The sequence below is a fragment of the Wyeomyia smithii genome, chromosome 2 (genome assembly GCF_029784165.1).
Source record: "Wyeomyia smithii strain HCP4-BCI-WySm-NY-G18 chromosome 2, ASM2978416v1, whole genome shotgun sequence".
NCBI lineage: Eukaryota > Metazoa > Arthropoda > Insecta > Diptera > Culicidae > Wyeomyia > Wyeomyia smithii.
Window position 1 is genome coordinate 6,683,276 of NC_073695.1, and position 143,720 is coordinate 6,826,995.

Here is a 143,720-nt window from a genome sequence, read left to right on the forward strand (position 1 = left end):
AAGAAAGCGTTCGAATACCAATTTTCTTTGGGGAATTGTCTTTATTACTACAAATCTCACTTGCACTTCCTGGTTGAAGATTAACGGTTCAGGTTATGAAACATTTATCTCATATCAAAGTTGAAAACTTTTATCCAACACCAATGAAATAACTCTCTGGAAATAACTTGTGTTATTGCTCTAACCTGCCAGAAGGGCAGGCTGTTGAAAATCCCCAAGTCTCTGGTCGTTCCTCTGGGGTATTCCGGGGTGGGTACTCAAGACCTGTTTTCCGGCTGCTCGACTATAAGACACACGAGGGCACTCAGGGTCGTCTCCGAGTCTACTTTCAGAACAGATGATTAAAAATAGCACAGTCTACTTTTAGCCTTTTTATTTCAACTCAGTTTTCCTTAACTCTATCCGACAGTTCTACTGCTGCCCGCGTTCTGCTGCTTTCCTACTGGGAGATGTTTCTCCGGCCCGTCACAGCCTCAAGTCTGAGCGCGTGTGACCTCGAAGGCGGGCTATGAACCGCGGGGCGGTATTTTCTGCTGATTTGGTAATTCGGCTAACTTTCGGCGCACTAGTGGCGTCAAACCCGGCTTCTGGCGGTGCTAGTAACCTTCCCGAGTGGAGTTTTGCAGCTGCAGGTTCTTTGTCCCGGCCCGTCACAGCCTCAGGATAGAGCGCGTGCGACCTCAAAGGCAGGGGCTCAACCGTGGGGCGGTTTTCTTCTCGGCTGTACTCGGCGTCAAATCAATCTTTGACACTAGCGCGATGTTAGCGGGGCCGGTCCTTCCTTGAAACCAATGGCATAAAGGTTATACCAACGGGTCCTAGAACGTGAACACATAAAAGCTCTCTTAGAGTCGTGCATATTGCACGACTGCAGATATTACAGGATTGTAGATAAGGTTTCAATTTTCCATACCTGACTCGATCGTACTCCGCAGCGTATCTCGTATTACTTCAAATAAATTTCTAACTGCGCACGCTACTTAATTTCTAGCGTATTTTTATAAGTAAACTTTTTCTCTCCGATACACTTTTCAGTTCGACGTATCCATCTGAAGTCGACGTCGCTGCAATCTTGCAGGAATGATGAGCCGACTTTTTCTTTTTCTAGCTTTCTAAGCCACTGAACTGGAGGTTTTGCGTTCTATTGTTTGACCGTGTAGAGTTCTGGAATGTATGTTGCACCGCGATCCCTTTTCGAATTAGCATTTTTGTTTTATTCTAACTACTTGCTGACCTTATCCTAGAAGTTGATACACCTTATTCCGTTATTAAATCTTACTATCATAATTCTAACATTTTTAACAATAATTGTGTGTTGGTGAAATTTCTATCGTCTACTTCATGAAATAAATTCCGGAATTCTATGAGATACATGGGCTGAAATTGATCACCCTCGGAATCCATACATTCTATTGGAAATGTACTTTTTCTCGATATGTTCATGATGAATGATGATTTCTGAACTGGAAAATATCATCCACAGCTAACGAAACAAATGTAACGATATTTCAGGTTAAAATTTATTCATTTTGGTTCACAAGCAGCAGTTTGTTAAATGTGCTCTCATTTGATCATCGTTAGATCGATTTTAATTCAATTTGTAGCAAAAGCTCAAAAACTAGCTCTGAGATTGAAATCCTTGTGGTTTCATGCGAATTCATCAGTATTACTTTGATGTTATGGAATAATCATTGTTGAACTTTACTCACTTCTCTAAATTTAACGTAATTAACCCTCAATTAAGAATACTTTGAGTAAATTCAATACATTTTTTTTGTTGCGAGGCAGCTTGTTTGATCAAATTTGATTGAGTTTTGACTGAGTTAGAATTTTTCGAAAATATTTAAAACTTGCACCGGTCATGCAAGGGTTACCTTTGACAGGAATGTGAATCTTTCAAAAGTTGCATTCTATGAAACGTAAACAATGCCTAGTGTTGTAAGATCAGTGTCTTTTGATTAGTATTTTTATCAAGAATTTTCAGGTGATCAATTACACCCCTCTGATCAATTTCACCCCATTTCACGGTACCTAAAATCAAAGAAAAAGACTGCGAGTGCAATCTATGACGTCATCGATTGCTTTGATCGACATCTTAAAAACCCGGATTCTCGATTCGATAGCTGTCGACCAGTCCTCTGGAAACCAGCGTTCTCCACCAAGTTCTACGTCCACTCCGTTCAAGAAGCGGTCCACGCAACGTCGGACAGTTATTCTCTAAAATGTGTCTCTTGCAGCGGACCTCACTTCTCTAGTAATTGCACACTTATATTTCATTGCCGAGAACTCAACAGCTGATAAACTCAGCGAAATGTTCTACAAGTTCTCGGCAGAATTTTCAAGAACTTCGGCAAACGAAACGTCAATACTTGCTGGTTTAAGGTAAATCAATATATTTGCTGAATGTTCGCAAAAATATAGTGCTGACATTCGTCAAAAATTTCGCCGTGCTCAATCAGCTGTTGGAAAGTTTGCCGAGATAGATTAAGTGTGTGCCCAGAGTTCGTGAAGATGCCAGGTTGTCCATGTCTCCGGCTTGATCACTACAGTCGAGACTTCAAGTACCGTTGCCATACGTGTAGCAAGGAACACCATACTATACTTTATCATGGGCCATCAGAATCCGGTTCTGGTTTTGCGGCTGGTGCTTAGGTCGCTGACGAATCTCAATTTCTGGTGTGCGGGCTCAGATAAATGGTTTTGTATCTGTCACGATCGGTTTTCGAATTTCGGATTATTCGGTACTGCTGGACTTCCTGGTGATCAAGAAGGTTACGGAGGACCAACCGTCAACAACAATTCCAATCGGTAATTGGAACCTTCCGTCTGACATGGCGTTGGTTTTCACAAGCGAGCATCTATCGATCTTCTTCATGGTTTGTGAGTTCTTGCTCTGGAATAGTGTTCGGCAATACCGTCTTTGGGTGGATTGCGGCCGGCGAGCCGGCGAACATCTTAGAAGAGACAAACGAGCGGTTTTGGACGATTGAAGAACTGCTAGATATGCCGAAATTGACACAGGAAGAGCAAACTGCGAGGAGCATGGTCAGACGACTTTCTCCCGTGATTCGACCGGTCAATACATGGTGCGTCTGCTGAAGCGAATGGGTTTCGACCAGATGTCCGGCGAATCCAAGGACATAGCCTTGCGGAGACTTTAGCTAGAACCTCGAATAGGAAAGGATCCCGAGTTCCGGAAGTGTTATAACGAAGCAATACAAGACCGTCTCAGAGGGGTAGCTGAAGTGCAATCTATTTCATCATCCTGTTTGTAAGAAGTCAAGCTCGACAACGAAGATACGCCCCGTATTCGATAGTTCTGCCAAGACGACGTCTAGTCGCTTGCTCAATGATGCGCTTATAACGTATCCGACGATCAAGGACCCACTCGTCGATCTGCTTTTTCGGTTCCACAAGCATATAGTGGCTCTTGTTGTTCACATCGAGAAGATGCAGGTGATGGTGCATCTGGATGACACCTCTTGCTTCGGATCCTGTGGAGATTCTCGCCATCCAGCGCCATCGAGCTCGGAATTAGGAACATCGTCCACTCTGAGTTTCAACCAGCAGCGCGTGAAAACGCAAGAAATTAACTAAATTCGGAATTTTCATCCACCCAGAGCATGTTATCCGCTTTAGTAACATGCTTGAGAAGATGATAAGGTCCATAAAGAAGATAAGATAATACTAAGTCTAGGTGAATAGAAGGACTATGACACGTAGCAATCTCAATGAGTGGCAGTGCCCAAAAGAAAAAAAGAAAAAAGGGCGAACAGTAAAAAACGTTCGGACAATGCCACAGAAGTTCAAAATTACTGGTCGCATTGGGGTTCACATAAAGTAAAAGATCCGAATGCAGCTACTCTGGGTGCCTGGGTGGCTACCCAGGGTTTTGCTTTTACCCATGCTGAACAACCTTAAGCTGAACAGCTAAAGCCCTTGGTCTCCCCGGGACCGCCGTTAGGCATTATTCCAGGGAGAGGGCCAGTCGTGCTTTTTGCACGCACCTCTACGGGTAGCAGAACAGCCTATACAGGCCAGTTAGTTAATCGCTAACTAAATGGGGCACATCGATGGTTTCCCGTCGACTGGTGCCCTGCAGAATACTAACGATCTGTGCTGCGGCCTTGATGACCGCATCCCAGATTTCCCTATTCTCGCACATCCTACGCACAATGTTCTCTGACATGGTGTCCGTCTCACTTATTGCCAGCATTTCGTACCTTTTTCGCTCGAAACGCGGACATGTGAAGAGCACATGCTCTGCGATTTCTTCCGCACCCGTACATGCGGGCACATAGGGGACTCGGCGTACCCGAACCTATGCAGGTACTGCCTGAAGCAGCCATGCCCTGACAGGATCTGTGTCAGATGGAAGATTACTTCCCCATGGCGCCTAATAATCCAGCATGCTAACTCTGGAATGAGTCGGTGTGTCCATCTACTTTCATAGTGTTGGACCACTCCCGCTGCCACCTAGCCATTGAAGATGACCGCATGGTGTTACGTATACCCCTCGTGTCGCGTTGGTCGAAGCACTCTACACTCCCTCTTTGACGATGATGTTGATGGGCATCATGCCAGCCAAGACGCAAACCGCCTCGTACGACACTGTTCGGTATGCGCACGCAACCCTTGGGCACATTAGCCTGTACGTACTCTCGAGTTTGCCGCGATGGCACGAGGTACTCAATACCTTGGACCACACAGGTCCTCCATACCTGAGTATGGACGCAGTCACGCTAGCAAGGATATTGCGCCTGCTGCTACGGACCGCCGAGCTGTTTGCCATCATGCGGGATAGCGCCGCCACAGCCATGGAAGCTTTCTTGCAGGTATAGTCGACGTGGCTCCCGAACGTGAGCTTGTCGTCGATCATAGCTCCCAGAAGCTTCAGGGAGCGTTTTGAGGCGATAGTGCATGCACCAGCACTGATCGATGCCTCATGCTCCGACTTTCTGTTATGTAAAACAATAACTTCAGTCTTATGGTGCGCTAGCTCCAGTTTCCTGGAGTGCATCCAGTCTTCCTATACGCGTATGGATAGCGCGGCCTTTAGCTCTACCTCTCTAATTAACTCGCCATAGACCTCAAGAGTTATATCGTCGGCGAAGCGCACGATCACCATCCCTGGAGAGAGTGTTAGTTCAAACACGTCGTCATACATGACATTCCACAGTACCGGAGCCAGGATGGAACCTTGCGGTACACCTGCGGTAACTGGGACGCTTTTCTGACCCTCGTTTGTGTTATACACTAGCAGTCGATTCTGGAAGTAGTTACCCAGAATCTTGTACAGCGGCGTCGGCACTCTGAGACTCTGTAGCGCTAAGGCTAGGGAGACCCAGCTGGCACTGTTAAACGCGTTCTTCACGTCGAGCGTGACGATCGCGCAATAACGAATACCTCTCCTTTTGCGTTGGATTGCAACCTCAGCCGTTCTGGTGACGGAGAGAATTGCATCCACCGTGGACCTACCTTTTCTCACTTTCTGTATATTTCACCAGTCTATTGAGGATTACCCTCAAAAGCACCTTGCCCGCCGTTTCCAGCAGGCAGATTGGTCTGTATGCCGATGGGTCACCTGGTGGTTTCCCAACCTTCGGCAACAGCACCAGCCTCTGGCGCTCCCACACGTCCGGGAAGAGGCAGTCATCAAGGCATTTCTGCATGACCGCCCTGAACAACCCGGGGGCTTCTTTGATGGCCGTCTTGATGGCCAAGTTCGGGATTCCGTCTGGTCCCGGTGCCTTGACTACCTTTAGGGAGTTTGCGATCTCGATAAATTCATCTTCTGTCACTCTTACCGCATCGTCTGCCTCTGCACGGCTGCCGTCACTTACGGTTGGTGGTGACTCGTCAGCCGGAGGCCAGGGACTTGGTTTGTGGCTTGGGAAGAGGCCCTGAATGATCGTTTCTAGCATCGCTGGTGATTGTTCAGCCGGGGCTAGCGCACCTCTAGTCTTGATCATAACGATCCTGTAGGCGTCACCCCACGGGTTCGAATTGGCACTGGCACAGAGTCGTTCGAAACAGGCTCGTTTACTGTCTCTGATTGCCCTCTTAAGCGTTGCCTTAGCGGATCTGAATGCGGCACCGCGTTCCGCTCTTTGCTCGTCGAAACGCGCGCGTTGCATCCTCCGTCTTGCACGGAGGCATGCACTGCGTAGGCCTGCTATCGTTTCGCTCCACCAGTATGTTGGTGGTCTACCCTCTCTAGGCGGACGAGACCTAGGCATCGTGGCGTCGCACGCCCATGACAGCATCGAATTTAGATGGTCCACACCCGGGAGTGGTTCACCCCCTTCGTGCTTCCAACTAATTGCCTGCCCAAAAACATCTGCATCGAAATGCAATGTTTTCCAGCCGTAGAAGGATGGAATATTGGCCCTACTCACTGCTTGCTTCCGGACGCCTACCTTATAGCGGACCGATTGGTGATTGCTATTCGTGTAGCTGTCGTCTACCCTCCAGTTCGTGATCAGTCCCGGGCTGCAGAACGTCACATCGATAATCGATTCCGCACCATTCCTACTGTAGGTGCATTTCGTACCAACGTTAGCCAGGTCTAAGTTGAGCTTTGCCAAAGCTTCCAACAAGACCTGGCCCCTCTGGTTTGTACAGCGACTTCCCCACTCGACAGCCCAAGCGTTGAAGTCACCCGCAACCACCAACGGCCATAGGCCCGTCAGTTCCACGGTTGCTTGATCGACCATCTGTGCGTTTCGGTAGACCAACTTGGCGGAGCATAGCAACTGCAGTAGAATACTCCATCCATTTTGGCTATAACGTATCCCTCTCTGGAGGTCGACACAATCTCCTGAACCGGGGACCTGCCTGTCGTGCAAATGGCCGTCTTCCCAGACTTGTCCGATACCCAGTTACCGTTTCCGGTTGGGATGCGGTAGGGGTTCGAGACGATGGCCACGTCCGACAACGACTCTGCAGCTGCTTGGTGTAGCAACTGCTGCACCGCATAGGTTTAACTGTATCACCCTCAGGCCGGACACCCATGGCGTGTTTGGCGTCCCGTTTACCGGTGCATACCAGACACTTGGGAAGTGCACCGCAGTCCCGTGCTTTATGGCCTGCGCCACCGCAGCGGCGGCATAAATTGGACCTGTCGGGCCCTTTGCACGACCAGGATTTATGCCCCCGCTCAAAGCACCTGAAGCAAACGTCAGGCTGTTGGAAGGTCCCAAAGGGCAGACCGACCAACCCACCTTCAACGTGGCCTTCTTCAGGGCCTTATTACCCTCCGCTAGTGGAAGCTTTATGGTAGCAACCTGGGTGCCGGCCGGGCCCCTGCGGAAACGAACTGCCTCCGCGGTCACTATCACTCCACACTCTCGCTCGAAGGCTTGTGCTATGTCGCACCCTTCGGTGATCTCGTCCAGGTTTTTAAGCTGGAGAGTCACTTCAGGAGTGAGGGCTCGGATTTGAACCTCCTCGCCTAGTACTTCCTGGGCCGCCTTTTTATAGACACAGCCTTTACCCTTTGCCTCTTTGCGGAGTTCGAGGATCATCTCGCCGGTGCGTGACCGACGAACTGACCTGACATCCGCGCCGAGGTCTTTGAGCTTAGACTCGCCTCTCATGGCCTTCAAAACTTCAGCGTATTTAGACGCATCCGTCTTGAAAATGAGCGCGTCGCCCTTGCTCCGCCTGTTCCCCCCTTGCGGCTTCTTATTGCGGTCGCCGCGCTTCGCGCGTCGTTCCCGCTTCTGCCGCTTCTTGTCCACCACGCTGGTCCAACCCGTAGCTTCGCCATTTGTCGGTTCTTTGCTCGGCTGGACTGACGGGCCAGCTTCCTGGCTGTCTTCGAACAACCGCCTTCGTTGCTTCCTGGGGGCCGATTCCCCCGGAGAGCCTCTCGCACGTTTGCCAGTCGGTTTAGTTGAACAGACTTCGGCACACGATGTTGCAGTTGTTTGTGTGTATTTAGGCACAGCTGCAGCATTCTTTTTTTTAGGCTGGTTAAGCCTTGCCTCCAGCGCGAGTGCCTTGCTTTCGGCTGGCTACCCAATGTTGGGATGATCCGTTATCACCAGAGCTATGCGGTATCGTGTCGTGCGACCGTACACGTACTTAAGATGGATCAGATCGAAACTTATTTCTGGTCAGATTCGTCTATGGTACCATCGTGACTAAATATTCGTTCGTCATTTGCGGCCCGATCTTTTTGAAGCCCGTTCACCGAAAGGCTGCAGAAGGCATACATCGGCATTCCCAGCGTGGCCTCGTCTGGAAGAAAGGTTGCATATTCAATTGTAAGGTGTGAATTTCATTCAATTGACCGTGTCGATATTTTGCTCCGCAATAACAATTCTGAAACATGATGTACGACAAACTTGCAGTCCCTAAGTAATGCTACAAGTATTCGCGGTGAATGTCATAATATTTACCGATATTGGCTAAATATTGCACTAAATATGGGCTCTCATACTTCAGGTATATGAGTTAGAGCACTGCACTATTCGACAACCTTGTAGTACTGACTACAAGTTTGTCAAGCATCGTTGCTCAAAATTGTACTTGTGGAGCGCGCTATCGGCACACGGCGAAGAAGCACCCAAAAATTGAATATGCAGCCTTGCTGGAAGTTTATCCCACCCACACAACACACAATTTCGGCGACCTTCAAGAAAATAATTGAAGCGTATCTCAAAAATGGATCAAACCAAGAAACAGACTAAAATGGTAAAAAAATTACTTCAAAATGATAAACGAAGAACTCAACAACAAATCAAACAAAATTAAGTGATTCAAAACGACTGTGTCGTTACTCAAAAATCACTTCAAAATGGCTCCAAAATAAATCAAAATCAAGGAAAATGGCTCGAAACTCTAAATCTAAAATTACTTTAAAACGACAGGGGAATAATTCTAAATAAATTTAAGAATGATTAAAAAATAATTAACTTGTGATGGGAAAACTAATAAAACATATCGGAAAACTCATAATAGTTTCTGCTGTTTTACTGATGCTAATTGTCAAACATGAAAGTGAAATATATAAAAAAAATCACCAATTACCAACAAAACAACATGACTTAAATTGAAAGGTGATAATTGCTCTGTAAGTCAATTGACAACACACTTCAAGTATTTTTGTTATTGAATGTCTATTGAACATTTTACTTAGATAGCCATTAGGTTGATTTCATCACGAAATCAAACATTGTTTAAAAACACCGTATGTATAATTGATTATATAATTTACAATATGTATGCCCAGTTGACTGTCCCGATTAAAGCTATTGATAAACGCTAGATAAATGTTTACGGTTCCCCCTCCGCTACGGCCTTGAAGAGCGCATTGCGCATGTAGTTAATTTTTTGCATAAACATCTGCTTCATGTAGTGCGCATTACTGCTGTTCATCATTCCAATAGACAGCAGCAGCAGGAAATATCCACCTGCCAGGAGCCAGCTTCTGTGAGCTCTTATCCATCTGGCGTACGGACCTGGCAACGGTTGAACGGATTTCCGAAGCGGGTAACCGCTCGTTATCCGTTGGGGAATCGTTCCGGTAGGCTTTCGGTGTCGCCTGCTTCCATACACAAGCAGATATCGGACTTGAACGAGATCATTATTCTTTACAAGTATGTACTTCTCCGGTATATTAGTGCTTTGGTTTTCTTCCTGGCTTCTCACGTAGGCCGGATTGTCGATGTATTCGCACAGAGCCGTGCAAGCTAGGTGACTTCCCAACGCTGACCTGGACCAGCCAGCTCCCGTCGGGGCAAACATTTGACTCACGTGCAGTTCTTCCGAAAGGTATATTCCTTCCCCGAACAGAGCAGTCTTATTCAGGTGTTGCTGAAGGCCATAGTTCAGTATGGAGTAAAAATTGAACACCTTACTTCCGTGGTATGCATGACATGATGGAAAATGTGGCAAGTTTTCTCGAAACACCCGCTCGGAACGTGATTCGTTCTGTTGTAGTACCTCGAATATGTAGTGTGGCCGCTGGAATGCAGCCAAGCATGGGGCTTTGGCTAAAACAGAATCATGATCGGTTGTGGATACGGTCCTCAATCGTGGACCGGATTGTCTGCACATAATCCAATACAGCAGATCTACTGATCGATTTTCGAGATCATCGACCGTCAGTTTGTCCAAGGCAGGAAGAGCATCCAGTGCTTGGTTCTAAAATTGAATAAAGGATTACGTGTACTTTGAAGAATGGCTGCTGAATTTTACACGTTACTAGAAAGCTTACCAGTTCAGTGATATCTTTTTCTCCATTGATAATATAATCAGCTGGGAACGGTTGTAAACAAGAATCGAACTTGAATGATTTTGCTGCAGCAACAAATAGAGACAATTGAAAATCTGCCGCTGTTAGATCGGCTTCCAGGGTGTCTTTCAACGCGACACGCCTATCCCGGGCGCTGTCGTGTGTAATCATGATATGGAGTTTTACTACACCTTCTTTCCACAGCAGACAAGACGGCACTACGAACAAAGAAATATTGACTATTGCTTAAATACCCCTAATTGATAAGCACTGATAACAGATCATCTGATGAAGTCATTTTGGGTAAAAAATAATAACAACAAACGTAAAAGGGATCTCGAATGACAGACAGCAGAGAAACAAAACAGTGGGTGGCAAACTGGCAAAGGTGCCAGATTGAAAAGAAAAAATAGACATCTTAACACGCTTAGTTCGCTTATCTCTGTTCAGGTTAATGCAACCTACATTACCTAAAAATTTTAGTTAGTACGATCCCGAAAAGAAAATTTACGATGTATTTTGTGGTGAGAACAGTAAACGGACAATGTTTTTTATTGTTACCATAAAAAATATGGTATGTTTACTGTAAGCTTGCAAACGATTTTTGTTATTACCATGTTTCAACAACTTTTTTCGTTGTTGCATCCACCACCGACAATATGTTTAGCATGAAAAACATTGTCATTGACTTCTAAATGTACGGAAAAAATGCCTGAAAAACTCTCCTTTTTCATGGTAAAAATGACAAAAAAACGTTTTTCATTGTTTTGGACAATTATATTTAATATAAAATTGATGTATTTACAATGATAAACGTAGTTAAATTATGGAATAACTATGTACAATTACAGCAATCTTTAAGGTTATTTTGATGTTATTTTTTTTGGGCTCCTCCCAGCTGGTCTTGAGGTACAAAGCTGTAGGATCGTAGCGCTAGCCCCGCAATTGTCCTGTACACTTGACAGTTTGCTGTGAAGTCTGTGTATAATAAAATATGTTTCCATTTAATTCTACTACAAAACCTAAATTAATCCACCTAGCGGTCAGACTCAGCCTTTCTCATTCAAACTTATTATTTGTAAAAATAGATTTAAATGAATGCTTAAATCCAATAAATGTTTATCCACTCTTTGGGTTCTAAAATATTGATGTTGTAATTAAAGTATAAAATATGAAATTTGACGTAATGTTAGTACTCAAGAAATAGCGAAAAAAATGCAATGACTCTTAATTTCGAACAAATTTAATCACGAGCGATGCCGGGAACGTTCAGATAGTACGATACCACATTTAAATCATGTTGAGGCCATATATATTGATCGAAGCAGGTAAAAGTGTTGAATAGTCTTTGAATTTCTTTTCTTTCTAAAACTTTTAAACAGCATATCAAATTGTTATGAAGTTTGTTATTTGTAAGTTTGAGAGATGACTCATTTGTATGACACTAGTTATGTTCAAATAAGTCGTGTAATACTTGAGATAATAGACTTTCGTTGTTTTACAAATTAAAACATAACGCTTGCTTAAGTTTGATTACAATCAAATGAAAAGGTAACGTATGGGGCAGCCAAACTTTGAAACCACGTGTTCAATCATAATTCATCAGTTAACCCTTAACTAGCCCGTTCATCTGATATCAATATTGTTCAAATCGGTTGTGTAGTTTCTAAGATAATGAAGTTTCGTGATTTTCACATTTCGATACATTACAGACGAAGTTACAGTCTGATTACTGCAAAGTTCAATAGGGTGATATGAGGTAGGTAGACCTTTTATTTGATACTAATTCTGTGGAAATCGGGTCGACCATCTCTGAGAAATATGAGTGAGCCCAAGTAAGTTGTCTTGGAATATGTTTCTTTTCATAGCTGGATTTCACATTTTTAAACATAACAGGCAAAGTAATAATCCGTTTGTAAAAAAAATTCATTAGGGTCTTATGGGGCCACAAGACCATTCATATGACACTAATTTTATAAAAATCGGGCCAACCATCTCTGAGAAACATGAGTGAGATTCAATAGTCTCCAGAACACGTTTCTTTCCATAACTTCTGAACCACATGTTCAATCTTCATAAAATTCAAAAGTTAAGGGTTTTTAAGGTAGCCCGTTCATTTGAAACTAATTTTAATCAAATCAGATGTGTGGTTTCTGAGATATGATGTTTCGTGATTTTTACACTTTGATACATAACCTCTAAACTAGAAATCAGATTACAATAAAATTCAATAGGGTCTTATAGGGCAACTTAACCTTTCATTTGCAATTAATGTCATTGAAATCTGTTCGGTCAGACCATCTCTGAGAATAGTGAGTGCGAAAAAAGGTGCACATACACACGTACACATCCACACACAAACATATACACCTATACATGCTTATATGCAGAAAATGCTCGATTCGTCTAACTGAGTCGAGTAGTATATGACATTCGGCCATTTGGATCACTTTTCTACCTTTTAATTAGCCAGTGATCGTTAGGAGGAAGTCAATATGTTTACTTTCATTATGTGATTTCACATTTTCATGAACAACGGACAAAGTTACGATCCGATTGCGATGAAATTCAATAGTAACCTATGGGGCAACTAGACCTTTCATTTGACACTAATTTTGTGAAAATCGGTTCAGCCATCTCTGAGACCATATGTTCAATCATTACGAAATTCAAAAGTTAAGGGTTCTGGAGACAGCCCGATCATTTGAAACCAATTTTATTAAAATCGGTTGTGTGGTTTCTGAGATATTGATTTTTCATGATTTTTACATTTTGATACATAACCTCTAAACTAAAAATCCGATTACAATGAAATTCAATAGCAACCTATGGCGCAACTAGACCTTTCATTTGCAAGTAATTTTATGAAAATCGGTAAAGCCATCTCTAAGAAAAGTGAGTGAGAAAAAAAAATTGCACATACATACATACACACACACACACACACACACACACACACACACACACACACACACACACACACATACACACATACATACAAAAGGTCATATTCCGACTCGGAATGTAGCACCACATACATAAGACATACGTAACACTCAGGAAGAAATCTTCCAAAAAAGTTGGTACAAAATGAACTACTCGAAAGTACCAACCTCTGTAAAAATAACCTCTGTTTGAGTAGTTTATGGAGGATGTGTACCTGCGCAGCCCTGCATTTGTCTCGTTCCCACTCGAAAAATGCAGCATTGATTTTGTAAACAACTTTGACAGTTTCGTAAGGGATTTTGTTGAGGGCTCGATTAGAGCCGCTATGAAGAAAATTCATTCCGTTCATTTCCGTCGAGCAGTTCATACTGGCGTTGGTACCGGGTGATGTGGGGCAAAGAGTACCAAAAAAATCGCCAGTGTTACGTATGTCTAAGTATGTGGTAGCACCCACCAAGGGGTCATCCACAAATTATGTAAGGGTTTAGGGGGAGAGGGGGGTATTCAAATTTCTTACGAATGCTTACGAGGGGGAGAGGGGGATTCGAGAAAATCTTACGTAAGATTGAAAAAATTAAAATACAAACAAAAACTTACAAAACTGCGCTACTATTTAAGTTGTTATCACGACTGTGTACAGCGCGGCTATTTTACGCACTCACCCGTTTTCACACCGGTCGTTACTATCGTCTCTGTTTGACGTTTCATCCAGTATAAACTAGAGATACTCAGAGGGAGAGATAAGCGATGAAAAAAGCTGCCAATTTGGCAACTAGGTTTCACACGTCAGAGGTGCCAGATCTCTTTTCAAAGTGCAATATGGAATAAATTTTTCATTTGACTCGTATAACTGAGAAATAATAAAGAGCATCACAAAAACCGCGAAAGTGTTAAATTATATATACTCTCACCATGATTGATCATTATTTTGTTGACCATACAAAAGGTTTGTGAACCACCAGTTGAAAATCAGTATGATACAGCAAATTTTTAAGCATTCTCAATGCATTATTTAGTAATAAAAAATGAAAAACGTGTAAAGAAAAATAAATTCTTTATTGTACCTGATTGCAAAACCTTTTACTGTGTCACCTTTCTTCGTTTGGCTCAGTTTTTGACATGTTCGTTTGGCTCACAACATTCTCTTCGCATATCTCTCCCTCTGAGTATTGCTAGTATAAACCTCTAGCAGCGCTGTTACCGTGCTGCCAAATTTGAGAGCGCGATGCTTTCCGGAGGCCCGGCTACTATTTCTCTAGCTCGTTTACGGTATGAAGTGATGATAGAGCGCTGCCAAACGGGGTATAGAAGCGCACTGTTAAGGATGCCCTTAGCTGAATGATTATGCATTTTACTTCGTTCGCTTAATTTTCAGTTTCATTAACTTTAACATGATATTGCCTGAATTGGTTAAATTGTTTTTTTTTTTCTTCACGAATACGCCATATGTAGAAAAATCTTAGTCAAACACCTTCTTATTTTTTTATTTTATTTTTTCCTCGAAGGGAAAATCTTACATAAAATTTATGGGGTGGAGGGGGGTAATGCAAAATCTTACTAAGCCTTACTATGGGGGGAGGGGGGACTAAAATTTCGAAAAAAGTTCTTACGTGATTTGTGGATGAGGCCCAAAGCAAGGAAGACACTGGTGGTGCGATTAGATTGCAAAAGTATCTTCACATTCATGTCGGAGCACGAACAGCATGTTATGTTTTTCAAATCATATTCGCACATTTTTGTGTAGCTCACGGCACCAGCTGGAGCGCGACTAGCAAAAGCACTACTAAGGTTAGGTACTCTTTAAAATTCAGCACGTGATATCGACCAAACTTTTACTTTAGAGCCTTAAGAGCTTTAGACAGAATTCGAATTTGTCATTTCCGTACTTCTGGCACCGCTGTATGACGATACAAATTTTTGCTTTTCACAGTCTTGTTTTGCTTTGAGTTGGTTGAGTGTTTGTTTCCCGGCGCAGTTAAATACAAGTTTCCAACAAAATTGCCTAGTGTTTTTACGTTGAAATCTCCTCACAATGGCAGATTCGGAGTTCTTTGGCTTAGAACTGCTGTACAAAACGGTTGAGAACTCAATCCAAACCAAATCGGATGTTTTGATTGCTATCGTTCACTGGTATTTAATAAGGAATTCATTTCGCAATGTTGGAATTGGAGACGATGTAAGCACATATTTTTCATATAACTAACTGGTTATTAAGCCGATGCTTTTCAGAAAACTTTATCCGACACGGAAGAATCCAGCGAACTTTTGCCTGATGGCTGGAATAGTAATCCGCACTCTTACGCTCTGCGTTACGTGAATAACGGTCAGCTTTACATTCTGCACGGCATCGATAGCGAGGGGACAATGATCGCAAATCTGCTCCAGGTGAAAACGTTGAACGTGTCCAACACCACCTTCGAAATTGAAAACACCGTAAAGGCACTGAAGGGGCCAGCTACTTCCCTGATCGCTGATTTACCCGTTGTGCTGGACCGCGTTCGACAGCAGCTACTGGTGCCGGTGTTTGAAAGTAACAAAAAGGACAGTGAAACACAAACCGCCAAAGAAAAGGGCAAGATCGAACCGGATCCGTTGTTGCAGCGGCCGAGCATTGGCTCAACGTTTGGTCCGGGGCTGCTGGGACGATCGGACCCGCTTGGAGTGGGTAACGTCGGACGCGGTGATTTAGATCCGTTTGGTGGTCGCGGTGGAGGCATGATTTTCGAACCACCTGGCGGATTTAATCCGTTGGGCAATCTACGATTGCCGGGGCCGGCAGGAAATATACCGGGGGCGAGGTTCGATCCGTTTGGGCCGATTGTTGGAAATAATCCAAGACGGTTCCGTAATCCTGATCCAGACCCGGATCATATGCCGCCACCGGGTTATGATGATATGTTTATGTAAAGATCTGCACAATTTGTGAAAGAAAAACATGACTGAACTCTGTGAAGGATTTAAAATTTTGAAGCAATGGCAACGTTAATTTGTTAATTTTTTGTTTGAAAAATCCATCATACATCATTACAGATTTTCAGTAGAAAATACAGGCTTATATATGTTAGTTTCCTAACCTGTAGATTGAAGCTCGAACATGTATATTGTATACCGAAATAAAAAGTAACGAAAAATATCAAGTTCGGAAGATCTTCGTCTATTTCCGGGTTATATATTACACAATATGTGTGTTTTTTAGTTATTTTTCTAGCAGATGCAGATGTTTAGATTTTTGGAATGCAACATACAGATTAAATTGTGGTTATTCTGCTTGCGATCCAGCTATGAACTGTGGTTTACAAGCAAGTCTGTCCTATTACAGAAGCCGAGTAGACTGGAATCGACCGTTTATTTTAAATAAGACAAGTTACTCGTCATTCTGTGCCGAACACGCATCAGTATCGGACGTGTTTGGTGATCGCTCCGATAGAATATAAAACAAAAGACGTGCGAACAAGTGTTGGCATTGTTTGCCTGGTCGAGTGAAATAAATCCGGGTTCAAGGTCGCGCCTTTGTGCAACTGTTTCGCATCGTGACTGCCAGCTGGTGCGTAGGCCAATTTGGCTGCTGGCTGAATTGTGCTACAACAGTGGACGAGACACAAAAGAGGAAAAAGAAGAAGCCATCAGTTGACAGTTGAGTTGTATGTTTGGTGCTGCTGTATTGGTGCTGCTGGCTGTAACGGCTGCAATTTCGAACGACCGGACAACCAACCTTACTGGAAGGGAGAAGTAAAAAGGTACGTGCTCTTGTCGGCGCTAGTGCGCTAGACTTAGCGGGATGGATGTAGATCCCTCGCCTCCCGCGCCACCATCCCCGAACCCCTCTGACCCTGACCCTTCTGTTACCCCCTCCCCTGTTCATTCTTAAGTCCCCCCTCGCCCCAGGCTTTACCCAGACGGAGCCCAGGGCAGCTATACTGTCTATTTTCGGCCAAGGGCGGGACCGAAATCGAAACAGTTGAACCTCTTGCAGATTTCTAAAGACCTGACGAAGGAGTACAAGGGCGTGACCGAAATTTCCAAGGTCCGGCCTAACAAGCTCCGTGTCGTGGTCAGTAACCTGAAAGAGGCCAACGATATAGCTTGCTCTGAGCTCTTCACACGCGAGTATCGCGTTTACATACCCGCACGAGACGTGGAGATCGACGGTGTCATAACCGATTCGAGTCTGTCCGTCGAGTGTATACTGGAAAGTGCCAAAGGGTGTTCTAAGAACAAAACCTGTCCCGATGTAAAGGTGCTCGACTGCAAGCAATTGCGGTCAGCATCGATCATCAGTGGCAAAACAGTATACACTCCGTCAGACTCGTTTCGAGTTACGTTCGCCGGGTCAGCGCTACCAAGCCACGTCTCGATCCACCGGGTTCGTCTCCCTGTGCGATTATATGTGCCTCGCGTCATGAACTGCCTGAATTGTAAGCAGTTAGGCCACACCGCCGCCTACTGCTGCAATAAGGCACGTTGTGGCAAGTGTGGGGAGAATCATGCGGATGATTCCTGCAGTAAAAATGCTGAAAAATGCATTCACTGTGGGGAGAGTCAGCATGAGCTCTCGACATGTGCGGTGTACATGCAGCGCAGGGATGAAATAAAGAGGTCTCTCAAAGAGCGTTCGAAGCGTTCTTACGCTGAGATGCTGAAGAAGACCGTTACCACTTCTCCCATTACATCAAACCCTTTTGATCTGTTGTCCTCTGATGAAACCGATTCTGATGATTCACCAGCGGGAACAGCTTACGCCAATCCTGGGAAGTCTAGAAAGAGGAAAAATATTTCCTCTCCTAAACTTCCCAGAAAAGGTCCTAAGATTTCTCAAAGTGAAATGAAAGTTACAAACAAACCAAACAGTGCTGCGGAAAAACCGAAGCAAACTCCCCCTGGGCTTGCAAATTTATAGTCCCAGAAGGAGTTCCCAGCACTGCCAGGAACATCTAAAACCCCAGTTGTTCCTTTTGCACTCCCAGTTGATGAAACAAACTCTGGATTAGTGAAATTTTCTGACATTGTGGACTGGATTTTTGAAATTTTCAATGTACCCGATCCAATTAAAATTTTTCTTACAGCATTCCTCCCAACAGTTAGATCGTTTTTGAAGCAGTTGACTGCCCAATGGCCCCTCCTTGCAGCGATTGTTTCCTTCGATGCCTAATTCAACCGCGTATATGAAGGATTCTATCTCTGTCTTACAGTGGAATTGTAGAAGTATTTTACCAAAAATTGATTCGTTTAAAGTTTTGATAAATAAAAACTGCTTACTTCAAATATTGATCTCAACTTCCATGATTTTGATATTATTCGCCTTGATCAAGACACCCCATATGGAGTACTTTTAGGGATTAAAAAGTGCTATTCTTTCTATCGTATTAACCTCCCCTCGATTCCAGGCATCGAAGTTGTTGCATGTCAAATGACAATACAAGGTAAAGAGCTTTGTATTGCCTCAATATATATTCCTCCCAGAGCACAGGTTGGGCAACGGCTGCTCTTTGATTTAATAGAACTTCTTCCCTCGCCACGTTTGATTTTGGGAGACTTCAACTCTCATGGTGTGACTTGGGGTTCCCCCTACAATGATAACCGCTCCTCTTTAATCTATAACCTTTGCGATGACTTCGACATGACTATTTTAAACAACGGCGAAATGACACGTATCCCGAAACCTCCAACGCGCCCAAGCGCTTTGGATCTATCCTTATGTTCGACGTCGCTACGGTTGGATTGCACATGGAAGGTAATGCTCGATCCTCACGGTAGCGACCATTTGCCTATTCTTATTTCAATTAATAACGGGTCAACTCGCATGCGACCAGTTGACATTCCGTATGGCCTCACACGGAATGTCGATTGGAAGTTATACGAGGAAATGATTTCAAAAGCGGTCGATTCGATTCAACATCATCCACCACTTGAAGAATACAACCTCCTCGCGGGCTTGATTCTCGACGCCGCGTTGCAAGCCCAAACGAAGAAATATCCCGGCGTAACGATTAAAGAACGGCCTCCCACTCCGTGATGGGACCAAGAGTGCTTCGATGTCTACACGCAAAGATCCGACGCGTTTTTGGCCTACCAGAAGGGAGGTATACCTGGCGACTATTTACGGTATTCGGAGCTTGATACCAAGCTTAAAAGCTTGGCTAAAGCAAAGAAACGCGGATCTTGGCGTCGGTTCGTGAACGAGACGTCGAGGGAGACAGCAATGAGCACTCTTTGGAACACAGCCCGAAGAATGCGGAATCGCGCAACGGTCAACGTAAGCGAGGAGTCTTCAAGTAGGTGGATATTTGATTTTGCCAGGAAAGTATGTCCGGACTCTGTTCCTGCGCAAAACCTTGTTCGCGATACGTCTCCGGGCCACGACGCGATAGAATCACCTTTTACGATGTCAGAATTTTCAGTTGCCCTCCTGTCCTGTAACAATAACGCGCCTGGGTTAGATAGAATCAAATTCAACTTGTTGAAGAATCTACCCGGCAATGCCAAGAGGCGCTTGTTGAACTTGTTCAATAAGTTCCTGGAGCAAAACATTGTACCGCAGGATTGGAGGCAAGTGAAGGTGATCGCCATCCAAAAACCAGGGAAACCAGCTTCTGATCACAACTCTTATAGGCCGATTGCAATGCTATCCTGTATCCGGAAATTGATGGAAAAAATGATACTCCGTCGTTTAGACCATTGGGTCGAATCAAATGGTCTACTATCAGATACTCAATTTGGCTTCCGCCGCGCCAAAAGGACGAATGATTGTCTTGCGTTGCTTTCAACAGATATTCAGCTGGCGTATGCTCGCAAAGAACAAATGGCGTCTGCGTTCTTGGACATTAAGGGGGCTTTTGATTCCGTTTCTATTGACATTCTTTCGGGTAAACTTCACCGACAAGGATTTTCTCCAATTTTGAACAATTTTTTGCACAATTTGTTGTCCGAAAAGCACATGCATTTTACGCACGGCGATTTGGCAACTTTTCGCATTAGCTACATGGGTCTTCCCCAGGGCTCATGTTTAAGCCCCCTTCTTTACAACTTTAATGTAAATGACATCGACGAATGTCTGGCAAACTCATGCACGATAAGACAACTTGCAGACGACAGTGTAATCTCTGTTACAGGAGCCAAAGCTGCCGATTTGCAAGGACCATTGCAAGATACCTTGGACAATTTGTCTGCTTGGGCTTTACAGCTAGGTATCGAATTCCCTCCGGAGAAGACTAAGATAGTAGTTTTTTCTAGGAAGCATGAACCTGCTCAGCTTCAAACACAATTAATGGGTAAAACGATTTCTCAGGTTTTGGTACACAAATAGCTTGGTGTCTGGTTCGACTCTAAAGGCACCTGGGGTTGTCACGTGAGGTATCTGATGAAAAAATGTCAACAAAGAGTGAATTTTCTTCGTACAATAACCGGACAATGGTGGGGAGCCCATCCAGGAGACCTTATAAGGCTTTACCAAACAACGATATTGTCTGTTATTATAATACGGGTGTTTCTGCTTCCGCTCCGCAGCAAACACACATTTGATCAAACTGGAGCGAATACAATATCGTTGTTTGCGTATCGCCTTGGGTTGCATGCAATTGACCCATACGATGAGTTTGGAGATCTTAGCTGGAATACTATCATTGAAAAACCGCTTCTGGAGCCTGTCTTCTCGTATTCTAATCAAATGTGAGGTCTTGAACCGTCCCGTGATTGAAAATTTTGAAAGGTTAATCGAACTTAATTCTCAAACCCGTTTTATGACATTGTATTTCAATCACATGTCCCAAAATATTAACCCTTCTTCGAATATTTCAAATCGTGTCGACTTATCAAATACGTCTGATTCTACTGTGTTTTTCGATACATCCAGATTGAAGAAACTCGTGGATTCCCGGATCATTTACGCGTGCAGCAGATCCCTAAAAATTTTTCCAATAAATATCGAAACATCAACTGCGACAATATGTACTACACTGACGGATCACTTCTTGATGGGTCCACTGGCTACGGTATCTTCAATAACAATTTAACCGTCTCCCATAAGCTCGATAATCCTGCTTCTGTTTACGTCGCAGAATTAGCTGCAATTCAGCAAACCCTAGGGATTATCGAAAAAATGCCCACGGACCATTATTTCATCTTTACGGACAGTCTCAGTTCCATTGAGGCTCTCCGATCGATGAAAGATGTTAAGCACTCTCCGTATTTCCTGGGGAAAATACGGGAACATCTGAGTGCTTTATCCGAAAAATCTACTCAGATTACCTTAGCGTGGGTCCCTTCTCACTGCTCGATACCGGGTAATGAGAAAGCGGACTCTTTGGCTAAGGTGGGCGCAACAAACGGTGATATTTATGAAAGACCAATTGCCTTTAATGAATTTTTCGCACTTGTACGTCAGAATACGATCATCAGTTGGCAAAATGCTTGGACCAGAGGGGAACTGGGAAGGTGGTTACATGCCATAATCCCCAAGGTGTCGACGAACCCGTGGTTCAAGGGGTTGGATGTAGGTCGGGATTTCATTTGCGTGATGTCCCGGCTTATGTCCAATCACTATAGATTTGACGCGCATCTCCGTCGTGTTGGGCTCGGGGAAAGTGGTATCTGTGCCTGTGGTGAGGGTTATCACGACATAGAGCATGTGGTTTGGTCATGCCCTGTACACCGTGACGCCAGGTCTAAATTAATAGCTTCCCTGCAGGCCGAAAGTAGGCAGCCGGCTGTTCCTGTTCGTGATGTCTTGGCGAGCCGTGACCTATCCTACATGTCCCTTATATACGTTTTCCTGAAATCCATCCACGCCCCAGTTTAATCCTATTCCCTTCCGCCTACATCCAACCAAACGACAAGAACACGTTAAGACCCCGGATCCGGAAACAGCAACTAGACCCGCACGATACTCTCAGGTCCCGAGGGAGACAACCCAATATGCCAGTCCGTAATATCTTGGCCTAGCAGCGGAACATATTCAATATGCTGCTTACCTATGGCGATGGAAAACCATCAAACAACAAATCAGTGCTTTTAATGCAAAACATTCTAGCTTTAAGTTAGATTTAGTTCTAGCTCGTAGTCGGCAGCGAGGATAAAATATTTGCTTTTAGTTATTAAGACACTTTAGAAAGTAAGCTACCAGATATAATTGGCGCCGTTAAACATTAAATTGTATTTGTGCCGTGCCGTGTGAAACTTCCTCAATGCGGCCCTATGTTTGATTTAATTTAAAACAATTAAGTCATCGTCAGGTTCTTCCAATTTAAAAAGCTGTTCCAAATTGTCCACCGTTACTTCTTGTGAGCTCCATCGGCCGGTTTCATCATTTTGAATGGTTTCGTGAATCGTTTCCTCGATGGTACTGCTGACGATAAATCTATGCACGAACGTTTCCCTTGTTTGACCGATTCGATGGACTCGACCGACCGCTTGCAGCTCTTCGCCCGGGTTAAGAATCGGTTCCACCAGAAAGACGTGCGTAGCTTCGATTAGATTGAGCCCCTTAGAGCCGGCCTTTAGCGGAAGAAGCATACAAGTTATGTCGTTTCGGTAATCTTTGAACTCTTCGATACTGCGATAAAATTTTGTGGATCTTGTGCGGTACGTAATGGCGTTTTCGTCCAACGCCTTAGCCAGTATCATTAGAATCGGGTCCCAGTGAGAAAAAATGATAATTTTCACATCGGGTTCTTTATGTTTCAGCTCTAAAACTGTTTCTACAATTTTAAGAATTTTATTAGAGTAGTTACCTCGCACGTTGATCTGTTCCGAGGAACTAAACTGTGAACGAGTTACGTAGTAGACGCTGGAACAAAGAAAAAATATTAATATTTGGTTCAGTTTAATTTCATTGCAAGACCTACTCAGAAACTCGCTGTTTATGACGGCAAACTACGCAGCTTATTTGATTTCCCTGGTTTCGAGCCATTCGCATTATTTGCGGTGCGCATACTATGCAGAAGTGATGACCGCACTGAAGTACAGCATACTTTTCCGGTACATTCCGACATATCGGGCAAGGATCGATTTCCTCGGTACTACCCAAATGCTGTAGATACTTCAAAGTGCCCTTCAAACGCACAAACTCCCGCTCGGAGTTCATTTTCTGTGCATGCAGATCCTCATAGGTTTCGTCTACCTCGCAGTCCAATATCTGTTGGATAGTTTTTCGGCTGTTGCTCTCCTCCAGTTCTTCCAGCGTGACTACCTGCAGCCGAGAACGACACATATTCAACTCATCATAAGCTGCAGCGGTGTAATTAATTTCCACCCAGTACTTGGAGTATTCTTTGAATTCCGCCTTCAATCTCTCCAGGTAGGACAAGTACAAGTCACCTAATCCGATCACGCTTTCGTCAAAATGTTCTTTCTTCGAGAAGGAATGTATTTCTGTAACAAATATTCCAGGAAAATTAATCAATTAAATATTAGTTAACCGGAAGAAACACTTACGCCTAATGATCACCTCATTGGACGTCATTTGCCAGGAACCCTCGGTGGTGTTGGTGCTCTCCATGAATTGCTTCTGGAAAATCACACACTCGTACTGATTCAGAATGGTTTTAACCTTGCACAGAACGCAAGTCGGTCGCTTTTGTTTCTCCTTTTCGGGTAATTCATCCAACTCGGGATCCAGGTGGCAAAGAAACGCATCCTGAACTAGTTTCTCAATTCGATTTCGATCCTTTTCCGGCCAAAGATGCTTCGGTTTTAGGTTGGAGCAAAAATAATCAATCTTCTCAAATGCCTTCTCCAGCTGCTCTCGATGGTTTTTGACCTTATCCAACCAAACCGTCAGTGCGTAGTCCAGTCCACGCACGGAACGAATTTCCTCCGCCATTCCGCAATGATTTCGGACTTCGACGTTAAGCTTGAGCAAAAAATTATCCAATTTAACCGTGTTTCGATCAATTTGGTACAGTATAATTCGCCACCAATGTCCATCTACCGTGTGGTCCAACTTAACCAACGTTTCCAACAGTTTTTCGGACGCGGAGTTTAGCTCACGTTCGACATTTTTCACCGTATTTGAGTACGTCTCAATGTACTTCCATTCAAGCTTAGCACACTGTTCTTCGAAGACAGAAACTTCTTCTGCGGGTGTTTCTTCTCCAACGATTCGTTTCATCCTAATAACGTCCAGTAAATTATAGAGAGCATGTATCTGTAGCAGCGTATCGACACTTATTGTGCCTTTGTAATCATCTGCCCAGCGCAGCACCGATTTGTACAACCGGATAGCATGATCATACTCGTTCCGAATCACATGTATCGCCGCCATGCCATTGATGCTCGAAACTACTGATCGTAACTGTGCCTTACAATCTATCTCGTTGTTAGTGATTAGATGTTCACGCAGTTCGGTCGGAGTTAGTAATTTCTTCGTCGTCAGTTGGTCCGTACGGTGAATAACCGATGCGATGGTGCAATCCTGTCGCAGCTTTCGTAGCGGTTCCATCAGCTGCAAATATTCTTTGATTACATACTATCAATCAAATGAATCACTAAACTTACCAAATTAAAAGTATGAATATTCATTCTGGAGACACAAATTTCATTACCCAGTTTTTCGGCCTTCTCGTGAAACGCTGCAGCACACCGGGAATGTTCCATTCGGTAGAAAAAACTCTGCAAATCCGACATCGTAACATAGTGGACAAGCTCCGTCTGTGGTGGAATGCCGAGCTGGTCCAAAACTGCCGCTTTACAGGTGCGCCACATTATGCGCGACATCACCGTGAGCAGTGGGACCGGATTACCGAATTGATAATGATGCGTTAACTGTGTCCACAATCGATAATCGTTGTATGGCGCGTAATCCAGAAAATGCACCAATCCGTACAAATTATCCATACTCTTCTCGATCGGTGTACCGGTAACGGTCCACCGATGTACGGCCGGAAGTGTTTTCACCATTCGGGTGGTTTGATTGTGAACACCTTCGACCATCTGGGCTTCATCTAAGCACACACGCCACCATCGAACCAGCGGCAGTGGCGAAACCTGGCTTAGAAACCGTTTCTCGTGACGAGAAGTTCGGGTATTAGCTGCCGTGTAATAAATCTCCGTTTTCAAAACATTATAATCCGTTAAAACGGCATCGTATTCGGCCAAATCTGCCGGACTAATCCAACCGTTTTGGGCAACGCCATCGTATAGAAATATTTTAAAGTTCTTATCATTAATATGTTTCGAGATCTCCGACGCCCATTGCATCTTGATCGCAACAGGAGATACAATTATTGTTGTACCGGCCTCGACCAACGGCTCTGATCGCCAACATTCGGGGCAAATGTATCGATGTTGGTTAGAAATGGAATTTTTCAAAACACATTTTCTGTGTTGCTGCAAGCCACACTTTCCGCAGGTGACCAATCCCTTTTTGGATTGTTTAATACAAATACATCGTAATTCACCTTTTGGAACTTCTTGTTCAATATCATCTGCAGTAAGTTCTTGAAACTTACGCTTTTTCTTACGATTATACAACATCAAACCGAGAATTTCAACAGTTTTCCCCATACCCATTTCATCGGCTAGAATACCTCCAGGAGGTACACAGATATCCGCAGGCTTTTCATCGACAACCTCGAAACTGTCCAAGTACATATAAAATTCAACATCTGGTACATTTGCGCTTCTCAACCTCGCATACTGGGCCGGTAAACGTTGCGGGATGGTCTCCCGGTGCAGCATCCATCGTATCGCGTTACACTGATACGGTCTCAGAGTTGGTCTCAACAGCTCGTGGCTAACATCCGCGGGAATCGATGGATCCAGAACGTCCTGTGTGTGCGTTTCTCTTAACCTCTCATAGAACTGTGCAACAGACAGTGTACTACCATCGGTTTGGCCCGGACACAGCTCCAACTCCTGCTGTCGTACAAAATCGTTCCGTTCAACTTCGTGGAAAAACAACTCCACCATTCGCTTTCGCTGCACAATACAACCGACATCTTCGAACTCTTCCGGACGAAGTCGCCTCAGAAACAGTGCCAAATAGACGGTATCACTGTCGGAAGCATCGGTGCGATGTTTTAGTTCGTATTCCGGAACTCGGACCACATCTGCAACCGAATATTGTCCATTACTATTACCGAAAATTGAAATAGCAAATACAAACCTCGCAAAAAGGATTTGACGTTCAAAGACTCATTTAGCTGATAATAGGTTTCTCTAAGGTAAGAGAAAAGTGGTTTCCCAAACGAATCCTCCATTATGTCTGATTGCTTTCTGCGGAGAATTCCAATATCCGCCAGGCAGTACTCCATTATCTGGCTTGTCGATTTTCGATCGTAGAACCAGAAGAAAACATAAAACACTGCACTCACAGCTTTTTTCTAAAACACTAACATGCAATTAACATAAACTAAAATTACAATTATTACTAACACAGGACATTCTGGACGGCCAACACTGAACCTGTGCTTAGCAATGGGCAAGATCGATCCGATTTTCGCAAAATCGATCTTTTCTAGTCGATTCATCGATTTTTTGAATCGATTTCTCTGCGCGCGATCTTCTGCTGAATCGATCCTTTGGATGGCAAGATCGTTTTTTTCCGCCTGAAAAATAAATGTGTGCAAAACGGATTGAAAACAATAGTGATTGCATTTATTGTTGCTAACGTAATCTGCGGCCGAATTTCGAGAACACTTTTCTTTGAAGAGAAGAAAATTTCTTTATTGATAGTATACGAAATTTTTTTCTCTCCGAAGAAGTGTGTGCTCGAAATTCGGACACTGATCTGAAAAATGTGTCAATTTTTTACCGGGATGTCCATAGTTGAAGAATGGGCTAAAATTCAATAGACATGAAACCGAGAAAAACGCATTTCAAATGTTTTTGTTGGTTCAAACAATTGTCTACGTCCAAGACAACTTTTTTCATGAGTATGTCACCACCCCCATATCCAGCATATCCAGCTTTTCACGAACGGTAATGGCGTATAGTGCACGCAGCCCATTTTGACGTTTTCTGTAGGTCAGGGAAGCTAGATAACCTTGTCGTCGAGTTGAAAAAGAACAATCCGCAGCCAAATTAAGTCCCTCCAGTATTTTTAACGCAGTAACCATTTTTTGCCTTTGTAAACTCGACATCAATAGACAAACCCGTATGAAATTTGGCTAATACGTATGCGTTGTGAAATATATCAAGGATTAGGGGTGGATGAAACGGCTCTTTTGCAAGAGCGGCTCTAAACCGACTCATGGTTCACAATGATTCACGAGCGTTGACAGTTCGTGTTGTCTCAGTAAACTTTGTCGATTGGTGATTGGTGTACATTGGGGTGGCAATGGAAATTGACTTTGACAGTTTTATTTAGAAGTAGTGTTCAAAATTTCGCCTTCACGAACAGTTAGCAAAATTTCGATTTTTGGATAACACCCGACCTCGACGTTTTATACAATTATAATAACCAGTTCACATGATGTAATATCGCCCATCTTGATTTCAAATCCCATACTCCAAATTTTCCGTGGAAACTAGATGTATGTATGTTTCAAGATCACGATATCACGTGATATCTGCTATAGTGTGAACAAGGCATAAGACATTTGGCACAAAAAAACTATTACGAACTGTGCTTTTCTTCATAAGTCGAGGAAGTGAAATTTAGACCAAATACTCCTGAATTCCGATTTAGCTGAAATTTTGCATTGCATTGGATATTGAATTTACCATTTTGGATATTAGCCAACATTATTTCATATTTGCTACTTCTGCAAGTGCACTTTTTGAAAATTGGCTTCCATAGGGACGTTGTTTACTATCGTTGTGGGTGTTTACTATCAAGCACCAAATATTTGATTTAGGTAGAAAAGGCATATGCGCTAATTTTTCAACTTTGAGTAGCGGGGTACTCGTTAACTCAAATATTGCAAACCAACTCCAACTGAAGAAGCTCATCCAGCACCAGAAAATTTTAACAGAAAGTATTGAATCACAAATCAAATCAAATCATTCAATAATCAGTCAACTTCCTAACCTGACTGTAACGCACGACACACTGGACAGTATCAATACACTGCTTTCTGAATTGAAGACGGAAATTAAAAAAGTAAATATTAACACAAACAATGCGTCGGCAAAAACCATAAATCGCATTTCGACGCTGTTCGGCGAACTTGGCCATGACTCCATATCGGACATATCGGACATTAGCAAAGAAAACCGGCAGCACACAAAGAACATACAACAGCACCTGGAAAAAGCATTTACTAATATAGAATCAAAAATTGACAATATGGAACACCAATTAGAAGCTATACAAAATAAGAAAACAAACTGCAGTACAACGGCGCAGGAACTAATTAATGAATTAAAAGCGCTCAAAGAATCGAATTCACTCCAGCCAAAAACAGACAATCATCCCAGTCTGGCTGAAGAACTTCGCCTTTCATTGCCACTTCCAGAATCGGACTCAGAAGAACACCGTACTCCAAATTTCACATCAGGCTGGCGCCTAATTGGCAATAAAAAAGTATGGAAACGCGACTGGACTGAATATGACGCCAGACAGCGTAAAAGACGCATGCAGGAAAAGCAAGCAGAAAAGGCCGCTCGTAAACGTATGCAGCAACGCAAACGTCAGCAGGAAAACTCAAACCCTATCAGCATAAGTAACACCTATAAACACGGAATAAACCATTTCGCCTGCAACTCAAAGAAAATTGCTGAAATGCCAAAACAACCACTACCCTCTGACAAAGACCTCCTGGCAGCTGCACGCGTTCAATTTGCTGGGCCGCCGAATTCAGACATAACATCAAAATTTATAAATTTCCAAAAAGGCGAAACTATCAACCCATATCGGACAGAAAAAAATGCAACTAACAATGAAAATTCTGCACCGGCTCCTGCCAGCAACGCCAGCATACAATCAGCACCGCAAGACAGCCAATTTGAACTTGACCCCATGCGTCCACCAATCGTCCGACTTACGCAGCAATCATCGAATGGCGACGAGCGCTTTTTGAAGGCTAGACTCCGCGACCCAAAAGTAATGCATATTACACGCCTATATCTCGCATACATGAAGGACCAACCATTATCTGTATGCGTAGAAGGAATGACACCAACCAGTATAAGAATGCTTCTCGCATCCGAAGGACTGCCGACATCTCCAGAACAGCTCCAACGCGTCTTTATTGAAGTCCATCAGGAATATGGACTCACGCCAGCCGAAGCAGTAGCCGACCTTCAATCATATCGTCATTTTTTATCAAATGAACGCACGCACCGTCTTCAACAACTTCGCGAAAGCGTAAATAAATTTAGTACAAATTTTCGCAAGTAAGGACGCCCTCTTCTGAGGCAGAACCATTATATTTAAACATAAGTAATAACTTGACTAACACTTCTTCGCTTCCTCGACAGAATGCGACTGAAATTCTTATCTATTGTCAGAATTTCAATCGCATGAAAAGCCCAAGCAAAATGAAAGAAATTCAACAAAATCTATTGTCGTCATCTTTTGAAATAATTTTAGGAACTGAAAGTAGCTGGGACGAAAGCGTAAGAAGCGAAGAAGTATTTGGAAACAATTACAATGTATTCCGGCACGATCGGAATTTGTCTACCAGTCAAAAAAAATCAGGCGGTGGAGTCCTCATTGCCAATAATGTAGACTTTACTTCTGAAGAAATAATATCCGACAAATATAAAGAATTTGAACACGTATGGGCCAAAGCATTTATTGCTGGCGAAGAACATATCTTATGTTCCGTGTACTTTCCACCGGAACATGCTCATAAACATTCGTATGAATTATTTTTCAAAACTCTAGAATCTATTATGTCTAACATGAAACCAGAAGTAAAACTGCATGTCTATGGCGACTTCAACCAACGTAATGCAGACTTTATTGTAGACATTGAAAATGAATCTATCTTACTCCCAGTCGTAGGCGAAAACGAAACACTGCAGTGTCTTTTTGGCAAATCATCAGAACTCGGTCTATATCAAATCAATCATGTCAAAAACAAACAAAATGCTTATTAAGACCTATTATTCACAAACTGCACTGAAGACTTCTGTGTAGATGCATCATTGACTCCCATCTGGAAAAATGAAGCATTACACACAGCAATTGAATATTCAATAGTAATGAATAACACTTCGTACCCCAGCGACTGCGAGTACGAGGATGTACCGGAATACCACAACTCTGACTTCGAACAAGTCAAACGTAGACTTCGCATAATAAATTGGCGTAGTATAATTTGTAAAGAAGGAAATGTCAACGAAGAAGTATCAAAATTTTATGAAATAATTAATCAAATTATATCAGAAAATGTACCTCTAAAGAAAAGAAGACGAACGAACACCAACAAATATCCAGTGTGGTTTAATCCACAATTGAAGAACCTAAAAAATAGAAAACAAAAAGCACATAAAATATACAAAAAAGACAGCAATAGCGAAAATCTTCAAAATTACCAAGAAATTTGCTGTCAACTTGACGCAGCCATTAAAATTGCACATGAAGAACATAATCGTAAAATCGAACATCAAATCAAGTCTTGCCCTAAGAACTTCTTTAATTACGTAAAAACCAAACTAAAAAGTAACAACTTTCCATCACGAATGCATCTTGACAGTAATGTAGGACAAACTAGTAATGAAATATGTAGTCTTTTTGCCACTTTTTTTCAAGAAATTTACACCACATATGAAGAAACAGATCGCGACCGCGAATACTTCTCGTATTTTCCTGAATTTTCGAATTCTTTATCTGTCAATCAAATATCTGAATTCGAAATTCAAAACGCACTTAAAAATTTAGACGCTACGAAAGGTCCTGGACCTGACAGAATAGCTCCAATTTTTCTCAAAAATTTGGCAGAAGAACTATCTACACCCTTACAACACCTTTTTAACATGTCCCTGAAGAATGGAATTTTCCCAGTACTCTGGAAAACCAATTTTCAAATCTGGCGCTAAATCTGACATTCGTAATTATCGTGGAATTGCCATTATTTCATGCATTCCAAAATTATTTGAAACAATAATTAATGAAAAAATCTTTCAACAAGTAAAACACCAAATTACAACTCAACAGCACGGCTTTTACAAAGGCCGATCAACTACCACAAATCTTTTGGAATTCATAACTTTCACTCTGACTGTAATGGACAACGGTAACCACGTAGAAGCTCTTTATACGGACTTTAGCAAGGCATTTGACAGAATCGACATACCATTATTACTCTTCAAGCTCGAAAAATACGGAACTGAAACAAAATTTTTGGAATGGCTGCAGTCATTCTTAACAAAACGAACACAAATAGTCCGCTTTCAAAATTCCTTTTCAAACCCAATAGAAGTAACTTCTGGGGTTCCTCAAGGTTCCCACCTGGGCCCTCTTCTTTTTATATTATACGTAAATGACATTTCCTTTCTTCTTAAGTCAATACATGTGCTTGTATATGCTGATGACATGAAGCTCTTTATAGAAACAACCAATGCAGAAGACTTCGAAATATTCCAGAATGAAATTAATGTATTATACACTTGGTGCAACAAAAGCCTATTACAACTCAACATTAAAAAATGTAATTCAATAGCCTTTAGCAGAAAAACAGTAACACCACCAACAAACATTTTCTTAGGAAACCAACCAGTAGAAAAATGCAAAATCGTTAGGGACCTAGGCGTAATATTAGACTCCAAACTCACATTCATAGAACATTATAATACAATTATCAACAAAGCAAATAGTATGCTGGGCTTTATAAAACGCTTCGGCCACAATTTTCAAGACCCATATACAATCAAACTATTATATATTACATACGTCCGACCAATTATGGAATATTGTAGCATTGTATGGAATCCCTATATTGCCACACATGAAGAACGCATTGAATCTGTCCAAAAACAATTTCTTTTGTACGCGCTTCGTAAGCTAAATTGGACATCTTTTCCCTTACCATCATATGAAGCACGCTGCATGCTTATAGACATACAAGCACTTAAAGAACGCCGCGATCTTTCAATGCTTTATTTCATCAATGACATTATTTCTCAACGCGTGCAATCTACTCAATTATTATCACAACTAAATTTTTATGCACCCAAATATCGACATCACCATGGGCAGAAATCAAATAAAAAAACGACTAACTACTGGAAATAATGTATAGAATATAAGAAAACATTGTATTATTATAACTGTAGTCTACATTTGCTTGACGAAATAAATAAATATAAAAAGTTGAATTGAATGGTCGTGTATATGCCGTGCTGTATTCTGTTCTGCATGGTGTCGCGCTCGCCATTTTTGTTTATTTGAGTTTGTTCTGCGGATGTTCCGATTTTTTATGAATTGGGTTGTTCAGCTAAATCAGTTTTTCATATCATCTGAATGATCTGATCTGAACGAAAACTTTTAGTAGAAAAAAAAAACGCTAAGAGTACACGCGGTTGAAGAAGATGGCAATAAACTAAAAAAAGCCGTATCGTTAGTAGATGTTGTGTACGAAAACTCGATGAACATGATTAATAAACCAGAAAACGCAAACAAAACAAAATCTCCATAAATATAACCAAAAAAAGTCGTAAAAAGCTTATACCGAACAAAAATCGATTTTTTGTTAAATCGATTTTTCAGGCTCGATTTTCTTATGAATCGATTTTATTGATTTTGATTAATCGATGCAGGAGAATCGATTTTTGTTCAAAGATCGCCCATTGCTACCTGTGCTAGCTTATTTTATTATTTTCGTTCAGAGATGCCAGATGTTTTTGAAAAATGTCTGCAACTGCTCGAAAAAATGTGCTCGAAATCTGAAAAAAAATCTATCCGTAATCCGAAAAAATTTCGCTCGCGCAGGCAAAAGTCTGTGAAAATCTGCACATTTTTAGAAAATCTGCTTAAATATAAGGAGACTCTGGCAAAAATCTGCATGAACCGTGGAAAAACTGCAAATAACTGCAAATCAATAAATATCTGCACAAGGACTCCAAAAATCTGCGTTTTGCAGACAAATCTGCACATTTGGTATCCCTGTTTTCGTTTGAGACTGCTTGCCTGTTTACAAAAATGAACAATAATAAATATCAACCGCTGTAAAGAAACTCCTGCACTCAAAAGTTTCTGTCTAACCTCTGCACTGAAACAAACATGTAGTAAATATTCGTTAAATATCTTTTGTGTTTGTTTCTGATCTGTAAATTCGTCTGATCGTTGTTCTTGATTGTAGAAACGGTAGAAAACCACGTCAATAAGTGACGTTCGTTGAAGTTATATTTCAGTAAATTAAAAAACGCAATTGGTTCGTTATTATTTTCAATTGCTTTTTAAAAAAACCTTTTCCTGGTAAATTTCAATAAACTCCCATGGATCCTTCAATATTTAAGCCTGTAGTACACTCTTTGTCTAATAGTCAAATATTTGACCTTCTGACATAATAGTCAAATTTATTTGACATCATGGTTGTTGTTTGCCCGTGTTTGCCCCATGTTAAAATTGGAGAGTGACGAACAATTATCTTTGACCAAATTTTTATCTGTCAAAAAGAGACAAATATTTGACCATCGGACAAAGAGTGTAATACAGGCTTTAAAATAAATTGTTCTGTGAAGGGGGGATTCATTTCCGTAATTTATTGGACTATATCCGACTATATTTGTAAAATCACCTTAATCTATTCCTATTGTCGTCCTATTGAAAATGAAGTATCACAAAATATGATCGGATCATCGCTCAAGATTTTCTTACTGAAGACAAAGATAACTAGAACAAGAAACCCAACTTCCATATTTTCATACATTCTGAACACGACCGATTTCCGACGGTTAGTGCTGCCATCTGATGACTTAAATCCTCATAAAATTGTCACTATGTTCAAAACCGACTTATCGTGCATAGTCCGTCCACATACATAAGACATACGTAACACTCAGTAAGAAATCTTCCAAAAAAGTTGGTACAAAATGAACTACTCGAAAGTACCAACCTCTGTAAATAAACCTCTGTTTGAGTAGTTTATGGAGGTTGTGTACCTGCGCAGCCCTGCATTTGTCTCGTTCCCACTCGAAAAATGCAGCATTGATTTTGTAAACAACTTTTTGACAGTTTCGTTAGGGATTTTGTTGAGGACTCGAGTAGAGCCGCTATGAAGAAAATTCATTCCGTTCATTTTCGTCGAGCAGTTCATACTGGTGTTGGTACCGGGTGGTGTGGGGCAAAGAGTACCAAAAAAGTAGGAGGTTGTATCCAAGACACGACCACATAAATGACGTAGAACCACATACATAAGACATACGTAACACTCAGGAAGAAAACTTCCAAAAAAGTTGGTACAGAATGAACTACTCGAAAGTACCAACCTCTGTAAAAAAAACCTCTGTTTGAGTAGTTTATGGAGGTTGTGTACCTGCGCAGCCCTGCATTTGTCTCGTTCCCACTCGAAAAATGCAGCATTGATTTTGTAAACAACTTTTTGACAGTTTCGTAAGGGATTTTGTTGAGGGCTCGAGTAGAGCCGCTATGAAGAAAATTCATTCCGTTCATTTTCGTCGAGCAGTTCATACTGGTATTGGTACCGGGTGATGTGGGGCAAAGAGTACAAAAAAAAAATCGCCAGTGTTACGTATGTCTACGTATGTGGTAGAACTACGTACACTATTAACAAATGCATTGAGTGTTTCATTACCCTAGTAACACAACTGGTTTTATCAAAGTTTTATAGCGCTTTTCAGGCTGTATTGAGCGTTATAAAACTTTGATAAAACCAATATTATTACTTGGGTAATAAGTTATAATGTCTGCTAATGAAGGCTTGTTAATTTCGTGAACCGGATTCAGCAGTTAGCAGAACGTGCCGAGTTAAAAACCATACACAGCACACACACACAAATCATACCACATCATAGACACACGCACATCATACCATATCATACAGCCACACACATACACACACACACACACACACACACACACACACATCATATCATATAGACACACACATCATACATCACACCATATCATACACACATCATACCATATCATACACTCACAGCAAGCAAGCGACCAATCAGAGGACGTTATTTTTATTTCAACAAGGCTTGACAATTTTCAATAGTGCAATAGTTCGTAGATTCAAACAACATTTTTCTGCATTTGGGCAGATGCGTATATAATTTTCCAATCGATTGCTGCAAAAATGAAGAAAATCGGTTGAAAACCAACTGACCTATAAGCATTTGAAAAGGGACAAATTTCGTCCCAGTTTTTCAGTTTGCATCCCTGTGTGGTATGCTAAAGTAAAACGTAGTTCTACGTCAAAAAATCGCCAGTGTTACGTATGTCCTAGTATGTGGTACTAGAGTGCCTATATATAACTAGAGTGGCGCCGTGTCATCCAAAGTAACGCTGGTAACACTGGTAACACATCCTTTCTCTTTTCCCCACACGTGTTTAATAGGTTGTTTGCTCAATTGGAATGACACTGACAGATAATTTTTATTCCAATTTTGACAGTGTCGCCACTCTATATATTTACAGGCACTCTATATGGTACCACACTCTGAAAAAAATCACTGTTTGATTTGTTTTTTAAGGTAGTGTACCTGCGCAGCCCTGCATTTGCACCAAGGCTTTGCTTACCTGCGCAGCCCTGCATTTGTCTCGTTCCTACTCGTAAAATGCTGCATTGATACACTTAATTTATCTCGGCAAACTTCCCAACAGCTGATTGAGCTCGGCGAAGTTTTTAACAAATGTCAGCAATATATTTCGACGAACACTCAGCAAATATATCGATTTACCGTAAACCAGCAAGTATTGACATTTCATTTGCCGAAGTTCTTGAAAATTTCGCCGAAAACTTGTACACGGAAAACAAAATCTACCCAACCAGCGGGTACAAACTACCTGAAATGATGTAAACATTATACAACTTACGTGTTGGGTGATTTTGCAATGCGAACGCTGATTCATTTCAACTTGATAGATTTTAAACATGCTCTTACTCAATGGCGGTGTTTTGATAAAAAGCCAACGTTGAGTATTTTGAACCCAACATTGGATGAAAAATCAAACTGGTTGAAAAATTGAAAACCCGAGTGATGAGATTGATTTCAAGAAAGTGGCAAATATTAGTAAAAATTGGTAGTTTTGACACTGAGTTGGTGATTTTAAGTGACGAACGGTTTATGTGCATCTGTTTGTTAATAATAGCCGTCATTTAAAAACAAGATTAACAATGAATTGTGAGAATGGAGTTGAAGCGGAGGCGCCAACAGGGAAAATTGATGAAGCCAGTGATCCCAAATTGGAAGGTACTTGAATAAATACTAAGATAGATTTTATAGATTGTTTTTCAATTATTTTCTATTTCCAAATAATGTTAAATCAATCGAATGAAACTACCCAATATAAAGTATAAAAGAGTGAACTCATCGTTGAGTATTTTTGCCGTATTATTACACTGAGTGCTATACACCTACTATTAAATTAATCTACAATTACTCAAAATTGGCTTCCTGCACGAAACGACTCCGTTGAGTGAAAACGACATAAATTTGGGTACTTTTCGTTTTCCGTGTAGAACATTTCGCTGAATTGATCAGCTGTTGAGTTCTCGGTAATAAAATCTAAGTGTGTAAATAACTTTTTGGCAGTTCCTTATGGGATTTTCTTTGGGGCTCGATAAAGCCGAGAAAAAGAAAATTCATTTTGTTCATTATTTGTCGAGCAGTTGGACAGGACGAGGTACGGAGTACTATGGGGCAACGTGTATACCAGAAAAAAAACGCCAGTGTTACGTATGTCTTATGTATGTGGTTTTATCACGTACCATCTACGTGACCATGGCAACGTCAAACCGAATGTCATTAGAAAAAGTGATATTTATCAGTTTTTATGTCGTTTAATTCATTCATGATTTGACGATTATGCATGCCCGTACGATTTATCAAACAACATATTTCGATGATTTGCAGTGCGAATATGGACCACTACTTAGTAGCTGTGTGCATGCACTCAAAACCTTCGACGGTGTATAACATCCGCCGAAGTCGAAAGCCGTGACAAAATATCGAACAACTGCGGGTTTGAGGTTTCAAGCTGTCGACCAATCAATTTATGATAATACGAGCTAAAAAATCTTAAGGTTTCTCAAGTGGAGTTGCTCTTCTATACATAGAAAAAACATTCGACAGTGTTTAGCATAAAGCTTTGATTGCGAAATTGTTAATTTTTAATTTTCTACTTTTTACAGTCAAGATTTAAAACAATAATTTAACTGATTCAACCAGAATTCCAAATCTATTGATATTTTTGTCAAAGCAGGTGTGTCTCAAAACAGTTAATCAAAACAGTTAATTTACTGTTCCTGTGAATTTTGGTGCCCCTAGACGTTTCGGAAATACCTCAAATCTTCAGAGACGACAAACACGGCGGGCAAATACTCTTCGGCTTTTTGACACACTTCTGCATTTACCAGGGGCACCAAAATGAACAGGTTAAAAAGCTATAATATTTCTAGGGTACTTATTTGAGCTTAAGGATATTGATATTATCAATTTTATCAAACTGAACGAGTTTCTCAACAAAAAATATTTTTGTTCAAGATTCTAGTTAGCTAAAGCGAAGCTAAACTGTTTCAATTACTAGTACGAATTTTAGTGGGAACTAGTTTAAGTCTTATCCTTTTTAATTTTGAGATACAGGTGAAAAAACATATAATAGTCGTGACTTAAATCAGTTCAAAATAAATTTGAACAGTCGGGAAAATGTTTTGGAACATCAGGGAAAATCAGTGAATATCAGGGAATTTATTTTTAGGAAAATGAGTCGCCATACGGACGAATGTGAGGTGATTTAAAGGTGGAAGCAGCACTCCGATGACCATCTGAACGGTGAAGCAGTAGAGCGCGAGGACAGTATCGCAACTGATCCTGGATCTCTTGGAGGTGGAGGAGAAAATTGGCCGGCTAAAAAACAATAAAGCTGCTGGAGTGGACAAATTTCACAGAGGCCTGTTGAAATACAGTAGAAAGACACTGGCTAGAGCCGTGCACTGGTTCATTGTCAAGATTTGGGAGGAAGCAGCGACAATCTGATGTGCTGTAATTACCGGGCAACCACTCTGCTGACCACCGCCTACAAGGTACTCTTCCAAATACTTTGTTGTCGACTATCACCAGTTGCGAGGCACTTCGTGGGGCACTACCAGGCGAGATTCATGAGTGCCCGCGCCACCAATTCATCAGCGCATCATGGCAGAAAATCGCGCATACTTTGGTCTCCGGAAGACGCTCCCATTGGGTAGAATTCGCCGGCGCATCAAGTTGACCATCTGTAGGACACTGATCAGACCGGTAGTCCTCTACGGCCATGAGATATGGACCAACGCACCCTTGCGGTCTTCGAGTGAAAGGAGTTGCTTAAGGTACAAGACGGAGAGGTGCACAGCAGGTAAGGTAAATCGATCAGGTGAAAGACGATCTACGGACCCTATGCAGGCTGCAAAGCTGGTGAACTGCAACCTTGGACCAAGTGAAATGGGGTCCATGGCCTCCGGGCCCACATATTCTGGGGGCTTCCACAATACTTCACTTCTAATGACTCACGATAAAAAAAAACGAGACAATTAAAAAAAAACTTAAATTTAAACAAAACTGATAGAACTGACATCCCTCACTTGCTTTGCAAATTATCTCACATCTCACACTACTATTTATGTAGAGAATGCTCATATAATATAAGTACGATCTACAGCAGCCCGGGTGTCTGCTGTAGATCGTACTTATATTATATTAGCATTCTCACTATTGCGAGTTAGTGACAATCTTATTATTTATCCGTGCTTATGTGTATGTTTTTAGCATTCCTATTACGCTAAGTGCTCTACTATACCAAGCCTTGCTCCTCTTACCAAGTATCGCCAGTTATAATTCCCTGAAGAAGTTTCAATTATATGCCCTTCTGGCCAGTATCATGATAAGAGGGGCTTAGTGTGTCAAGAGTTTGTCAGTATTATAGAGTTCAACGAGAAGAAAGCGTACAGGCCTGAACACAATTGATACGTTGCAGCTGCGTTTGCGAAGATCTGACAGTAAACCCATACATTTTCTGTAAAATTACCGTCAACGTAAAGTAAACGTGTTCATTGTGCTTGGGCCTCGAGAAAAAGAGAAAGTGAGGAGCCTGATTCTACTAACGTTCGATCTCACAAAATAATAAATAAATAATTTTCATGTTAAATACATTTACTGGAACATGTTTTTTTCTTTCACCGTTAAGCGCCAGTAAAAACTCACACAATCAAATTTTCGTTTCATTTTCAAATATTTTCTACATGGAATTTTCCGCAACTCTTACGTACACCTGAATCTAAGTTATTTTAAAATCTTTAAAAACCTCAAAAATTGATGTTATCTGCCAAAAAATAACAAAGAACGTTGTTAAACATGATAAAGACTAGAAACTCACAGTAGAAATAACATATTATAAAATACATAGTACTCTTTTTTTTTTTTTTTTGGACTCCCCCGTACAGGAAACGAACTCGATTTTTTAACAGAACATTTTCCATCTATGACCCACCGCAAACGCTTTGACGTCATCGATTCTCTTTTTCTCCCTTCCAGCAAGCGGTGTAATCGTTTCGCGTGATTTAAAGCTTATTTTAAACAGCGTTCAATGAAAAGCTCTCTCATTTTTTCTCTCTCGCAGCTTGTCTTGCGCGCATGATGGAACAAAAACGAAGCTTTCCCAAAGGCATACGTAGCAGCAGCTCTCAGGTAGCAGCAGCTGCAGAACATACGCGTATCGCATGTCGGGTAGAGGACGGCTCAAGAGCCCACTACCAAGCAGTCTTTTAAACTATTTTGTAAGCTAACCTGCGTGTTGTGCACGAATAAGACATCTAGTTTTGTTTGAGGCTAGTGTTGTGGTTTCGGGAGGTCGTAGAAAACTGATTTGTGCAGATTTTGTGTGAAATAAAAGAAACAAATTGAACGAAACTGGGGGCCAGCACTGTGCCAACAATTGTGTCAATAAAGCGACGTAGGCAAATCTAAAGATGAAAACCACCGAAATTTCATGAGCTTCCTCACGTATTTTTAGTGCGGTTACTTCTGACGGTGGTGGTGCGGTAATAAATCTGGTTCTTGCTCACAGTACGAATAATAAGGTGCAAGTGCAGTGAAGTGGAAAGCGCTGTCACCGTGCTAAACGAATAAGTAAATAAAACAGGGTATAGTAGCTGTAAATTTTTTAGTGCTTCGTGTCACGACTAGCTGATGCTAGAAATCACACTTTCCTGGTACGGGAAAACGGAGTTATCTATGCCGAGCAAAGTGGGAAACATCCATATGGTAGCCCCAACTCTGGTTCTCCTATCTGTTGCGCTGCTGTCAAAGTTGGCCAATGGATTGGTGGACAGCAGCATCAGCAGCAGCGACAGCAACACCGTCGATACCGTTTATTCGGTGGGACGGTTTCCATTCCTAATGCCAAAGGTGATACCGTACAGGGTAAGTGTGTGCGATAGTAGTTAGCAGATTCACCTTGCGATTTCAAGGTTCTGAAGCTTTTGTAGCTGTGCCGCTCGGATAAGACAAGAGTGCAAATCTAGCCCAGCAGGGGTGAGCGTGTGAGGAAAAACTTAGCATCTAGCTGTAACATATTGGTTGTGAACATTCGACTCGAACAAGCTTCTATTTGACATGCAGAAGAAAGGGCTGCCAGTGTGAGTGGAAAACGAATCGGGCTTGAACTTTCCTTGTTTCTATTTATTGACAACGACTGAAAGAAGCTCAGTGCGAGGAAATTTATTTGATTATTTCGATTTGAATAATAATTTCGACGACAAAAATTCAGAGCTTTAACGTTATAAAAGGGAACTAGGTTTGCCATATTTACTTTGGCACCGTGATCTATTAAGCTATATTTGAAAGATGGCATCACGAAGATAACATAAATAGTGGCCTTGAATACTGCGATTGCGGGTTATTTTCCAGATTTGCTGTCCCATTACAGCTGGCACGAAACGGGAACTTTGAAAGCTAACTGTGTGGAGCCTGGCCGTTTTGCACAAATTCGCAAACTGTTACTTCCAGCCGGAGCAACAAGCTGAAAGTTGAGGCTGTTATGCACCCAGCTGGTCTGACCCTCGATTTTAAATTCAATTTTAAACAGATTTATTGCTAACTAAAAATTTTTAAATTTTTCTGTTGGTCCCAACACTCAATTATATTCCAATTTGTAAACCGATACTTCGAATGTACATACCGCTTTTATCCATTCATCACTTGTTCTTATCGCTATCAACTTACAGTTTCGATAGATATCGCAGTGGAAACAAATTTCCGTAATACTATAAGAAAGAATCTTATAGAAATTAGCAGCTGTGGCTTATAAAGTTATGTCCATTCGCTTCCGTTATCAGTGCATTCTGATTACGACGGCTGAACAACGCTTCAGTACTTGCGATGTACTTCCCCGTCTTTGGAGAGCAACCTAATCGTTTTTGTCGTCTTTATTCTTTGAACTGTTGACAGTTTGCTCGCGATGTGTAGAAATAAGCTAGGAAACATGTCGTCGTTTTAACAATCTGTGATTTCGTCAGCGAAGCTTGAGTTTTTGATTATTCATTTTCAATTCCTCCGTTTATGTCAGTATCAAGTAATTGCCAATTCCGCTCCAGACGGGTGTTTACATTCCACGTTCGTTTTGTAAAGGTTGTGCAGGTTAAAAGCACGCCCACACACAAAATGAAAGGATTCAAGTTGGGAAGCTAAAATTGAATGGCTCGCTTCAATTAAATTAGCGTCATCTTTTTTGTCCTACTACGTGTAACCTACTCTTGGGTTCGCATATGATCGAAAGGACGAAGTCCATTTCCACAGAATTGCAATCCAATAAATTCCATTGTCAGAGATTGAAAGCATTCGAAACTTTGCTCATAATAATTCAATAAAGTTCGCCCACCTTTGGTTGAATTAAACCATTCCGAAGAATGCCATGATGGCCAGATATATCCGCAGGAAGGACCTAGCTTGGGGTGAATTATTTTGTCGTCTTCTAGCTGATACCGAGGGCTTATCGTCCCGCACCCGGTTCGTTAAAGTTTGTCATTAGCCACTGCGCTGGCGGGGGGTTACTTTATGGGCGTAATTGGCCTGCAGGGTAAGAAGAGCAGCAGCACGTGAAAATTTTTTTTATATCTAACAATGTACCTTACTTGTCGGAATTGTTGTTTTTTCGTGCATGCAATACTGATATCAGATTTGTTGGAATGTCCCTTTTCGACAAAAAAAATTATACAAGAGTTTTTTTCGTCCAGCTGTAGAGACCAATTTCCATCGGAAAACTATTTTTAGTTATCACAAAATGATGTGTGAAAACTGCAAAATATGAAATAAGAAAGTAAGTCTAGTCAGGGGTAAAATAATCGATAAACGCTTTTGAATTCCAACAAAAAAGGTCTATAATTTAGGAAACTACAAATAGTTTGTCATACGTTTACATTTCTGCAAATTAGTGGATGGAAGTGGAATTCAATGTGAACATTTCTCTGTGAATGTCTATTTCAAGTTATAATTTAGAACTGTTCGAAAACAAATAAACTGTGAACTGCTTAGCTCATTTGTTATAAAATTCATACAAACCGTATTTTTGTTGATTCGATACACGTTTTACCCAACGCTGCCTCCACAGCGGCACATGGCAACCTTTTACTCTATCCGACACCAAACGTGTGTGATTGCAGCACGTTTCAAGTCGGACAGAAAGCGGAGGACACCCTCAACACCAGTTCTGCAGGCGATGCATCCGGAGATGGCAATCAGATATCATTAGAAGAAGTAGGATGATATCGATCCAGGCAAACAGAATTAAAGAGAGCGAAAAAGCTTCCGCACTGAATCGGAAGCGCTTTATTTCTCCTTCGGCAAACCGGCATGTTATCGTAACCTGTTGGTAAGTAGGTCTTTCCCGATTAGATTGGTGGGGTGAGTCCTTAAACCGCCCTCATCATACCAAAAGCTATAAAATTGTGGATTATTCGCACGCCAATGAAATCAGCCAAGTAAAATAAGCGAGATTCATCGTTAGCTGCTGATGGTTAACGGATCTATTTCAAAGCTTTGGTTTTTGAGAATTCAGATTTTCCGAGAATTTCTAACCATTTCAGTTAATCTATAGAAAGTACGTGGTAACGGGATCGTCAAAATGTTTTCACCACCAGGCATAACGAGAAACGAATTCGACGAATTCACACCTAGGTTAGACCTCTTATATGTGTTACTGTATTCGAATATAAACGTATCAATTTTATCGCCGAAATCAATCAACACGATTATGCGGTAAGGTAACATTCAATTAGGAATTAGCAAATGATTTATGATGCCTTACCGGTTTCGTGGTGCCCAATTAGAAACCCTGCGACACCGTATCGCAATTCATGGGATTTGATTCTTGTTTTTACCGAAAGAATGAAGTTTATTTTATTTTCGTCGTTCGATTTCCAAGTACCTCACTCACAACAATAACAAGCGAATTACCTACATTTTTTTATTTTTTTTTAAACTCATAAAAGTCCACGTGGGAAAACTCCCCTGCCGGCTGACGTCATTGCTACTGGTTGCGAGATTTGTGCGTTACGTGCTAGTATTAATTCGAACTAATTAATAGCAGATTCGGACTTACGACTTACGTGTGTCGACATTTGTTCGCGCCCGGTGATTGCTGGTTGGATTCAGTTATTTTTGGGCTGTTTATGGTCTCTGCCAGTTACAAGCTTAAAAATAATTGTATGATTTGTTACTATTTTTAGATTTTACCAGTAAATGCTCTGGTGGGAACCAGGCGACAATAGCAGCTGTATTACGAAAGCAACGGTTGTTGATTCGTTGGTTGAAAAAGGCAAGAGTAGAATAGAATAAAGGCTTAATTGAACCGTAATCAGTCGATAAACAACCCAACAAATAAAACTCAGTTTAAGAATATGTTTAAAATAAGCTCAAGCTGTCAACATTTACGATTCTTCAAGAATTTTTTGATAAGCTATCAATATTGGTAATACATTTCAAACTGATTGTAAGAATTAGAAAAAATAACAGAATTTAAATTTAATTTTTGACTTCGCGAAAAGACTTGCAATGACCTCTCAAAGAAAAAGAAGCATAAAGGCTTCCAATTCAATATATCGTACTTACGATAAATTTTATAAATTTAAATAAAACAGATTTATTTCTAAGAGAAAAACATTTTTTCAAACAAATTGAATTGAAATGGCTTCAAAAAGGTTAAAGCACATAGAAATTGTTACTTTAGGATTCCAGTCATAGAATCTTTATTCTATTTTCCGCATTTATAAATAGAAAAATTAACGATAGGTGCAGGTTACAGAACAACTATTCCACTCGCATCATCTGTGCAAAATTGGCGCTCTTAAGCAAGAGTAATTAATCGAGAGTTCGGTCACCGACGTTTTGAAATTCTTGCTGCGTGCCGTCATTTTTATCCAGTTGCAAGCTTAAAGCTTAGTTTTTCTTACAAATTGTCACAGGTACCGGGTGTACACTTCTGCCCTTGTTTAGTGTCAAATATTTATTTGACACAGTTGCAATACAACTTTTCTCCCTTAATTCATCCGGAATTAACGACTTTACTGTATTATAATCTGCAAAACAGTTTCAAAACAAATCTCACGACAAAAGCAAATTGTAAGAAAAAAGATAAAATAACCTAGAAAAAAATCACGACAAGTTTTCCTAGTTTTTTTTTTTTTTAATTTAAAATTGAAAGGTCAGAAAAACTGTTCTTAGGATGAAATATCCAGAAAATATTTTGTTTTTTTTTTCAACTAAGCATTGAGAGTATTTTGGAATTGAGAACCTTAGGAATGAAGCTCCTTTCAAATTGCCTTAAAACGAAGAAGTAAGGACAGTTTTTTGTTAGTAGTAACTTCATTCCAATTATTTAGATTAAACGAAAGGTTCCGCCGACTACACTCTCTTGGAATCCATCTCGATAAAGATCTATTAAAAATAAAATGAGTGAAATTCGGCAGCTACTCTGCCGTGGGCTCGAGTTTTAACTTTCGAATTTCATTTTTTTTACGTATTATAGTGTAGGTAGCCCACCTCAAGATGCTTGTTGACGTTTCCAGAATTAATTAACCCTTAAATGCGCAATGTTGTTTTAAAACAACACTACTAAAAACGTTTCAAAATATACGTATTCTAGTATTTTTCAGAAATATAATTCATTAGAACAGCTCTCTAGACTCTAACGAAGAAAACTTAACAGCTGGAAGTACTGTATTTGAATGTTTTGTTTTTATTTTTGCTGTCAAAATCTCGGAAACGAGAAAAAACATGACGAGATTCCCGACTGGTGGTGGCTGTCTTTGAAAATAAATTTTAAAATAAGGTTAGTGGTTAGTGAAAATGTCTGAATTATCAGTAATTATACTAACAAAAGGTCAAGTTTAAAGTTACTGTTAACAAAAGTAATTGTTTAGACTTTATTCTGCGATAAAGTCACAGTGTTGTTTAAAAACAACATGGTAATATTTGCACATTAAAAAGTAAATCTTTCAAATTTTTTATGCATATTGGTTAGTTTTAAGGCAGTAAACCTGTTAAACATAGATTTTATGTTTTCAAATGATTTTTTAACGTCGTGCGCCTTCAAGGGTTAAAAATAGCTGAGAAATATCAAAGTCAGGACTATGCTATCGCTGTCAAATCTCATATATTTGCAGTGTACCCAACATCTCAATGGTCCGCTGACACTAGCGGTACCCGGAAAATGGGCAGTTTACTCTAAAGGGAAGAATTTTCGGGCAACTGCTCCATATGTTGGCTCTATCTATTAAAAATAAAACTGAAATCGATCTAATTTATCAATTTGATCACGTAATGTGTATGGAACGGTATTAAATAAGTGAACTGTTATTTATACTGTTTATTTTTAATTCACAGGCTGCAGTATAAACACAAATAATGTGTAATAACTTTTGTTCTACATAAATGTACACATGTACACGAATGCCGCCATATTGCTAACGATCTTCGATACATAATTTCTAGTAGATGTCATCCTCCTGATCAAAGTAGGAAGTGACGTTAGCGCCATTTTGCATAGAAGTGACGTTAAGGTAAACGCTCGTCAAATTTAACTCTAAACTGAGTGAGATGTCACTCACTTTCGTTAAAAGTGAACCTACCCTGAACAGAGTTTTTATGATATTACTCATTTATGGGTAGAGTCACCATGTGTCAGAAATTGAGTAGGAATCACCCTCTTCTTAGAAAACCGCTTTGAAATGAAACTGAGTAAAAGCTACTCAGTTTGCTCGTTCTGACTTTTGGTCCCTTTGATGAATGAAATTGCCAGAGGATTGTTGCATACAATTATAACAAAATCACAAGATTTTTTTTCAAATCTTTGTATTTTGCATATACATATAGGTAATATAAAACAAACCTTATTAAATCATTAGTGTATCTTCTGCCTTAACAGCTTCATTAAAAACCGCAGCAATACGGTTCACTGTTACCCGGGAACTGTGACTTGAGGTTTTGAATAGTACACATGCCAAAAAATCCATAACCATTCTCATATCTGGAGGAACTTAAAAACCCAAATAAAAAACACTTTTTTCAAACAACAATACAACACGTTTTTCCAAACAACAACTTATTTTTTGCGAAACGTTTTAAAATGTTTTCAATACCACTCAAAAAAAAAAAAAAAAAGAGTAAAGCAGAAAATTATGACAATCTGAGTAACTGCTACTCAGTTCGGTAAACGAAACTTACTCAATTTTTGACGTTTTAATAGACAATGTAAAACTGAGTCAAAGTTGCTCAATTTAGAGTAAAATTAAAGCAGCGTGTATGGAAAATTCCGACTCACGGCAGGGTGTTGCCTGTTCACAGGCTTTTTTCCTGTGTAGACACATCACTGCGACCAGAGACATTTGATCTGTTGCCCAGGTGTTTTCTGTACACCGCACTTCATATTATTGACAGCATCAATATTGAAGTAAGTGATATCATTTATTCCTCCCAGCTAGTCTCGAGGTACGATGCTGGCCTAACAAGCCAGCCGTCGTAGGTTCGAGTCTCGGCTCGGGAGAGACTGTTAGTGTCAGTAGGATCGTAGCGCTAGCCCCGCAATTGTCCTGTACACTTAACAGTTGGCTGCAAAGTCTGTGTATAATAACATAAGGTCGAGTTCCGAATCGGAATGTAGCACCAAGGCTTTGCTTTGCTTTGATATCAATCATATCCGTGCTTGTGTGACATCATACGTTACATAGAACAGTTTTATTATAAGAGGGACTTATTTTTGTTTGGAAAAGAGTCAACAGAGGTACCACTAAAGGACTCAGCTTGAAGGAAGGATATATTGTGAGGAGCCTGAAAATAAACTTAAGAGTCATTCCATGCTACTTTGCACATCTACCCTGATCGACAAAACGACTCGTTTGATTGAAATGGTGTCTTCAGCAAAGTTGTATTTAATTAAATTGCGGTTCTATGAAAAATATAAACACTGTAAAAAAAAAATTTTCTGTGCCAAACTTTCCAGATTGTCACAAAATCTTAAATATCTCAAAATGTACCTTACTGTAAAATCTAATTTTTTTATACATTGAAGATGACATACATAACTACTATCTTTCAAAGTTTGGTGATGGTAAAATGAGAAACAAAAAATTTATGCGTAACTCACCGGCGAACCATGTTATTAGATGGTTTTAAAAATAAGACAACACAATTTGTTTTGCAGTGTTTGTTTTTTTCGGAAGGATAAAATTATTATCTAAAACTTTCCGGAGACTAGACCGATCAAACGAACCGTTTAGACACTAGAAATATTTTTAATCATTATTAGACGGTCAGCGCAGAAATAAATATTTACTCTCATATTCATTTTACTCATCAGTTACATTTTCGGATAGGCCCTTTTAAAACAGCAGTCGTGAGTCTACATCAAGAACTGATGTCATGGAATAACCTTTTTATCAAAAAGGAACAATGATTAACCGAAATCTGAAATAACCGAAATCAACATTCGTTCTTTCAAAACTTTCGGGATAACCAATTTCAATCCCCGTATGACAATGCCATTCACATAGGACAGCTCTGACCAAAAAGCTGAATATTGTTTCACATGGGTAGACGACCAATCCTCAGTCATGATAGCAAGTTTTACGGCCTGAAGTTCAGTATCATTATCTGTAGCTTCAGCTACCTCTGAAATGTCAATCGCGGCTGTTTCTTGGATTGACCGTATAGTACATTCGGTGCCCTGATCATAATCCGACTGTTCGATTGCATTTGTCAATTCAGATAATGTAACTGCCATAACCCGTCTCATATACACCTCAGATTCGTTACCCCAAGACTGATCTGTGATATGGGAAGCCAATCGAGATAGAGTATCGGCAATATTCGAAGAACCCTTCCTGTAAACGACCCTGAACCTGAATGCTTGAAGCCTCAGCATCCACCTTTCAATTCTAGCCGTTGGGCGTGAATTCGCTGTGAACAAAACCTCTAAAGATCGATGATCTGTTTCTAACGTAAAATATATCCCCATCAAGTATATTTGAAATCGTTCAACGCCCCAAACAATTTCTAGTGCGTGGTGGTCGGCATCCAGAAAGCGATTTAATTTTATCATCGGAAGGGAGCACACCAGTTTTCGAAAGTTTGTGTCCAAGAAATTGAATTTCTTGTTGTTTAAACTTGCACTTGTGAACATTGACCGACAGACCGTGGCTTTTAAGCACATCTAGCGTTTTCTTCACCGCATCATCATGTTCCTGTTCTGTCAATCTCCAAATTACTTTGTCATCAATGAAAACTACAGTATGAGAACACTCAGATAGTATACCTTCCATGAGATTCTGAAAAAGTTGAAGAGGTTGTTTATAAAACACGACCGCAAAGTTAACGTAGAATACGACAGCCTGTCTTATGTCAATGTATCTCTTGGAATAGTTTTGGAATTGCACTCAATTGGGGTTAATTAATTTAATGGTCTCTCTGCTCCAGATGACGTTTACCTCTATAGCCGGCACCGGTAACGACAATGAACAACAGCAGAAGCTATGTGCAGCGTCTTCAGACATTATCGTCTTTGCTAAAGATGGTTTTTAAAGACCCGTTTCTATTACTTTTCATGTTCGTGATGCGATCAAAATACTTTTCTAATAATTTGGATGGATCTCATTCCTGTAACATCAATGTATATTATCTATTACGTTGGCGCAATCGTTTATCGTTCGTACCGTTCATCGTTATGTTGAAATTGTGGTGGAGTTGCCTTCGCCTGATCATTACATGTGTTATAGCGAATTTCTTTATTCCACTGTGTGCGGGCAAAACTGCCGAGGAATAATAAAACGTCATCGCCATTTAAGACGCAAGTAAGAAAGAGATGCCAGATAATTGTTTACGAACTTAGCACGTGCGGTGGTGGGTTGAAGCTGACAAATTTTACAGTGCGCTTCGGACAGCACGGCAGGTCAAAACTGGGTCAAAATCGAGCGAATAAAGAAGGGTTTTGACAGCAGTTAGTGCGCTTCCAGGTCAAAACGAGGTGAGCTGATGGAATAAAGAAATTCGCTATTAATCTGATCCTCGAGCTGTGCTGTCCTTGGCCGCTTTCTGATCTTCTTCTCTACCTGTTGTCGCCTTCGACCGCTGACACACGATCGTTCAATCCCCCACATCCATCGCTTTCTCCTATGCAAAGTCTCATGACCGGGGTTCTAAGGTGTACCCCTCTTAGCTTGTGGCGATGACTAATCGACGTCGTCTGGGCTTCCTAACTTAGCTCTTCTAACCTCACGCTATAATTCCAAAGCATTCGCAAACGAGCCATTTATATCTTATAGATTATGGCTTCCTATTCTTTTACTTAAATATCTTTCCAGGGGAAACCATACTCTGAGAAGTTGATAATTAATGATTTTTTGTCATATTTTTTGCGGATGTTTAGAGAATGGTGAAGTGTTCGGGTATTTTGACTATTGATTAAGGTGTGCTAGAAGATATAATTTGCATGTCGTGGGCTATATTTAAATGAATATTACGCTGTGGACAGTGTTTTTCACGAAACCATGTTCTCTCAACTGGTAGTACCTACGGTTTTCCCAGTATCTACTGAACCGATTTGGCTGGATATTTTTTTCAACATGTAAAAATGTGGACTATCTATCTTGTTATATAGCCGATTTTTGATATCTGAATTTTACAAAGTTTTTTGGTTTTTTAATTTTTTACGGAAATGGCCGCCATTTGAGCAATTTATTTGAATTTTTTAAAAACGGCTATGTAACAAGTTAGATAATCAATTTTTTGAAGCTGTAAAAAAAATTCAGCCAAATCGGTTTAGTAGGTGCTGAGAAAAACGTATCATTAGTTGAAAAACATGTTTTCGAGAGAAACGCTGCGAACAGCGTAATACTCGCTATATTTGTATCCAGGACATGTAAAATATATCTCCAAATATACCTCAATCAATAGCCAAAATATCCGAACACATCTCTTTACTCTGAACATCCGAAAAAAATTACGAAAATGCATTATTTTTGACTTTCCAGAGTAGGGTCTTCCCTTAATTTCTCGATGCTTTTATTAAAAAGTATTGTTCCCTACTTGAGTATACAATTAAATATTTTTTTATGTTTTCAAAACAAAGTCTCTTCTAGGCTGAAAAATCTATGTAAATCAAACATATGTAAATCGGAATACTGTATCATAAATTTGCTTGTTTGAGTCCTCTTTAAAAAAAAAAACTATATCAATTATAAGTTTCATTGATTTCTATGGGATTCAATATACTATCTAATTTACAAATTTCATCACACCATTTTATTTCTCTACGTTCAAAATTTGTTGTAGCACCGTTGAATTAGTTTTTATCTCAGGCCATTTTTTCTGTTTTACGTCTTCCAATTAGTTGTAAAACCTTCCACCCTACAGAAGAGATATATTTTTATTTCATCAAATGTTTAACCCCAACTTCCCCTACTTTGCGATGTGCTATTTTTATCTGTAGTTTGAAACAAGTTCCAGAAAAAAATCTGACGATTCATCCAATCTTTTTTGTAGAGCTGCTTCCTATCAACTCTGATCGCAGACAATTCTCATTCTTGACTGTTGAACCTAGCGCACTATTGAATTTTGTTGTAAATGGCCGTATTGCAAAAAGTAATGTGTTTATCGTGTTCACTGTTGCTTTTGACGAAGTACATGAGCTTCTAACTAATACAATGTTGAAGAATATATTGGACTTAATTCTTCACAATATACATTAGATGCCACAAAGTTCGATTACACTTGTCGACAAAAGCAAAAAAAATGTTGCCATATAAAGCTCAAAAAATTCTTAAAAAATAACTTTTCAACCATTTTTAGATGAGACATGCGATTTTCAAAATTGCTTCCTATAACAAATTGTAAATCGCAATAAAAATAATTGTATTAGGTTTTCAGCATCTGCCGATTACGGAGGATGCAAAATGAGTTCGTAGCGCTATTCCTAAATTTATCGCCCGTAACGAGAGTAGAATGAACGGGAGTGGTTGTCTTGGTGAAAAAGGCCTTCTTCCTTCGGCATATACGGCCATTTCGCCTTGATTCGAACTTTGAATCGATTCAATAATTTTTAATTATAATGTTTAATGATTGTTTTACCATGTTCAAAGTAGTTAATGGAAATAATGTCTTGCGAATCGGTGTCTGCCGAATTGGCTCAAAGTTTAGTGGTGGATTCATGTTTTATCCATTGTCTCTAATCGCCGCAAAAATTCCTTGCTATTGAACGTTGTTTATTGTCAGATTCTCCGTTCAAAGTTTGACACGCTGATCAATTCTTTATAAACACGGCAGCCATCGTGCACACAGCTGTTTCATCTGTAGAAATTCGTGAATAATATGACCAATGTGTTTTTTAAATGTCTTCCGTTTTCTCCTCTCTTCTGACATTGATGAATTTTTTATGTGTAATATTAGCATTTTTATTGAATTCTAAATTCGACATTTGAATTTTGGGAGCTCACGACTACTTTAAAAGTTCACATATAAACGCTAAACAAAATTTATTTTTAATCTGTTTCAACCTTGACATATTGTATAGCAAAGAATTACCTCTCAAGCATTAATGGTAATATTTTGGTATCCTTTAGCAAGTACACAAATCCAGCAAAACAAATCAGGAATCAACGCCAACATCTTTTTGTGAATGTAAACAACATTGTTCAAGTGCCTTGATTTACAACTTTTGAATGGATTGATTTACAACTCGTTTGATTTACAACGTGTATTGACACTGTTATCACTTAAGCCAGTCGAATTTCGATGCTCCATCATGAACACATTCGTGTGTCATCCTTGCGTCATGTTAGGGATCTCACCTATGCGCTCAGTTTTTTCTTACTGCATGCTTCGAATTTCGAAGCTCACGCGTGTTTTTGCGTTAGAAATTATGCAGAAGTTTTTCTATCTTGTATAACAGGAAGGCATCCATAACAAAGCGAGGTAGCAGTAGTTCAGCAGATTATGAACACGACTTCAAAGACAGCTTCCATATTTATTTCAATATTTTTATTCGCTTCCGTTTCTGTCTATCTCGGTGATAACATATCGCTCTGATTCAAAGTGCTCCGCTAGCATCACCATACGGTTTAAGTTAGCCAACTGAGTTGGTGAAAAAGCGTCCAATTCGTAGTTGACGGCGGTAATCTTCATATTTCTCATCAATCAGATCTGAAAGCCATACTTTGTTTGCGTATCTATTAAGCCACGTTTTGTTGATAACCTACAAAAATAGAAGAATCGTTAGCATGGCACAAACATTTATTTATGTTAATCTTAGCGATGAAGTATCGCTCTCGTTTAAAGGGCTAGATATACAACTGAAATTGAGAATACTTTTCTCACAAAGCAAAGCAGAAGGCTCTGATACGCTGTTTTGTTGGTTCTAAACGTTCTCAGAAAGTTGGAAGCGTGGAAAAACATTTCCAAATTTCACGTCAAACATTTTGAATCAAAGTGCCATGCCGGTGGGGTCTTATTCTAAAGAATGCTGATGGTATAACGCAATGACGTCACGACGTCGAGCTCACGTGGGCATCATTAAAGCCATCCTTCTCCGGGTTGAGGTCGTTTATATCGCTACTGTCGAATTATTAAGCTCTCGATAACGATATGGAAAGATGCTTTCTGTTATACAGTAGATACCGCGCAGGTTTCATTATGATATCCAGTGCTGTGGTGCATGGGTGGGAAAATGGCACGTGCAGGTCGAGAGAGCATTCGGTTATAGATGAAATATGACAACATTTACCGTACCCAGGCTCGAGTTCGAGGCAGAGTGTTGCGTTCGTGTGGAGGCGGCTTAGCTTTGCTGCGTGAGGGAAATGGATTTCCTGTGATTGGTTTTCCCCCGATTGTCGTTTATTGTATCTGAATCGGAGTTATGACTTGTATAGAATTTTTATTCAAACAGTATTCGTGGCTATGCTCTCACAGATCTGAGCAGGTTTTAAGCTTAAATATGATAACCTGAAATCAAGATAATCATTATCTCTTTTGCTTATTTTTTCGCCATCGCCATTCCAAAATAATTGGATTCCAAAAGCGAAATGTTGTACCAATAGCAAAGCTTTGCTTTTTTTCGGGAGATTAAAAGCCTAAACAATAGCTCTGAGCGCAACTGAAAAGAAAAACCTTCATGGTGAAAAGGGATTTTGCTAATCATCCGCTGCGTTATGACTAAAGTTCCATTTCGTCTACTAACTCACACTCTTTTACATTAACGCGAATTCAAAGTACACTTCCAACAAATGGTGATGCCCCAGCGTACAATTCAGTTTTTGTGCTTTCATAACAATAATGAATCCCTCCCATGCTTCGTGGCCTTTTGCGCAAGGAGGGTGGGAAAATCCTGGCTGCCGAAGGCCGTGTTGATACTATCCCCGAACAATGGACAGCAAAGCGACGGCGGAGCGATCTAACGAAAGTGGGCTATTTTTGGCATCTCGTAAAAGCGGCAGGACCAAAACAGCGGACCCCGGTTCGCTTGGAGGGAGAACAATTTTCCCCCCATCATTGATCGTTTTGTATATTTTGTTTTCCTATTTCTTTCTCGCTAATGCGGTCCAATCGACAGCCGGAACTGTACCTCTGCACGCCCGTTAAGGTGGACTACAGCAAAAGTTATTACATAGGTAAGTGATTCGACATATATGAACTCGATTTGGGATCTGGCAAAGTGCGTTTCAAAGCATTCAGTAAAGATTAATGGACTGTAATCTGTTTTTATCTGACTTTTCTCGCCTTAGTTGGGTTCGAGCCAAATGCTACGATGGCCACGGCGCATCACATGCTGCTGTACGGATGTGGAGATCCTGGCTCCGAGTCTGCCGTGTGGTAAGGGCTGTTGCTTTTTCTTTGAAAAATGATGGTTAACTTTCTGATTTACCTCTTTCCACAGGAACTGTGGCGAGATGGTGAAAAGCGACGACGTCAAGGAGGAAATCGGCAGCCCATGTGCCACCGGGTCTCCCTCGCAAATCATCTATGCCTGGGCCCGTGATGCGCCGAAGCTCGAGCTGCCGGACGGTGTGGGCTTCAAGGTTGGAAAGGATTCTCCTATCAAGTACCTCGTGCTGCAGGTCCACTACGCTCATATCGACAAGTTCAAAGGTGCGTATAGATAACGATGGGATTTGTTAAACCCACCTGGAGTTTCCTGTGTGGTGCTGAGTATGTAATACAGGTGTTTGCGGCAAGATGATTGATCAGTTGTTATTTTGTTTTATTTTGCGAGATTTTTTTGAAGTAGAATACATCTCTCAGGAAGTTCGGCTACATAGGGATGTGAAATGAAAATCTAAAACCGAAAAAACTGAAAAATATGTCCAATTTCAAACGCTAATAAATCGGTTAGTATTCGATGGATTTCCTTCGTTCTTGCAGCAATAGGTTGGAAAATCTTCTAAGAAACTGCCCAAAAGAAGATAATTGTAATTTTATTATTCACACTATTGTACTATTGAAAATAGTCGAGCCTTATCAAAACGAAAAATTCGACGTCTGATTGGTCGTTATATAATTGCTTCCCAAGCACGGTCGACAGAATCATATATCTTGCAATTGAAAACATGCTATTTGGCCTATATAAGAGCCTTTTTCAGCCGAAGCCGCGCATAATAGTTCTAGACAGCGACAACAGCAGTCGTCCTTCCTTAGCAGCAACACTAGCCCTGTGGTTGGTCACCACGTCTCAGGAGCAGCGCGGTTCTCCTCAGCGTGTGTCGCCAGACTGCCATTATTTTCCCCGTATTGGGGCAGCATGAAGATTGCCATTAGGAAATCAAATTTTGAACATCAAAATGCCTTTTTCAAGTAAACAAGTCATTGAAAGTTGATAATTTTTGACAACACAAGCAAGCGTTCTGTGTTGGATCCTAGCAATTTAAATCTGTCGCGCCCGTCTAATTTACTGAATGTGAAATAGCTTCCACAGTGCATGTTCTCCGTGTATCTTAATTTCCCCACTATTAGGGCAGCTCACAGGTTGCGATCAGCAACCGATTTTGAATCTCAAAATACCTTTTTCAAGGCAAATAAACAAATAATTGAAGGTTAATAATTTTCTGGCATCAACACAAGCAGACATTCTGTGCGGGATGCAATCAAATTCTGTTGTAGTTGTTTAATTTTTACTTTATTGAGTTAACCCCCCATTGTTGGGGCAGCGCAAAAGGCCCAATAACCGATTTTGAGTAACAAACTGCCCTGTTAGAACGCATTCACAAAAGCAGTTAGTTCGACTATGCAGAGCTAATATGAAGTCGATTCAATAAATCAGCATGAACAGAATTTCGTCGTCTCCCAGCTGCTAAGTTGCAACATGATGCAACACGCAACAGCGAGCAAACAAAATCACTTGATGTTACAAGCCGCAATACGGTTAGGGGTGTTTTTTTTTTTTTTTAGGGGGGATTTGTTAGTAGCTTAAGTATTTATGATAAATATTAGTAAATAATGAGTATGTGTGTCCAATCACAAATGGTGACTTCTCAACACTGTTAGAAATTTGTAATTTTAATTGTTAGGATTTGTTTGCTTTCGCAATTAGAACTTATCATTCGTAGGGATTTAAACCTACTTGTGAGAAAAGGGAAAGTAAACTTACAACTAACTTAATTGCTAACTTATTGGCTATAAAGAGAGCTTATCGTAGCAATTGAGGATTGCAACGATTTTTGTCGAAAATTGTTAATAATTTTATTTGACATAGCTTCTAATGGTTCAACACCAGTAAGTCTATGTAATTCGAGTGTACCAAACCAAGGAGGATGCTTCAAAATCATTTTCAGAATTTTATTCTGAATCCTTTGGAGCGTTTTCTTCCTTGTTGAACAGCAACTCGACCAGATCGGTACAGCATAAAGCATTGCTGGTCTAAAAATTTGTTTGTAAATCAAAAGTTTGTTCTTCAAACAAAGTTTAGAATTCTTGAATTTGAAAATAAGTTTTTTATCATAAATTAGTCCCAAGTACTTAACCTTGTCGGACCAACTTAAAATAACCCCATTCATCTTGACAACGTGATTATTGTTTGGCTTGAGGAAAGAAGCCCTAGGCTTATGCGGAAAAATTATCATTTGAGTTTTAGAAGCATTGGGAGAGATTTTCCACTTTTGCAAGTAGGAAGAAAAAATATCTAAACTTTTCTGCAATCGACTGCATATGACACGAAGACTTTTTCCTTTTACGGAAATGCTTGTGTCATCGCAGAACAATGACTTTGTGCATCCTGGAGGCAAATCAGGAAGATCTGAAGTGAATATGTTGTACAGGACTGGACCCAAGACTGAACCTTGAGGTACACCTGCTCTGACAGGAAATCTATCAGATTTTGAATTCTGATAGACAACCTGCAGAGTTCGATCAGTAAGATAATTTTTTAAAATTTTGATTAGGAAAATTGGAAAATTGAAAGTTTGCAATTTCGCAATCAAACCTTTATGCCAAACACTGTCGAATGCTTTTTCTATGTCTAAAAGAGCAGCTCCAGTGGAATAACCTTCAGATTTGTTAGCTCGTATCATATTAGTAACTCTGAGCAATTGATGAGTTGTGGAATGCCCATGGCGAAATCCAAACTGTTCATTTGCGAAAATTGAATTTTCGTTGATGTGTGACATCATTCTGTTAAGAATAATTCTCTCAAACAGTTTACTTATTGAAGAAAGCAAACTGATTGGTCGATAACTTGAAACTTCAGCTGGGTTCTTATCCAGTTTTAAAATGGGAGTAATTTTTGCATTTTTCCATAATTTGGGAAAATATGCAATTTTGAAGCAGCAATTGAAAATTTTCACTAAAAATTCCATTGTGCTCTCAGGGAGATGTTTGATTAGTATAATAAAGATTCCATCGTCACCAGGTGCTTTCATATTTTTGAAATTTTTAATAATTGATTTAATCTCATTCAAGTTAGTTTCAATTATTTCTGCAGGTAAAAAAGTTCTGAGAAGAAATTAAATCAAATTGACGTGTGACTTCATTTTCAATTGGACTCACAAAATTCAAATTTGAGTTATGAACACTCTCAAACTGCTGAGCAAGTCTTTGAGCCTTTTGTTCATTGGATACAAGAAATCGTTCACCATCTTTTAAAACTGGAATTGGCTTTGAAGGTTTCTTAAGAATCTTCGACAGCTTCCAAAATGGTTTTGAATATGGTTTCAATTTTTCAACTTTAGTCTCAAAATTTTGATTTCTCAGAAGAGTAAATCTATGTTTAATCTCTTTCTGTAAATCTTTATAAATAGTTTTAAAAACAGGGTCACGAGAACGTTGATATTGACGTCTGCGGACATTTTTCAAACGAATTAGAAGTTGAAGATTTTCGTCAATTATTGATGAATCAAATTTCACTTGAGCCTTTGGAACAGAATAATTCCTGGCATCAACAATTGCACATTTTAATGCTTCCAAAGCGGAATCAATATTCACTTCGTTTTGCAAATCAAGCTCATTATTGAAATTTCTCTCAATATGAGTTTTGTATCTTTCCCAATTAGCCTTGTTATAATTAAAAACAGAGCTCATAGGGTTTAAAACTGATTCATGGGATAAAGAAAAAGTTATTGGAAGATGGTCAGAATCAAAGTCAGCATGTGTGATCAAATCACTACATACATGACTTTGATCTGTTAGCACCAAATCAATTGTTGAAGGGTTTCTTACAGAAGAAAAGCATGTAGGACTATTCGGAGACAAAATAGAATAGTATCCTGAAGAACAATCATTGAATAAAATTTTGCCATTGGAATTACTTTGAGAATTATTCCATAAACGATGTTTAGCGTTAAAATCGCCGATTATGAAAAATTTCGAACGATTTCTGGTGAGTTTTTGTAAATCACCTTTAAAATAATTTTTGAGCTCGCGTGTGCATTGAAATGGTAAATATGCTGCGGCAAAAAATAAAATCCCAAGTTCAGTTTGAACTTCAATTCCCAAAGTTTCAATAACTTTCGTCTCAAGATGGGGAAGAGCACGATGTTTGATTCGGCGATGAATAACAATTGCAACTCCACCGCCGGAACCCTGAATCCTATCATATCTATGAACCACGTAATTGGGATCATATTTTAATTTTATGTTAGGTTTCAAAAATGTTTCAGTAATAATTGCAATATGCACATTATTTACTGTTAAAAAATTAAAAAGCTCATTCTCATTGGCCTTCAATGAGCGAGCATTCCAATTTAATATTTTAATTGTTTTATTTAAAATCATTGCTAAATTTTAAATTAGAAACAATTTTAATAGTAAAATTTGTGCCTATTTGAATGGCTTCAAACATTGATTTTGCCTGTAACATGGCGTTCATAAGATCGAACATTGCCTGTTGCAAAAAAGAAAGTTTACCTGCCGTAATAGGCCCCAGGCAGTTGATATTAGAAAAAATATTTTCGGCAGCAATATTAGCTGGAGTAATAGGTGTACAATTATTTTCTAGCGTGTTTTGCTTACCCATATTAACGGTCATTTTCGAACTACCAACACTAGGCGGTATAATGTTCGAACTACCTGTAACCTGTGCATATGTTAAACGGGTATGCAAAGGAGTAGGTAAACTATGCGTCACTGGTACGCTTGGAGAATTTTGTTTTGAAGTTGGTTTTAATTGAGAAATTGAATTTTGTTTACCTTGCCTTGCCTTAACAATTGCTAAACGGACTGGGCATTGATAAAAATTTGACATATGGTTGCCGTTACAATTCGCACAGCGAAAATTTTTACTCTCTTTCACAGGACATGTGTCCTTTTTGTGAGAAGAGTCTCCACAATTAAGACATTTTTGGTCCATGTTACAGAATTTGGAACCATGGCCATAACGTTGGCAAGTACGGCATTGGGTGATATGCTTTTCACCTCCGCCATACTTCCTATAAATTTCCCACTTTACACGCACATTTTACAAAGCATGTGCTTTTTCAAAAAAATTTAAGTTGTTAACCTCATTGCGGTTAAAATGAATTAAATAATTAACAAGGGAAATTCCAGTTCTCTGACTGTTTTCGCCTCGTGATTTTTGTTTCATTAGAATTACTTGGGTAGGGGCTATGCCAAGTAATTCTGTTAAAGTAAGTTTGATCTCATCAACGGTTTGATCGTTGGTGAGACCTTTCAAGACAACCTTGAACGGCTTGGCGTTCTTGGTGTCATATGTAAAAAATTTGTATATCTTGTCAGTTAAATACTGAACAAGACGATCACGACCCTTTACTGAGTCGGCTAATAAGCGGCATTCACCTCTAAGGCCAATTTGATAGGTAACTTTAACGTCAGAAACAAACGTTGAAAGTTCCTTTTTGAATATATTAAATTCAGAAGAAATAGTTACCACAATAGGTGGAACTTTCTCCTTTTATAAAGATTTTATATTTTGTATAGTTTCATTATTGGTAACTTCCATTTCACCAGCTTCTTGCTCAGGCAAAATATCAAAAGGATTGTCACTACAGACACTCGAAGTGTCAGAAAGAGATGCCTCTCTTTTCCTCCCCGCAGCGATGCGAGGTTTCTTTTTCCGTCCAGCCATTTCAGGTGATACGAAAAAAGTTAAAACAAATGTTAAATTCAAAAGTAGGTAGTCTTGAGAAAGACTGATGGGAAATAACTTTCAGGTAGTCTTTAAAAGACACACTGACAAAACACAAACTTTGAAGCTATAGACAGTCAAAGACCAGTCCACAAGCAACCGAAAAAACGTCTGATCTGTAGGACAGTTCAAGACGCACTGACGGTTAGGGGTGTTAATCGTCGCGTGTGTGAGAGCACCATCGGTGTTTATTCGCTGGATACACCTAAATCAAATGAGAATTGTGGAATAATTCGTCTCAAGAACATTAGAAAATGGTACAACTGAAAAGAAAGGCGTGGCCTATTTCACCCCCTCCGGCTATAAAAGAGTGTTTCTGGGAAAAATAGCTACATTAATCAGTCGGAAGGTGAGCTGGATGGACCGTCCACAACGTTGACAGCAGTAGCAGCAGATATCAGCACTGCAGTGCCTTCAAATTAAACAAATCACTTGCCCTGTGGTTGGTCACCAGGTCTCAGGCCTCTGCCAGGCAGAACGCCAACGCGAGCGATCGAGCGAGATTTTTGCCGTACATCAGCCGGCACTTCCTCTAATGGAAAAGTTGGATCATTTTGTTCATCAGAATATTACTGTCGGTAAGATGCGATTGCATTATATCCGACATGGAATTGTTCTTTCGAGGACAGATAAAACACTTAATTTGAAGAGTTAATAGCATTGGGTACCAGTAGCAGTATGGTAACAGCCTCAGCGGTAGGTGCAGCCGGTACTTCCATGAGGCCGATGTTATAAGGAAGTAAATGGAAGCAGCACGGCGGAACAGTTCGGGTGTGCTTAGATGCGCGTCATTTTTCGTTGTTGATATTATTCCCCACATGAAACGACGCGCTTTCGGTATTAGCAGTAGATGCATTTGCCAACACTTACTCCAGTAAAGCCGTGTCTAATTTTTAATGTGAAAACTGTGTTGAATTGGCCGTGCGCATTAGGCCTCTGCCAGGCTAAACGCGAAAAGCGGCGCGAACCGATTCGTCCAGCCGTAGGTTAATGTACAGCCGTAAGTAGAGCTGTGTAAAAGTATTCTACTTCAACCTTACGGTCGTGGCTTTGCACACAACCCTCCTGTGATTTTTCGCTGGTAAATATATATTTAGCCACTTGAATGGTGACGGATCGAACCTATCCGAACATGTGGGCGTAATGAATAGTCTAACTGGCGCCAGCATGAGTTTTAATGGTTCATTCAGTTGAGTTTCCCTAGTAGATTTATTTTAGGCTTGCTCTTGTTTTCCTTGTAACGAGAGAGCGACTGAATGATAGTGCGTTTTTGGAGAAAGAAGCTGTCCTATTAATGTTATATTTCCGAACACTAATTGGGAAAATCTTCATCGGAGCGATGAAGCAACTAATCTATTCGCTGCGAAATATGCGATCTGATAGAATCGTTACATCACATATCAATTTCATACCTAATTAAATTGTAATGATAATTAGACTGGAAGTGCTTCAATAATTCAATGGTTTTGGAAACAATTACCAATGAATTTACTGTCGAGCATAACCATGCATTACACCTTTTGATTTTGAATCGAAAAATCCTTGAGCCCCTAAACTTTAACCCAAAAAAAAAAATTACCCGATGCCAAAACAAAAATATTATCAAGGGGTTGACTGGCTGTATACAAAGAGTGGTAATCCCTAAAAATTCAACTTGTCATACACACGCCTTTCTATTTGTAATAAATACAAAGCCAAGGATCCAAGGATACACTAAATTGAGTAATCACTACAAAAAAAACTGATGAAAAATAAATTGAAGTATTTTCATGGTGGAGAAAAATTGTACAGAAAAATTAAGTCATAGAAATTTGAAACAGACACATTTGTGAAGATAGTGTATTAATTTGCTGTTAAATAGAGTCAGTCCAAAAATGGTTTTAAAATTATCAAATTTTCAGGATGATATTTTCAGTGTTTTCAAGCCGAAAATCAACTTGCTCTCTTGAGGTAAAAAGAAACTAACAGAATTGTTCTTTTTTCCTTGTTGTGGGTTATGGAAAATGACAAAAAATGGTTAAATAGATAGGGTAAGCAGTAGCGCATATTTCAATCAGTCGAAGAAAACAGCCCTCAAACTCGTGAATTTTGATCAATATCTACAATTTCAATGATGGAAATGAAAACTTTGATTGTCTAGCTGTCTTACGAATACAATAAATACCGTTAATCACAAAGAAATCTGTGAACAAATATCATTCAAAACAAATCGACCTATATTGCAGCCATTCAGGAACCACTTCGGGTGCTGCAAGAAACGCCTGCAAAACAGATGGAAACTGCTTAAGGGGTTATATACCTTTTTGGGCGAGAAAAATAAGGGAAGTTTGAATCTATTTTTAAGTGCATAGCACCATTTTCATTGCATCAAAGGGGTATTTTTCTGAAAGTACAGTTTATCAACAATAAAAAAAATACGTTTGATTTCGAGATATACGAATTATTACTGGAGTAATGGCCGTTTCCCAGAAACGCTATTTTTTTGCAGAGGCTTGCGGTGATCCTGATAGAGACTCAGCGGGTCAACCGAAATCAAAAAACTCATATTATTTCATTAGTTTAGAAGTGTGCCGGGTCCTTGAACGATCGCTTTTATGAGTATTTTGTTTTCAGTGCAAATGGGAACGTTTTTCCCAAAAAATGCACGTTTTGAGCGCTAAAAATTGCATTAACAATTTTTTTGCGGCAAAATGTAACTGTATGTTCCAAAAAGCGATCGTTCAAGGATCGGCGAATTTGATGACGAAAATTTAAAAAAAAAAAGATGAAGGAAATCGGTTCAGTAGTTTTCCCGCAATCAGGATCACGGCAAAGTCATTTTTCGGAAAACACTATTCCGAGATAATCGCGTGTAAAGTTTCAAATTTAGCTTATGCGGCCGTGGCGAGACGCGCTGCAAATCGCTCTAACTTTCTTCCTATTGCTCAGATCTTTATGAAAATTTGTGAAAATGTTCTCAAGATGCTGTATTTGAAAGTAATACAAAATTTTTTTTTTGGTTTTTTGAAAACTAAAAAGGTATATAACCCCTTAAAATAGGTTCGGGGTGATTGGAATAGTGTCCCTCGATTGGTAACTTTAATTGATTATTGTTAAAGTTTGCTAACTTTGTTTAACAATCTGAAAACAAGTTCTGACAGAGAAAAAGATAGAGAATAGATTGATATACTTCTATTTGAATTTTACCCAACACTTTTCGAGTATTTCACCTCAATACACAGGCGGTTCCTAAAGCTGCTTAGAAAATGTTCCGTACCCTACATTGGCAGATTTACAATTTGACAAAATAAAATCTGAAAAAAAGCTTCAATGATTGTAAAACCAGTGAGTAACAGTAATTATGAAATTACATAAGAGCAGTGGTGAACACCACCACTTGAAAATTTAGCGACGCTAATCGTTAATCCGCTAACTGGAAAATTTAGCCCGATAATCGCTAAACGCTAAACGCTAAACGCTAAATCCATATTAGAGGAACTTTCGCTAATCGCTAACTTAATAATACATAGATTGTCATATGGATATTTTTATTGCTCATAAAAACAAACGGACATAATTACTTTTAAGTGCTATTTATAATAAGAGGTTCAAAATTCACAAAACAGTCATACTTGAGAATTTTGTAAAAATGAGGAGCAACAAAAGTAATTCTGATTGTATGTAATACAAATGTTTTTAAAATCTCAAATATTATCTGATTGGAAAAAGTAGAACCGAAATTGCGCATGACAATAGGCAGAAATTATTGGCACTTCAAAAATTTAATCTAGATCACCTTGAGCTTGTTCTCCAGAATGTTCCTGTAACTCATACGATAAATCGAACCCCATTTTAGAGTAAAAAAAAACTGACTTGCACTTGTGTCGTAAGGAAAGGAATTCTACACACTTAAAATTTATTACCGGGTCTCGGTAATTTTTGCCGAGAACGGCACCACTTAGGGGTCGGTTGAAAAATTAATGACAGCTGTCACATTTTTTTCGTAAATCTCGGTTCAACCTAACTGAAATTTCGGCGCAAAATATAACCGAGCTATCACTACCGAGATTACGAATGTTTTGTGCTGAAATTTTAGTTAGGTGAACCGAGATTTACGAGAAAATGTGACAGCTGTCATTATTTTTTTAACCGAGCACTCACCGAGCAAAAATGACCGAGACCCGGCAATAAATTTTAAGTGTGTAGACAATTATGGCAACCAAATTTGTTCGTATGAAACATTTGTTCCAAAAATAACTTTTGCAGTAAGGTATGTTCATCATTTGAAGCCATCAGCGACCCACAGTTCTTGAAAACCATTATTTTTCTACAAAAAAAATGAAAAAATTGGCCAAAATGACGAAAATACCCAACTTGAAAACGGTAATTTTCATTTAATAGTCTTGTTAATTTTGAAACCTATCTAAGTAAAGCAGAAGGGTAAAAGTGAGTGAACTTTTCTTTATAAAATTGAGGTTCAAAAATATTGAACTCTTACTTTGAGTGATTTTGTTCCTAGAAGAATATTGAGATATCTACAGTTTTGTTTAGATTATCAGTTCAAGCGGGTTTCTAATTGTTGGGGTCTGTTTTTTCATCAATAATGTAGTCAGTGTTTTTTGTTCACATATGCCGTCAATGTTTAAAATACACATTTTTTCCATGCTCGCGAATGTTCTCAATAATTTAAGAGCAGATTTCGTTAGCGATGAACGGCAATAAATACAGCCAAATGCTCACTTCTCTAGCTTTTGCATTTTTAGTTGCATTTTCAATCAAATGAATATTATTATAATTGCTTGCAAAAAATAGCACCCGATCCCTGATTCTCCGGCAGGCTGGCCAGATCTACGCAGTTCTCCGTAAACCTACGCTTTTGTTTTACTTCTCCGGATATGCGAATCCGTAGATAAAATCTACTTCCTTACTTACTTATTGGTCCGTGTCCGCCGGTCCGGCATAACAAATGGATAAAACTAGAGATCTCCACTGTGGACGGTTGCCTGCATGGCTTTCACCTGTCGCCAGGACAGGTTTTCGTCGACTGCCCGGATGTTGTTGACTAAGCTGCGTCGCCATGAGCCGCTTCTGCCTCTTCTGCGTTATCCTTGCGGATTCCAGTCGAATGCCTCTTTGCAGATCTCGTTCGCTCCTTCTCTCAAGGTGTGTCTTCCACCTACGCTCTCGAATTTCTGTCGCTATCGGCCGTTGACTACCATTTACGATGGATCTCCTCGTTGGATATCTAGTTGTCAGGCCACCAGGCAGCGATTAACAAATACCTGCAGTTATTGCATTGTCTCCGCTGAGACGCATCACGTTCCGCAGGCGTACAGCAATACAGATTTAACCCTCTAGTGCCCAGTGCCGCCTTTAGACGGTCTTCAGTTAAACCTCTAAAAAGCTTCAATAAGAACTGAAAATTTTTTATAAAGCTTCATAGTGATTTTTTCGAAGTCCGTCTTAAAACTAATTTGGCCATTAGAGGGTTAACGTTTGAGTTTATGATTCGGGTTTTCGTATGTAAAGTGAACCTGCAAAGGCACCCCTGGCGTTCCTGATCCGCGTGACAATATCAGCTTTGGTACCACCGTCAGGTGTTGTTTGGATACGAAGGTATTGATAAACGTCCATCTGCTCAATCTGTTGTTCCGCTACCGTGAAGTTGGGAAGATTTTCAGTGTTCATTACCATAGAATTAGTATTACTTAGTAGCTACATTGACTGAGAGACCTGCTACCTGGGAGCACTCGGAGGGGTCATCTAACTTGCTCCACATATCGTTTTGGCGTTGTGCCAGCAAGACAATGTCGTCGGCTAGCTCGAGGTCATTTGGGCGCTCCATTATTAGAGGATTCCAAGGCAATCTTCGATTTGGTCTACAGTCAATCGCTCCAACTTATATCTCGTGCATTACGATGAGAAACAGCAGCGGTGATAAAATGCAGCCCTGTCTAACACACAATAGTGAAATTTAAGGTCGGGCAAGAGCAAGACATACCACGTGGACAGATTTTTAACGATTTTAATCCCCCCCCTCCCCCTCTGTGGACAACTGCCCATATAAATTCTAAAAAAATTGTATGGACCGTGGACATTAGCCAACCCCCCCCCCCCCCCCCCTCAAAGCTGTCCACGTGGTATGTGGATAGCCCCAAAATAATACAGAGCAACGTGATGTTGAGTTGAGTTGAGATGAGTCAGCTTTGAGCATCAATGGAATGCAGTCTATCCGTGGCGCTTTGTTAGACTTCTTACTACTGAGTGCCGCTTCAATTTCATCTAACGATGGCGCTTCGGAGTTTATGCGATTGATGCGACAAACTGTTGGCGTCATAAGCTGCTGGTTTTATTGGTCGGGCATTTGCTTTGGTTCGCTCTCCAAGTTTCATCCGAAATCCACTCCCTCCGTTCGCTGCGCACTTTGCTGACGGTTTCACCACCGTCACATTCATTATTGGTTTCCACTGCATCAGGGCCGTTTGTGCTCCTGGGCTCAGTAAGTATCCATCATGTCCTGTGTTCGCCTGTACCCGACCAACGGACCTTTGCTGGCTTAAAATATGCGGGATCTACCGTTCCCCCTACTCTGTTGGCGCAAGCAACCAAAGTTGCGCACCCCAGCCGGCACTACGTAGAGGTAGGGATAGGAGCTAACGACCAAATTTGACATAACCTTTTTCACTGCCACCCAAGCGCGCATATGTTCTCTCGTGAGCATCGCCACGGTTTCAAAACCATAGAGAACTATTACTGTAATAAGGGTTTTGTACAACGTCAGTTTTCGTGCGGTGCCGATCAAAGCATCCTTTCTAAGTAGACCCAATTTCCAGTTTGAATACCTCGTTGGATCTCCTTTATTGTCGGCGGTTACCAGAGATCCGCAGTAAACGAACTCATTTACTACTTCGAGTTCATCGCTGTTCATGATCACCGTTTTCTGAGGTGAATGTTGGTTTCTCTCGAGCCTCTCCCCTTTCACAGACTTGGTTTTCCACGCATTAATTTCTAGTCCAACCCTCCTAGCATCCACAGATTGTTTCTGCCATCGCAAAGTTTCTCGTAACAACATCGTCGTCTGCGAAGCCTACGAGTAGCCTACCTTTGCTGACAGTCGTGCCCCTCTTTTCGTATCCCCTCGTCGGATTGATCCCTAAAGAGCAACCCTCTGCGCGCTTCACCGATACGCACGAATAATACATTACTCGATCCAAGGTCGCTTTTATAAGTCGTGTTTGATTATCCGGAAAACCGGGAAAACTATAGTCGTGCATTATTTGCATAGCTGATCTCGATCGGCTGTATCATACGCTGCCTTGAAGTCCACAAAGACGTGATGTGTGGGCACGTTGTACTCCCGACATTCTTGAAAGATCTGCCGGAGTGTGAATATTTGTTCCGTAGTAGCGAGTGTTTGTGTGAAGCCCGCTTGGTACTACCCTACGAATCCTTTTGCTAGTGGAGAAAGACGTTCATCCGGTAGTCTCTCTTCTTAGTTCTCCTTCTTAACCGGAAATAGTTGGAAAATTCACGATTCTGTCCTCCTGCTGACGTTTCTTTTTCCTCAGAATCGTGGTCAACTCATTTCGAGCTTATCGATATTCAAACACCTTCTCTCTTAGGTCTGTGAAATAAACTTTACTTCCCTGCCCTGCTAGTCGTTGCCATCCATGGTGAGATTGGTCTAGTTGTCCATCACCACCGCCACGTCGCGATTCGCCGGGAAAATCGACTTGACCATCTTATTCAACCGCTGTCGCTGCGTCATTGCCTGCAGCTCTGAGACCAGTGGATGGGACTGCCGCTTCCTGCATGTATGTCCATGTTCTCCAGATACTTTTTCACTGTTTTAGAGCATGCACCAATCTCTCGGCCAAGGGCACGCAGCGATTTAGCCACCTTTTCCTCGGTATTCCTCTTCAGCATCCTTTGAAGCTTCTTGTCGCTTAGGGTCGTTGGCCGTCCGAAACCGGGCTTTCTTTCGATGCTCTGATCGTTGTCCAATAGTGTCAAAATGTTGTAGATGCCAGAACCGGCATACCCGGCGTCCACAAAGGGCCGCACGATGTTCGTTTTTGACGCGGCGGGTTACCGTTCTTTGAACGCGCACAATTCTGAACGGAGTAGCTTCACTTTTTTCGCCATCACAGTTAGAGTTTGACTGATAAAGCTGTCAATTTTTTTTAGGCTAACTCATGGGTAACTATGATTGATGATGCATGAGTAATTTCGTCAGTACGATTAAAGGTAAACCCATGAAAAATCGGCAATTTTTGTCCATTGTTTTTACCACAAACGTTATTCGACAAATGCAATTTTGCTATATAAATTTGTTAAAAACAGAGACAGTGATGGCCCAAACAGAATGGATATGTTTGCGTTGCGTTGAGGCCTTGAATGACAAATCTTACGATACTGCGAATGAAAATTCAAATAATCGGACGAGTTAAACAGTTTGTTTTGGAAAGTCTTCGGGTTTGACGCCGGGAGTGCTTTCTACGGAGTAGTTTCAAGCCGAAGTTCATTTTGAAGGTTGTATAATAAGGGAAATAATTTAAGCAGGCAAAATTCTGTCAATTTTTAAATGGCCAATACTTCACGAAAAATGAATCAATTCTGACAAAACAGGTTTCATTTTACTGGAAAACTGTCCTAGTTTCCTAGTATTACGTGAGAACTGGACGTGACCAAGGGTCACTGGAAATGTTTCGGATTTCCGGAGTGTGTGTCAAAGTGTACATTTTTGCAACGCGTAGAACTTTTTCTGACATTCTGTTTCACTTAGGTTTATATGTTGTCAATAAATCAGAATTTATTTCGGGTTTATTGGTAGCCAAAGATTGAAAATTCGCCAAGGAATCATCGAGGTATGAATTCATTAAGTATGGGTTTGGCGGTTTTTCCCTGTTGGGTACTATATTTCTTTGAGCTTGCAGTACTTTAGCAGAATTCAATCGAGCATTGTGGGTGGGTAGGTCTTATTAAACCAAGCAACTTTGCAAACTTGCGTTTGAAAATTTATCTGGATTAACATTTGAAAAGGTCAGATTATTTTCACGCGGATTTTCTCTAAATGGTTATTTATGCAGATTTTCGAATTATCGTGGTATTTTGCGCGAATTTTTGAATTAAAGCGGTTTATCAAGCGGATTTCTGAATTAACAAGGTTTTTTCACGAGGCCTAACTGTATTTGAATCTTTTCTTATGAATCAATATATCTTAGTGAAAATTATCTGAACTTTCCTTCAAAAATATAAAAATGAGTTTAGGATCCTACTCCGACAAAAATATAATTGTAAAAACAAAAAATGTTTTTAGAAAATATAGGTGATCTCAGATTTTTTTGAATGAAGTATTTTAGATAGACAATTTAGTTGCCTAAAACGTTCCATGCGTTGCAAAAATGTACACTTTGACACACACTCTTGAAATCCGAAACATTTTCGGTGTAGGTTGGTCACACCAAGTTCCCAAGTAATACTAGTATAATACTGTTCTCCAGTAAAATCAAACCGGTTTTCAAAATTGATTCATTTTTCGTAAAGTTCTGGCCATTTAAAATTCGAGAGAATTTTTTTATCTCAATTATTTTGTCTACCCCCTGTATAAATCAAGATATTTTTTTGGCGCAACAATTTCGTTGATTTGGATTTTTAGTGGAACTAAAAATTGTTTGTTGGGTAACAGATACTTTAAACTCAAACAGTTCCAAGTTAAACTAAACAATTACCAGAGAAATACCAATAGACTGCCACTATGCATGTTCATCATATTATAAGAGTTAGCAAGCCAAAGAAAATGAATTTTATTACAATTTCGTATCATTGCTTTTTATGAGATGGTGCAAAAAGTTTGGATATTTTTTTAAACTTCTCCAGTACTAAGTTGTCGAGTTCATCTGTTCTCAGGAAGCTAAAATTATAAGTACCTTTTTAGTTACCATTATTTCTCAGAAACTCAGTGACACCTGGGGCGAACCTTCACACCACCCCCAACAATGCTAAATCTTGTCGAATAGCAGCACCCAACAAATACCTAGCGACAAAAGCAACTCCTGGGGTAGGGGAGGGGAGGTCTCATTCTTTTGGGTCTCCTCCAGTAACCAGCCGCACTGACTTGTGCTCACCCTGCTCACCCTTAAAATATCGATAATTATCGTTAACGTCAAGAAATTAACGATAATATCGATGTCCTGCATCTATCGATATTATCGATAAGTATCGATAATTTTCCCATCAGTAGTTGTATAAGGAGGTGGCAATACACTAACAACATTGATAAACTGAGCAGCATTACCACTACGCACACGATTGCTCCAGCAGAAAAAAGCCCAAAGTCCAAAACGTGAACAAAGTTACCAGTATCTGTCAAAAAAGTGAGGTTAAACAGATTTTGTGCCATGGTCTTTTGCTTGCTTAACAGAAGACGCCGGATTTTCATATAGCGAGAGAAGACTTAATGCACGAATCAGGAGTTTGAGCGCCAAGAATTCAAGCGCTCTTCAATAAGGACAAGCAGAAAACTTAAAAAATACCCAGGCTGCCATTCTGCGCATAGTTGTCCTAGTTTCTATAGCATTTTCTATAAATATGGCCCAGTACATAGTTCAAGGTTACAGATGTTGTTTTGAATTGCTTACAATTTAGGGTTGTGTGTTTTAATAGGAGTTGTTTCAGCCTATGAAAAAATGAAATTAATTCTAGGTAGTCTGTTCAATGTATAGATTATTTACACGAGTTTATAATACCGAATTATTACAAAATATTCTTTAGCGGAACGTTTGGAACGTTCAATCAAAAACAATATTTGAACATCATCTTAGCTACTGGTTCAATTTGGATTTCACCTATTACGGATCAGAAGCGCACAGTTTAGCAGTTTAAAAATATCGGATTATCTTATTAATCTGTATTATCTTATTAAACTGTAATAACGAACTAAAAAACAGGCAATAAAAAATAACCTTTGGTTTCATCAAAAGTTTGTCAGGGCAAAAAGCTAACTAGTTAAAATGGAGCCAACAACATCCAACAAACTTCTAAACTGTTACGGATTCTATTTTGTAACGGTTTTTTAAGCTTTCACTAGAAGTACTCTCTTAGTGCAAATAAAACGGAGTCTAGAAACAAAAAAAAAAACGTCCCTCAATATGTGTCAGTCACGAAGTTCAGCTTTTAGCTCCTGAAAAGTTTTTCCCGCTAGCGTAGCTTGTAAAAACGTGATTGGGCTGATAGTCACGCTCATTTCCCAGAAACCATTTTGTTAGTTCGAGCGGAATCGTTGCACGTCTGATTGTGATTGTCTTGTGAAAAGCATCCACCTGTTCAATTCTGTTTCGAAAAATACGTCATGGGATGAGTCGAAATTTGATTTGCACTCAAACACAAAATAGATACAGCTTTTTGATAATGGAAAACATTTTCATTTGTTGACACAGATGGTACGAGCAGTGACGACTCGGGAATATTCTTGCACTACACGTTGAAACCGTAAGTTTATGCTGCCATTTACTTTTGATGACTTTATGTGTTGCAATTTAAACTTTTCCTCTGCTCCTAGAATGCACAAACAGGCGGGAGTCCTACTGCTCGGGACCGGTGGTTACATTCCACCGATGAAGATCGAACACATGGAAACGGTATGCGACATCCGTGAGAACAAAACCATTTACCCGTTTGCGTACCGGACGCATACGCACAGTTTAGGCAAGGTCGTGTCTGGCTACCGAGTGCGAGCTGATGAAGCCGGTCAAGACCATTGGACACTTCTGGGTAAACGTGACCCACTGACACCACAGATGTTCTATCCAGTGGAGAATACCGAACCAATCCGCTACAAGGACCGCATGGCGGCCCGCTGTACGATGGAGAGCAATAAGAAAATCGTCACCAATATTGGGTAAGCTTTAATATAGTGTCACAGTGCGTCTTGAACTGTCCTACAGATCAGACGTTTTTTCGGTTGCTTGTGGACTGGTCTTTGACTGCCTATAGCTTCAAAGTTTGTGTTTTGTCAGTGTGTCTTTTAAAGACTACCTGAAAGTTATTTCCCATCAGTCTTTCTCAAGACTACCTACTTTTGAAACCTCGCATCGCTGCGGGGAGGAAAAGAGAGGCATCTCTTTCTGACACTTCGAGTGTCTGTAGTGACAATCCTTTTGATATTTTGCTTGAGCATGAAGCTGGTGAAATGGAAGTTACCAATAATGAAACTATACAAAATATAAAATCTTTAAAAAAGGAGAAAGTTCCACCTATTGTGGTAACTATTTCTTCTGAATTTAATACATTCAAAAAGGAACTTTCAACGTTTGTTTCTGACGTTAAAGTTACCTATCAAATTGGCCTTAGAGGTGAATGCCGCTTATTAGCCGACTCAGTAAAGGGTCGTGATCGTCTTGTTCAGTATTTAACTGACAAGATGTACAATTTTTTTACATATGACACCAAGAACGCCAAGCCGTTCAAGGTTGTCTTGAAAGGTCTCACCAACGATCAAACCGTTGATGAGATCAAACTTACTTTAACAGAATTACTTGGCATAGCCCCTACCCAAATAATTCTAATGAAACAAAAATCACGAGGCGAAAACAGTCAGAGAACTGGAATTTCCCTTGTTAATTATTTAATTCATTTTAACCGCAATGAGGTTAACAACTTAAAATTTTTTGAAAAAGCACATGCTTTGTATAATGTGCGTGTAAAGTGGGAAATTTATAGTAAGTATGGCGGAGGTGAAAAGCATATCACCCAATGCCGTACTTGCCAACGTTATGGCCATGGTTCCAAATTCTGTAACATGGACCAAAAATGTCTTAATTGTGGAGACTCTTCTCACAAAAAGGACACATGTCCTGTGAAAGAGAGTAAAAATTTTCGCTGTGCGAATTGTAACGGCAACCATATGTCAAATTTTTATCAATGCCCAGTCCGTTTAGCAATTGTTAAGGCAAGGCAAGGTAAACAAAATTCAATTTCTCAATTAAAACCAACTTCAAAACAAAATTCTCCAAGCGTACCAGTGACGCATAGTTTACCTACTCCTTTGCATACCCGTTTAACATATGCACAGGTTACAGGTAGTTCGAACATTATACCGCCTAGTGTTGGTAGTTCGAAAATGACCGTTAATATGGGTAAGCAAAACACGCTAGAAAATAATTGTACACCTATTACTCCAGCTAATATTGCTGCCGAAAATATTTTTTACTAATGTCAACTGCCTGGGGCCTATTACGGCAGGTGAACTTTCTTTTTTGCAACAGGCAATGTTCGATCTTATGAACGCCATGTTGCAGGCAAAATCAATGTTTGAAGCCATTCAAATAGGCACAAATTTTACTATTAAAAAATTTTTCTAATTTAAAATTTAGCAATGATTTTGAATAAAACAATTAAAATATTAAATTGGAATGCTCGCTCATTGAAGGCCAATGAGAATGAGCTTTTTAATTTTTTAACAGTAAATAATGTGCATATTGCAATTATTACTGAAACATTTTTGAAACCTAACATAAAATTAAAATATGATCCCAATTACGTGGTTCATAGATATGATAGGATTCAGGGTTCCGGCGGTGGAGTTGCAATTGTTATTCATCGCCGAATCAAACATCGTGCTCTTCCCCATCTTGAGACGAAAGTTATTGAAACTTTGGGAATTGAAGTTCAAACTGAACTTGGGATTTTATTTATTGCCGCAGCATATTTACCATTTCAATGCACACGCGAGCTCAAAAATTATTTTAAAGGTGATTTACAAAAACTCACCAGAAATCGTTCGAAATTTTTCATAATCGGCGATTTTAACGCTAAACATCGTTCATGGAATAATTCTCAAAGTAATTCCAATGGCAAAATTTTATTCAATGATTGTTCTTCAGGATACTATTCTATTTTGTCTCCGAATAGTCCTACATGCTTTTCTTCTGTAAGAAACCCTTCAACAATTGATTTGGTGCTGACAGATCAAAGTCATGTATGTAGTGATTTGATCACACATGCTGACTTTGATTCTGACCATCTTCCAATAACTTTTTCTCTATCACATGAATCAGTTTTAAACCCTATGAGCTCTGTTTTTAATTATAACAAGGCTAATTGGGAAAGATACAAAACTCATATTGAGAGAAATTTCAATAATGAGCTTGATTTGCAAAACGAAGTGAATATTGATTCCGCTTTGGAAGCATTAAAATGTGCAATTGTTGATGCCAGGAATTATTCTGTTCCAAAGGCTCAAGTGAAATTTGATTCATCAAAAATTGACGAAAATCTTCAACTTCTTATTCGTTTGAAAAATGTCCGCAGACGTCAATATCAACGTTCTCGTGACCCTGTTTTTAAAACTATTTATAAAGATTTACAGAAAGAGATTAAACATAGATTTACTCTTCTGAGAAATCAAAATTTTGAGACTAAAGTTGAAAAATTGAAACCATATTCAAAACCATTTTGGAAGCTGTCGAAGATTCTTAAGAAACCTTCAAAGCCTATTCCAGTTTTAAAAGATGGTGAACGTTTTCTTGTATCCAATGAACAAAAGGCTCAAAGACTTGCTCAGCAGTTTGAGAGTGTTCATAACTCAAATTTGAATTTTGTGAGTCCAATTGAAAATGAAGTCACACGTCAATTTGATTTAATTTCTTCCCAGAATTTTTTACCTGCAGAAATAATTGATACTAACTTGATTGAGATTAAATCAATTATTAAAAATTTCAAAAATATGAAAGCACCTGGTGACGATGGAATCTTTAATATACTAATCAAACATCTCCCTGAGAGCACAATGGAATTTTTAGTGAAAATTTTCAATTGCTGCTTCAAAATTGCATATTTTCCCAAATTATGGAAAAATGCAAAAATTACTCCCATTTTAAAACCGAATAAGAACCCAGCTGAAGTTTCAAGTTATCGACCAATCAGTTTGCTTTCTTCAATAAGTAAACTGTTTGAGAGAATTATTCTTAACAGAATGATGTCACACATCAACGAAAATTCAATTTTCGCAAATGAACAGTTTGGATTTCGCCATGGGCATTCCACAACTCATCAATTGCTCAGAGTTACTAATATGATACGAGCTAACAAATCTGAAAGTTATTCCACTGGAGCTGCTCTTTTAGACATAGAAAAAGCATTCGACAGTGTTTGGCATGAAGGTTTGATTGCGAAACTGCAAACTTTTAATTTTCCAATTTTCCTAATCAAAATTTTAAAAAATTATCTTACTGATCGAACTCTGCAGGTTGTCTATCAGAATTCAAAATCTGATAGATTTCCTGTCAGAGCAGGTGTACCTCAAGGTTCAGTCTTGGGTCCAGTCCTGTACAACATATTCACTTCAGATCTTCCTGATTTGCCTCCAGGATGCACAAAGTCATTGTTCTGCGATGACACAAGCATTTCCGTAAAAGGAAAAAGTCTTCGTGTCATATGCAGTCGATTGCAGAAAAGTTTAGATATTTTTTCTTCCTACTTGCAAAAGTGGAAAATCTCCCCCAATGCTTCTAAAACTCAAATGATAATTTTTCCGCATAAGCCTAGGGCTTCTTTCCTCAAGCCAAACAATAATCACGTTGTCAAGATGAATGGGGTTATTTTAAGTTGGTCCGACAAGGTTAAGTACTTGGGACTGATTTATGATAAAAAACTTATTTTCAAAGAGCACATTGAGAGTATACAAGCCAAGTGCATCAAATATACGAGATGTTTATATCCTCTCATTAACAGGAATTCTAAACTTTGTTTAAAGAACAAACTTTTGATTTACAAACAAATTTTTAGACCAGCAATGCTTTATGCTGTACCGATCTGGTCAAGTTGCTGTTCAACAAGGAAGAAAACGCTCCAAAGGATTCATAATAAAATTCTGAAAATGATTTTGAAGCGTCCTCCTTGGTTTGGTACACTCGAATTACATAGACTTACTGGTGTTGAACCATTAGAAGCTATGTCAAATAAAATTATTAACAATTTTCGACAAAAATCGTTGCAATCCTCAATTGCTACGATAAGCTCTCTTTATAGCCAATAAGTTAGCAATTAAGTTAGTTGTAAGTTTACTTCCCCTTTTCTGACAAGTAGGTTTAAATCCCTACGAATGATAAGTTCTAATTGCGAAAGCAAACAAATCCTAACAATTAAAATTACAAATTTCTAACAGTGTTGAGAAGTCACCATTTGTGATTGGACACACATACTCATTATTTACTAATATTTATCATAAATACTTAAGCTACTAACAAATCCCCCCTTTAAAAAAAAAAATTAATATAGTGCCTGTCGTATTATTTTATAACTTCATAAAAACCTACAGCGCAACCAACAATGATGAAATGTGCAACTTCTACTTAATGTACTACGTTGAGAATAGTGAACCCCTGCAGATGAAGTACTGCTTCAGCAATGGACCTCCGTACTTCTACTGGCACAACAAGGACGCCGAGCTCAACAACATTCCCGATTACGAGGCAAGCCATCTGTAAAATGGAATTTTGAATTTAGATTCCAGTGTAAAAAGTCCCACTGGCATTGAGCATCACGAAATGACGACCGTGTATCCTATTCACCGGCTGCTAAATCTATACTATTTCCCTATACCACAAATGACGTGCAGTTCAATTTTAGCTCTACTCTTACGACAAGGAAAAATCAAACTTTCGAACCATATCAGCAAAGAAAAACAAAACGTTTTAAACAATGGCAGCTCGAATGTCTTATCACATGGAATCTGAACGTTTTAAGGACAAACATTCATTATAGTCTAGTCACAAAGCACTGCTACTGGCAAAATGGGAACATATTCACAGAAAAAAAAAACTATTTATTGTCAATCTAATCTGCAATCCTTTTGTTTTCACTTACCCCCCGTAAGCTCAATTTTTAGTTGTTCGCCAAGTGCGTGTCCGTGCACGTACTGAAATAAAGCAACAAATTAAAGTAGAACCGATGGTACAACTATACTATGCTAGCTGTGAAACGACAGTTATCGCGTTGACGTTTGGATTAATGGATGATGGTAGTAGAGAATGTTGCGATTTTTTATATATTTATCTGAATCGTTTAGGATTACAATTGTTTCAACTTAATAAACCAACAGTGCTGTGAAATAGAAAGACGTTGTCAGGAATTGTTGAGTACTTATTGTGAAAACTTTCGTTAACTTTAAAGCACAAAAAAATCACTCCTGTTTCTCTGGACTTCTCTATCTCTCTTTGTAAATAACTCATGCATATTATATCATGACTGGTTCAATTATATAGCCGAGATTTTATGGTCGCCAACCGGGTGGAGAATATATATCGCTAGTAACTGATGAGAAAAAATGAAAAATGAAATGTATGAGAAAAAAGGTTCAAAAAAAATAATACTGGGAACATAGAAAAAATCACCTTAGACAGTCTGAAGCTTCTAGACGGCTTGTCCTGCGCGTCCCGGAACAACACAGTGAATATAATTCAAATTGCAAAGCAAATCAAACCTCTCCGAAGATCGTCTGGAAGCAGGAGACGGAAGGGAAGCATCACACAATTCAATGATAGATTATAAACTATAGTAGAATGAATTCCCTCTGCAGTGGTATACATCTTAAATAGTAACTCCTCCACGCAATAGCAAATTTGTATGAGAATAATAACTAAAGCGCAGAGGTTCCTTCATTCCTCTGGGCCTGAAATGATTGTAACATAATTGACTGTTGTGCAACGTGAAATAACACTCTTACAAAAAAAAAAAAAGAAAGGATAGTATCTACTGTTGAGACATGGATAGCGCAGGTGTGGAGCCGATGCAGAAACTGAAACTCGCATCGGGTCGAAATTTAGTCTCTTTCGCGGGAAGGTGTGTGTAGTTTGGCGCATACATATAATATTATATACATACTGAAAACATGAATACCGTATATATATATATGAAACACAATAAAAGATCTAGTATTCATATTCATAACTGTAGGGGCGTTTCACTTTAAATTCCGACACATGAGAACTTCCAAAATAATGCGCATCCATTCCTACCTATGAACATTTTGATTCCTTTGGTGTAGTGTACTGCAAGTTTCAACCCAGTTTAATGAAAGGGAACAGATTTAAAGAATTAAAATTAATCGGGTGTCTTGCAAGTTTTGAAACAAACAACAATCTGATAAACAGGGTTTGTGTGAAAGCAGTTCAAGCCGCTCGCAGCCCAAAGAACCGAAGCCATGACTTTCCCGGTCGATGGAACTGTCTTCACCTTATTTATTTGCTTTGCTATTTTTTGCCTCAGTGTCTAAAAGCGAATGATTCTCCAAACTTTACCGCAATCCTAACTGTTGAGGTTTGGTTAGACGGGAGCTTAAATGGGAATGAGAAGTTTTAAAGTTTCTCTACACTCAACATTAGGATTTTGAACAACTAGAACTAGTTTTCTTGCGCCCTGTCAATTCGTTTTTCTATTGTACCTTTTCACCTTCAATTAATAATTAATTAAATAATAATATAGTTAGACTTTAGCAACCAAAATACCCAGTTTATATCGCAGCAGTTTGTTCCCAATATCTGTTCTTTGTAATATTATAATTATTTTGGTCATCCTAATCGTAACTTGTATGTTATATTGGCTTCAACAAACATGCGAAGATAAGATAAGTACAGGACTTGTTGCTCTCGCATATTATATTTGTATGCAGATTGAATTAGATCATTGTAGAATAACGTAACTTCAGGCGCACAATTATACCTTAAAAATGTATCAATGGATGATCATTATCTCACTCAATCAGCCGATTTCAAAAATCCAAACAAAATTTGGGAAATAATTCCAATTTTACACTAGGCAAACAAACACGCCCTGGGTACGGTGAATTTGATAACAAACATTTCACTCATACTATCTCTAACCGGTAGCTTTTTGTGGTAAATAGAGAGAACAAGAAAAACAAAGCAAAACCCAAAAAAATCTAAACCAAGCGAGGGACGCGAGCGAGAAATACAAATAACAACCAGCTGATGTGGAATTGAATCGTTCATTCAGTCGACAGAGCTGATCTGGAAGTCATCTCTTTGTGTGGTAGATTTGGTTTCATAGGAAAAAATGGCGCATTTAACTGAGAGGGACGTCTGCCTGAACATCACTACTCTTGAAGCTAAGGATATCCGTTGGCCAACATCACTGGGAGCCCACGGATCGGATGCAATGGTATGTACCCCCACCCACCGAAAGCTTAGATCAAAACACTAACCAGTAATGAACGACTTTCAGCACACTGATCCGGATTATTCGTGTGTTTATGTTACCATCAGCACAGCGGAAGGAACATACGGTAATGGACTTACCTTTACGCTGGGTGAGTAAGTGTTTTCAATATGCTTAACTCTGAGAAGCTCTATATTTAGTGTGTTTCCCATCCCGTAGGACGCGGAACGGACATCGTTCTGCTGGCGGTTAGGGCTATGAAGCGTTTCGTTGAAAATCGCACCACTGACAGCATCTATCGGAATTTTGCTCAATTTTGGCGTGAACTAACCAGCGAATCCCAACTTAGATGGGTACGTGAAAAAATAGCAGGAAAAATTCCGCCAGTTTTGAAATGATTTTGATTCGCTCTTATCCCCAAAGATTGGACCGGAAAAGGGAGTGACTCACCTCGCGGTAGCAGCCATTATTAACGCGTTGTGGGATTTGTGGGGAAAAATTCGCGGGGTGCCGGTTTGGAGGCTGCTAACAGATATGGATCCCGAGGTAAGTGAGAGTGGAAGATGCTAATAAGTTTATTATTTGTCTTTACTTTGTGGTAATTGTGGTCCAAATAATATTTTTGCATTGTTTATATTTCTTTTTGCAAAATACAATTCGTTCTCAGACAGTTTTTCTGTACATGCAACATTGCATTTGGATAAAACCTGCGCCAAAATGAATATGTACGTCCTTCTTAAGTCTGTCTGGAAAATTCCTCCACCCGCGGAAAATATTCAGTTTGCGAAGTCAAATAGGGTAGTCTAAATAGCCTTCAGCAGTGTTTTTTTTCGGCAGGTTTCTGCAAAAAATCGCTGCAGAGAACCACTGCCGAAGCCGTTAGCTACTCTACGTGGGCAATGCTTCATTTAAATCAAAAATAGTTAAAATTCGAACAAAGGTCGTTTGACATGAAAACGCTTCTTTCTCTATGAAACGCTTTAAAATACATCCCCAAACCATCACTGAAGCGGCAGTTTGGAACCGAGAAATATTTCTGTCACTATCAGGGATATTCTGCGAGGAGTGAGCCCACAGCTGCAGGACAAATACTTTCCCGAAAATTTTTTCAGCGTGCCGCTATACACACTTAGATATTATCACCGAGTACGGTAAAATAAATTACCGAGATTTCAACAGCTGAGATCTCGGTAAAAATTTCGGTAATACATCAAAACACCGAGATTCTGTAAAAGCAAAAGTCAAAAACCTGTCAAACTGTAACGAGATTCTCGGTAATGTTTCGCCGAGCTACTCTGAAATTTAAACTGTCAAACTATTACGAGAACTTCGGTAAAATTCACTGAGGTACGTATTTTGTGATTTTTTTTAGATAACCCAGAATATGATTAAAACGATTAAGTATACAAATTAATTTAATAATTACTAAGTCAACTAATTCAATCAAATACAGCATTGTTAAAAACTGGTGAGTTTTATTGCTTCCAAGAAATAAAGAAACATCTATCACTCTGCAACATACATCCTGCGAAGAGAGTTGATAACCTGCGAAATTGAGTGAAGAAAGAATTAATCGTTTTCTTCGAATTTTCTTTGCAGCAAAAAAACAAGCTCTGAAAAAAAATAGTGTATACTCACTCAATATTTTAGTTAATCAGATCATTGCAGATTTCTTTATATAATAATAATCAGCCGCAGAACCTGCTCCTTTTTTTCTACACCCGGACACAAAAAACTGTTAGTGTGTGTCCTAGAACACACGTTATTCTGACAGCTCAGTTTTCAGGAATCTCGGTAAAAAACGTTATTGTTCGACGAAATCTCGGTTGAATAATGTCAGGTTTCCGAGATTCGGTATTTTAGTTTACTGAACTCGGAAGTTTTCGGTTTTACGGATTTTTTCGGTAAACAAGTTTACGATATTGCGGTAAACACGTTGAGTTTCCATTTTCTCAGTAATTTTTTTACCGAGCAACGGTAAACTGAATTATTTTCAAGTAGTTCGGTATTTTACTTTACCGAGAAAGCATTACGCAGTTAAGTGTGTACCCGTTCTAGCTGAATGTCCAACGAGGCATCCAACGAGGAGGTATCACGGTACCTTCTTGTGGTCCAATAAACACAATCACGCTCCTAGTGTTTCAAGATTTTGAAACTATCGCCTGGGCGCTTACCTTCCAAAACCTTTTTGATCACCTCGACAGAAAATTATTTCATCTGTAAACAATGGACACTTAGTGGAAAAGAACATATATCATACTTACTTACTTTCCTGCTGAAACATCCCTCAGCATTTCCCCTATGTCACAGAGTTACGCCAACCCACTCGGTTAATGGCAGCATGTCTCCAGTTCTTGGGCGTCCTAAATTCCCGAGATCTTGCTCCACTTAGTTCAACCAACTAGCTCGTAGCGCGCCTCTACGTCGCTTGTGTACCGGCTAGATTCAAGGAGAACACCATGTTTGCGGGATTGTTGTCCGACATTTTTACAACATGTCCCGCCCACTGTACTTTTCCAGCTTTAGCGACTTTCTGGATACTGGGCTCGCTGTAGAGTTGCGCCAGCTCCTGGTTTATTCTTTACTTCCATACGCCATTCTCATACACGACTTTTGTAAACGGCGAGTGCTTGAAGGTCCTCCTCGACCTCCTCATCGACTTAATACGGGGGCGAAGTTTGCCAGACCTCAACATCTCGTGGAGTCCGTAGTAAGCACGACTTCCAACCACAATACGTCTACGGATTTCTCTGCTGCAGTTGTTGTCTGACGTTAGTATCGTAAGCGGCTTCAAAATCGATGAAAATATGGTACGTGGAGACTTGGTATTCGCGATGCTTTTGGAGGATTCACAAAACACAACTTGATACAACTTGAACTTCACAAAACCAACTTGATAACTTCCCACAAACCTTCGTGCTAGCGGTGAGAGACGGCGAGAGATGATCTGGGCTAGCACTTTGTTTGCTGCGTTGAGAGTCGGGATCGCCCTTCTTAAATATTAGGCTCCTTCTACTCCTTCGGTAGCAGTTCTGTATCCCAAATCCTGACTTTGGCTGATACACGGGCCCAGCTTGATAAGCTCCACTGAGATGCCATCCTTTCCTACTGTTTTGTTGTTCTTGAGCTGCTTGAAAGCATCCTTAACTTCACTTACCATGGGGGGCGGTATGTCTCCCTCATCCACTGTGCTGACGAATTCGTTATTCTTGCAGTCTTTTTCGACCACCTAACGTTCATCTGTCAAGATTCCCCCATCTTTATCCCAACACATTTCAGATCGCTGCACAAAGCCTACGCGAGGTGCGTTTAGTACCTCGTAGAATCTACGTGTTTCTTGAAAATGATACAGCCGCTTCATTTCACAGTTCTCCACCGATTCTCCAGGCTTCAGTAAACGCTCCCTCATCCGGCAACGCTACCTCAAGGCTTTGAGCGTATTCTGTAGCGATTTTGGGGAGTTTAACCCTCTCTGTACCATGGTTACTCTAGAGCACCACAGGTTTGAATGCAATAAGCCTTTTGAAATATTTACCAATGCTACTCAAATTGCATAAATACACACTAAGTTCGCTTTTTACGCGGATTCCGGAATTTACGCGATTTTTTTTACGCGAATTCCGGAATTTACGCGGTTTTTTTACGCGGCACGTATCCCCCGCGTAAAAAAACGACTTTAGTGTATTCTTGAGCAATAAATTCATTGTTCATGCATATATTTATACATTGTGTGGGATTAATAAATATTTCAAGACTTTTGCATCCAAACCTGTGGTGCTCTAGAGTAACCATGGTAGAGAGAGGGTTAAGTCGCTGCAGATCATACCGTTGAAAACCGAGTCTTTGGCGCATCTTGGCCATCAGGAGATAGTGCTCAGAATCAACGTTTGCACCACGTTAGGTTTGGACGTTGATAATATCATAGAAGTGCCTTCCGTCAATCGAAACTTGATTGATTTGTGTTCCAGTCTGTTGTGGTGATCTCCAGGTGTACCTGTATAGGAGACTTTGCTGGAAGTAGGTACTATGTATGGCCTTGTTCTTGGAGTCGAAAGCCTTTTTCATTCGTGAGCCGGTTAACATTTCAATAACCGGGCTGAATTCCTCCTCCTGACCAACCTCCGATAACGATAACGATAAGATAGCCGATAACGAGTTGACGTCGTGGCCACCACTCAATCACACACTTCTATATTTTGCCCATCACAATGAAAACTGTGCCCAGCTCGTGTGCTCTGATAGATGGTGTAACCATCTGTACGTATGTACCGATACTCCCAGCATATTTCCTGCAGTGCTACAATGTTGAACTTGCGAACCCTCACTAAGTTGGAAACAATGCGGGACCTTTCTGAAAGATTGAGAGACTTGCAGTTCCATGATCCGATTGATCCATTTTCATTGCCTAGGCTTATTCCGAATGCTTACTTACCTTACCAAACAGTCCCAAGCCGTGGTGTGGCCTTTGCTGTACGTAAGAGTCGTCTCCATTCCACTCGGTCCATGGCCAGCTCTGCAGTCTGCATAGGGTCCGGAGGTCGTCTTCTACCTGATCGATTCACCTTGCCCGCTGTGCACCTCTCCGTCTCGTTCCTGACGGATTGGTTTCAAGTACCATCTTTACCGGGCTGGCGTCTGACATCCTTACAACATGCCCAGCCCACCGCAATCTGCCATTCTTAGCGGTGTGGACGATAGATGGCTCCCCAAGCAGCTCCTGCAGTTCGTGGTTCATTCGCCTTCTCCACACTCCGTTTTCCATCTGCAGTCCACCGATGATGGTACTCAACACCTTCCGCTTGAAGACCGCAAAGGCGCATTGGTCCTCCACAAGCATAGTCCATGTCTCATGCCCGTAGAGGACTACCGGTCTGATTAGCGTCTTGTAGATGATTAACTTGGTGCGGCGACGAATTCTACTCGATCGGAGCGTCCTCCGTAGACCAAAGAATGCGTCGTTGAATTTCTCTGCTGGTGTCGCAATCGACAGTTACCAGTGAGCCCAGATACACGAACTCATCAACCACCTCGATTCCATCACCACCAATTTGAACTCGAGGTGGGAGGTTAGCACTGTCCTCTCGTGAACCCCTTCCTTTCATGTACTTCGTCTTCGATGCATTGATGACCAGTCCAATCCGTTTGGCTTCAGCCTTTAGTCCGATGAACGTATCTGCCATCTTCACAAAGGTCCAGGCCACAATGTCGATTTCGTCGGCGAAACCAAACAGTTGAACCGACTTTTGGAATATCGTGCCACTCGTCTTAATCCCCGCTCTTCTAATGACACCTTCCAGGGCAATGTTAAACAGTAGGCACGAGAGACCATCACCTTGCCTTAGACCTCTTCGGGTTTCAAAGGGGTTCGAGAGTGCCCCCGAAACTCGAACTACACACATCACGCGATCCATCGTCGCTTTGACCACCCGCTCAGTTTGTCCGGAAATCCGTAGTCGTGCCTAATTTTCCATAGCTTGTCCCGATCGATTGTGTCGGACGCCGATTTAAAATCGATGAACAAATGATGTGTGGGCACGTTATATTCGCGGCATTTCTGCATAACCTGCCGAACCGCGAATATCTGATCCGTGGTGGTGCGGGCACCCATAAATCCCGCCTGGTAGTGCCCCACGAACTGCTTCGCAAATGGTGATAGTCGACGACAAAGTATTTGGGAGAGTACCTTGTAGGCGGCGTTCAACAGAGTGATTACTCGGTAATTGCAGCGCTCCAGTTTGTTGCCCTTTTTATAGATGGGACACACAATACTCTCCATCCACTCCTCCGGTACTCGTTCTTCCTCCCAAACCTTGACAATGACCCAGTGCACGGCTCTAGCCAGTGTTTCTCCACCATATTTCAATAGCTCGCTGGGAAGTTGGTCCACTCCAGTAGCTTTATTGTTTTTCAGCTGACCAATCTCCTCCTCCACCTCCAGCAGATCGGGGGCTAGAATTCTAATGTCTTCTGCTGGTGCACCAAGTTCAGTTGCCATACCGTCCTCGCGCTCTACTGCATCGTCGTTTAGATGCTCGTCGAAGTGCTGCCTTCACCTTTCGATCCCCTCACACTCGTCTGTAAGGAGTTTTTACGGGAGCTGTTCAGCTTCTCGTAGAACTTTCGAGTGTCGTTAGCTTGGTACAGCTCTTACATCGCTACGCGATCTCTGTTCTCTTGCTGACGCTTCTTCTTTTGGAGGACTGAGTTTTGGCTGTTCCGTGCCAGTCGGTATCGTTCAACGTTCGCTCTCGTACGGTGTCGCAGCATTCTCGCCCATGCTGCATTCTTCTCCTCGACTAACCGTTTGCATTCGCCGTCAAACCAGTCATTTCTATGATTCGGGACCCTTGTACCTAGTAGCGCTACAGCAGTGCTACCTATGGCGGATCGGATGCTCCACCAGCCATCTTCAAGGGTAGCTGCGCCAAGCTGCTCTTCCGTGGGTAGCACTGCCACTGCTGCGCGTATTCCTTTGCAGCCTCGGCGTCCCGCAGTTGCTCAATATTTGGTCGCGGCGTTCAACTTCGGCGGGTGTTATACACCGTCGATAGTTTTGAGCGCATGCACGCAGCTACTAGGTAGTGGTCCGAATCTATATTCGCTCTGCGGTAAGTGCGAACGTTGATGATGTCGGAGAAAAACCTGCCGTCGATTAGAACGTAGTCGATTTGGTTCTCTGTCTGCTGGTCGGGTGATCTCCAGGTGGATTTGTGGATACCTTTGCGGGGGAAGAAGGTACTACGGACTACCATACCACGGGAGGCCGCAAAGTTTACGCACCGATGGCCGTTATCATTAGACACGGCATGCAGACTATCTGGTCCGAATACCGGTCTGTACATTGCCTCCCGTCCTGCCTTAGCATTAATGTCCCTAATAACGATTTTCACGTCCCGTCGCGGGCAGCTATCGTAGACCTGCTCCAGCTGCGCGTAGAATGCTTCCTTCTAGTCGTCGGGTCTTCCTTCATGTGGGCAGTGCACTTGATGATGCTGGAGTTGAAGAACCGGCCTTGTATTCTCAACTTGCACATCCTTGCGTTAATCGGCTGCCACCTCATCACGCGTTGGCGCATCTTGCCCAGTACTATGAACCCGCCTCGCCAGCGGTGCCAAAACTCTGGTAGAAAGTAGCCACCCGGTGCCCGCCTTTCCATACCTTTTGTTCTGTCCAACAAAGTTCCTGCAGCGCTACGACTTCGAAGTTGTCCTTATTTCGTTGCCTAGGTCAATGCCGATTGTTCCAATCTGTATTATCTCTTACGTTGTTTGTAACATGTTGTTTTCTGGGGCGGCTCGTTGGGCCTTCCCCAACCCCCTGTCTCGCCGGGGGACCATCGTGTCAGCTCTGTTTAGAGTCCCACGCTGCCACCAGGACGTTGATCAGCCGCTCCTAACATGGAGGTCAGACGCTGTTTCGAGCCGCACCATCTTGGTGAACAGACGCTCGGGTTGGCGAAGCATTTCCTCTACCGCCGGCATATGATTTACGTGCCAATGATCGCGTCGCACCTTCTTACTCAGCCATTGTCGGATGACATTGCCCAGGCAACACTAACCAGTTGTATCCATGTTTCAACCGGCAGTCTAGTGTAATCATATGACTCGTGGAAGTGTGAGATAGGAACTTGTGAGGGCCGAAGCTATGTTTGACGCTCCTTCCAGGTTGCCAACTCACCATTTGATGCCTATTCCGAATGCTCCGGTCCGTTATACTGATTGTTTTCACGGCTGGCTTGTATAGGATACACCAACCCGCAGTCTCTTCGGGAGGCCATCGTGACAGCACTGTTTAGAGTCCCACACTGGTGCCAGGGTGTTGTTCAGACGCCCCTAACAGGGAGAACAGACGCTGTTTTGAGCCGCAAGATCTTGGTGAACAGACGCTTAGGTTGGCAAAGCATTTCCTCAATCACCGAGATATGGTTATCGCGCCAATGATCGCGACGCACGTCTTCAATTAGCTATTGTCGGATGACAAGATTGCCCAGGATACACCAACCAGTTGTGTCCATGTTTCAGCTGTCAGTCTGTTGTGATCGTATGACTCGTGAAGGTGTGCGTGTGAGATAGGAACTTGTGAGGACCGGAGCTGAGTTTGACACTTCTTCCAAGTTGTCAACTCACCATTTGAATTGAGGATTCAAATTCGCTCGTATCTCACATTTTCAGCTCTATTTCATGAATTTTCTCTAACACGCTAGCACTACTTTCCGCTTAATAAGAATGTACCATTTATTTTCTCATCGATCCATATTTTACAATGTTCGCTTAAACTAATAAGTTTCAGATGTTTAGTCAGATACATTTTTTTCTCTTGTAACCAGCTTGCTAAAATTAATGATAACGCAGTTCTCTATTGAGACTCGCTTGAAGACTGTAGCATCTTATTTTGTGTGTATGTGTGTGTGTGTGTGTGTGTGTGTTCGAACTAGAACCTGGTTTTCTCGTTCGTATCTTATGCCATGCTACACTAGCTGCGTACTAAAATGATAATTCGATTTGTTGCAATATTACCTTATACGACCTCTCAACAGTACGTTAAACCAACAAAGTTTATCTTTATTATCTCTGATTTGTAACGTTAACGATATTTTTTGTAATTTTGTTTATTTTTTCACACCATAGCTTTTGTTAGTCTGTTACTCGTAGAAGAAACTTCAATGTGAACGATGAATAAAAGGTTGTATTGTTTGCATCCAATGGTTTGTAATATTTGTGAAACAATGTAAAAGCAATTACGTTAGATCAAAACTGATGAAACTAAAATTAGAAAACTCATAATTAAAAATAAGATTATTAGCACTCTGGCTCCTGCTCCATCTCCAGTTCATCCTCTTCGTCTTCATCGTCATCGTCCCTATCCGTTTGATTTGGAGGCCGGTCACCCACCGGGGGCTGTTGTGACATTGAGCTATTGTTTCGATTCGACGGTTTCAAGCAGACCGGACCGGCTGACGTGCGAGGGAAGCGAGCCAGCAGACGCTCCAGCCGCAGGAATTTGATAGACACTAACCGATTGTCGAACCACCAGCCATTGATTTCGTCATGTACGATACCCGCATCTTTGGCCGTGGCACAACGCACGTAAACGCAGCACGTATTTCGATCAAGTTGAATATCGTAGATTTTGCACCGAGCGCCCACCTTCTCCAAAATGGCATCCTGAACAATTGTTTTCAAATTGGGATCGTTCACTTCGTATTTGTCGAACATTTGGCGAATTTTCAAGCATGGTGTTGGTGGATCCGGAATTTTGTTGGTGTTATCGAAAGCGGGACTTTGCCATTTCTTTGCTCCACCCGGTGATGACCTGTTAGCAACAGCCGTCACAAGAGGTGCCGCGTCGATCCAGCGCATGATCTTGAAATCTTCTCCTCCACGACTGCCGACCTCAAACTGAATTCGGCTTTCGTTCTGCTCCAGGAATTGCAGCGCTTCTACCCAAGCCCATTCCAGTTTCTTACGATTATCGTGTGAAATCAACCTATCCCGCAGGTGATTGACTACAACTGCGCCACCATCTTCCGAAGACTCGCTTCCGCCGCCAGAAACAGCAGCTTGACTGACCGCTTGAATGATATCGTTTATCAACATGTTCACCTGATCTTTACGTTTCTGCTTTACATACAGTACGAATTTCAGGAAATAATGAACCAGATATGTGGTGATTCCGATCAGTCCGAGAACTCCGACAATCACGAAGAACGTGTGAAACTTATTATAAAGCATACAACTGAAGGGAAGTTTAGGCTTTAGAATGGCGAAATAGTTGCTCATGGTTGGTCTTTTTTGCAGCACTTCCTCGAAACTGATCTCATTGCCATTCTGGTCGCAGTGGTTTATTCTCCACTGTGGATTGCGATCTATCAAATATTCCATAGCGTGCAAATGCCGGCTGAGCTGCGGTATCAGCGTTGATGGATTGTGCTTTTTGGCAAATTTCAGAACCTCATCGGCACTCATCACATACGAAGCACTGGAATCCACACATTTGCTATGTTCCACCTGACGCTTGAGTTCAGTTCCGATCAGTTTAAGCATTTCCAGTGCAGGTTCTATTTCTGATTGTGTCACGCATCGATTGGTATCAGTAGAAATGCTTTCACAGAGGTCGTACCTGGAACAGGAAATGCAAAATAAGACAATTTGGAGTACTTTTCTGTCGCTTTCGAACCTTACCTGGTATCAATTGAAGTAAGCGCGCTCTCAATATCTGTACTAATGGTCATATACATAAACGCTACAAACACCAAAAATGCGATAAACAGGCACAGTAGCGCACAGGGAATAAACGTCTGCTTGAAACCGTAATGCTCATCCAGCTTAGTGATAAGATTGCCCAAAGCCACCCGCAGGGGAATCTGCGGTGGTTCTGGACTAGGCTGAGCATGCGTCACAATGTCATTCTCGCTGAATCCGTTCCCACCGCCAGCATCGCTGTGATTCCCCCCGTACCGGTTCCCATAGCTGTACCGACTGCGAAAATGGTTCCCACTGATAGGCGCTCCTTTATGATTTAAGCTGAGATTGCTTCCGCTGCTTATGGCGCTTCCAATGGCGTGGTTGAAGTTTTCGTGCGAAACAGTTTCTCCGCGCAGCTGCAGAAGCCGCTTAGTGTACTCGCTGATGAAGGGAGAATCCGAAGTACTGCCATTCGAGTTTAGCGAATCATTCGCTAGTCTGGATGATGTCACATTTAAGGATGCCGAAGGACTGCTATTGGCAGTAGTTCGGTAACTGCCGGTTACCGCTGCAGGTATTGTGCTGGTCATAGCTGAGTTTGCCGGTAGTCTCGGCGGAGTTGAGAAGGTACTGGTGTTAGTGCGACGGAACAGAGCGCTGGCACTAGAAGGTGAGTTGGCTGGAATGACAAGATTGGAATAAATGAGACCTCCGATGCTCAAATCCTAGGCTAAAATCACTCTCAGTTATAAAATTTTAAAGTTGTGTTTTTGAAAACATTTGAGCTCATGAAAATTCGTCTAGGACATGTCAACGAAACGACAATTTTTCAAGATATGCTTCGAAAAGATTATAAAACTCATCACTGTCAGCAGTTTGAAACAGTCACAAACTTACCATACATATGTCCCGATGTTCTGAAACCACTGGAGTAGTTCTCCTCCTCACTGTCGTTAATGATGACCGGTGAAATGTACACGGCACTCTTGGCCGGACCGGGTGAAATAGATTTGTTATGAGTGTTATTGTTGTTGTTGTTGAACAGTAAATTACTGCTGTTCGATATGGGCGAGTGACTACCGACGCGTTTACTGACCGGGCGACTTGTCGGCGGTGGCATTGCCGTTTTAGAACTCGAAACACTAGAAGTAGTGGCTCTCCGTGTCCCGGATCGCCTTTCTCCGTCGGACTCTTCACCGGAAGAGTAGCGCGTCGCGTAACTTGTTTCCCGCCGCAGTTTCCCCTTTTCATTTTCCATAAGATTGCGTAGCTTCTTGATCAACAGCTTACGGGTATGACTGGTGACGGGAAGTTTTTGGAAGCCATACTGCATCAAGCGCAGCCGAAGTTCCTCATCGGACAGCAGCTCCAGGTTGTCCATCCGGCCAGTCATGTTGCTGTCTGTACCTCGCTCGCTACTTAACGCGTTTCGCTTTCAAAACAAGAAATCTTTTTCGGTCGATGATTCAAAAGCAGAAACTTGAACAAACACACAATCACAAACTCAGGTCAAATTCCTACTGGTGGCGCCTCGCACGCTGTAGATATGTAACCGGGGCCGTATTTACTTACGGCTTGTTCCCACGCACACGGCGCTTCTGTTTTCGAGCAGCCCGTGAACCGGTCGACGGTCAGGGTTGGCAGATCTACGGAGAAACAAATGTCAAAAAACTGTGTTATAAACAGGGGGCTCTTGTGGCTGTCAAACTCCATACATTTTCCATCTACCACTCATTGATTCTGGTACCAGCGTTTCTGGTACCCACTTTTTGGTTGGTTTGCCCTAAAACAAGTGAAATAGAGTAAACGTCCCATTTTGTCGGTAGACTTATTCTCGTGTAAATGGCGTTTTAGATGCGAAAATACAAGAGCTCAACATTTGTTTTCAGTACAATGTGCACTTTCAATGAATAAGATAAGTTTTGTAAGCATTTGAAATGAAATATTACCGCCGTGATGAATTTATGATTGGTAGGCAGAATGTTGACGTTTATAGGCCCCTGGTTATAAACGAGTCAGCTAGCTGGCATCCCGCCATGTTTCGAGGACTAACATCTCAGCGTGTGTGTAAACGAGATAGCATATCACCGCCACTTTTCATACGCATAACATAGCATCTGTCAATGGGGCCCGCAAATTGCGGATCCGCAGTGATGTTAGCTCCTAACGGAGCAAAGCAAATAAGATAGAGATGCCAGTTAGCTGAAACGAGTTTTATAGAGAGGAGTTCCATTTTTATTACACTATTCAAACAAAAGAAAACTTTGAAACATATAGAAACTAATTTAACTTTTTAACAAGCATTCAAAATAAAATTATTGCACGCGGTTTAAAAAACAAGCAACACTGACTTCTTCGGATGCATCACCTAACGCACACACCGATAACATAAACCATGATCGGGCTCTTCCTCTTTCCCATCCCCGCACAACCTTTCACGTATTCAAAATCCAAATGCTTCTTGCCGCCTTTGCCCACAAGCAACAATTTTGTCCAAACTGGAAAGGGGTCAACACTTACAGAAAAGTACTATGATTTCTCCGCTGTTCCGCCTGTTTCATGGCGCATTTTATGCCGAAAGTATTGCACACCGCTTACGGTTCACGAATAGAGTATTTTGAATGGCACGTCAAGCCGTAACGGGCCTAAAAATTCACTCTTTTTCACCGGAATCCAAACGAACACAACACACTAGCAGTACGCGATTTGATGAAGTGAAAATTTTTAGCATCGAGTACGGGCTGTCAAACGGCGTGGTAACGATTCACGAAAGGGCGAATCCTCGAGCAGGTACACGTTCATTACGAACAATTGTAATATGTATTGAAACCCACATAAACCGATTTAAAATGTATTCGCCGAAGCAAAAAGAAATTTTGAATCTGTTCTTTATTCCAAATAAATCATAAATTTTCTAGGAGTTGGTATCCGTGATAGATTTCCGTTACATAACTGACGCCATTACCCCGGAAAAAGCCATCAATATTTTGAAAACAAGTCAACATGATCGTCAAACGCGAATAAATGAACTTGTCGCTAAAGGATATCCAGCGTACACAACGCAAGTCGGTATGAAGATTTTGCAGTTTAACCTTGACAATCAAAACGCTAATGAAATCTATTCTTTATTACATTTTATCCAGGTTGGCTTGGCTACAACGATGATCAAATTCGAACATTATGTCGCAAGTATCTTAGCAAAGGCTTCACGGCTTTTAAAATCAAGGTAGGACAAAATGTTGAGAATGATATAAACAGATGTCGACTGGTACGGGAGGAAATAGGTTGGGAAAACAAACTGGTTAGTGTTTCCAGTGTCATGTTGGATCCTTGCTATATTAAAATCTTGTTTTTTGTTTCATTCTCAGATGGTGGACGCTAATCAGATTTGGGATGTTAATGAGGCCATCGCATGGATGGAGCAGTTGAAAGACTTTAAGTTGCTTTGGATTGAAGAACCGACCTCACCTGATGATGTTTTAGGACACAAGAAAATTGCAGATGGAATGCGGTTAATTCACATGATACAATCGATTTCAATTTCACACGAATATTTATTAATTTCACAGCAAACACGGAATCGGTGTAGCTACTGGGGAAATGTGTTGCAATCGGGTGTTGTTTAAACAATTCCTACAAGCTGGAGCACTCGATTTCTGCCAAATCGATTCCGCTAGAATCGGCGGGGTTAACGAAATTCTGGCTGTTTATTTGATGGCGAAGAAATTCAACAGTAAATTGAACAGTTTTCATTATTGTATATTAACCATATAAATTATTGTCATATTTTCAGTAAAAATATGTCCTCACGCCGGAGGTGTTGGTCTTTGTGAGATGGTGCAGCACTTACAAATGTGGGATTACACATCTGTTTCAGGCACGATGACAGACCGCATGGTCGAGTTTGTTGATCAACAGCACGAGCAGTTCATTCATCCGGCCGTTATCAATGCTGCCGCTTGCTATGTGGCTCCAACTCAGCCTGGCTATTCGACTGAGTTGAAACCGGAAGCTATTGCAATGTTCGAGTATCCAAATGGCTCAGAGTGGAAGCGCATGTTTGCCGAAGGAACCTTCAGCAAGGAAGATTATTGATTGTTCCTTCATGTTCTCGTTAATGTACCAGTTGCCTAAAGTAGCAATTATCTGAAAATATTGTTTTTTGGTGAAATAAAAATGTTAATATCCACAACAATAAATAATGAAATAACTCCACATACATAAGACATACCTAACACTGTCGTTTTTTTCTGGTACACGTTGCCCCATAGTATTCCGTACCCAATGGAATATAGAAAGGTACGGAGATGGTTTGAGTCTCGGGTTTAAAGGGCTTCTTTTTTGTTAACAGTGATGACGTAGAAGTCAAAAAACAATGCCCAAAAATCAATGTTCGGTACTTTTTTTTCAAGAAATTTTCACAATTTATGACAGTTTACAGCTGAAAATGCCAACCTGCACCGTTAAACAATGCGGAACACAATTCCAAATGGCATTTTTTTGTTTTTGGAGATCTACGTCACAACCCCAACACGTGCTTCTGTTTACCTCTTTTTCGTTACTAATACAGACAAATGTCTTCTTATTCCTCACCTTTGTATACCTCATTGCTCCGTATCTTATCCTGTCCAACTGCTCGACAAATAATGAACAAAATGAATTTTCTTTTTCTCGGCTTTATTGAGCCCCAAAGAAAATCCCATAAGGAACTGTCAAAACGTTATTTAAAAAATCAATGCAGCATTTTTCGAGTAGGAACAAGCGAAATGCAGGGCTGCGCAGATACACTGCCTTCAAAAACAACTCAAACAGTGATTTTATTCAGAGTGTGGTACCATTCGAGTAGTTCATTTTGTACACACTTTTTCGGAAGATTTTTTCCTGAGTGTTACCTATGGCTCATGTATGTGATAACTCTAAATATTCTTTGAAATGGGCTTTTTACATTTTTACAGAAATTTAGACAGTGAAATATTTTATAAGTTAAGCTAGTTCAGGTAGTAGTGCTGAGGAATAAACTTGTCTATGCTAAATGGCATGAGCGTAATAACTAAACATGTTTGAAAAATTTTCATAACAATAAATAATATAATATTATTTTACTAACCTTTTTTTTTAATTTTTCGGACCCCTAAAATGCATTTGAATGACGTTGAATTCTGACATTAGAGTGCTTTTTAGTTGGGTGACGGCCCAACTAGCGAACACTGAACCAACGAACCCCTAACTAACGAACGCCCTACGAGTAAATCACTACTGTATAAACCAAATATTCGTCGAAATATGTTGCTATGTTGTTATGTTTTAATTTTTTTTTCTCCAAGTTCAGTAAACTATTTGTGGTAAGCTTAGAATGTGCAGTTTTTGTAGAAAAAATCAAATTCCTAAAAAGTGAGTTTTTATGTTTTTCTTTTCTACAAAACACTCTTTCCACATACATAAGACATATGTAACACTCAGGAAGATATCTCCCGAAAAAGTTGGTACAAAATCAACTACTCGAATGGTGCCATACTCTGAATAAAATCATTATTTGAGTAGTTGATGAAGGTGATGTCCGCCTGCGCAGCCCTGCATTTATTTCGTTCCTACTCGAAAAATGCTGCATGGATTTTGTAAAAAACGTTTTGACAATTCTTTATGGGATTTTCTTTGGGGCTCGATAAAGTCAAAAAAAAGAAAATTCATTTTGTTCATTATTTGTCGAGCAGTTGGACAGGACGAAGTACGGAGTACTATGGGAAATCGTGTACCAGAAAAAAACGCCAGTGTTACGTATGTCTTATGTGTGTGCTCTCTCTGTCTCACGATGTATATTGTTTTGGACAGACCAAATTACTGTCTACAACTTTGCAGAAGACGTTATGTCAATCAAACCAATCGCTTCGGCTATATATTTTTCTTTTTTTTCTGGAAAATTGTACTGATTTTACCTTTTTGTTACTTAATTCACCATGATCGAACAGCCATCGAGGTTTGGTTATTAGTTTTTATAAAAAAATATTCAAGAAATGAGCTTGCTTAGATAATTATTTTTAATTTTTAATTTTATCTCGAAAAAGATTTTTTTCAGAGTGTGTATTTTTTGTAGAAGACGTTACACCAATCAAATAAACCGTTTTGACTCTAAAAAATATTTGTGATCATCAATACTTTTTCTACACAGCAATTTTACATACACTCCCTCCACAATTATGGATCTCCCACAATTACGGATCACTTTTGTGTCTCATGTTATTTAACTCAGTTAAACTAACGGTTCGAAGGCATGTAACATTTTTGCAGTTAAACATGCCATATTTGCTAGCTTTAAACACAGAAAACATCGTTCTTATTCCTAGATTGATAGATTTTTTTATAGGCGTGAAATATTGTCTTCCAGGATCTACCAAAATATTTGTCGTTTTTCTCAATCAGCGTAAGTAGCACGCTCATCATTCATAAGGTTCATATGTCATATAATCGCTAATTCTCGTGCAAAAAAAACTTATACACAAAGATTAAGGTAAGTTCTTCATGATTCACTAAAAAGTTGATAACGATTTTTTAATAAAAAAAATAGTTATTTTCTAAGTGTTCCATGATAGGGACCGAGACAATATAGTTCTCTATAAATATAGATCACTCCGAAACACCCTCTCAACTTCTATTGAGCTCTAAACGGGAGCTAAACAGTGCTGAGTCTTAGAAAAATATTATTTCCAAGGCACGAGGGACAGGAAAGCTACGTAAAGCGGGAAACTGTTCTGATGTACCGAATACAATGGTTCATTGCTACCTTCGGGAGCGACAGACGTGGACTTTCGATCTAACTGCAACCTCAAAAGCCATATAAAATGTGACCAGGCCATGCGGGATCTTTAATACGATTTGAAATATTTCTTTATTATTTATTAAGATCGTCGTTATTTCTTCAAATTACATAATTTGAATAAGGTTTATTGAATGAATTCGTTGCCAAAAGCTGTTTTTATTATGCTGATCCATAATATGATGCGAAATGTCTCATAATTAGAACCGCTCTCAAGAGTGATCCATAAATGTGTATTTGGTGAGTTATGAAATAAACATACTTTCCGAGAAATATTCACAAAACATGGAAATACATACTCAATGAAGTGAAAGATTACATATTTCTGTGACTGAAAACATTTATAGATTACTTATAAACAATAAAATTGGTTAGAAATGATTTTTTGAATTTATACATCTTCTGAAGTGATCCATAATCGTGGGGGGACTGTAGCTTCTCAAAGACGAGTCAATAACACAAAACGGCATCTTTCGATGTCTTTTATCAATCACTGGCAACCTTGCTGCATGCCTTGAAATATTTCAATTGTCAATGATGAGCGCGCGCGAACCAAAAAGCGATCATCTCAGTTATAGCTAGAAAGTAGAAACAAATAGTAATCTTTTATAAACTGGACGTTCTGGAATTAAATCCAAGTCGTAACTACCACTATTAAACTACAAAATTATAGGTCAAGACTGTGAGCCTTAAAATGCCGTTTCAACGATCCGAAATGCGGTTTGGCCATATCGCAGGCCACAGCAGTATCGCTTGGGCGGAGGATGGCGAGTAAGTATTTTTGTGATAACAGTCCAAATACTTTTGAATCCGATCTGATTCTTCGCATGTTTTGAATCCGATCTGATTCTTCGCATGTTTTCAGTAAAATTATAACTGTGGGACACGATGGGGACATTCGCATCTGGGATGGATTCACTGATGATGATGCAAAATCAAGATGCCTGGGGGAGAAGCTTTGGGCTATTCTGCAGTACGACGATCGAATGCTGATTGCCAACGATTTGAACGCTGTTCAGGCGTACAAGTATCCGAATTTCGAAAAGGATGGAATAGAATTTCGTTTCACGGCTATCGTAACTAGCTTGATACAAAACGATAGATACATCGTTGCTGGCTCGGAAGATGGTACAATCAAAGTGAGACCAACGGAAGGCGCGGAGTTCGAACTGACTGGCTTAGATGGACCGGTTCTTAGTATGGCTATAAGTCAGAAAGATATGCTGGCAGCTAACTGTGGTGATGGTAAGCTTCGAGTTTGGAGTTTACCAAACAAGGAACTTATACATTCAATCGAAACCTTGCGAACAGCTAAAAGCTTCGAGGGAAATTCTCACATTGGTAAGCAGTAAATGTAGTAGAATAATATTTGTGTCTAATGTAACATGTCGTAGGAACACCAAGCTTCCGACCAAGCCAGGGTCACACGATGGCTTTTCCAAAGGAGGGTGAAATAGTAATTGTTAAAACTTCAAATTGGGAACAGATCAAGGCTCTGAAGCACCCTGATATTTCATCGGAATTCTGTTGCTGTGCCTTTTCACCAGGTGGTGAATTTATAGCGGCCGGAAGCGCAAAGGGAGAGGTAGCTATATGGGAATACAAAACCGGTAAAGTTATTAAGGGCGAAGTGGCATCGATTTATCCGTACGCGATTGTCACTTTAGCGTGGCACCCGAAGGATAATGGCGAGCTGCTGGTTTTCGACGACCAAGGACAGTTGGGAAACGTTAGAAATATCCTTTTAGACGTAGACGAAACAGACGACAGGGATGATTTGATGGCAACGGCCGAAAAGGAAGCGAATGGAGAGGTTGATGATGACGACGAGCTGGATCTTGTTCAAATGTACACTGACCGTAAGTGTTCACATTCACCTCGAGAGAAGGAAGAATTTCTAGTTTTGAATTATTTCAGATGTTACAAAAGAAAAGTTGGTAGATGATAATGATTCTGATAACGAGAACTGCATATCGATAAGCAAAGTAAAAAGCCAGTACGCCCCCCAAGACGATGATGATTTAATTAGTAATCTTTTGGGGAAAGCCAGCGATGCCGGTTCCCATCAAGCTGCTGATGATGATGACAGCCGATCGGCGACGAGTGACCATCTGGCTGTGAAATCGTTTCCTATGCAGGATTATTTTCAATCGGGATCCACCCCAGATTATTTAGAGCATCGTTATTTGATCTATAATCACGTGGGAATTGTTCGGGGTCACAAAGATGACAAGGACAACTCGATCGAAGTAGAATTTCATGATTCGCAAAAGCATCATGGTATTCATTTGAATAATTATCTAAATCATACCATGGCAGGACTTAGTGAAACTGTGCTAGCAATGGCTTGTCCCGCTGACATGGAAGAAAAAGGTAGTAAACTGGTTTGCATCAACCTGGTAGCATTTGGAAACCGAGAATGGAGTTACACCATGCCGGGAACTGAGAGTATCGTTGGAGTTGTAGCATCGGATAAGATCGTCGTTGTAGCGACAGATAATCGACTTTTGCGAATATTTACTGTGAGAGGCACCCAACGGGAAATTATTTCCATACCGGGTCCACTCGTCTCGATGGCAGCCTACGGAGATCACGTTCTGGTGGCGTATCATCGTTCCCCACCCAATGAGGATCAGCAAATCAATCTAATGCTGATAACGTGTGTCAAATTCAAACTACGTTGCCGTGACGTTCCAGTGCCACTGTCTGCTGGTGCAGAAATCCGTTGGATAGGTTATTCAGATAAAGGCTCACCTGCGGTGTACGATTCGGCAGGAGTTATGCGTTTGTATCACGCATCAGCTAATTTCTGGTTCCCCATCCTGGATGCCGAACAGCACAAAATCGGTGCATCGGACAGTCTCTTCATTGTAAAAGTGTCTGAATCGGTTCAACAGGTTCAGCTAATTGTATGTCGTGGCGCGAAATTTCCATTGACCAATCCGAGACCAATTCCGATGAATGCCGACTTCCAGCAGCCAATGTGTGAGATGGATTCGGAGAAGGGTACCCTAGAGGATGAGCTGGTTAGAAGCATCTATCTGAAGAGTGATGAGGCGGATAAGATACTGAAGGAAACCGCGGTTAAGTTGTTTGCCGTAAGTAGTTCACACAGTAGCAGTAGAATTGTTTGCCCTATTAAATTATATTTGCTTTAGCTTGCTTGTCGCTCGGAAATGGAACAACGAGCGAAGGAGTTGATTGAAACGATCGGGTCGAGCCAGCTGATTCCAATTGTAATTAAGTATGCCAGCAAGATCAAGCGGTTCCATTTGGCGGACAGTCTGGCCCCGTTGCTACCGACATTCCAGGAACAGGTAAGGTTTTCGATTGGGCTAATTCAATTCTATTTGCTGCATGGACCGACATGTCTGAAATGTTTCGTTTGGTTTTCTCCTCTGTTTCAAGAATAGAAAAATTCAGTCGATAAAGTAGTGCAAAGGCATCACGCTGGAATTAATGAACGAGTAAATAAAATAATCCTTGTTAGAGTAATATGATATATAGGATACTCGAATCGAGATACTTTCCAAATCATTAATTCTGATATCTTTCATTGATTTAAACATTTGAGTTGCATTTTAGAGATGATACCGTATCTATTAAAAACCCTATCTTTTTCGACAACTGCTATCGTTTGCACCCTAAAAGCAATGTATGAGTTCGCTTTTACTTTTTCTTCTTTTTCGCTACGTATCAAAGCTGCATCTGTTGCTCTCTATATTCGCTGCCATCCATTACCTTCGATAGCTCAGTTGGTAGAGCGGTGGACTGTAGATGTTGAAGTTAAGCAGTTGGCAGTAATCCATAGGTCACTGGTTCAAATCCGGTTCGAAGGATTAACTTTTTTTTCTTTGAACTCGTTTTTTTTGCACACAGGAAAAAGAAGAGGAAAAACAGGAAGCGGAAGCGACACGGGAGAGTGTTGCTATTGTCAGTGAACTGGAACACATCACTGTCGAGGCGGTGACTAAAAAGGACAACACGCCGAAAATTGTAAGTACAGCTACCTTTCCGATTGATTGGTTGTTCAATGTTCTGTAAAATCGAACCAAATTCGCAGAAACCTTTACCCATGATGACGCGCAAGAATAATCCATTCCGAAAAAGTAACACCGGCTCAAGTTCAAGTCACTCCTTCGGCGGAAGTAATCCGCTGGGTCATCTAACGGGTAAAGCTATCGGATTTGAGTCTCCACGAACAAACGGAACTACAAATGGCAGCGACGAAGTTGTCAGTTCAAGCGGGTTAACTGAAACCGGTGCTAGCGGATCGGGGGAGAACAACGAGAATGTGCCGAAAAACAGTAACGGAACACCAGCCGGTCTGAAGTTCATGCCTTGGTTCGAGAGTAATAAGGAAGTGTTGAAGCGGGAAAATCCGGACGCTGCCGATGGGGAGCTGATCAAAATCGGAATGAGACAGTTCAAGTCACTGCACGGCAGTGCGATACCGCGGGCTTCCAGTGAGAAGCGAAAGCTAGAGGACGGAGACAGGGGCGACTCCGGTGTGGCCAAGCTGGCGAAGTTTGGCTTCACAAAAGGGTAGAGACAAAGTTGTGGTTTGTGTGTTTATTTTTTATTTTATTTTTCTAGAAGTGTAATTCAGGTTAACAGTATACATTATTAAACGATTATATCGAAAAAGGACAATGGAAAAGAAACAATTAATTATCCGAAGTACTCACTGCTGTTGCGGTGCGATGGGGTTGAACAATTAATGGTTTTGTGGTTTGGTGTGGAGAAAACGCGGATGCTTCAAAAGAAAATGATGATTGACAGCCGACAGAAGGGCATGTGACAGATTGAGAAAAATCGCACTCTGGGCGGTTTATTTTAAAGTTGTACATTTTTTTTTGTGAATGGTGTTTTTACAGAGGATTGAAATGAATGTAACTTTACAAGGGTGATGGATGCGGTGATAAACAATTGTGTAACGTGTGTTAATTTCGAACCGTTTCGAATGGGTGTGAAATTGACAGCATAGATCTGAAGATCTGTTACGTTAAGATTCAAGAGACTTGTAATCAAGTTAATTGTAATGCAAGGCAGGATAGTATTGTGTTATGAACTGTCAGTTGAAACCAACATTTTTGAAAAATGGTTGGGCGGATATCATTCCAAGTAAGTATAATAAATTACAAAAAGGTTATTTTTTCATTTTCTACCAACTTCTACCTGTGCTCCACTTCCCGCAACCGACTTTGCAAATTATAAGCAGTACACTATATTATTTTGGTTTAAGAAGTATGAGAGTAGTATTTATACCTTGTCTTTGTTTCATTATTCAGATAATTTTCATAGTTCATTATCTGATTTAGTCAATTATTTTGTAATTTAGAAATCTTAATAACACAATGCACCGTGAACCGTGGGATATGACTGCATCCCGTATTTAAATTATCAGCTCAATCTCCACCTTGCCGCAAATCGCTTCGGTGGGAAACAGGAATTCAATTGCTTTCCACGGTTCCGCACTGCTCACCCTCGCTGAAGTGACACTCACGATAGACGCCCATAAAAGCAACTAGCGTCCTTATTCTCCTGCCTGGTCGTTTGATACGATTGATGTCGCATTGCTACAAATGCTATGCTTGAGAGCCTGCTACCACGTACATATTTTATTGTCGATCGTCCTCTCTACTCGAGGAGGGACTGTCGTTTCCACCGTAATTATGTTGCTCGTATTGCAGTGCAAAACCGAAATCGGGGGGAGATTTTTATTTCTAGCCACTTTCAATGCAAGGGACAAAACGTCGAAGCTTCGCAAAAAAAAAAACTGCTAGGTACGATTACAAAGCAATTAATCCGCATTCGATGCACGTGAGTGACAAATATTGTTTTGACCTTTTTTTCCCGTGGAATTGGGCTGCAATTTTGGCCCAAACTGACTTGCCTAGGTTCCCAAGAGAACCGACCGTCTCTCTGGCACCAGGCATGGGAAAGTTGCAGAATCATTCGAGACATGCGAAACGAAATTTAAACCGAACACAAAAAAAAATCTTTAATTTCATTAACTCGATCGAATCAACTACCATGCGGCCGAACAGGGCAGAAACAGATTTGCACTTAATTGGGGTTCGCCACTAACAAGCCCTCCTTCAATTAATGGTTTGTCGCTGCTGGAATAATTGCATCATCACCTTCCATTCATTGCAGCTTCAACAGCAGCAGGACAATCGGGGAAGGCACTCGCTATATCCCTTTTGCGGTGTTTTGTTTGCAACTTTTTAAAGTCATCCCACTTTACACAGGGACACGTGGTTTCACTAGTCTCTGCGGTTATAGCAGATGGGCTGCACTTTGCCGAAATTGACTTTAGAAATTTTGCGGAACAGTTGTAGAGTTTAATGCCTATTTAAGGTACATCCTACGAACAGTGGCGTTACGAAATGATGGGAGTGAAACTGTTTTAACTCAAAATGATTGCCTTTTGTCCAGTGGTCAAACGATAACGACACTGACCGCCGTCGGTCACAAGGCCCACTTGAAAGGCTTTTAATTTCCAGCAACGAACGAAAATGGTCAATTGGCTGTGTTATTGTTTTCAGCAGGTTTACAAGTGATGGTCGATGTACAGTTAATTTAATTTCGCAAAATTTAAGCTGGAAAAGGGACCCATTTGAACGCGCTCTGCAGAAAGTTACTTCCTACGACACGAGAAAGGTTCGTTTCGGTCTGTCAAACTTTCCGACAGCTGTAGTCAATCGAGGTGTGTTTGAGCATATGGCTGTTGTAGAAATGCAAATCAGACGGTTAGAGGAAAAGAGTTACACACGTAGATTCCCTTTTATATTGCTGGATTGTCATCCAAGCGCACGAAATTCGATTTTCTCCTCCACTCAATCATGAGCTTATCAATTTCGCATCGAGGGCAAACCGCTTCAGCTTTTCTCCCAGCGGACACTTATTGATTCATGCGCCGACCGTTCGTCGTTCCCGGAAGTCTTCAAATACAATTTTCGATTCATAATTGATTATCCCTCATTCGGATGGGAGAAGAAAAAAAAACCGCTCTTGATGAAGGGTTCAATTGGTTCCTCTTAATCGGTCAGTTGATTGTGTGCGGTACAGACCGAACGAAAGCCGTGGGACAGATTTGTCGAATAGCACTCTCCACCAAGTTCGCAAGCCTTTATCCTAACAACCCTTCGATGTTTTAATAATCAATATTCGCCCAATCATCGTCGAGTGAATTGCGATCAATCGTCGTGAACCGTGCTAGTGAAACACCAAGTTCATCACGATGTGTCATCAATCATGGTTATCTCCGCAGTCGAGGTGGTGGTTAATTTTTATGTTTGTAACTTGCTAACATGACATGGTAGTTTGCTGTCATTGATCGAATGTGACACGCGTTTCGTTAAAAAAGAAATAATTTTGAGATTTCATTTTGAGCCCGCATAGCCGTGCGCACAGAGGAGAGGAATCGGAGTTTGAGGCTCAATCTATCCCTGTCCCCAGAGGTGGAAGGTAAAAAGCACTTTTCAAGCAATAGCTAATTGAATTATATGCACAAGACAATGCCATAAAGTGCTTACTTATATTACCAAACATTTCCGAGCCGTGGTGTGGCCTTTGCTGTACGTAAGAGTCGTCTCCATTCCACTCGGTTCATGGCTGCAGTTCACCATGATCGCAAAAAAAAGTTTCGGGTTCGGGTCGGGTTCGGGTTTCAACGGAAAAAAAATTCGGGTACGGGTCGGGTACGGGTTTGAAAAATGCCAAACCCGACCATCTCTACTCTGCACCTGCAGTCTGTGTAGGGTCCCTAGGGCTGATCGATCCTTCTTGCTCGCTGTGCACCTCTCCGTCTCGTCCCTGACGGATTGGTTTCAGGAGCCATCTATGTCATAAATCTATGTCATAAAGTGCAGTATACTGATAACGCATTGCAAATTTCATAGCAGCGATTGGAGTTAAAAATAAGTAAACATTGCTAGATAACGACACTGACGTTAGTAACTATAAGTGATTACGCACAATAGTCAGCAGAGTGGCTTTTGTCTGGTGAGAGTCGTCCGAAGCGTCCAAAAACGTAACAATCGACCGGTAAAGAAAATTAAATTATTGGATAGATTGTATTTTGAAACGCGTGAAAAATCATCTCAAGAAAATGGTAAGTTTTTGACTAGACTAATGAAAATCAAATCAAGAGCTCATGACGATATTTACCACTTGAAGATAAGTTCTAATTACCCCCGGGAAAATTACCGTTTTTGAATCGTGCTCAGGAGTAAAAGATCTCGAAGAATTCACGCTCATCAAATAAAACAGTGCCATTGACCACTTCAAGACATGTTCTGAGTACTCTCATAGAAGTGACTTAAAATCTAATTCATTTTGCATGCAGCGAAATCGAACCAAAGGCAAAAAACATTATTTCGAATGATCGACGTTCAGATACATACTGCAAATTTCTGAAAACTACAGCAGAGCATTTTTGTTATAATGGCCCCTGTTACAGAAGATTAGGTGAGCGGCGAGTTTCTCGTCTGGCCAATTTTGGTATTGCGGATAGCGAGTCGGCTGTCACCAGCCAAGTTTCACTCGCGTGCCCTAATACAGCATTTCAGCGACTGCGGGCAAGGCGAGTTGCTCACCTCGTCTTCTGTAACAGGATCGATACTCTCTGTTCGTGACAAAATGAAGAGAGTTCACCGAATGTTATCGGCAATAAGTGGCAGAAAGTCTGAACTACGGAATGCGATTAGTTTCAGGGAAATAAAAACAACTTTACACTCTTTACACGGTTATCTACGTTTCCATACTGCGAGATCTTCACTGTCAGACCACGGTAAGATAGGGTGTCGAATATTTTGTATTGCCTATGTTTTCGAATGTCAACACATCACAAATTTGAAACAATCACTTGTACTTATGTACCTTACTGAACCCAATGAATTCGTTGCGAGAGCTTTCATAGTCTGTAGTATCTACTCACACGAAACACACTAGTTTTAGCAAAAAAAAAAAACTGTCAAAAAAAACAACTCAAATGCAAATTTTTACTAAGCACATAATTCACACGCGCACAACGTTCGCCGTGCTGCCAGTGCCTCCTGTAAATTAAAATCCAATTTACATTAAAATGTCTAAGACATTAATTTGGCAATCTGAAAAAAAGTGATAGAGGTTGTTTATAAGACACGACCGCAGAGGTAACGTAGAATACGACAGCCTGTCTTATGTCAATGTCTTTCTTGGAATAGGTTTGGGAATACACTCAATTGGGGTTAATTAATTTAATAGTCTCTTTGCTCCAGATGACGTTTACCTCTGTAGCCGGTTTCACTTGCTGCCGTATCCAAAACAAGAATGAAATTGAATTGTTTTGTGGCTGTCTTTTGTATCAAGTTGCACTAAGATATCTTAATGTAGGCAGTGAATACGAAGAGGCTATAGACAAGAGCAAATAGTGCATTCTCCATCTATGATATAACAGTTCAAATAACAATTTTCTGCATTTTACGATAGAGTAGATAATTTTACAACTGATTGCTGCAATTAGTAAGACTTGCGCGAAAAATTATGTGATTCAGCCTCACTAGCTCAGAAATTTTTCAGATAAACTTTGAGAATAATAGTGTTTGTCAAATGACATTGTCGATTGACAAGTGAATATTTTTTCAACATGGCAATTTTTTTATTTAGTTTCGGATGATTTACAGTGATAATTAAATTCTACATGAGGTGATTTATTAGCAATTATGTATATATGAATATTTCTATCGCTATATTGCTAGTCACACACGCTATATAGCAAGCCACACATGCTATAAACTATATAGCATATATAGCAAGCCCCGAACGCTAGCCGTATGTTATATAGCAAGCCACACACGCTATATAGCAAGCCACGTACGCTAGAAAGCAAGCCACACAAGCTATAGACATGCCGATACAGGCTATAAACACACACACACGCTATACAGCTAGCCACGGACGCTATATAGCAAGCCACGCAGTCTAGCCACACGCTCTATAAAAAGCCACACAAGCTATAGACATGCACAGACACGCTAGACATGCACACGCTATATAGCAAACCATGCACGCTATATAGCAAGCCACACGCGCTATAAACATGCACACAAGCGCTACAGACATGCATACACGCCATGAACATACACACACGCTATATAGCAAGCCACGCACGCTAGCCACACACGCTATATAGCAAGCCACATACCTTATATATTAGGGACATACAGATATTCACACACGTTATGTGCACACACCCTAGATATACATACGCTGGATGATGGTGGCTTCTCAAACCACCTGGTGGTGCGAGTCTCTTTCAGTTTCGGGTTGTATTCACCCAACGATATCTGGATCGGATTACCGCTGGTGGGGTCCAACTCAGATCGAAGGGAAGCCGAACTTAAAGAGGTAGGAACTGCAGCTAACCACTACCGGCGCCGCTGTTGCCCGCTGCTGATCCACTAAGCCTACTGCCATCGGTGTTGATGTCCGCTGCTGCTGCCTGCTGCTAGGAAACTGATATGCTTGAGGAGAAACAGTATCTTATATAGCCCGAAGAGTGCATTCCCGGCTAACTAGGTACTCCATTCTGTCGTCCTTTTTAGGGAAAAGCAGCAAGCCACCAATCAAAAGTCGACATTTGCGTTTCGACAATGTTCAACAATTTTCAATATTACAATAGTTTGAACAATCAGATTACAATTTTCTGCATTTGGACGGGTGCTTAAATGATTTTCCAATCGATTGCTGCAAAAATGACAGAAATCGGTTGGAAATTGACTGGGTTTAAAACGTTTGAAATTGGACAATTTTTGTGACGCTCTCGATGTTTTCGGTTTTGAAATTGGATCCCTGTATTGAAATTGGGTCCCTGTAATTGTTGCCGTAAGACGTATTCTACGTCAAAAATACCGCGTAAATTCCGGAATCCGCGTAAAAAAAGCCGTGCAAAAAACGAGTAAAAAGTAGTGTATACCATTCGTGGTAAAAAAACCCTGGGCTTCCGTCCACAGCTTGAAATTCTTTGTCAGATTACTAATATCCGCAAATTTATCAGTCGTTCATAAGTAAACATTCTGAGGGAGTAGAGAACTTTCTTGTACAACTTTCGAGCACTAGCAACTAGGCTACGCTTAAGCGTCCTTTTGGGTTGCCTTACTTTACTTTACTTTACTTTACTTTACTTTACTTTACTTTACTTTACTTTACTTTTAAGGCGACGGACCGATTATCGATCCAGTGCCGAATCCAGAATACGTCGCTATGTCCCTCGGACTTGGACTACTATCCTCCAATCGCCCCTAACACCTATTTCGTGTGCATCCTCGTCGACAGCACACATCCAACCAGTGCGGGGTCTACCCCGAAGTCGACGACCTCTATCGGGATTCCTGCTGAATATAGCCTTCGCTTGACGCTCATCCGGCATTCTCGCTACATACCCAGCCCACTGAAGCCTGCCGTGTTTTATCCGCTTAACTATATCCGCCGATTTGTATGCCTGATCCACTTCATGCTTAATGCGTCTGCGTCAAACACCATTTTCTAGTTTGCCGCCAAGGATTGAACGCAAAATCCTACGCTCAAAAACACCAAGAGCTCGCCGATCAGCCTCTTTCAGCGTCCATGATTCATGACCGTAGAGAGCCCCCGGAAGAATTCAGTGATTCTTCCTTTTGGGTTGCCTACAGGCACAAAAAGAACGATAGCGATCTCGTAGGCGGATCATCTAGACCAGTGGTTCCTAACCTTTATGGCTTCGCGACCCCTTCGACTGAACACAAAAATCTCCGCGGCCCCCTTTGCGAAGCACAGAGAGTTGCACGACCTTCCAAATGAATTTCATATATACATACAAATTTTGCAATACGATGTTGCTTTTTTCAGTCTCATATCGTCCTGCAAGTCTAATTCGTTTCACTTTTTGGTACTAATATGCAGAAGAGTTGGAAATCCACTCTCACAGAGTTTAGATAAGAAATTTTAACTATCTGACAAATTTACCAAGAGCTTCGCGACCCCCTAGATAAACCTCGCGGCCCCCTTGCCAGCCGCGGAGCTCCGGTTGGGAATCACATAGCTAGACAGTACTATTGCTAGCACCATATATTTTGGTGAGATCCCGATCCGAGAGTCCTGGGTTTATCTTGAGTGCCCTCATTACCTTCCAGTTCAGCTGCCGATCGTATGTTCCATTACGACACTTACTCTGATCGTTCCGGCTCACGGTCATCCGTTGTCGCAAGAATTTGAGCACATTATACTCAATTGATTTGATGAATTTTATTTTTTTGTGATTTACAGAGCGGACCCCGTCTGGTTCTCAAAGTCTGGAACGCGCAGAAAATGGTCGACTTTTAACCCTCTAGTGCTCAACGCAGCCTTTTCGCGGGCTCTAGTCAAACCTCCAAAAAGCTTCATTTAATACTTAAAAAGTGTTTGGAATGCTTCATAGCGATTTTACCGAAGCCCGTCAAGAAACTCTTTTGGACACTAGAGGGTTAAATTGTGTATTTCTGTTAAAAAGCATTGAAAAACCTGAAACGCTGCATTTGGAAGTTGAGTCAGTTGAGTGTAGATACAATGGTTGCTATGATGAGTTTTCAGCGGTTGCTTTCTAGTTATTATGACGCCCAAGTAGGAGAAGCAGTGCCAACATTTTGTTCGTGCAGCAAGAAAATCCGCCGTTCTCGCACGCCAAGTTGGCAAAATTACTGAAGGTGGCCAAATCGCCCAATGTTGTTTTAAAACAACATTGCGAATAACGGTTCAAATCAGTTTTTTAAAAAAATGAAACAGTTTTTTTAGAAATATAAACAGCCATCAAGGTTTTAATAAAGAAATCAAAGCCTAGATAACTGCTCCAAACTGTTATATTTGCAGAAAAAATTAAAATACTTTCATTTTGAAACATTATTCCCAATATTTTCTCAAACAACGCTGCGCATTTAAGGGTTAATGTCGAATTCGTTTGCGAGGTGTAGCTACACTTTTTCCGGACCATACTTTGCAGCTTCAAATAAATAATTTTCAGTGTAGTTGCATTGGTATGCGTAATAATGGGATAGCTGTCAATTCGTTTTGTTTTGGTCATTATCGCATTCGTCTCGTTTCCATTTCATATGTCCATCTCGCAAATGTGCTAAAAAAAACATTTATCTGCCACTTTACCACGTGGAACGAGAACCAAAACAAACCAGTTTTGTGAATGTGTTGGTAAGTTCCTACAGTACACTCTGCTTTTTTCGGGTGTACCGGACCCGGACGGGACAGAATAAGGGTAGTCAGAGACAGAAAAAGTGTAGTCCAGAAAGTCAAATAAAACATTCACGGTGTCAAAAGTGTCGTTTGAGTGTAGCTACACAGCGAAAACGAAAACGACATAAGAAGATTAAGGTGGAGAATACAACCAAAACACGTCGGCGAATCAGAGATCCCGAAAGCTGTATACGAATCTGTTCACAAAGTCCGACTGTGTCGTCTTGGACGACGAATCTTATGTGAAGGCCGATTTCCAGTAGCCTCCAGAACAGGAGTATTATACCGCATCAAGAAAAGGGAAGGTTTAAAGGGTTGAGAGATTTTGAGTTTATTTATTTTTTATTGATGATGATTGTGATTGTGTTCTGTCGTACACACTTAAAAATGATTCTCGACCAGTGATTCAGCATCACTGTATACCGAAATTTCAGTGGTTTGCTTATTTTATCGAAATTCCAGCAAAAGAGTTTACCGAGTGCCAACGTGAACAGATTTTTTTTGCGAGATCGGTTATGTGACATACCGAAATTTGGTTTTTCTGTTCGTTCTGTTCCGAGATCCGGTTTTGTAGCTGTCACCCGCCATTTTCATTGCTTTGAAAATACTGAACGCGCCGCGAAGAGTAGTGGAAAAAATACGTGTGGTGAAAAAAGAGTGCACTCATGGAAAATAAAATGCAATCTGTGCTTCACAGCCTTCAACAAGAAGACGTAAGGCTCTACGAAATATTTCGTAAGTACTAGTTTTAAATAATATAATTTTTTTCTAGTCAATATCAAGCTTGAAGTGCTTCTTCTGCCGGGAGCAAATTTGCGGTTATGTAAATGAGCTTCAGCGGCACATTCATTACCATATTCGAAACAAGCATTTCAACCCGAATGCAGTATTTTACGACTGCCCTGTTTCCAAATGTCGATACAAATACGAACACTTCAAGTCTTTGAAAAGGCATATCGTTAAGCAGCATCCTTGCTCATCTTATCCACAGTCAATTCTGGAAGAAAGCAGTGCAAACGAACTGCAGGAGCCAAGCCCCAAACGGCAAAAAAATGACAGTGTCTCACTTGCTGAAAATGAAAAAAGCCCTGCCACAGAAACAATAAATTTGGAACAAATAAAAAAAAAACTTTGGGCTTGGTATCTGTCGGCTGACACCTGATGTTTCATTGCCGCAATCCAAAATATCAGAAATGATTAAACTGTGTGAATCTTTGGTTCAAATGTTGGGAGAATATTTTGAAAAAAAAAAACCGAAACTTTTTTGAACGACCACAACATGAACTCTCCGGAAACAATTTTATTTTTAAATGAATTTCTCTTGCCAAACATGTTCGATGATTTGTCCTCTCTTGCGAAGCAAACAAAATTTTTGAAAAATTTCACTGATAGCATTCCAACTCCTTCAGAAAAAAAACTTCAAACACGAGAAGACATCCGACATATTGATGGTGTTTCTAGGAAAGTCAGAGTCAATGAAACTTTTACTTATATTCCAATCATTGACACACTAAAAATGATACTTAGAGAACCCAACAACAGGAAACTTTTGAAAGATGAGGAACCGGACAACCCTGCGATCAAGGAGTACACAAGTTTTCGATCCGGACAAACATATAAGAGTAGCGAATATTTCAAAAAATTCCCTGATGCTGTGCGTCTGAGTCTCTATCAAGACGATGTTGAACTTGGTAATGCACTGAGCTCAAGAGCAGGCATAAACAAAGTGTCCATTTTTGACTTCAAAATACAAAATTTCCCGCAACAATGGAATAGTTCACCGAGAATTGTTTTTCCACTCATTTATTGTACGTCTATAGATGCCAAAAAACACGGATATAATAAAATCCTCAAACCTCTGATTCACGACCTTAAAAAGTTGGAAGAAGGAGTGACAGTTTGTTACGGCACAGAAACCTTCACACTCCGAGCAGTTGTAACCATTTTTTGTGGTGACACCCTTGCGTTGCATGAGGTATTCGGGCTACTTGGACCAATGGCGACATTCTTTGGCAGACTATGCACAATCCAAAGACCAGCTTTTCATCAGAATCCATTTGAAAATTTTCCTTAACGGACGAAAGAATGGTATGAAAAAGTTGGAACAAAATTGAAGCAGGAGAAATAAGACCATCCGATTGTGGTTCTCCAAAAACATTCTCTTTTTGGACGCCCTATAAAAGTAATCTTAAGTTCATATCAAGAAGGAATTATTGCCGAAATTATTAAAGTAAACTAACATCATGTTTGAAAAGTTATGTTCTATTACCATGTAGGTACTATTTCATTATATTTTTTGAGGCAGTTTGAGAGGAGATAACAGAGTGGGAAACATTTTTGCTGCTGGACAACGATGACTTCATACGACTCAAGCTATCAACGAAGATGGTGAAAACTATTCAAAAACATCAAAAACACCTGGAAAATAATTCAGTAGTTGAAGAGCTGGATGACGAACCTGAGCCCGCCATCGAAACCGAAGAAGACTTTACTGGTCAATCGGCTGACACATCACAAACAGGCCAGAATGTGTTCTCTGCGATAAATCTTGAGAAGGTATTTTTATTTATGTATATAGGTATATTTCTTTTATTTTCCTTTCCTCAAAATAGTGAACAATCATAATTCCTTTAGTTATTTCTTTTCAACTTTAGCGTTCAAAACCAATTCGAACTGTTAACCATTCCTTATCTTGGTAACTTAAGTATTCCTTAAATTTTTAAACTCTTTTATGATTATGTATTATAATTATCGGTTTTCGTTTTAAAAGAACGAAATGGTTCTTTTTTGTAAAATGAAAACTTTGAATGTTGATGCGACCTAACTGCCAATTCACCTAGGCATACGAAAATTTATTTCTAAACGATAATATTAATAAGGTGTTCAGTTTAGCCAATACTTTTGTGATTTATAACTTCCCAGACAGTTAGAGTCATCACAGGAAAGAGCTAAACTCGAACGAAAAATTAAAAATATATGCTCAAATACCTTCTTTGTGTTTTAAGGAAATCGACGTCAACCAAATCTTTTCGAAAACTCCAGTTGGACGAGAGATTCAAGAATTCTTGAGTGCAGGCAATAAACCAAACGACGAATGGATGAAAAAGATAACACATGTCGTTTGTGACTGCATGGCAGCTGTTTACGGCGTGTAAGTATGATCAATTAACCAAAGTTGTTTCCGGTATCGTTCAACGCCAAATTTCAGGAGACCAGAAACATTCTACAAAGAAATGCTTGCTCGATCTTTGGTGAAGACGTATCCAATACTGGCTTCAACTGCATCGGTCGTTCCTCACGTAAGTTGCATATATTTCATACGTTTTATATTAAATATTACTTCAACACTTCTAATGTATAACGTAATTGATTTTACAAAGTTATCAGTCACTAGCATAACATAAACACGAGCATAAAGTCCAGAGATGCCAGATGTTTTTGAAAAATGTCTGCAACTGCTCGAAAAACCGGAAAAATGTGCTCGAAATCTGCAAAAAATCTATCCGTGATCCGAAAAAATCTCGCTCGCGCAGGCAAAAGTCTGTGAAAATCTGCACACATTTTAAGAAAATCTGCGCAAATATAAGGAGACTCTGACAACAATCGGCAAAAACCGTGGAAAAACTGCAAATATCTGCAAATTAATAAATATCTGCACACGGACTCCAAAAATCTGCGTTTTGCAGACAAATCTGCGCATTTGGTATCCCTGGCATAAACAACATAAACAAGGTTACACGGAAAAAAATGACTCATTTTGTCTTTAATTTGAACTACAGCGCACTGAACGAAAATATCAGCTCAAACGCGGATCATATCCCGCATAATCAATAACCATAAAACGTGCCTAACAACTAGTTCGGGATATAGCCCCGACTGTATGGGGTATCGATAAACAATATGGATTATCTTCCGTTTATGGTTATTGATTATGCGGGATACACGACCAAAACGCTATGGGGATTCATGCTGCGCTTGCATACGAATGCCCAACCGTAAGCTGTGTATCTTCCAAAGTACGTCAATATAGTTGAATATTTTTACGACAGGGTCTACGTATCCGATTGGTACTTGAACATATGTGTTTGAAGAAATATTTTATACAAAAAGAAAGCTTTTTTAGTCGAGGTAAAATATTTCACTCATTACCGTTAATTTTTTTATTGGTTATCTTAGGCACTTTGGTTTTATGAGAACGGTCGCGGTGTAGGAGCCCATGGTGGCAAAATTCAATACCGGATGGAGTATTTGGCAAAAAAATCACAACGGCGTCTTTTTCACCGAAACCATCATGCTCAGGCATCAGCTACTGTGCCACTCATTGATACTCAGGATAATGACGAATCAAATATTGAGGAATTGGTAAATAACCTTACAAAACTTATGCTTGAATATGCATGTTCAATTGTGTTGTTACAGATTAACGAATTACAATTACAAATACCTACGGATCAGACGAAGCCTCGAATATTTTATTTATGGAAGCGAACGTTGCATTATCGTAACAACCTTAGAAAGAACGCAACGCTCCTGCAATTTATAAAGGATTTTCCGGTTACTGCAGCCTTCGAAGGACAACTGGTATATAAATCAATGCCCAAACACTTTCGTACTTACTAATTATATTATTGTTTTTAGATAACCCTTGATTTTGAGTCACTGCATCCAAATGCACCACCTTTCCAGGAGATGTGGGAATGCATCCACCCGAAAATCTTGGATCAATTTCAAGACGTTCACAGATTTTTGAAAAACGATCTTGTCAGGGCATTGTGCATTATCCGTACCAAAAATCCGACCAGAGGAGTCAAGCGACCACATGACAGTGAAAACGAGAAGCAAGTGCGCAAACTCAATCCGTTGCACGGTATCGTGGAGTGGATCAATGTGAGTACACTACGACATCGAAAATATTCAAATATATTATGAAAGCAACTTCAGTCCAAAAAGTTCCATTTCGATGGAAGTTTTTGATTATACTCGAGTTTTTTAATGCCGATAAATTGAGTATATATTTCTTCTTTTTTACAGCAGGGAATGGAACTACCACAGCCCGATGTTCCAATCATCGTTGTATTGGCAGCGTCATTTGACGTTGGTGATTGCAATCTTGTGTGGAGAGACATCGTAGTGCCAGTGGGGTCGGATCTTCTGAACGCTTTCGTTCTATTGCTGCAAACATTTGTTGTATGCAACGTAAATGTCGCCCATCTGATAAGCTTTTCTATTCGTTCTTCTACGCATACTGCTTCAAAATCGGTTCTCTGAGTACAACTGGCAATAAGTTTCTCAGTCAATTAAATTGATAATCGTTTTTACATTAAATTCGCCTTGTTTTGTTTTCGATTAAATTTCATTGTTATTAGTTTATATCAGTATAAGTATTAATGTTAATTAGTTCAATAAGTGCTCATATAAATAGTCTAAGTTTTGTTATACTTTTTTAAATTTTATTGCAGTAACATTGGAATAAACAATGCGTAAAAAAATTGAAATCTGCTCTTCGTTTATCCCAACGATCATTTATGAGCAAAAAAATATTTCTGAAATCTTGGCTGGTTTTATACGGTACTTTTTACATTTCGCCGAGATTACGGTTGCTATGATACCGAATAATCAGTTTGCGACTACCAAGATCTATCAAACTTCGCTGAATTTCGGTTAGATCTCATCTGAATGTTTACATTAAATACCGAGATTTCAGATATTTCATGCCGAAACTTCAGTTAGGTAAAACCGAGATTTACGAAAATATGCGACAGCTGTCATTTTTGTTTCAAACCGAGTGTCTCGGTAATTATTCTTTTACCGAAATCATTACTGAGCACTTAGTGGTGCCGTTCTCGGCAAAAAATTACCGAGATTCGGCAAAAATTTTTAAGTGTGTAGCAATGAGAAAATTCTTACACTGATTTCAAAATAAATAAGTTGCTGAAGTTTTTAATGCTGAAACTATTGATATTGAATAAAAACTGTCAAGCTTTCAGGAATTTCAATTTGTAGGTTAATAAGAAAGAAAAAGCTCGAACCTTACAAAATCATAACCGATTTTGCATAGAAATCGTCACAATTCTCATATCCTCCGGTAAGTTCACTTCACAGCCAATAAGTTACCAATGAAGTAAGTTGTAGATTTTTTCCCTTTTCTTGACAAGTAGGATTAAATCCCTACGAATGAAAAGCCTTAATTGTGAAAGCAAACAAATCTCAGCTATTCCAATTACGCATTTCTGATATCGTATAGAAGTTTTCATTTGTGATTGGATACACGTAAAATCTATTTGCACTTTATTTGTTTCGATAAAAAATTAAAATTGTTTATTCTTGAACTGCTTCGGTTTCAGGACATTTTAGAAACCTATAAAGCGAGTGATGAATTACCTTTCATTCAAAACATAACTGTTGAACCGCACCAGATGTCATGAAACTGACCATTGCATCGAAAGCCCAGAATGAGACATTCGCACGATCCACTTTTCCAGCAAAGTGTCCTCCGGCCTTAATCCGCCCGTTTCACTTACACTGCACGATTATTCCATTAATTTTAATTTCGGCGTTCGTTTGTTGTCCGTAATGATCTGCCACGGAGAATTCCGCTCCGAACCGCGGCGCAATTTCCGCAATCGGCAATCACGCCCGGACTGCAGCGGCTGATACGAACTTCATTAGCTTTCCATTCAAATGAGTTACGATCGAAAATATTTTGGATCGTAAATAATGTTAATACAGACGCAAAATTGCTGACCGCTACCCGGAGCCATTGGTTTGTGAATGTGTAAATCTGAATGCGATAAATTTTAATTTGAGCTGTGATTTTAATTAGCACAGCGTGCCGCACCGGCCCCTCGATTGGTGTTGACCGCCGTCGGTGCCGGGTCGGGAAAGGACAAATTAAAGAGACATTAAAATTCAAATTCTCCGAACGTGATCCGCTACAGGCGCGAATCTGTACCTTTGTCGAGAATTTATTATTGATATTCGGCCGTAATTCGATTTGCCCTCCGCTGCACACGCACTAGTTATTTTTTTTCCAATTTTTCTGAGGTTTCCTGTCTTGACATCCTGGCGGCCGATGCATTATGTTGAACTGCTGGGGGGGTGAAATGGATCGATCGATGCTGTTCACCCTTCCTGTCGGAAAATTAGAATATCACCCACAATGGTTGGAACGAATATAAACTGGAAAAATAGGAAATAATTGTAAATGTTAAAATTAATGTTTCCCTTCGTATCCTGTCACCATGAGTGTGAATGGAACATTTCTAGTCCGTCATCCGCTCTGGTGCGCCTATCACAGAAACATGCCGAATAGGCATGAATTAGTGGCTGCATTTTTGAAATTTGCCATTTTAGCCACGTGACTGAGCGTATGCCACCTTCGATTTCGCTTTCATCTCTTTGTGTCTGAGGAAAGGATACCCCATGCAGAGGGAAGATGCTTACGTTGCTTTTATTACTTTGTATATTGTCCTTTCCGTACTGCTGATCGTTACGTTTATTACTGTTTCGTGAAAGTTGTTTTTGAGTGCTGTCAAGTGCTTCGTTCTACGAATGATTTTTTTGAGTAGATATTATTATTAAAAATTTTCGAGTTGGTCTCGTAAATTGAAAAAAAAACGGAGTTTTTTCACGTTACTTAATTGAAGCGACTTCATGGGAGAAATTAGTAAAATGGTCTAAAGACCATTTGCTAATTTCTGAAACCTGAAGCGATGAACTAAAACTTATTTACTGATACAGCTGTAGAAATATGTCTAAGTCAGGTAATAAAGAACCTGATCAAATGAATATTATGGTTATAAAGCAAGTTATGGCTGGCAATCATTTGGTTAACCATATTTTGTAGTAGGTTTTCGTATCCGTATCCATTTATTGCCTCTTTCTGGGTTTAAAGGAGACCGATAATTAAAGATGTCAATGTGTCAATGTGTCCCAAAAAGTTGGAGGATAAATGTTACTGCCGCGATAAAATTAAATTCCATAACCCGCGCGAGCAGCGCCAATAAACTCAAAACGTAAATAAACAGAAGATCAAATTTCAATCGAATGCTCCCGCAGGTAGCATGTAGTAGCCATGCACTCACAGGTAGAACGATTGGCAACAAAATAGTAATTACGTAGGGTCAGCGTTTTGAGGCAGGTGGCTCGCGCTGCCGTACTTTAAAGACTGTATTATACATTGATTTGTAAATATTGAATTGTAAGCGTAAATTTAGTATATAAGGAAATTTTGATTGAATAAAAGAGAAGTTTATGGTTAGTCTGAATTTGGTCGTTTCACTGGACGGACCGAACCTTCCTATATTAATAAGTGATTACTCTTTGATTTCTCTTCAAGAAGCATAGACCTCCACTTTAGCGAGGACACTAGCTAGAAGACTTAATCAGGCCAGAGTGATCCTTACTGGTATACAGAAATCCTTTAGAACGTAACCTATTTCCCCCTTCCAGACGCATAGGCCTTCGCTGTAGTAAGGCAACTAGCAGGAAACGGGAAAGGCCAGGTAGTCGTTGCTAACAGGAGTCTTGTCCGCCTTGATTATCGGTTCCGCTCGCGTATTTAACTGTCGTTCGGTGACAAAGCCTTGTTAACCCGTACCTTCGCCCGGGGAGGCCGCGTAACGCGAATAACATATGGTGGCTCCAGAGAGGAGCAAGTGAACTCAAACTCTATTAACTCGATCGTGCGCGGTATCGGTAGTGTGACGGATACTTGAAATAAAACCTAACATTAACAAAATGGTTAAGTTTGTGGATAACCCGAATGGGCACTGTCGGATGTGCATCGAATCCGACGAGAAAGGTGTACTTGTGGAATGCTGCGAATGTGACCGTTGGTTCCACTTGGCATGTGTGGGACTGAAGGACCCACCGAGAAGTGAGGACTACTGGACATGCCAAAAATGCTACGAGATTGCAGAAAATCAGCAAAAGATGGAAGAAAAACTTAAGAAATTGGAAGCCCAAGCCAAAGGCAAACGAACACCATCGTCGGAAAGAACGACAACAACCGAAGAAATATTGCGTATTCATCAGAAAACTATGGAGGCTCTCGTTAAGCAGCTCCAAGTTAAACCCGAACCAACTCCAGATATCAGTCTGGCCCAACCCAATCAAAACGAAGATTGGACAATCTACCTGAAAAGGCAAGCTCTGGCTGACTTGCCTAGGTTTGATGGTGCGCCAAAAGATTGGCCAAAATTTAAGAAAACATACGAAGAAACCACAAAAGCAGGAGCTTTTACTAATCTTGAAAACTTAAACCGGCTGCAGAAGGTTCTGCGTGGAAATGCCGCAAAAACTGTGAGTCAACTGCTGATCGACCCGGAGAATGTCAAGAAAATAATCGAAAGACTAGAAGAAACATACGGTCGACCAGAAGCGATTTATAACGAACTTCTCCACGAACTAATAAAAATTCGTAAGGAGAATAAAAGTGCATTATTAGAAATAGCAGATGCACTGGATAATCTCGTGAGTACAATAAATGTAATCAATTGTGCTCAATATCTGAACGACCCTCGTTTGGTCGATACTATAGTAAAGAAATTGCCCTATAATATTCAAATAAAGTGGGCTGAAGAATTGAGCAAAGAAAACATTCATTGTCCAGATTTAAAAATACTGAATGAATGGATAAAACCACTCGCCAAAATTCAGAGGATGGTTAACCCTTCGATCGAGAGCTCTGAAAGGAAGTCAAGAGTAAACATTCACCAAGATAACCGGAAAAAGTTCTACAACAAATGTCCATTTTGCGAAAAGGACCACAAAGTCTATGAATGTGATACATTCAAAAAAATGAACACGGAAGCAAGGAGAAAAATTGTTACACAAAAACGACTTTGCTTTGGGTGTCTAGGAGCAAACCATCTAATGAAAGATTGCGAACGTGCTAGAACATGTGACATCGATAAATGCCAGGAAAAACATAGTAGATGGCTACATCCGAGAAATAAGAAAAACGTAGACAAGGCCAACAAAATGATGACGACGCCGAAAGAAGAAATCGTAGAAAAGCTTGTAACCACAGAAAACGCTTCATCTTCTAACTCTGGAACTACAAATCACCATCAAACATTCAGAAATAATATTTATTTCCAAATTATTCCCATAACACTTAGAAACAAGGGAAAGGAAGTAAATACGTTTGCTTTCTTAGACGCCGGCTCATCACTAACTTTGATCGAGGAACAAATTGCTGATAATCTCGGCCTAGAGGGACGCTCGAATCCTCTCAAACTCACCTGGACGCAAAACATCACCAAGCAATCGAACAGCAGGCAGGTACAAGTTACACTCGTCGGACCTTCAAAGAAACCATTTATCCCGAAGGGCGTAAGAACAATTGACAACCTCCAGCTACCAATTCAATCTCTAGACATGGATGCTATGAAAAAAACAATACGATCATCTGAAAGACTTACCCATTGAAAGCTATACGGTAGCACGACCATCAATACTAATTGGTCTCGACAACGCGCATCTACTAATGCCTATGGACAGAAGAATGTTAGACGAGAATTCTCCTATGGCTATGAGAACCAAACTAGGATGGTTTCTCTTTGGTAACCTCAAGTTGAATATCGCACAAGACTATGTCATGGCAATACAGGAAAACGACGAGATGCGAAACATGATGAAGCGGTATCTCAGCACAGAAGATTTTGGAGTCAAAACAGTCGAAAGTCTGCCAAAGGGTAAGGAGGACAAAAGAGTTGAAGAAATAATCAACGACACACTGAAATATCTAGGGAATAGATATGAAATTGGAATGCTGTTCAGACAGGACGATGTCAAATTCCCTGACACTTACCAAAACGCCTTAAGACGATTAACTCTGTAAGAGAAAATGCTTACGAAAAATGAGAAACTCAAGCAATGGGCCATACTTAACTTTAAAAACTACGTTGCAAAAGGATATGCCAGAAAATTAACACCAGCAGAATTACTTACACCTACAAACAAAGTTTACTATCTACCACACTTTATCGTCATAAATCAAAACAAGAACAAACCAAGATTAGTGTTTGACGCCAAAGCAGAAGTTAAGGGTGTCTCATTAAACTCAACCCTTTTACCGGGGCCGGACGCCACAACATCGATCTTCGGAATATTACTACGTTTTAGAGAAGGAAACATAGCGATAAGCGGTGACATCCAGGAAATGTTTCATCAAGTAAGAATTCGTCCAGAAGATCAGCACGTACTACGCTTCTTATGGAGAGATTGTGATACATCAAAACCACCGGAAGTATACGTCATGATGGTCATGATATTTGACGCCACCTGTTCACCGGCCTGCGCTCAAATAGTAAAAAATTTTAATGCGAGAAAATTCGAAAAAACTCATCCCGCCGCAGCAACCGCTATAGTAAAACAACACTACGTCGACGATTACCTAGACAGCTTCCACACCCAAGATGGAGCAGTTCAGACAGTCAACGATGTTATAACAATTCACGAAAAGGGAGGTTTCTTCATAAGAAACTTCATATCAAACAAACGCGAGTTACTTCACTCACTCCCCGAAAACCGGTTAATGGATTCAAACAAGAAAGATATAACTGACAAAGAGTCTCACGTAGAAAGGGTCCTAGGGCTACACTGGAATACACAACACGATTATTTTAGTTACCAACTAAGGTTGGATAAACTAAATGCAGAAGCATTAAAAACATTAAACACACCGACAAAAAGAGAAGTACTATCATTCGTGATGAGTATCTATGACCCGCTCGGATTAATATCGCACAAAATTATAGAAGGAAAAATAATCCTCCAAGAATTACATAAGGAATCGATGGAATGGGACGACACAATCACGTCACGCATTCTGCCCCGATGGCGAAATTGGATCAGTACGTTAAAACTGATGGGAAATCTAAAAATCCCAAGAAGTTTTCACATAAAAATCGGAGCACCTCTAGAACTTCACACTTTCGTAGATGCAAGTGAAAATGCGTTTGCCGCAGTAATTTACATAAAATGCGGAAATTCCGTTAGCCTTGTGGCAGCTAAATCGAGAGTAGCACCTATTAAAACACTTTCAATACCACGATTAGAGTTGCAAGCAGCTGTGCTAGGCTCCCGGCTAGCAGAAACAATAGTAAATGAAATACGTCCGACAATATCAAAAAAAATATATTGGTCTGACTCGCAAACAGTCTTAGCATGGATTCGATCTAATCATCGTAAATATAAGCCTTTCGTGGCTCACCGCATAGGAGAAATTTTAGATACAACAACCGTACAACAGTGGCGTTGGGTCCCATCGCTGCAAAACCCAGCTGACGAAGCAACGAAGGAAGTGAAAAGAAAATCTATTTTGATAAATGGACCTGGATTCCTGCATCTTCAGGAAAACAACTGGCCTACGCAAAAACCAATTGAAGAAACCTCAGAAGAATCTAAGGATATATTAGCACTACATATAACAACAGAAATACAGCAATATGATTTCATACGAGAAAACCGCTACTCAAATTACTGGAAACTAGTTCAACACCTATGTATACTAAAGAAATTTGTCAATTGGATCGCAGAAAGGAAACATTTCATAAAAGCTATAAACAGAAATGATCGAGACATCGTCGAAAATACGCTTTACAAAAAGGCACAATGGGAAGCAATTCCTGTCGAAATGATGGACCTAATTAAAAATAAACAATTAACCAAGCAAGGTCCTTTATCAAGCCTGCGACCAGTGCTGGACGAGAATGGCGTCATGCGTAGCAGAGGACGGTTAGAAAACTTATCCGCATTGAAAAACTCGGCCAGACAGTTGATAATCCTTCCTCAAAAACACCACATTACCCATCTCCTTGTGAGATCATACCATGAAAAATACCTTCGCCACGGAGATGAAACAGTAATCGGGGCACTTCAAACCAAATATTGGATTCTAGCAGTACGCGCCGTGCTGAAAAATGTTAAAACACACTGCCAACAATGCATCATCTGAAGAACGAAACCTAATCCACCACTGATGGCGGCGCTACCCGACTTTAGAGCAAAACCATATTTACATGCGTTCACACATACAGGTGTGGATTACTTCGGCCCATTCGAAGTAAGAGTCCATAGATCCATAGAAAAGCGCTGGGGAGTATTGTTCACCTGCTTGTCGAGCCGAGCAGCACACATTGAAATGGCCGAAAAATTAGATACCGAAAGTTCCCTAACATGTTTCAAAAACTTTCAAAACAGAAGAGGAAAGGTGTCCCATATGTACAGCGATAACGGCACAAACTTTATAGGTGCCTGGAATGAAATAAAAGAGCTACAAGCATGGGCGAATAAGATAAACACCACGATGGAGAAAGGACAATCGGCAGCACTCGAAATACAATGGTCATTTAACCCACCCGCAGCACCACATTTCGGCGGTGCATGGGAACGTTTAATAAAAATCATAAAGACTTCCTTGAAAAATATGTTTAAGAGTTGTAAAAGGCCTACACCAGAACTACTAAGAGCCGGCTTCATCCAGGCAGAGTTTTTGCTAAATTCCAGACCACTTACTCATATACCGCTCGAAACGTTCGACGATGAAGTTCTAACACCGTTTCACATGTTGATCGGACGAGCAGGAGAACATGTATCCCCAATTGCACCAACAGTAGATGGATTTAATAAAGAACAATGGAAGCTAGCGCAACACTACGGACAACTCTTTTGGGATCGTTGGAAAACAGAATACCTCCCAACATTAATAAAAAGAAACAAATGGACCGAGGAGATCATTCCACTTGAAGAAAACGATATCGTCATCATCACAGACGACAACGTACCATCTGGAAGATGGTTGAAGGGGCGTATAATAAAAACATACCCCGATAAAGATGGACAAGTCAGAAAGGCTGACATACAAACGGAAAAGGGCATTATAAAAAGAGCAGCGACGAAAATAGCGGTTCTCGACGTTACACAGAAGGAGAAACCAGAAGACGCTCAACATCTCACATCAAAGAACATGCCGGAGGAACACGTCATGATCATACACAACGACGTTAGCATCAAGGACAACGTAATCAACAACAACAAAAGCAACGACTCCAATCCAAACAACGACAAGGTCATCAATACGAAACGTAAACTAGAGGACGAAAATTTCTCTAACTGGGGAAAAAGAAATAAACTGGATATTGACAAAATTAAGGAACTAAAAGACCAACATCTAAAGAAACATCCACCCCGAACTACACCAAAACGAAGTAAGCGGATCAAACCATGCAGTTGGGTTAAGGCACTTCTACTCAGCACCACGTTGTTATCAATCATATCTCCAGCAACACCCCTAAGAATTCAACCGATCAACAAGGACGGTCTCATATTTCACCATGAAGGAACGTGTATTGTACAAAGGGGACTATGGACCTCAGAAATAGAAACAAACATTAAACCTCTAGAAGATATGAGACACATTAAAGCCATGCAAACAAATTTAGGAAATGCATTAAGTAAAATATCAAGAATAATTAAAGACGACATCATTATCGAATCAGCAATAGCAGTAGAGCAACAATGTGTAGTTGCCATCGAAGAAATACAAACAATGTTTCAAGAAAAAATGAAAAGAATGAAACGCAGCAAAGGCATGTTTGGGTTTTTGAAAGATTTAGTATTCGGAGGTGACGATTTAGAAGACCAACTACAAATAATACGTCATGAAGATAATCTAAAGTTACATCAGTTATCTAATCTCATTAATACATTAGACGAAAAAACAAACACTTTGAAAACACAACTCAGCAAAAAAATTCTTAGTATTCAGGGAGAGTTAGATCATTTAACAAACCAATATAATTCAAAAAGAGCTGATATTGCAGTAAAAAAGTTATTGGAAACCATAGTGCTCGTTCGACAAATTACCGAAAGCACTTTAAATAAGTATAAATTAGTTCAACGAAATCCTATTCCAGAAACAGAGAGGCTACAAATACTTGTCAAAATAGAAGAGAAAATCCCACATGATTGTATGGTTCCAAAAGAACAATTTGCAAGCCATTATGAAATCACCTTGAAAAAAGATGCACTTCACATAATGATGAAAACAATTATTATAAATAGAGAGAAATTCGAACTATTCAGAATTATTCCAATCCCTATAGTTTACAACAGATCCATCATAACGATAAATAATTCATTTATAGCAATCAATCACCAAGAACAATACTTTTATATTTCTAAAGATGTAACTAAACTTAATGAAAGTTATTATATGACTCATCAAAATACTTTCCTTACGGAACCAGATTGCATTGTAGCTGCCATGCTGCATAAACTACCACGAGAAATGTGTAAAATTAAACAACTTGAATTCGATTACTTTGAAATTATAACATTGTCTGATCCTAATGTAGTATTATATTATGCCCAGAATCCACGAGAAATAATTATACATTGTGGTCAAACAACCACAACACCACCACATTACGCAGCAATAATTTATATGGAACCCGAATGCGAAATTCGTTCAAAAAACAGTGTAACATACTCAAGCAATACTAGAGAATCAAAAAGTAGGAAGATTTTTTTCAAAGTTAAAAATGAAATTCCGCACGAAATAGATGAAAAACAAACAGCCGCATATACAGACATAACCGAAGACATTACAGCCACATCAAGCGGCAAAATCCAACCGATAAGCAATCATCATTTGCTAACTTTAATTATCATTGTTCTAACAACAATTCTTTTAGCTATAATTGTTACTGTTCTATATTATATATTGCAACAACAGAAAACCAGGAGACAACAAATTAACTTATCGCAATATCCACTACCTCAACCCAGAAAAAATAAACCATGGCCAAAACCAATTATAAGAATAAATGAAGATGCATTATAATACTTATCACGACAGATGATAAGGTGGCGTAACTTTTCAGTTACGGGGGCCGGAATGTTACTGCCGCGATAAAATTGAATTCCATAACCCGCGCGAGCAGCGCCAATAAACTCAAAACGTAAATAAACAGAAGATCAAATTTCAATCGAATGCTCCCGCAGGTAGCATGTAGTAGCCATGCACTCACAGGTAGAACGATTGGCAACAAAATAGTAATTACGTAGGGTCAGCGTTTTGAGGCAGGTGGCTCGCGCTGCCGTACTTTAAAGACTGTATTATACATTGATTTGTAAATATTGAATTGTAAGCGTAAATTTAGTATATAAGGAAATTTTGATTGAATAAAAGAGAAGTTTATGGTTAGTCTGAATTTGGTCGTTTCACTGGACGGACCGAACCTTCCTATATTAATAAGTGATTACTCTTTGATTTCTCTTCAAGAAGCATAGACCTCCACTTTAGCGAGGACACTAGCTAGAAGACTTAATCAGGCCAGAGTGATCCTTACTGGTATACAGAAATCCTTTAGAACGTAACCTATTTCCCCCTTCCAGACGCATAGGCCTTCGCTGTAGTAAGGCAACTAGCAGGAAACGGGAAAGGCCAGGTAGTCGTTGCTAACAGGAGTCTTGTCCGCCTTGATTATCGGTTCCGCTCGCGTATTTAACTGTCGTTCGGTGACAAAGCCTTGTTAACCCGTACCTTCGCCCGGGGAGGCCGCATAACGCGAATAACAATAAATTTCTCTTTTCATTGATTAGATGACTGCAATCTTTCTCAAGTTGAAACAAACTCAAACCCAGATTTTTTGGTGAAAGAATGAAAACCTTTGTTAATTGAGCTTTTATCACGAAGCAAAAAAAATAACCAAAAGGGCAGTCCAGGAAGCATTTACTCTAAAAGCGGAAATGATCGCGTAACGGTTAATTTCATTGATAATTTCTACCTACGAACTTGTTTTACTATACACCTTGCCCTGCCACCGCATGGCCACCATTGCAGTCTCCTCCTGACCTCGCTGATTCATGGGAAAGCGTGTAGCGTAAGAAAATATATGAATGAAACTCTTCCCCAGGCTGTGGCCGCATACATAAATTGGCTCCAAGCAACGCGTAAAGAAATAAAGTTTATTGTGCACGGAACAAGACGACACAGATCAAACAATTTTGGTCGCAGGTGTTCGTCCTGTCAGGCGACGTGACTGCGGTAAACATTAACCGGTTCCGTCGTTCAACCAGTTTCGAGCCAAAAAGTTGACGAGGGTTGGAGTTGATGAACCCGGGGGGGAGGCAGGCAGCGTCGAAAATCTTCCGTGCTCGGGTTGTCAAAAATCAACGGTTCCGATCTTCTTCCTGCACAGGAAGCGGGCTAAAAGTTTGTCAAACTGGTCCCCAGTTCTGCAATTTATGAATGAAACCAGTTGCGCTGATAGCGAAGAACCCAAACTGGATCTCCACATCCTATGGGAACAAGAATCCTTTCCCATCAAAACGGCGACTTCGGTCGCCCGTGGCTATAGGAAATGGTGAGAAAAATTGAAATTAATTGGCAACTCCAACTGGTTTCCGCGATGTACGTTATTACTCGTGTGTATGTATAGTAATTATTAGGTTTGATTTTGCGCCGGAAAATATGGGGAGAAAAGGAGCGGTAGAGGTTCAGTTCCCAAATAAGGACAGAAGAAAGGAAAGGGATCAATTAATTGCACTCTGTGGTTCATTCACTTCGTAACCAGAAACGGGCAGCGTTTCTGCTTTTTCGTGTTGATCAGTTTCATGCTTCGATGGCAACATCCAATATATACTGAGATAACAGCTTGAGCAGGACAAACCTCTCGGTTAGATGCTGAAATTGGGAACGGTAACATTTTTCATCATGTCCAACTTAAAAAAAACTGTGATTTCAGAAAGCCTTTCGCATTTCGTCAGTTATGACTCCTCCAATAATAATCACTGATTATTTCGTGTTTAAATTTTATGAACGTATAATTGCAGGATGTAGGATTTACGGCGATCCTTGAATTGCAAGTAGCCCTAAAAAAGGTCACATCAAAGCAAAAAAATAATACAACAACACAGACGTGTGGAGACCAGTAAAGCAAAACGGAAGTAATGAGTAACCGTGTGAAGCTACTTCGAAGGCAAAATTAACGAGCTGCAATATTCGCATACAATGTCGTGTAACAACCATAGACTATCAGACCTGGCCAGTTTCGAAAATGAAAACACCTTTTTTTCTACAATTTATTACGTAGTTGGTTAACTGTTTCGTCATGCAGTTCTAATGAATTAAAAAAAATTTAACGGGTCGCAATCTGCTTGTTTGTGAAACAATTGCACTCAATTCGCATTTGCAAGTTAATACCCCATAGGTAGTAGTATTGCTTTCAAACACACTCGTCCCGATCTGTCTTACCTTCGGCGGTTTCCCCATTGCGTACACTGCTGACGATGTGGATGCGTTCGGGCGAACATGTTTATCTTCGCCCTGTTCCGTCAGAAAACCAGTGGTTTCCGATATCAAGGTCATTGCATTTTGTTATTTCACGAATCAAGCGATTGCGGTTTTCCCACGCTCGTCGGTCGGTAGTAGAGAAAAAAAAATGGAAAGGATGGTGGTTGAATATTTAATTAGTCGGAAATTATACGCGGTTGGTGAAATGCAGTCAACCGGTCAGCAGTGGTCGGTTCTGCTGCGATCGGGGCAAGAAAGGATGATGAGGCACCAGTTCGATCGTGAATGGGGGAAATTGGGTTTGGGGCAGGGTTGTTGCTTGCTCGCGAGGAACCTGTCACAGTCAGAAACGTGTGCTTGTGATGCGCTTTCGCTCGAAGCAAAGATCACTCGAGATACTGTCGAGATATCATATCCTGCGACAGACGCTGCGATCCACTTTAAAGAAGATCGAACCATCAATTTTTTATGAGGAAGGGAAGTTTATGTGATGGAGCACGTATGAACGATTACGTTAACAGAGAATAAGAACCTTTTCAAATATATTCTTTGTTTTGATGATGTGATTAAGTTCATGTTTGTAATTTATAATTTTATTGTTACGATATTTTGTCAACGGACTTGTTATGCTCTGCTTAAGTAATCAATTGGATGACGAGTTGCAATTAATTTTGATACATGGTTTAGCCCCTGGAAAAATTGAATAAAACAGCAAGGTAATGGCCTCAAATATGCATGTATTATATTTAAAATTTGGTGGTGCGATCCATTCCGTTACAGTTTGCTGTTTGTGAATACTACTACAAGAACATCGGACATGGAAATCAAACTCGAAATCTTTTTAGATGAAGTTTGTCAATAATCTGAGTAATAAATCTATCGCTATTTGATATTTCTTCAACTCATATCAGAAGAAGGAACCTAATTACCGAAAAGTCGCAGGTGGCCAGGCATTGGAAACAACACTTTGAAGTGGTCGTCGAGGGGAACAGGATAGAAATTGAGGAGGACGGACAAGCTGTACACCCACCAACATTGGACGAGGTGAAGAATGCTTGCAAAGAGCTAAAGAACCACAAAGCCGCCGGGAAGGACGGCTTACCGGCCGAACTTTTCAAAGTTGGGAGCGAGCGGCTGTGTAGTGCAATTCACCAGATTATCCTAAGGGTATGGTCTGAGGAACAACTACCTACGGACTGGTTGGAAGGACTCATATGCCCTATCTACAAGAAGGGACATAGACTCGAGTGTAGTAATTATCGAGGCATAACCCTCCTCAATTCCGCTTACAAAATTCTCTCCCGTATCCTGTTCCAACGACTGAGGCCGTTGCAGGAAGCCTTTGTTGGAGAATACCAATGTGGTTTTCGAGTGGGGCGATCAACAACGGACCAGATGTTTACCTTGAGACAGGTTCTCGACAAGTTTCGGGAACACATCTTGCAGACGCATAATCTGTTTATTGACTTTAAGGCGGCGTACGACACAGTGAAACGCAACGAGCTTTGGCGAATAATGCTAGAACATGGTTTCCCAATTAAACTATTTCGGACGAATTTACGGACGTGTTTGTGACGTTCGATGATCTGAGGTTGTGCGTGTTTTATCTCTACATGAAATTTCACTAATTTAAGCTGTTTCCCCAGTTCTGCTGGTTACCGGAACAGTGGAAACAGGAGTCCCCAGGACATTCTAAGCAAGCTAAGTAACATTTTATTTTGAAAATATGCTGTTTGTTTTGGAGTCGGTGATTCGAGACGCACAAAAAACACCGACGAATAAAATACGCTCGCAGCGCCGTCTGTTAGCGGATAGAAAAGCGAGAGGTATCCATGAAAAAATTGCGACCTGCATATTGTTCACTCATATTATTGCGTGCGCGTTAGGCAATTCCATTTTATCATTTTACGAACTGCTAGAATAGAATAGACGGTATTTGCTGTTCCATGTTTTCTGTGAAAATATTATTCAAGAAGTGAGTTCTGAAACGTCTCGTAAAATAGTCTATAGCCATGTAAGGTCGTTTCTGTTTCGCTCTAACTGTGAATCGTCGCATCACAGTACTCCAATTTTTCCATTTTTTGCCGATAACGTTCGTGGTTGTGATAAATGCGTGAACGTGTGGATGATCTGTTTAGATTATTTGACGCGATGAATAGTCGCGAGACGTCTGTGAAAGCGTGGCAGTGTTTTTGTAATAACTTATTTCAATTCATGTTTTCAGCCACTGAAAGGAGCACAACAACAACTATTGATATGTCATGAAATAGTCTAAAAAAGACTATCACTATTTTCGGGAATACAATATAAAGGACACTTTTCATTTCTTTTTCGAATCCGCATTAATGATTTTTTTTTGCGTTTTCCACTTTAAAAATTTGAGAATTTCAGCTATGGAAGGCAGTCAACCGAAATTTTCTTCACATGCCTCATGTTGTATTTTATAATTCATTTCTCAGAATCTCACATTATACATGATCACATCTACAATGTTTGGATGACTTTATACGGCGAAAAGTTGCGATGCAATGTTGTTGTAATAACTTATTTCAGTTAATGTTTTCAGCCACCGAAAGCAGCACAATAACTACTATAGAATTGTCATGAATTAGACTAATATAATGTTATCTATTCTATTTTGACACAACATGACGGATCATTTTCATATGTTTTTCGAATCTCTTTCCAATGTTTCTTTTGCGTTTTCTGCGTTAAAAATTTGGATTTTTCAGCTATGCAAGGCGGCCAACCGAGATCTTCTTTACATGCCATATTACTACCCATTGAATTTTAGAATTCATCTTCTTTAATCTCACATTATATGTATGTGATCATATCTACATTGTTACATCAATCCAAATAAATCATGGTCATATCACTTATCAAAATGAATCCTGATCAAAAACCCACCCCACTAACAAAAACTCCCTTCCGTGGTCGTTGTAGGGATGCAGAGGTATACTCGGTCTCTAACAAAGCAAAGACTACATTCTAACATTCCTTCTGGCATAACTCCAAATTCAGAGTTCCAAGAGAAACGGGATTGAAAAGTCGGCGTTTAAAATTACCTTTATCGTCTCCAAGAAATCTATGAGCAAGTTAAAAACTTTCAAAGACACATCGACTTATAACTCAGTTTTCTTGTGGATTTCGAAACAAGTCTTTGTGAAATAAAATTCAATCATATTTGGTATCATTTGACTGCAACATGGAAAACTTTTGAGTTGTGCCGGTGTCGCACGAAACCGACGATATCCCCACCTGACTGTAAGCACGTGGCCGGCGCCTTTATTGCCTTTATTACCACTCGCAGTCGTTTTTTCAGTCGTTTCATTGTGCATCTTGAGTGGCTCGGACCCATCACGAAGAAGCAACCATTGATATGTACAGTCAGAACTAAGCTAAGCTAAGCTAGTGTTTGTGACGTTGGATAGTCTAAAGCAAGGTGGCTCTCGAACTTGCTGTTCAACATAGCTTTGGAAGGTGCAATACGAAGGGCAGGTGTGCAGAGGAGCGGCACCATCATCATTAAGTCTCACATGCTTCTGGGCTTCGTGGACGACATTGATATAATTGGTGTTAACCGTAGAGCAGTTGAGGAGGCCTTTGCGGCTCTCAAAAGGGAAGCTGCGAGAATTGGACTCACCATAAACACTGCCAAAAACGAAGTAGGGTAGAGAACATATTTTAAGCAGCTTTAGGAACCGCCTGTGTATTCAGACGAAATACTCGAAATGTGTTGGGTGAAACTCAAACAGTAGTATATCAATCTGTTCGCTATCGTTTTCTCTATCAGAACTTGTTTTCAGATTGTAAAACTAAGTTAGCAAACTTTGACAATCGCCAATCAAAGTTACGAATCGAGGGACACTATTCCAATCACCCCGAACCTATTTTAAGCAGTTTCCATCTGTTTTGCAGGCGTTTTTTTTTCAGCACCCGAAGTCGCTCCTGAATGGCTGCAATATAGGTCGATTTGTTTCAATTGCAATTGTTCACAGATTTCTTTGAGATTAACGGTATTTCTTATATTCGTAAGGCAGCTAGACAATCGAAGTTTTCGTTGAAGTTTTCATTGAAATTGTCGATATTGATCAAGGCGCTACTGCTTAAGCCGTTCCTTACCCTACATGGTGGCTGGCAGAGAGCGTGGTAGTTCTGCGGGTGTCGGTGTTGCGGTGTCGAAGTGGTCGACGAATTTGTTCATCTTGGCACTCTCGTGACATGTGACAACGAGGTGAGCCGCGAGGTGAAGAGGCGGATTGCGGCGGCGAATAGGGCTTATTACGGATTGCGTAGCCAGCTTTGGTCCCGTAGCCTACAGATCCGTACGAAATTTGCGCTCTATAGGACTCTGATCTTCCCGGTGGCGCTCTACGGACATGAATCGTGGACGTGGAAGGAGGCCGATCGTCGAGCGCTTGGGGTCTTCGAGCGTAGAATCCTGCGATCAATACTCGGAGGCAAACTAGAGAACGGGGTGTGGCGCAGGCGCATGAATCACGAGCTCTACGAAGTATAAAAACACGCTGATATTGTCAAGCTGATGAAACACGGCAGGTTACAGTGGGCTGGCCATGTAGCACGGATGGCGGATGAGCGACCGGCAAAGATAATATTTAGCAGAGAACCGGATAGAGGCCGACGACTTCGAGGCAGACCGCGCACGCGCTGGATGTGTGCTGTCGACGAGGATGCCAGAGCAGCGGGTGTAAGGGGAGACTGGAGAGTAGCAGCCCAAGACCAAGCTTTGCACAGTGGGGCGACTCCATACAAATGCTGGCCACGCAAAAAATGTCTTCAAATCATGGAAAATACATGGTTTTTATATAATTTTGGGACGCTGAGTCCGAATTTGGTATTATTTTTGCATGAAAATGCGTATTTTTGACGCCAGAGGAATTTTCATGTTTTGAAGTAGAATACTTCTCTCAGGAAGTTCGGCTACATAGGGATGTGAAATGAAAATCTAAAACCGAAAAAAGTGAAAAATATGTCCAATTTCAAATGCTAATAAATCGGTTAGTATTCGATGGATTTCCTTTGTTCTTGCAGCAATAGATTGGAAAATCTTCTAAGATTCTTCCCAAAATAAGATTTTTTTTTTCTCTCTGTATGCCTGAAGGGCACTGGGTACTGAAATGCCACTGCGACATTCTTGCTGATTGTCTTTTGTGGCGGGCCCCGATTGCTGTGCACAGGTTACGGATTGTTCGTACTCATTGATGGAGTAGAACTGTTTTGTTGTAAACCTGTACCCCAATTAGGTACAACATAGTTGATGAAACTAATGACCTGCTTGGGGTTGGAGCTCCATGCTTGGTATGGAGTTAAAAGGTAACTTCCTAAGAAGTTGTACCTAGAGGAAGCAAGAGCTTCGCAAGAGCAAAGCAAATGCTCTGAACTCTCTGGTTCAGATTTGCAGAATCGGGAGGTGTCGTTCAACACTACGCCGATTTTCTTTAAATGATAAAAAGCGGGACAGTGTCCGGTGTGGAGTCCCGTGATTATCCGTAGGTCACTACGATTTAGACTAAGTAGCTTTCTGGCGGTTCCAGGGTTCGGATAGATAAACTGTTTGCCTTGTCTACAACCCTGTGCCTGTTGCCATTGGGATACTATTTCTAGCCTTTCCCAAGTTAATAGTTCGTTTTTGATAGCGGAAATGGACGTACCCAGAAACGGCTCGGGACCAATAAACCGCTGAGCTGATCCCTGTCTTGCTAGGTAGTCAGCGTGTTCATTACTCTCGACTACGCAGTGTCCGGGCACCCAAAACAGAAAAACTGAATTCTGTCGGGAAAGTTCCCGTAGAGTTTCAATGCATTCCCAAACAAGTTTGGAAGCGCATTTGACGGACTTAAGTGCTAGTAGTGCTGCTTGACTGTCCGAGAATATACCGATTTTCGCATGTCTGTAGTTGCGTTGCAGACATATTTTTGCGCAGATATATATGGCATATACCTCTGCTTGAAAAACGGTGGGCCATTTTCCCAGGGAAAACGTTTCCCTGATACCGGGTCCGTATATACCAGATCCCGTTAGGGATCCCATTTTCGAGCCGTCCGTATAAAAATTGACGATGCCAGGTGGAAGATTAGGCCCTCCATTGTTCCACATAGAGCGGTTTGTTTCAATCACTCTATATGGAATATCCATGTTGGTCCTAACGTCCATCCAGTCGGAGACTGTGGTTAATAGCGGAGTTAGTTTGAACTCCCTAAGTATGCGAAGGTGGCCGATTTGGTCCCCTTCAAGTATGGTTTTCCTCCTTTGCAACCTTAGAGTGCCAAGCTCTGCTTCTTTTTTCACATGAAGATGTAGAGGTAGTAGGCAAAGCATAGCTTCCATGGCTGCAGTTGGAGTTGTTCGCATAGCGCTGGTAACCGAAAGACATGCAAGTCTTTGAACTTTTTTGAGTTTAGCTTGCGCAGTCACTTCGTTCACCTTAGGCCACCACACTAGGGCAGCATAGGTGATTCTTGGTCGGGCAATGGTCTTGTAAGACCAGAGTGCCAAGTCTGGTTTCAGTCCCCAGGTCTTACCGAAGAGAGTTCTGCAGGCCCAGATCGCTGAGATCGCTTTCTTAGCGGCATGATCCAGTTGTGCAGACCAGTTCAGTTTCTTGTCCAGAATAATTCCGAGATATTTGAATTCATTGCTTAAGCCCAGTCTAACTCCACTCAGTATTGGAGGAGTGATGGAGATCGTCCTTCGTCTGCCGAATGGAATTAGGACTGTTTTTAAGGGGTTTATGTTTAGACCCTCCTGTAAACACCATGACATGGTGGTATTCAGAGCCGTTTGCATTCGGCTCGACAGAGGTGCGTCATCTTTACCTCTGACGATGAGGACGATGTCATCGGCGTATCCAATGACCTCGTAACCAAGCTGTGAAAGCTTGTTGAGAAGTGCGTCGACAACTAGTGACCATAACAAGGGCGAGAGAACTCCTCCTTGCGGACACCCCTTGATCACTGACATTGTTACAGACGAATCTCCCAAGGTTGCTGTGATCACTCTGCTAGAGAGCATTGCGTGTATCCAGTTCCTTGAAGTTTGGTCGATTCCCTTATGAGAAAGAGCCGTATCGATTGATGCAAAGGACGTGTTATCGAAGGCCCCTTCAATATCAAGAAAGGCACATAGCGCCGTCTCCTGATAACTTAGGGACTTTTCAATCAACGTCACTAAGCTGTGAAGAGCAGTTTCTGATGACTTGCCGCTTTGATAGGCATGTTGGTTCCTGTTCAGCGGGGAGTCTTTAAGAAACTCATCACGGATATATTTATCCATTATTTTCTCCATCAACTTGAGAAGCGATGAAGTCAGACTTATGGGTCTGAAAGTTTTAGGTAGGGTTTTGTCCTTTCTTCCAACTTTGGGGATAAACACTACCTTCACCTTCAGCCAGTTATCCGGAATATGGCCCAGGATAAAGCTGGCTCTGAAGAGGTTGATGAGTTCGGACATGATAACTGCGGCCGATTTTTGTAGAAAGATGGGTAGTATGCCGTCTGGACCAGGAGACTTCATAGGGTCGAATGAGCTTAGAGCCCAACCTATTGAAGCTTCCGTGAACAGTCGACGGGCCAGCAGGATGGACTCCCGAGACGCCATATGTCTCGAATTGTCCTGCCGCGACCCATCACTATTCAGTTCTTCGGTCTCTGTTGATCCAGGAAAGTGGGTGTTTATAAGAACCTCCAGCGTTTCCTTGGTAGTGACAGTGAGGCATCCATCCTCTTTCCTCACCTGTCCTAAACTGTTAGTATGGTCTTTGGACATCGCCTTTTGGAGCCGCGTAGCTTCCGGCAGAGTTTGGATTCTTTCACAGAAACTAACTCTGGATTTCCGTTTAGCCTTGCGTAGCTCGGCGTTGTATTTAGTGAGGGACGCCCTGTAGTCGTCCCAGTTAGACGTGACTTTTGCCCTGTTGAACAACCGCCTAGTTTCCCGTCGAAGGTCACTAAGTTGATCATTCCACCAGGGTACGTCACGGCATACTGACCGCTGTGTTAGTGGACAGTTAGCGTCGAAAGCATCCATGATTCTGTTTTGTAGATCATTTGCTGCCGAATTCAGGTCAACAGAATTTCGAATGTTGCTGTAACTGAAAGTTCGTAAATCGATCAGGCGTTCCTTAAAGGATTCCCAATCTGTATTCTTAGGATTTCTGAACAGCTCTCTTTTCAGAGGGTTAGCCTCTATATTAAAAACGATGTGTCTGTGGTCCGACAAACTAGTTTCATCGGAGACATGCCAATTTTTAATCCTTTCAGAAATAGAGGCGCTACACAGAGTGAGATCAAGGACCTCCTGTCTAATAGCGTTGATAAACGTGGGGTTATTCCCTACATTACATACATTGACATCGTTAGAAGTAAGGTATTCAAGTAGGTACTCACCCCTGGTGTTGGTGTCCGAGCTGCCCCAGATCGTGTGGTGAGCGTTGGCATCGCAGCCGATCAGAAACGGCTTGTTGATGGCCTTGCAGTACCGCACGAGCGCAGCAACTTTGGGTGGCGGTATATCACCTTGGTCGCCCGGGAAGTAGGCCGACGCGACAACCATTTCCTGCTTTCCTCTGGTTGTCGGTACTTCAACCGTGACGGCAACGACGTCGCGTTGGATAAATTCTGTAATAGGTAAAAATTTTAGTTCTCTATTTAGCAGAATTGCAGTCCTTGGTTTGGACTGCATGTCACAGTAGATTAACCTACCGTTAGGAGCGTTAAGTCCGAGAACTTTGGATTCGTTGATCCACGGCTCCTGGATGAAAGTAGCCGCTAGCTGCTCTTTGGCGAATCTCCTGCAAAGAACACCCGAGGCGCCTTTTGCGTGATGGAGATTCGCTTGCACGCAGCGAAGGCTGCTCACTTTGCAGTGAAGTTGCCGTCTTTGTCCGGATCGGAAGATGATCCTGGTATTGGCTGACGGCTGCCAACAGCGGTTTGGCTGGTTGATGGAAGTTGCTCTTCCTCACTGTTCGGATTCGGTTGCAGCAGTCGATTGGCAACAGAAGGTCGTCGCGCACACTGTGGCGGTTTTGACTCCGGGGGGTGCGACTTTTCGGTGGTTGATGCTTCACACTCTCAAAATAAGATAATTGTAATTTTATTATTCACACTATTGTACTATTGAAAATAGTCAAGCCTTGTCGAAACGAAAAATTCGACCTCTGATTGGTCGTTATATGCTTGCTTCCCAAGCACGGTCGACAGGATCATATACCTTGCAATTGAAAACATGCTATTTGGCCTATATAAGAGCCTGTTTCAGCCGGAGCCGCTCATAATAGTTCTAGACAGCAACAACAGCAGTCGTCCTTCCTTAGCAGCAGTACTAGCCCTGTGGTTGGTCACCACGTCTCAGGAGCAGCGCGGTTTTTCTCAGCGTGTGTCGCCAGACAGCCATTATTCCTCCCGTGTTGGGGCAGCATGAAGATTGCCATCAGGAAATCCAATTGTGGAAATCAAAATGCCTTTTTGAAGGCAAATAAACAAGTCATTGAAAGTTAATAATTTTTGTCAACGCAAGCAAGTATTCTGTGTTGCATCCTAGCAATTTAAATCTGTCACACCCGTCTAATTTACTGAATGTGAAATAGCTTCCACAGTGCGTGTTGTCCGTGTATCTTAATTCCCCCAATGTTAGGGCAGCTCAAAGGTTGTAACTAGCAACCGATTTTGAACCGCAAAATGCTTTTTTCAAGGCAAATAAACAAATAATTGAAGGTTAATAATTTTCTGGCATCAACACAAGCAGACATTCTGAGCAGGATGCAATCAAATTCTGTTGTAGTTGTCCAATTTTTACTTTATTTAGTAAACCCCCCACTGTAGGGGCAGCGCAAAGCCTGCGATCAGCATGACCAACTTTCAATAACAAACAGTTAACGTTTATTCACTAAACATTCATCCAATTCAAAACAGGTTTTTGTCTGAGTACAATAATTTGCACAAAAAGACATTAAAAATTTTACCGCATTATTAGACGCGTTTCTCCAGTCTTGCCTCGTGAACGTGAAGGTTCCCTATGACAGACATAGATTTCGTGCTCCAGCACGTTACAACACGTGGAAATTGTCTTTTTACTAGTGCAACATTTCTTGGAAGTGTTTTACTATTTTGGGTAAGAGACTACGAGTGCATTTATTGCATTTATTGAGAAATCCATCGGAAGTGTATTCAGTGCTATGTCTAAATATATGAACGCCAAATACAAGCTAGATGCTCGGAAACGCGCGAAGGACCAGCATGGGGGAAGTGCATCGAAGAAACCAAGTACCAGTACGGAGGTCAATGTGAAAGCAGCCAGAGGTAACACGTGTCCAACCTCTGGTTGGGACGCTGGAGAAGGGCCTTCTACTATAGGTAGGAGAAATCGAACCATTTATTTATTCCGTATGCTCTCATGTCTAATTTACCTTGGATATAATACTGCGAAAATTATGAAATTTATATATTGTCGTGCATGCAATATAAGCATAACTTTTGAACTCACCTAAGGGATGTAATAAAAGGCAAAATAATTCTAACTTTTAATTCTCATCATTTTCGTTGCATAAACAAAGATTTATAAAAGGTACAACAGTTTACTGAAACAAAAGGTCTGAACTGTGCCTAAAAGGTTCCGCACATGATATACCATAAGTCCTCATCTAAATGTCATATCTGCATAAAAGAGCACGAAAAGTTCTGATTGCATTTTTGAAGTAGAATACTTCTCTCAGGAAGTTCGGCTACATAGGGATGTGAAATGAAAATCTAAAACTGAAAAAAGTGAAAAATATGTCCAATTTCAAATGCTAATAAATCGGATAGTTTTCGATGGATTTCCTTCGTTTTTGCAGCAATCGATTAGAAAATCTTCTAAGATTTCTACCAAATGCATGAAATTGCAATTTTATTATCCGAACTATTGTACTATTGAAAATTCTTAAGCCTTGTCAAAACACAAAATTCGACCTCCGATTGGTCGTTATACGATTGCTTTCTTAAGCGCGGTCGGCAGAGTTATGGACCTAGTAAATTGGGAATGCATCATTTGGCCTATATAAGAGCTTCTTCAGATAGTAAACAGACATTTCATCGGATATTAAATTGAACAACTGAAATTTGAAGAACACAAATGAATATTTGAAGAGTTAATATTTTCTCGTTTTGCGCTACAATCCAAAGTTAATTATCTTCATCTACATACATACTCTGACTATTATTACGTGTTTGCGTCGCTTAGTATTTGGCTACGGTTATGCAGAACGAAAATAACGGCACGATGCGATTTGGCAAGAAATGTGTTGAAATGTATAGCTCTACTCCGCCTTAAAAAGACATGTACATTTCACCACGGTAAGGCGAATCGCATCGCGCCGTCATTCGCGTTCTGCATAACCGTAGCCTTTGTTCCGTTCCCGTTCAATGCTGTCGTTTTAAAAGTGCATATTACAATTCGGCAGCACCTCAACTTCTCATTTGCACAAAATTTAAAAATATTCAAAGAACTTCATTCAAAATATCAAACAAAAAGAAATTACAATACTGCCACTGAACGGTCAATGTTTATATACTAGAAAAAATGACTGACACGCAAGAAGCCGGGTTATCTTTCTTGTAAAAGTATTCTACTTCAACCTTGCGGTCGTCGCTTTGCATACAACCTTCCTGTGATTTTTGATATATATTATATGAGGAAAATTTTACGTCGGTTTTAATTTTTTTGAAAAATATAATGCATGATGCTTGAAAGACTTTCATATGATATAAAAAAAACATAAAAGATTCAGTTATTGAGAAAATAAAAAAAATATCAATTGAAAAATATGCTTTAAGTTGAAAATTACTTATGACTTGTTTTTTCAAAGTGACTATTTTACATTGCTTCTTTTTATTCACTTCCACCTTCATCTTCATTTTTTTCAATTTTTAATACAGTTTTGATATCTCCAAGGAGAGTTTTCAAAATGCAATTTCTAACGTCAGAATAATAATTCACTATTTTCTCTGTAGAAAGGCGATTTATTATGTCATGGTTTTTGTTTACACGATTGTTTTTACGGGTGACTGGTAAGATACAAACTTAAAACATGATTTTGGTACTCAGTGCTGGTGATCCAAAACATGAACAACGATTAGTTTTTGATACTGCGTTAAATATCGGAATATTGAAGAGTTAAACATGAAAAATTTAAAATGGTGTGATTATTAATACCGAAACATGTTTAAAAACGTTGTTATTATCAGACTAATACGACCCATTTGTTATTCTGTTCATGGTTTGCAGTGTGCAATTTAAATTTACATTTTTAAAATACGATATGTGCCGAACACTCGTTTCTCTTCGAAAGAAGGGTACTCTGCGCAACTCTGCGCAAGATCGGACTAGATGCATTTGAAAGCATTTTTTCCAAGCTATCTTTTAAAGCTAGTGCCTATAGTGCCAAACCCTGCCGTTCAAACTTTAAACAATGTTTTATGAAAAAATACGTAATTTTTTGACTCCGCTCAAATTTTTTGAGTATTGCAATGAGATTATACATTATCTAATGATGAGGATTTATTTTTCACTATTTTATAGACAACTTTTTCTTAGACATCATCAAGATTCAAGTTACCCTTGAGGCTCCAGTAAATTTCGCTACATTGCATTTTTTTCAAGAAAAACGCTAAAAAACGCTGACCCGGTACACTTTAAAAAATCATAAAAAATTCGAATTTTGTCGTAATGCTCTAAAAATTTGGATTCTGATACTTCAATAGTATACAACCATAGGAAAAATGTAATTGAAATGAAATTCGTATTTTCAATTTTGAGTCGATGGCCAGCGATTCCCCACTGTGCTTTGTGGAGACGTATTCTGGATTGGGCATAGGATCTTAACGATCTGTCGCCGTAAAAGTAAAGTAAGTATATAGCACCGTTCAAGCTCTTGGCAGTGAAAACTGAAAAGATGAAATAGTATATCAAAGGCACAAAGGAGTTCACCGCTTGGTGAATAAATCTGGTTTTGACATTTCTAAAAGATTAATTTTTAAAATGTTTGTTCTACAACAATTGCTGCATTATCATTTTAGTGTGAATATTTATGTTGATTTTTGAAATATCGAATTGCAGGGCATAACCTTATTGTTGATTACAATTTTTTTACCATTGAGTTTTACCAATACAGTGAACACTTGGAAAAATGTTTCAAAACAATGATATATTTCAACGAACGATCGCTTGGGTGTGGGGATAACACTTCACTGTCTGCGGTGAGCAATAAGCAAATCTACCAAAGCAAAATATGCGGCTTAAAATAGACTGAAGAAATTATGCAACAGTTATTTGCGTTCAAAGTCAGTGTGTGGCATGGCTTGGCCCGCCTTTCACTTAGAGTTGCCTTAATTAGCTCCGTGATATGTTTTTTTTCCAGCGCCTGCAATGTCATTGGCATGTTGGAGGCTCAACCACCGAACAAATGCACTTGCTGCCTGTTGATTCATTTTGTGACGGCAAATATAAATTAAGGTTTTTAGTGCGCACCTTACTTTGATTAATATTGCTGGCTGCATTGATCGAATTCAACAACCTTCGATAGCTCAGTTGGTAGAGCGGTGGACTGTAGAGAGATCACTTTTCCGAATAGAGTAGGTAAAGGTGTGTTCAGGTATCCATAGGTCACTGGTTCAAATCCGGTTCGAAGGATTTATTTTTATTGCTTTTATTTATTCATGACTCTCACAGAATCGGTCAAATTGAATCGAAGCCGTCATACACAACTTTTTATTCCGAAAGACATCCGCTTGACATATGCCACCAGGCATTCAGTAAAATGTCCAACTCCACCATAACGCTGTCATCATCATCACTCCAGAACCAGATAGTCATGCAATGCCGGAGCTCGCAGTGACGGCGAACAGATTCCGCCTAGAATCGCTTCCCATGGCCACATAATCACTTTCAGTTTTTCCCAGCAAACTTTGTCTATCGCTCGTTTCCCACAAGAACTCTTTAGGTTTTTTTTTTCGCTCGTTTCTCATCACTTTTACGAGAAGTCAATCAAACATAGAATGTTCATTCCTCCCCTGCTTTTCCGCGAACAGCAAGCAGCAAGTTTCGTAGGGAGAGATGCTCATGCTCACTCGGCCATATCCATTCTGTGTGAAGGGCTCTTCACTCAGTCGGATTGTATTTATCATGCACTTCTGAAAGGCAAGAAACTTATACGGGCGAGTGTGTCATTCGATGTATTTTTACTATGAGCAAGTTCTGCTGTAAGTGATACATAATTCTTGCTCATCCCTACTCGGAAAGTTGCTTGCTATCAATCCTGTCAAGGGAAACAAAAAGAAGAACCCGAGAGTCCCATTGCAGGAATCCATCAGCCAACTAACGACTGGCAATCCGACGGGTTTGCCTTCGAATTGTTCCGCCACTGGTGTTGTGGAAAGTTCGCACGAGAAAATAACTTTTCCCATCGACGGTTCGTGGTGGGAAACTGCTTCCACCGGCGGTCATATGGGAACGAAACAAACGACTGCAGCTAAATAGTTCGGTTGGGATGTTGTGCCATCGTCGGCGGCCGGATTCATCGCGGGATCATACGGAGGATGCGGAAAAGTATGCGCCAGTTATGCACACATGGCTCCAACTATGTGACTGGGTCACAGGAGCACAGACGGATCGGAATGGAAGTAGGTATCTGGAGCATGGCTGGAATGGTTTTTTTTTCGTTGTTGATGTGGGTTACGAATGCCTTTTCGTATCGTTCATCTTTTTTAGAGGCAGAAGAAAAAAAAACACTTTTGTAGATAAAATTTTGAAAATCCTCAACAGGAGCTCATATTTTGTGTATAATATACATATGTCATAAAATGCGACATTACTGGCACAGTATTGTGAAATACATAGTGTTTGTTCTAGTAAAAATGTGTATAATTTTTAAAAACGCTAAGGATTGGGAAGCTCTGCTCAACAATTTGCAAACAATCGGGAAAGCCAGAAATAAAAACATATATCCGAGAAAAAAAGAATAATACGAAAAATTTTCATACTCTCTTCGGAATCATATTAGAGTACTAAAAATGAAATAGCTAAATCTCTCAGTATTGCTACTGATTTAGAGTTACCGCAATCAAATACAGATTTTTACACACAGCTGAAAATCGGAAATCTTATCTCAAATAACACGTTCATCCACTGCTTTTCTTGGGTGGCACCATCATTGTTTGCTACTGTTCTCCTCCAATCGAATTTAATTTTCTAGCCTATGTAATTCAATAACAACCCAATTCCCAAGGGCGCAAGTATACACATTCGAAAAAAAACGAAACATCTTTCGTCCTCAAACAACCAACAAACATCAACAAATAAAACTGATTTTAATCCGAAAAGTGTGCCTCCCACCGCTGATAGTGCCGGAATCGGGATAGACACAATCATGTGTATAAATATACCTCGCCAGACCCAGCAGCGGGGGTTTGCTATCCAGACGGAGGAAATTATATCGTGATAACGATTTATGGAAAGTGCACGCCGCCGTTCAGGCACACCGTCGGTGTCACTCATCAGTCCTTTGTTCGCCTGCTTTTTATGCTTCCCCGGCGAAACCATGCAGAGCATCCTTCCTGAGTACGGGTTTTGTGCCACTAATTCGTTCGAAAAAAATAAAAGTGCAATTAGAAGAGGAA

The 143,720-nt window shown here is 40.4% G+C and overlaps 8 protein-coding genes and 2 non-coding genes across 16 annotated transcripts; 7 read left to right on the plus strand and 3 right to left on the minus strand.

Annotated features, from left to right (window-relative positions):
• Window positions 1-9,106: 9,106 nt before the first annotated feature.
• LOC129722425 (protein mono-ADP-ribosyltransferase PARP16-like) lies at window positions 9,107-10,581 on the minus strand. The gene is made up of 2 exons (XM_055675869.1): window positions 10,226-10,581; window positions 9,107-10,152 (listed from the first exon to the last, which is right to left on the minus strand). The coding sequence occupies exons 1-2, from the start codon at window positions 10,412-10,414 to the stop codon at window positions 9,283-9,285; spliced, it is 1,059 nt and encodes a 352-aa protein (XP_055531844.1). The 5' UTR covers window positions 10,415-10,581; the 3' UTR covers window positions 9,107-9,282.
• A 4,519-nt stretch (window positions 10,582-15,100) lies between these two features.
• LOC129724743 (proteasome inhibitor PI31 subunit) lies at window positions 15,101-16,326 on the plus strand. Its single transcript, XM_055679889.1, has 2 exons — window positions 15,101-15,365; window positions 15,419-16,326. Exons 1-2 carry the CDS (start codon window positions 15,222-15,224, stop codon window positions 16,094-16,096), a joined length of 822 nt encoding a protein of 273 aa, XP_055535864.1. The 5' UTR covers window positions 15,101-15,221; the 3' UTR covers window positions 16,097-16,326.
• A 5,984-nt stretch (window positions 16,327-22,310) lies between these two features.
• On the minus strand, window positions 22,311-32,898 carry LOC129724127 (E3 ubiquitin-protein ligase SHPRH). The gene is made up of 6 exons (XM_055678771.1): window positions 32,868-32,898; window positions 26,289-26,587; window positions 24,680-26,232; window positions 23,618-24,626; window positions 23,029-23,554; window positions 22,311-22,970 (listed from the first exon to the last, which is right to left on the minus strand). The coding sequence occupies exons 2-6, from the start codon at window positions 26,434-26,436 to the stop codon at window positions 22,388-22,390; spliced, it is 3,819 nt and encodes a 1,272-aa protein (XP_055534746.1). The 5' UTR covers window positions 26,437-26,587; window positions 32,868-32,898; the 3' UTR covers window positions 22,311-22,387.
• A 7,012-nt stretch (window positions 32,899-39,910) lies between these two features.
• LOC129722063 (peptidylglycine alpha-hydroxylating monooxygenase) lies at window positions 39,911-78,272 on the plus strand. The gene is made up of 7 exons (XM_055675285.1): window positions 39,911-40,657; window positions 54,327-54,384; window positions 54,499-54,586; window positions 54,651-54,862; window positions 71,762-71,813; window positions 71,884-72,222; window positions 76,642-78,272. Exons 1-7 carry the CDS (start codon window positions 40,424-40,426, stop codon window positions 76,808-76,810), a joined length of 1,152 nt encoding a protein of 383 aa, XP_055531260.1. The 5' UTR covers window positions 39,911-40,423; the 3' UTR covers window positions 76,811-78,272.
• Window positions 78,273-79,018: 746 nt separating this feature from the next.
• Window positions 79,019-93,913, plus strand: LOC129723271 (mitochondrial enolase superfamily member 1-like). The gene is made up of 10 exons (XM_055677389.1): window positions 79,019-79,158; window positions 79,228-79,502; window positions 79,566-79,650; window positions 79,719-79,852; window positions 79,923-80,045; window positions 92,602-92,752; window positions 92,827-92,984; window positions 93,052-93,194; window positions 93,253-93,416; window positions 93,477-93,913. Exons 2-10 carry the CDS (start codon window positions 79,398-79,400, stop codon window positions 93,776-93,778), a joined length of 1,365 nt encoding a protein of 454 aa, XP_055533364.1. The 5' UTR covers window positions 79,019-79,158; window positions 79,228-79,397; the 3' UTR covers window positions 93,779-93,913.
• LOC129723270 (inner nuclear membrane protein Man1) lies at window positions 87,716-92,412 on the minus strand. 2 transcript variants are annotated; one of them, XM_055677388.1, is made up of 5 exons: window positions 92,204-92,412; window positions 91,633-91,885; window positions 90,581-91,329; window positions 89,681-90,362; window positions 87,716-89,618 (listed from the first exon to the last, which is right to left on the minus strand). In XM_055677388.1, the coding sequence occupies exons 3-5, from the start codon at window positions 91,074-91,076 to the stop codon at window positions 88,298-88,300; spliced, it is 2,499 nt and encodes an 832-aa protein (XP_055533363.1). In that variant the 5' UTR covers window positions 91,077-91,329; window positions 91,633-91,885; window positions 92,204-92,412; the 3' UTR covers window positions 87,716-88,297. The 2 variants fall into 2 exon arrangements, with proteins under 2 accessions (XP_055533363.1, XP_055533362.1); XM_055677387.1 differs by lacking the exon at window positions 91,633-91,885.
• Window positions 93,914-97,039: 3,126 nt separating the features above from the next.
• LOC129722737 (WD repeat and HMG-box DNA-binding protein 1) lies at window positions 97,040-101,457 on the plus strand. Of its 2 annotated transcripts, XM_055676429.1 has the most exons (8): window positions 97,040-97,265; window positions 97,360-97,835; window positions 97,889-98,353; window positions 98,412-99,592; window positions 99,653-99,811; window positions 100,374-100,490; window positions 100,558-101,056; window positions 101,372-101,457. In XM_055676429.1, the coding sequence occupies exons 1-7, from the start codon at window positions 97,189-97,191 to the stop codon at window positions 101,041-101,043; spliced, it is 2,961 nt and encodes a 986-aa protein (XP_055532404.1). In that variant the 5' UTR covers window positions 97,040-97,188; the 3' UTR covers window positions 101,044-101,056; window positions 101,372-101,457. The 2 variants fall into 2 exon arrangements, with proteins under 2 accessions (XP_055532404.1, XP_055532403.1); XM_055676428.1 differs by lacking the exon at window positions 101,372-101,457 and having other exon boundaries at window positions 100,558-101,130.
• Trnay-gua (transfer RNA tyrosine (anticodon GUA)) lies at window positions 100,235-100,333 on the plus strand. The gene is made up of 2 exons: window positions 100,235-100,271; window positions 100,298-100,333. It is a non-coding gene; the product is annotated as a tRNA-Tyr (tRNA).
• A 3,015-nt stretch (window positions 101,458-104,472) lies between the features above and the next one.
• Window positions 104,473-115,136, plus strand: LOC129723058 (uncharacterized). Of its 5 annotated transcripts, none has more exons than XM_055677006.1 (8): window positions 104,482-104,613; window positions 112,045-112,295; window positions 112,745-112,890; window positions 112,948-113,038; window positions 113,916-114,101; window positions 114,159-114,320; window positions 114,378-114,626; window positions 114,771-115,136. In XM_055677006.1, the coding sequence occupies exons 2-8, from the start codon at window positions 112,125-112,127 to the stop codon at window positions 115,005-115,007; spliced, it is 1,242 nt and encodes a 413-aa protein (XP_055532981.1). In that variant the 5' UTR covers window positions 104,482-104,613; window positions 112,045-112,124; the 3' UTR covers window positions 115,008-115,136. The 5 variants fall into 5 exon arrangements, with proteins under 5 accessions (XP_055532984.1, XP_055532981.1, XP_055532983.1 ...); XM_055677008.1 differs by having other exon boundaries at window positions 104,502-104,613; window positions 112,041-112,295; XM_055677007.1 differs by having other exon boundaries at window positions 104,508-104,613; window positions 112,016-112,295.
• Window positions 115,137-141,618: 26,482 nt separating this feature from the next.
• On the plus strand, window positions 141,619-141,735 carry Trnay-gua (transfer RNA tyrosine (anticodon GUA)). Its single transcript has 2 exons — window positions 141,619-141,655; window positions 141,700-141,735. It is a non-coding gene; the product is annotated as a tRNA-Tyr (tRNA).
• The last annotated feature ends 1,985 nt before the right edge of the window (window positions 141,736-143,720 follow it).

What these genes read in the sequence shown, in the direction of transcription:
- LOC129724127 (XM_055678771.1), bottom strand. Translation starts at nt 26,436, where the DNA reads ATGGAGTACTGCCTGGCGGATATTGGAATTCTCCGCAGAAAGCAATCA. An exon ending in CGTCAAATCCTTTTTGCGAG is followed by an intron (nt 26,233 to 26,288) that starts GTTTGTATTTGC and finishes ATTCGGTTGCAG; the next exon opens with ATGTGGTCCGAGTTCCGGAA. An exon ending in ATATTCATACTTTTAATTTG is followed by an intron (nt 24,627 to 24,679) that starts GTAAGTTTAGTG and finishes GAATATTTGCAG; the next exon opens with CTGATGGAACCGCTACGAAA.
- LOC129723058 (XM_055677006.1), top strand. Translation starts at nt 112,125, where the DNA reads ATGGTGAAAACTATTCAAAAACATCAAAAACACCTGGAAAATAATTCA. An exon ending in CTGCATCGGTCGTTCCTCAC is followed by an intron (nt 113,039 to 113,915) that starts GTAAGTTGCATA and finishes TGGTTATCTTAG; the next exon opens with GCACTTTGGTTTTATGAGAA. An exon ending in GTATCGTGGAGTGGATCAAT is followed by an intron (nt 114,627 to 114,770) that starts GTGAGTACACTA and finishes TCTTTTTTACAG; the next exon opens with CAGGGAATGGAACTACCACA.
- LOC129723271 (XM_055677389.1), top strand. Translation starts at nt 79,398, where the DNA reads ATGGCGCATTTAACTGAGAGGGACGTCTGCCTGAACATCACTACTCTT. An exon ending in AGCGTACACAACGCAAGTCG is followed by an intron (nt 92,753 to 92,826) that starts GTATGAAGATTT and finishes CATTTTATCCAG; the next exon opens with GTTGGCTTGGCTACAACGAT. An exon ending in GATGGCGAAGAAATTCAACA is followed by an intron (nt 93,417 to 93,476) that starts GTAAATTGAACA and finishes TCATATTTTCAG; the next exon opens with TAAAAATATGTCCTCACGCC.
- LOC129723270 (XM_055677387.1), bottom strand. Translation starts at nt 91,076, where the DNA reads ATGACTGGCCGGATGGACAACCTGGAGCTGCTGTCCGATGAGGAACTT. An exon ending in AACATCGGGACATATGTATG is followed by an intron (nt 90,363 to 90,580) that starts GTAAGTTTGTGA and finishes TTGTCATTCCAG; the next exon opens with CCAACTCACCTTCTAGTGCC. An exon ending in CTTACTTCAATTGATACCAG is followed by an intron (nt 89,619 to 89,680) that starts GTAAGGTTCGAA and finishes TTCCTGTTCCAG; the next exon opens with GTACGACCTCTGTGAAAGCA.
- LOC129722063 (XM_055675285.1), top strand. Translation starts at nt 40,424, where the DNA reads ATGCTAGAAATCACACTTTCCTGGTACGGGAAAACGGAGTTATCTATG. An exon ending in CAAAGGTGATACCGTACAGG is followed by an intron (nt 40,658 to 54,326) that starts GTAAGTGTGTGC and finishes TCCAATCGACAG; the next exon opens with CCGGAACTGTACCTCTGCAC. An exon ending in GGCTCCGAGTCTGCCGTGTG is followed by an intron (nt 54,587 to 54,650) that starts GTAAGGGCTGTT and finishes CTCTTTCCACAG; the next exon opens with GAACTGTGGCGAGATGGTGA.
- LOC129724743 (XM_055679889.1), top strand. Translation starts at nt 15,222, where the DNA reads ATGGCAGATTCGGAGTTCTTTGGCTTAGAACTGCTGTACAAAACGGTT. An exon ending in ATGTTGGAATTGGAGACGAT is followed by an intron (nt 15,366 to 15,418) that starts GTAAGCACATAT and finishes GATGCTTTTCAG; the next exon opens with AAAACTTTATCCGACACGGA.
- LOC129722425 (XM_055675869.1), bottom strand. Translation starts at nt 10,414, where the DNA reads ATGATTACACACGACAGCGCCCGGGATAGGCGTGTCGCGTTGAAAGAC. An exon ending in AAAAAGATATCACTGAACTG is followed by an intron (nt 10,153 to 10,225) that starts GTAAGCTTTCTA and finishes ATTCAATTTTAG; the next exon opens with AACCAAGCACTGGATGCTCT.
- LOC129722737 (XM_055676429.1), top strand. Translation starts at nt 97,189, where the DNA reads ATGCCGTTTCAACGATCCGAAATGCGGTTTGGCCATATCGCAGGCCAC. An exon ending in TACCGACATTCCAGGAACAG is followed by an intron (nt 99,812 to 100,373) that starts GTAAGGTTTTCG and finishes TTTTGCACACAG; the next exon opens with GAAAAAGAAGAGGAAAAACA. An exon ending in AGGACAACACGCCGAAAATT is followed by an intron (nt 100,491 to 100,557) that starts GTAAGTACAGCT and finishes CCAAATTCGCAG; the next exon opens with AAACCTTTACCCATGATGAC.